General features: G+C 38.9%; 1 protein-coding gene across 1 annotated transcript; it reads left to right on the forward strand.

Moving 5' to 3' along the window:
• The first annotated feature begins 18,733 nt into the window (after positions 1 to 18,733).
• On the forward strand, positions 18,734 to 111,206 carry CFAP91 (cilia and flagella associated protein 91). Its single transcript, XM_020985879.2, has 18 exons — positions 18,734 to 19,182; positions 49,612 to 49,688; positions 49,945 to 50,102; positions 55,759 to 55,842; positions 56,677 to 56,733; positions 61,284 to 61,465; positions 65,646 to 65,823; positions 79,217 to 79,374; positions 80,415 to 80,597; positions 84,635 to 84,777; positions 89,339 to 89,455; positions 94,579 to 94,650; positions 96,566 to 96,712; positions 98,207 to 98,428; positions 103,433 to 103,581; positions 104,007 to 104,098; positions 104,935 to 105,108; positions 111,000 to 111,206. Exons 1-17 carry the CDS (start codon positions 19,071 to 19,073, stop codon positions 105,105 to 105,107), a joined length of 2,304 nt encoding a protein of 767 aa, XP_020841538.1. The 5' UTR covers positions 18,734 to 19,070; the 3' UTR covers position 105,108; positions 111,000 to 111,206.
• Positions 111,207 to 144,179: the final 32,973 nt, after the last annotated feature.

A 144,179-nucleotide genomic window follows, 5' to 3' on the forward strand; every position in this document is an offset into this window, starting at 1 on the left:
TAACAGTCACTATAAGAAATGAAAGAAGTTTAAGGATCATGATAAGGGCCCATAGGAGGCAGTCTCCTTCATATAGTTTGAGGTCCTTCGTTTTTCAGCAGTCCATTCAGATGAAGGAGGCGCCACTGGTCCTTTTACTCTGGTGTGATGGGTCCAACCCTGCTCCTGGGTGCGAACTGCAGTATCAGATGTTAAAAGTACCTGAAAGGGCCCATCCCAATTTGGGGTTAATTTTTCATCTTTCCAAGATCGAACATATACCCAATCACCTACTTGTAGTTTATGAACAGGAAACCCTAGAGGGGGAGTTTGAGCATTAGTCCCTTTAAAATTCAAAAAGTCTTTTCCTATACAGCTGTCTGGCAGGGGATATCGTCAATGAAGTCCTCTGGTCCTTAGTGTTTGTTCCAGCCATCTCCAGCACAGCATCTCAGCATCTTGTCTTCTTGTAGGAACCAGCTTTCTGTCCATTCTCCTGCAAAAGTGACCTTAGCACAATTTTAAATTACCATTTCTAATCCTTATAACCCTGATCATTTTACAGACTCAAAATTGGAACCATGGTCAATTGTCATGTTTAAGAAATTCACCTCAGAACCCAGTGTCTTATACTTTACATTAATCCATTATTAATTTCCTCACCAGGAGGATGAGATTTCGCTAAGGGGTTAATAACAGGCTCTAGTACATGCATAAATATATTAAATAATCAATTTTAACACAGTATATATATAAAATCTTAAACTTTTAGTCATGCCATGTTTCTTTGATGGCATTTACAAAATAAACCTAATTGTCTCCATACCATTACCAAGAATTAAAGGACCCTAACTCATATAGCAACACACAGGAACACTAGTCCTAGTACTATAGTAATCTAAGATGTTCCATAATCAATTATTTTAGCAACTTTGTTACTGTACTTACAAAATCTTCTGATTATAGAAACTTACTACAGAAGGAAAATGAGCAGGGACATGTGACGTATCAAATATAACAAGATAAAATATCCTTAACTTTGTTTAAATTCAGATAGAGTCGCAGTTCTCCAATCATGCAGTATCTGTTTCTCCTCATAGCCAGACTCAAGAATAGTCAGGTGGGAAACATTCCTTTCCAAAGGAACACAATGGGGGAACTGAGCCAGGAGGATCCCATCCTAGATTGAGGCTAAGATTGTCCCCTCAACTTTTTCCCAAATGAGTCACATTTACCTCCACCTGTTACCAGTACAGAATCACATTCACTGGCATCTCTCTCTCTCAGATGCTGATTTTAATGCAGACAACTATATCCAAATTCAAACTCAAAACAAAATTAGTTATAGTCCCAAGAGCCTTTTACCTCAAACAGCAAGTCTCACTAATCACAGCTTAAAGCCAGATAAGTTAATTTTGCTCTCATAGAATTGCAGTAAGCAATAAAGATTTACCAGGACTCACATACATAAGAGATTTCACTTAACATCTTTCCTTCTCAAATTTAAACTTGTCCTGGTATAAAAGCCAATCATTAAAAATAATTTCTATACACTTGCAAATTCTCAGCAAGCTAAGTTCATTGTCTAGGAACTGCATAATCCTAACAAATTCTTTTCTTGTGGTTTCCAGGGACCTTGGCAAGTTTACAAAATAATGAGAATTGCCACGGACCTCAGAGAGGGCTGATACTGGTGCCCTTGAATGGGCAGAACCAACCCGATAAGGCTGTACACTATCTCCTTCTTTCCACATACAGTAATTAATTAACACTTTCAGGTTTTAGCATGAAAACAGTAACCCCAAATAACTTAGTCAACAACCTCACAAATTTCATAAATGATAGCAAAACAATATTAACTAAAAAAAATTCCCCTTAAAATAAAAACAAAATTTGGAAATTTTATACTTTCTTAAATTACAATATTTAAAAGGAAATATTACAATACAAAAAATGCCCCAACAACCAAATTCATTCCTTTTTCTCTTTTCTCTGATTTCACAATTAATTTAACATTCCAGATTATAAAAGAAATTGCCCTTCCAGCAACATAACTAATACAACTGCTTACTGGATTACATCACATAAGAAAATTCAGAAATATGTAAGCAGTATGTTAAAAACTTAAAAGAGACCCAATAAAAAATCTTTCTTTCTTTCTAGACCCCTTTACCAGGTCCAGCAGTCTCCTGGGGCCACTCCCAATCAAGGCTCTTCAAGGTCTAGACTTCCCCACGACCACTAATCCCTGCCTTAAGAGCCTGGATCTTTTTCCACCATATATATATATATATATATTTAGTTTCTTTCAATTTACTTTAATAACATTCAAATTATGAAAAGCCACTTGACATAACAATACCAAAGTTTAACAGTTTGCAGATTCTTACATTTTCCCAATTTATCTTAATACCAAACAATGTAATAAATTATGAACATCACATTTCATTCAGCACAGCCTCTGGATGCCCATAAATTACCTTTTGTTCCTGTTCTGGTACACAGAAACTTTTCTCTTTTATATAAGGCAGGGAATGGTTAAAGACTTATTTAGCCTGCCTCCTTTTGATCTGAGCACCCTCCTTTCCTCCTTGTCTCTCTCTCTTCCATTCACCTTAGGAAGAGAATATTTTCCAACAACTCTTCAAGAGTTTCTAAACTTTTTTACTTCAAAACCTCTATTCATACTGTGCAAATAAATTATACCTTCCTTAAGCTTTCTACATATACTCCTCTCTCCCTCCGATGCACTTTGATTAAAGTCCCTTTAAAACTGCACATACCTTGTTTCTTTCTAATTCTGACCAGACACTTTGACAATCCTCCTCAACTTGCTTTTTACCAATCATATAACCTAAATAATACAGTATATTTTTTTTCCCCATTTCTCCCTCCATCCACCCACTCCCAGGAATGCGGCTGGTATTAGGAAAGGGGGGAAGGGGAGAAAGTTACTAGCAGTATTTCAGAATCCAGTTGCAGCCCTTGGCTGCCTGGCAGTAAAGGATCAACAACTCACAGACATTAATCACAGACCATCATTCACACAGACACAGACAAACATAGAACAAAATGACAGGGAGAATCCAAAAGCGAAAAACTTATCAGAAATCCCCTACCAATCATATATCACTTCCTCCGGGTCAACAGGATCCTTTTCATTCACAAATAAATTTAATTTCTGGCACACCCAGTCTTCGGCCTAGCCTATTAGCCAAATCATGCCACTCCCAATATCCTTATTACCCCAAACAAAACAACAATATTTAATCATTTTTCTTTTATCTTTCCTTTTATCCTATCGGGGCACCCCTTCCAGAGTCGGTAAACGCTTGACTCAAGGGTCCCCTAGGTGCTTTTATCTTTCCCTTTATACTTTGGCAACTCATTCCAATTACTTAATTTATTTCCCAAGGAACTATTTACTGGTATTCTTTTAATTTCAATCTCTGCAGAGGGCAGCTTGGACTGAGCCTGCCCATTTCAATATTGACGGAACCCTGGTTCCTATGTCCAATCACAGGGGAGTCGCCTCCACCTCTCAGTCACCCAAGAGGCCTTCCTATCCGGGGCACCCCTTCCAGAGTCAGTAAACGCTTAACTCAAGGGTCCCCTAGGTGCTTACCTTGGGCCATGTGCACACAAGTTACCTGACTGCTCTGTCCATACCAACGGTCAGGATTTGCCGCAGAGTCATCTCTTTTATTTTCACTATATACCTAGTCTCTCTGCTTCAGGTCACTTCACCTGGTGGAAGGGGAAGAAATCCCAAGCTGCATGGGCTGCCTAAAATAGAGTCAGGGCGCACCACCCCAAGAGGCCCAGGACTCTGTCCTTTCACCTGGTCACGTTTTCCCGGCCAATGCACCAAATACTGTGTGCTACAGTTACCCAAAAATAACACTCGGAGATTTTCTAGGTGTAAAGTGAAAGATTTATTACGTTCTCGCGAGAAGCAGGCGTCTGCTTCGTCCATCAGTCTGAGCAAAGCAAGGCGAGGCACAAAGGTCAGAACAAAGGTTATATAGTCCTAATGCAGAGACACCCATCCACCACTGGCTGTAAATTCCCATCGGACAGGAATTTCAGCCTTATAATCTAAAACGTGAAAATCTACCCCAGAAACAAGGAATCTCATTATAGTACTACCAATCCTAGCTATTTTATCCTTATTTAGCATTAGCCATTACCTAATACTAATGTAACAGTACAGATCATGTGTTTTTCTAGGAACTTGAAACTTGGGCCTATTCAGGCTAGCATAACCAACCTTGAGTTTGTAACAGTATACAAAACTGTTACACTCAGTCCATCTGAGAGATCTCACATTGTCTCACTCAGGGAGAAGTTTTGAAAGCACTACACTATTTTCCCAATATAATCTACCCCATTCTCTTCATTTTGAGCCCAGATCATTGTTCATTTGCAGTATCTGGCCAAGATATTTATCAATACTGATTTTTTTGATCTATCTCTAAATGTAGAACCTTTACTAGGCTTTGTGGAGTAGGAGTGACACCATATGTTGAGACAGAAGAATTATGGTGTCATTTTTGAATCTCTGTCCCCTGAGTAACTGATTATTACTTCAGTTTTGTATTTCAATCACTTTCTTTGTACTTCAACGCCTCATTCCTCTTACAATGAACTCTTCAAACACTTCAGAGCCCAAGAGAGGCAGTGGGGTGTGGTAGAAAGAACACTCAAGTTTACATCAGAGGTCTTCGATTTGAACCCTGACTATTTCTTACTTTGTAAGCTTGGACAAGTCACTTCTTTAGGACTCATCTTCCTCCTTTTTTATAAGATAAGGGGTTTGGAATACGGAACCTTAGTTCCTCAAGGCCACATGTGGCCACCTAGGTCCTTGGGTGTAGCCTTTTGACTGAATCCAAGTTTTGCAGAATAAATCCTTTTATTAAGGGAATTTATTCTGTGAAGTTTGGATTCAATCAAAGGGCCACATTTGAGGACCTAGAGGGCCACATGTGCCCCTGAGGCCACAGGTTCCTTTACCCATGCAGTAAAAGATGATAGGACTTCTTTTTGCTTTAGAGTCTATGTTTTTTTTAGGGAAAATCTTCAAGCCTAATCCACTTGTATTTAAGAGGGTAGGGGGAAGGAACCCTAGTAAATAAGATCTAATCAATCAATCAGCAAACATTTATGAAGTGCCTACTTTGTTCAAATCACTGTGCCAAGCTCTGAGAATACAAAAAGAAGCAAAATACAGTTCCTGCTCTCAAAGGGCTTACAATCTAATGGGGGAAACAACATGCAAACAAATATAAACAAAGCAGCTATATGCTGGAGAAATAGGAAATAGTTAACAGAGGGAAGGCACTAGAATTAAGAGGGGTTGGGGAAGGCTTCTGTAAAAGATGGGATTTTAATTAGGACTTAAAGGAAGCCAAGGGGGTCAGTAGTCACAGGAGAGGAGGGAGAGTGTTCCAGTTGACGGGATTGAGACTACCTACCCAAATAAAAATTCAGAGGTTTCTCTCAGTAGAAACAGAAGTTTTATTCTAGCAAGTCTCATGAGAGAATTGGGCATCACCTACCCAGGCTGGACTGGAGTAGGGAGGCAAGATACAACAGCAAGCAACCAGTTATATACCCTTAGACAAACCATTCCAAGAAACACCCCCCCCCACTTGTTTACCTCAATCTCTTTATTCTCATTGGTTGAGGCAAGAGACCTTATAATCTATATTTAGAACCCAAGAGATACATTTTACCCAAACCAAGCTTGGAAGCTAGAAGATTGCCTTATTTGGTAAGGATAAGGCTGGGGGTGATGGTTACAAAACAAGGGAGGGGGTGGGCAGCTGGTGTATGACCCTATTATGTGATTTACAGGAAAATGAAACTTAGGCCCAGCTAATGCTAAAGCCTTAACTAAATTTTTGGGGCATAGCTTCCATTTCATATGAGAAACTTTCACTTGTCCCACACAGTTCCCCCCTCTCATTTCATAGTTGAAAGTTCCTCACACCAAAACTGGTAAGTTTCTTCAGTTTCCCTATTTGCTATTTCATCAAGATCGGGCCCTCCTTCCTCCTGATTGACTGTCATCAACCCTTGATTCCTTGATATCATTAGTCTTACAGACTCACTGACAGTCTCTTTTAATGTAATCATTCTAGAGAGGGTCTTTTGTACAGCAGTAGTAATGAACTGCACAATGCAAGGGACACACACTGGGAGTAGTATGACTCCACTTACTGCTATTAACAAAAACCATAATAACTGCTTCCACTGAGATCCCCCAAACCAGGACCACCCCTTTAAGTAAATATGGGAAGGATTAATCTAAGCATTGACAAATCAAAGGGGCAGCCTCTTCATAAATGTAGATACAGAGACCCAAAAGAAAACGATAATGCAATTGTCCCTTTAAGATTCACAAATTATTTTCTTATACAGCTGTCTGGCAGGGAACATCATCAATGAAGTCCTCTTGTCCTTGGTATTTGCTCCAGCCATCTCCAGCACAGCATTGCAACATCTTCCTCTTCTTGTCTTCTTATAGGAACTAGCTTTCTGTCCATCCTCCTACAGAAGTGATCTTAGCACAATTTTAGATTATTACTTCTAGTCCTTATAACCCTGATCATTTTTACAAACTCGAAATTGGAACCATGGCCAATTGTCATGTTTAAGAAATTCATTCCAACCATTCTGGAGAACAATTTGGAACTATGTCCAAAGGGCTACAAAAATGTGCATACCCTTTGATCCAGCAATAGCACTTCTAGGGCTATATCCCAAAGAGATCAAACAAATGGGAAAAGGACCCATGTACAAAAATATTCATAGCAGCTCTTTTTGTGGTGGCAAAGAATTGGAAATTGAGAGGATGCCCATCATTTGGGGAATGGCTGAGCAAGTCATGGTATATGAATGTAATGGAATACTATTGTGCTATAAGAAATGATGAACAGGCTGACTTCAGAAAAACCTGGAAAGACTTATATGGTCTGATGCTGAGTGAAGTGAGCAGAACCAAGAGGACTTTGTACACAATAACAGCCACATTATGTGATGACTAATATTGTTAGACTGAATCCTTCTCTGCATTACAAGGATCTAGGACATCTCCAGAGGCCTACAGAAAATGCTACCCACATCCAAAGAAAGAACTACGGAAGTTGAATCACTATCACTTAGTTTTACCTTCTGTTGAGTTTTGTTTCATCTTTCTGATGGTTCCTCCTATTGGTTTTAATTTTTACTTACAACTTCACTAATGTGAAAATATGTTTAATAGGAATATAAATATAAAGCCTATATCAGATTGTGCGCCGTCTTAGGGTGGGGAGGAAGGGGGAGAAAAACTTTCAACTCAAAAGCATATGGACATGATTGTTGATAAATCAAAATAAATTAATAAAATTTAAAAAAAAAGAAATTCATATCAGAACCCAGTGTCTTATACTTTACATTAATCCATTATTAATTTCCTCACCAGGGGGATGAGATTTCACTAAGGGATTAATCACAGTACATACATATCAATTTTTAACACAGTACATATAAAATCTTAAAATTTTAGTCATGGCTTATTTCTTTGATGGCATTTACAAAATAAATCACAAGCCATTCTTCTTTTGACATTATTAATCAATGGTAACAAAACTTTAGACGAGTATGATATTATCCAAATAACAAAATACCATTCTCATAAGCCCCTGATTATCTCCATACCATTACCAAGAATTAAAAGACCCTAACTCATACAGGAACACTAGTCCCAGTTCTATAATAACCTAAGATGTTCCATAATCAATTATTTTAGTAAATTTGTTACTGTACTTATAAAACCTTCTGATTACAGAAACTAGCCAATAAAAGATTAGAATAAGGGAACAATATTTCCCTCAACTTCCTGTCAACTCCAGAGTGTTATGTCAAACTGCAAACTGCATTGAGCCAGACTTAAAAGTCCTCCAGGTTTCAGTTAAGGACACCTGGAGTTAGACTCAAAAACAGTCAGTCATTAGTCCCAGCAAGTTCCAACAATCAGTTTAAGACATGAGTATAATCTAATCCTTTCCTTATGTCTCATGCTGACTACTTGCTCTGATCATAGAAACTTACTATAGAAGGAAAAAGAGCAGGGACAGGTGACGTATCAAATATGACAGGATAAAACATCCTTAGCTCTGTTTAAATTCAGATAGTGTCGCAGTTCTCCAATCATGCAGTATCTGTTTCTCCTCATAGCCAAACTCAGGAATAGTCAGGTGGGAAACATTCCTTTCCAAAGGAACACAATGTGGAAACTGAGCCAGGAGGATTCCATCCTAGATTGAAGCTAAGATTGTCCCCTCAGCCTTTTTCCCCCCAAAACATCACATTTCCTCTAAGTAGATCTCCACCTGTTCTTGTGGCATTTCTCTCAGATATTGATTTAATGCAGACAACTATACCCAAATTTAAACTCGAAACAAAATTATAGTCCCAAGAGCCTTTTACCTCAAACAGCAAGTCTCACTAATCACAGCTTAAAGCCAGATGCAGTTATGTTCACTCTCATGGAGTTGCAATAAGCAATATAGATTTAGATTTTCCAGGACTCATATATAAGAAATCTCACTTTACATCTTTCCTTCTCAAATTTAAACTTGCTCTGGTGTAAAAGCCAATCATTAGAAATCATTTCTATCTACTGTACATAAACTTGCAACTTCTCAGCAAGTTAAGTTCATTGTCTAGGAACTGCATAATCCTAACAAGTTCTTTTCTCAGGGCAAATGACCTTGCCCACACAGATACAGTAATTAATTAACCCTTTTTGGGTTTTAGCATTAAAACAGTAATCCCAAACAACTTAGTTAAAAATCTCACAAATTTCATAAATGATAACAAAACAATTTTAACTGAAAATTCCCTTTAAATAAAAATTTGGAAATTTTATGATTTCTTAAATCCCCAACAGCCAGATTCATTCCTTTTTCTCTTTTCTCTGAAGACACAATTAATTTAATATTCTAGATGATAGAAGAAATTGCCCTTCCAGCAACATAACTAATACAATTGAAAACAGACTCAATAAAAAATCTTTCTTTCTTTCTAGACCCCTTCACCAGATTCAACAGTCTCCTGGGGCCACATAGTTAATACATTTCTTAATGCCAAATAACAATATGTGCTCTTAAAATTATACAAATACACATTTCTAAGTTCAATACCCTTGACCCTTTATAAAGGGATATTATCCAGAAGTTCATATATTTCTTCAATAGTCAGTTCCCCATTCATGTTCACATTTTCTTGCAAAAGTTTTACAAATAGTTTGGAATCACCTATTGTAATCAGGTCAGTTTAAAATGTACTGGGCCAGTATTCTAACTACTTCTTTTTGCTTTCCCTCCAGGCAGGCACCTCTGGAGCTTAATAATTAATTGAACAGTAATAATCATAACTCACAATAACCAATATAACACCCTCCCAGGGTGGGGAACTTAAGACACCCCCCACCCAAATTACACTCACCAAGACTACTATACAGCTTTCTTTTTGCATTTCTGAAGGGAGATAACTGAATAGGGCTCTCCTTCCCTCTGTCTCTTCTCAAACTGCCTGTACAACTTTACTATGCATTCTAAACAATTCACTCTCTCACACGATTTTTCCACTGTTCTTTAGTTTCAGTTTACTTTAGTGCAAAACAGTATAATAAGTTCTGAAATTTAAAACATTACATTTTTACCAATTTGAATGAGTTGGGGCTCATGGGGAAATATGGTCTCTGAAACAGTCAAACCCAGTCATCCCCAACAAGCTGCAGCCCTCAGCACAGCCTCTGGCTGCCCATAAATTGCCTTTTATGTTCTGGTACACAAAAACTTTTCTCTTTTATGAGAGGCAGAAAAGGTTAAGTGCTACCTCTTTTTTTTTTTTTAATCTGAGGGGAAAAGGTTCCCTCTTTTTCTCTTTGTCTCCACACTCAAATTTGGCCAGAATTAGAATGCAGAGAGAGAGAGAAATTATTTTTTTCCCGAAAGTTTCAAAACCTTCTTACTTTCAAAACCTCTATTCACACTGTGCAAATAAAGTATACCTTCTTTAAGCTTTCTACACATACTCCCCTCTCCTACATACTTAAACTTTCTTGCCTTTCTTTCTAATAGACTTTGATTAAAGTCCCTTTAAAACTGCACATATCTTACTTCTTTCTAATTCTGACTTGACACTTCAAAGATCCTTCTCAACTTGCCTTTTTACCAATCTTATAACCTAAATAATAAAGTATTTTTCTCTCTTTCTCTCTCCCATCCAGCCCCACCCCTCTGAGGCTGCTGTTATCAGTGAGTGAGAGGGAAGAGAAAGAAAGCCACACTCCAGAGTCCAGCTGCAGCACTCGGAATGCTTTTCTTGCCAAATCTTTTACTATTAACCACTGTTAACACTCATTCACACCACGCACAGACACAAACACAAAAAAGAAAACAGACATACAACAACCCTTCGCTCTGTAGAATCCTCAAATCATCAAACCATATCCAATCATTTTCCTTTTATCTTTTCCTCTACATCTTGGCAGTTCATTCCAGTTCTGCAACCTATTGCCTAAAAGACTGTCTATAGATACCTCCCATTTGCGCTCTGACTGCACAGATTTAGATCGTTCCTTTCCCATTCCTAGGGACCCCCTAAGGCTTAACCTAGGGAATTTATGGGAGCCGTCACTGAACTCCCTGAGTCTAAAGACTCAGCCGAATCACCAAGGAGGGTCGCCCACTCCTCACCAGTCACCCATGAAGCTTTCTCAGCAGCATCCATTTTGTTGAGGTATCTATTCCGCAATATGATTAGGCCAAGACTCCGCCTAAACTAGAGTCCGCCCTAAAGGACCCTCACCCTACACCAATTACCTCCAGACCCCTGAGTGCTTACCTCTGGGTTGCACGCGTTCAACTTAAGTGACTGCTGTCACTCACCAGCCAGCCAGAATTTCTTAGTTTCATTTTTAATGGTCGGAGCCCTAACAAGCCTTCTGTTTCTCTGAGTCCCTCTCTTTGGGTTTATTTCAATGACTGGGTGGTAACCTCCCTCTGGGGCTCAAGATCTCTGAGAAATCTCATTTGCTTGCTCAGTCTTGACCTTGGCAAGGAAGCCCCCTCCCTAATCAAAGAAAATACCGGACAATCACCCAATTGAGTGGGATTGAGACTACCTACCCAAATAAAAATTCAGAAATTTCTCTCAGTAGAAACAAAAGTTTTGTTCTAGCAAGTCTCATGAGAGAATTGGGCATCACCTACCCAGGGCGGCCTGGAGTAGTGAGGCAAGATACAGCAGCAAGTAACCAGTTACATACCCTTAGACAAACCACTCCAAGAAACCCCACTCCCCACTTGTTTACCTTAATCTCTTTATCCTCATTGGTTGAAGCAAGAGACCTTACAATCTATATTTAGAACCCAAGAGATACATTTTACCCAAACCAAGCTTGGAAGCTAGAAGATTGCCTTATTTGGTAAGGATAAGGCTGGGGTGATGGTTACAAAACGGGGTGGGGGGGGCGGGCAGCTGGTCTACGACCCTATTATATGATTTACAGGAAAATGAAACTTAGGCCCAGCTAATGCTAAAGCCTTAACTAAATTTTGTGGCATCGCTTCCATTTCAGATCAGAAACTTTCACTTGTCCTACACACAGTCATGGAGGACAGTCAGAGAAAATGCCTAGAACTAAGAGATGAGTGTCTTGTTCATGGATTAGCAAGTAGGCCAGTGTCACTGGATCAGAGTGCATGTTGGGGAATAAGATGTAAAAAGATTTGCAAAGATTGAAGGGGTCTAGCTTATGAAGGGCTTTGAACACCAAATAGAGCATTTTGCATTTACTCTTGGAGGGAATCAATTTAGGAAAATCACTTTAGTGGCTGAATGGAATATGGATTTGAGTGGGGAAAGACTTGAGGCAGACAGGCCCACCAGTAGGATATTGCCATAATCCAGGCATAAAGTGATGAGGGCCTGCAGCACAATGTTGACAATGTCAGAGGAGAGGAAGGGGGTATTGGTGTCAAGTAACGGGGGTATTAGTGTCAAGTCTGAAAACAAATGACCAAAAAGTCACAGAGGTTATGCAACTACTGTTAGCTCTGAAAATACCAAAAAGCTCACACAACCACAGTTAACTCTAAGAAATAAAATAAAACCAAAGAGCTAACAGTGGTCATAAGCAAAAAGATTTCTTTATTCCATTGGAGGAGGGAAACTAAATACATGTGCTGGGGCCTCCTCTAGTAGGAGACCTACTTCAGCGTGGGCAAATCTCAGTACATATACCAGTGGCTATGAAGTGAGCTGTACCTTGGCAATAAAGGTTAACAGCAACAAAGAAACAAGTTTGAGTCACAGCAGGGCTTCATGACCAGAACATGGGTCCTGTATGTGTATGTGTGTGCTCAGGGACCACCTGGGGCTGGTGTGAAGCCTGGGATTTTGCTGTGGCTGAGTTCATCCAGAGGGTGAGTGCAAAGTATTGTTGTTATGCCAACCATAGGGCACAGTTTGCTTGCTGGACCTTAGCTCTGGAAAACAAGGTGTCTCCTAATAATAAAAAGAGAGGGGTATGGGGATTCTGACATTGAAAAGATGCTGCAAAGGCGAAATTAACAGGCCTGGGCAACAAGCTTGGATGTGGTGGGTAAGAGATAATGAGTACTCCAGGATAACTCCTAGGTTGTGAGTCTGAGGGACAGAGAAGATGGTGTTGCCCTCTACAGTACTAGGGGAAGCTACGAGGGAGGTAAGGTTTAGTGAGTAGTGTAATGAGGTCAGTTTTGGACATATTGAGTTTAAGATGTCTACTGGACATCTAGTTCGAGATGTCTGAAAGGCAGCTGGAGATGTGAGATTGGGGATCAGCAGAGAGATTAGGCAGGACAGATAGATTTGAAAATCATCAGCATAGAGAGGCCCCGCGATGGCAAAGTCCTAAGAGTCATCTAGAGGACTTTTCACCACTTACATAACTTAGGGTCGTAACTGGACAATTCTGGCATAGGCAATTGTTGTTGTTGTTGTTCAGTCACATCTGACTCTTTGTGACCCCATTTGGGGTTTTCTTGGCAAAGACACTGGAGTGGTTTGCCATTTCCTTCTCCAGCTCATTTTACAGATGAGGAAACTGAGGCAAGCAGGGTTAACTGAGTTGCCCAAGGTTACACAGAGGCCAGATTTGAACTCAAGAAAATGAGTCTTCCTGACTCCTGGGCCCTCGACCTATCCACTTCACTACTTAGCTGCCCTTGACTTCATAGATAGTACTAAGGGGAAGAAGAAGAACAAAATTTATACCCTAAGAACTAAGTCTCAGATTTCAATGGTCTGGTCCATGAAGTGGGTGATGCCACATCTTTGCAGTTCAAAGTGGGTCTCCTTATGCAATATGGCGATGATAAGCTGGAACAGCACCAGGGTCATCAGGGCTGTGGCACAGATGATGACACTTCCAGCACAATAAAAAATTCATTCTTCATCAGTCATCTATAATAAAGTTGCTAAGATGTCACAAGCCTCTTGCATGTAACCTGCTCCAGGATATAAGCTGATACTGGCTTTGCCAGTTCTCTCACCCACTGCCTCACCCACTAAAACCTCTTCCTCCTTGAGATTCACATCAGAAAAATTATGCCAAATTTTGGCTCTTTAAAGGCCTCTGTGGAAAGGCTGCCCCCTTCTTCCAAGGGACTAAATAAGCACTCTCCCTCATCCCTGTCCAAAGACTCAATATTACCACTAAGTCAGCTGGGGATCCCCTTCCAAGTAAGTACAACTTCACCACAGTTATATAGCAACACTTTCACCTTTCCCTTGCTGATAGAAAACCTGGTACCTACCTTCCAATAATACCATGGCTTAGTCCCCTCAGCATTTTCTGGGAAGGAACTGTCTGAACCCTGGTAGAAGGAAGTCTGTCAACTGAGGGAGAACCTGAGCTTGGAGAGGGGGCGGGAAATCACGAGGCCCAGGTGACTCTGTGAAGGTGAAGGAATGAGAAAGTGCCAGGGAGTTAGCTAGAATTACGTCCAGAAGCATCCCATTCTTATCAAATAAGTCTTCCTGGAGATGAGTTCCAGGAAACCACTGGACCAGAAAGCCATTCACTTTCCTGTGTGTTGCTGATTTTTTGCAGACATGGCCTCTAGGAGATTGAACACCAGAACAAAATACCTTATAAAACATGACGTAATGGCTACAATTACACATTGCAAGCTCGCTATCTCCTATTGTCAGAGCAATATTTTAACCCTAGCAAGGTGTCAAAGTCCAATATTGTCTTTGGAGAGTCAGTTTTCTAGACTTAGCACATCATTATTCCAAACTCTTGCTACCCATCCCAGGTTCTGTGGTTATGAACTTCCAGAGCTGTCACTGTTCCATGTATCAGGGCACACTGAAGTTATAGAAAATGGCTAGGGTTTTTATAGGGAAGCATTGTGTCTGCCTAGGTGGTCTGACTGGCTTCCTGCCTCTGATGTCACAGGCCAGGAGGAACAAGAACTCTGCCATGGAGCATGAAAGAATCTAGGCACAGAAGATTCCATAAAAGGGAGAAGTGTGCAAGCCAGTAAGGTAATTATTTTCAGATCAGAGACAACTGGCAAGAAATACCAGGCCTCCCAAAACAGGGTTTTTTTGAGGCTATCAAGTTAACATAAATATCTTTTGGTTTGGGGTCAGCAGTTGGTAAATGACAGAAATTTACAGAAACAAGTACAATATTTTTGATGTCTTTTGTTTCTTTTTTTGTTCATTGTTCTTATATTTGTTTTATCTACTTGAATACTTGTCCCTGTAAGGAGATTAATTTTGATCTTTTCTTTAACAGGTTGGTGATCAGGTTGTACATAGCTGATTCATGAATGACTCCCTCATATCAACAACAAATTGTTTCCTGTTAAAATAAAATCCATCCTTTTTTTTTGGTGATAGTTATGTGGTGTTCTCTATGTCCTGTACTTCCTAATTCTTTTCTCATAGGAAGTGTTTATAATACGTAGGCATGAGGCTTTGGTGTAGTCTACAAGCCTTTGTCTTTCTTGATTCCTTACTCTTATACCATATTTTATTTTTTATAATTTAAAATTTTTTCTTTTTTGTTATTATAAATTAGACAAATATGAGCATTTTCTTGTACAAAGAACAAAGAAAGTGTATTGAATATGACACCATCAAACTATTAAACATAACTTATATACACACACATATGTGTGTGTGTGTGTGTGTGTATATATATATATATATATAATTTAACATTTTCCAGCTTTCCCCATTCTGAACTTCCTTTTGCTTTTTTTCTGTGTATTAAAAAAATGTTTTGGGGCAGCTAGGTGGCTCAGTGGATATAGCACCAGCCCTGAAGTCAGGAGTACCTGAGTTCAAATCCAGCCTCAAACCAAACACTTGACATTTACTCGCTGTGTGATCCTAGGCAAGTTGATTAACCCCAATTGCCTTTAAAAAAAAGTTTCATGGATGTTCTCTTTTTTTCTTTCTTTCTTTTGTTATCACTATCATTAGCTCCTCCCCTCCCCCATTTCCCCTATAAATTATTCCCTCCAAGGTTCCTCACATAACAAATGAGTATAACTAAACAAGACAAATATACACTGAAATGAAAATTCATTGTCTAACCTTATCTTCTACTACAATTGCAGCTCATGATTATATATAACACAAACAACAATTTATGAAGTGCCTAGTAAATTTAAGGCGCTTTGTTTGATGCTAGGTGTACAATCACAAACAAAAAAATAGCACTTGGTAATTTATAAAGCATTTTTGTGTTATGATACTTATCTAAAGATGAGGAAACTGAAGTTTAGCCTGGTTAGATAGGGCAGAGCTTTTAACTTAGGTCCTATGCCTTTAAGTCCAGTACATTTTCCACTATGACATGTTGTCTCTCACTTCCTGTTATTTCCCATAACATGTTTTCTACTTTAGTTGCCTCTTTACTGAACTCCACACAACTTATACATCCTCATTCTAGACTTTGTTCCTTCACTTATTGTGTTCACAGGACTGTAGGAATTACATCCAGAAGAGACTTTAGAGATCAGCTCATCCAATCCCCGAGCCAGAATTTTATAGATAAGGAAACAGGCCTAGAAAGGAGGATTTGACTGAGGTTGCACAGTTAATAAGAGCCAATATTTGAACGTGGGTCCTCTGGATTCAAATTCACTTCTCTTTATCATACCCTCTTCCTTGTATATCCCTATGCTACTATACTTCAAAGTCACAAAGAGCAGAGCTAATGAATAGCAAATGAACCTACTTATTCAAGTCAATAGCAAATAGAAATCAAAGAGGAATTCAAATGAGAATATACTAGACAGTACATAGAGTGAATGAGCTCTCCCACTAGGAGTGAAATATTTCAGTTCAACAAAGAGAAAGAGTCCCAGATTTCACCCAAAGGGAAATTCCTCAATCTTGAGTATAGTAATCTGGGGATACAGACATGACCAAGGTGCTGGCTCCTCTAAATGTTGGTTTCTTCCCAGAGTCTTTCCCTGCCTTCAAGGATCTGTTCCTGAAGAGATTCTCCTCTCTGGAAGCTAGAAGACCAGGATCTCTCCTCTCTCAAGGTCTTGCCAGCTATGTCTCTCCAAAAGTTGAGGCATATTGGACAATCAATTTCCATTAAAGAGGAGAATTATATGCTAAGGGTTACACATGGAAATGAAAGCCCATGTGACTTATAAACACCTGATAATTCAACCTGAGATGTACACAGAACCCATGAAGAAGAGTAGTATAAAATAAGACTTGAAAGGAATTATAGAGGTAGTTTATGGAGGCTTTTACCACACTAAGGAATTTGCATTTTGATAATAATAGCTCGCATTTATATAGCACCTTAAGACTTGCAAAGCACTATACATGTTCTCTCATTTGATCATTTCATCCTTACAACCTACTACCCAGTAAGGTAGGTTTTGTTATTATCCTCACTTTACAGATGAAGAAACTGGGACTGAGGTTAAGTGATTTGCCTAGTGTCAGTCCCACAGCTAGTAATTATAGGAGGTGGGATTTAAATTCAGATCTATTCTCTATATCTAGAGCTCTTAACCACTGTGCCCCCTAGCTGCCTCTAATTTTATCTTTTGTTTTATCCTTTGAGCCAAAGAAGTCATGAAAATTTTCAATTAGGACAGTGATACTATCTGAACTGTACTGTTTTATCCTTGACCATAGAATTTATGAAAATTTTCAAGTAGGACGGTGATATTATCTGAACTGTACATTAAGAAGATTTTTTGGACAATTATATAAAGGATGGATCAGAAAGGAGGCATGGCTGGTGGAAGAGAGACAATCAGCTGTTGTATTAGAAGGCTAATACAGTGGTCGGATGAGAAGTATTGAGGGCCTGAACTAAAGTTATAGCCGTATAATTGGATAGAAGAAAACAAATTTGAGAGATTGAGGGGTGAGGGCAATTGCTTTAATATGGAGAGTAAAAGGGAGTTAACACTTGAAGATAAAGGTATGGTCCACAAAACCAGGGCAGGAGAACGAATCTGTTTGGGGTAGAAAATGAGCTCCATTTTGAACTTGTGTTTGAGGTGCTAGTGGGACATCCAAATACTGACATCCCGCAGGCAGTTAGAAATCACCTGTGCTCAGTAGATAAAATCTTGCAGGCTGGCATAGCTGCTGAGTTGAGAACAGAGATAGCAAGACAGCCCTCACTGATCTGGGTGCCAGTTTCTGGACTATATCAATTGTAGTTTGAATGAACACCTTTACTAGGTGTGAATCCAATAAACTTTATAAAAGAATTAACAGGATTTGGGTGTAGATTGGTTATAAGAGGTTTCAATCTTAGATGACCTCAGAGAATGGCAGTCATTGGCAAAAGTTGGTAAGTAGGAAAAGGAATTTGATTTATGAGGGAAGATGTTAAGTTTATAGGATCGTGATCTAGAGCTGGAAGGGACCTCCTCAGAGGTCTAATTTCTTCTTTTCACAAAAGAGAAAACTGAGGCCCAGAGTGACTTTGACCAAGGTCACATAGGTAGTGTCAGAGGTGGGATCAGAATCCAGATGCTGACTCCAGAGCCAGAAACTGAGGACCAGAGAGGTTAAGGAACTTGCTTAGGGTTACATCAAACCTAGTTCTTTCCACTACAGTTGTGATTAGGTTGAATTTGAGTCTTCTAAGCCAGAGCATCCTCACATCCTGATGTCAGTTGGCGGTGAAAAGGACTAGAAGTCTGCTGAAAGGTCAAGGAGTGGAGGGTTTTAGAATTACTAATCTTAGAGGTGTTGAAACCCTAAGAGTGGATGAAACCACAGGACACAGAAAATCACAGTAAAGAAAGAACCTGAAGGCTCCAGGATATATGCAAGTTGAGGGGGAAATGCTGAATATAAACAAGCCAAGAACATAACACCTTCAGGATGTCATCAAAGAAGGGGAAATTTACTAGAATTTCAAGGCCTTTATAAAACTCTTCTTTGTAACGTCATGACTATCCTGTTTTGGGGGTGGAAAGCCCTGGATTTCCAGTTGAAAGTTCTTACTGCCCGAGTGAATGGGGCAAAGCACTTAACCTCCCTAGATCTATTTTCTCATCTGTAAAATGGATAACACCTAAGTGTCTCTTATCTCCAAACCTCATGAAACCCGGCCCCATTCTGAACCCTGCCCGGGACGCGTCTTTGCTTCAGGAGCCTTAGGACGCGAACTTAAGGTCCGCTGCAGGGAAGACTGCACGCAGGGCAGCAGCAAAATGTTCCGGGACCATGGAGTAAAAGTGGGGGTTTTCCGAAATGAAACCCCCGATTTTTCCTCAAGGCTCTGGGATTTCCACAAGGCTGCCGGATTTAATCTGCAAACCACCACGGCATCTCCAGGACAGCTCTGACCTAGTCCCTGCAAGCCGGCCCCAGGAGAGGTAGCTGTTGCTGCAGCAGCTGTGCCAGCTGATGGGCGGCCCACCCCTTCCGGGTGCACCCCACTGCGCCTGCGCAGGGGTTGCCATAGCGACGCCGCCCAACAATCTCCAGACCTAGCCTAGCCCGGCTTGACCTAGGACGTAAAGGCCGCCACCATGAGCCGAGTGGTGACCGTCGAGCAGCCCCCTCCTCAGCATCCTCGGTTCCGGCAAAGGCTAGGGCGTGGAGGCACCGTAGCCAGCGGGCGACTGTATGACTACCTGTACGGTAAGAATGGGACCCCGGCTCTACTCGCCTCCCACCGACCCCCAGAGTGGGCGGGAACTCCGTCTTCCGGTAGAGGGAGAGGAGGCTGGAGTCGGTTAGAGCCAAACTTAAGTGTCATGTCTACGCAGGCACTGGGTTTTTCGGAGATTCGGAATCGCGCGCCCTTGGGATGCGCAGCGGCAGCGCTCCTCCGCTCCTGACTCCCCATCGGCTCCTCACTGCGCAGGCGTGGGCTTTGAGTGCGAGGTCATCAGGGAGCCGTCGGGGCCGAGGCTCCTTCTGTTCAATGAAACCTACCTTTATTAAGCGCTTCCTGTGTGTGTGGCACCGTGTGCCGGGAAAAAACGGCACAGACCCTGCCCTCAGGAAACTTCAGTTCTTCTGGGGTGGGAGAGGCATCGTGCACACCAATAAGGTGTCGGTCAGTAAGCATGTGTTAAGCCATTGGATGTGCCAGGCTCTGCAGTAAGCGTTGGGAAACGAAGAGTGGGAGATAAGCTAAAACAAAAAAACAAGGGTCCCTGCCCTCAAGGAGCCCACCTTCTGATGGGGGAGACGACATACAAACAAGATATTGACAGGTTAAATCTGAGATAATCTCAGAAGAAAGAGGCAGGCTCAGAAGAAAGGGACTTCTGTTAATGGGGATCCAGAAAAGCTTCTTGTAGAAAGCGAGATTTTGATTGAGAACAAAGTGATTCCCAAGGAAAAGGTGCATTCACCATGGAGAATATCAGGAAGTGCTGCTTACAAGAGGTGGGCTCTTGAGCTAAGCCCTGAAAAGAACAAGATAGCATGTGTTGTGTTGCTTGAGGAAGTCAGGTAGCATAGAAACAGAACTGCCATGCCAATTCAAATCATGAGATCATAGATTTAGAGCTGGAAGAGACCTTCACCATTGAGCGTTTTGGTCCATCAAACCTGAACAATGTGTTCAGTTGTTTTTTGGATGCTTCCAACTGGATGTCCTGTAGACATATGTATCCAAAACACAACTCATTATTTTCTCCCAAAAAACTCACCCTTCATGCTAATTTTCTGTCAAGATCATTACTAACTATTCTTCTGTAGTTACCAAGATTCACTTTGCAATAATTCTTAACTCTTCATTCTCTCTCATCACATATTTAATCATTTGCAGGTATTTTAGGGTTGTTTTCAGTGGCACTTGTTCCAAAACCATCAGTTATCCCCAATTATACCTGAGGTGTCTTATGTATACATGTAAACACATATATGTAAATATGCACACACACATACATGTATGTACTGTGTGTTTATTAGTTCATATTCCTGTAGTTCATCATTTTACAGTGTTCTCCCCACAATGCCTCTGTGAAGCATGTGGTATAAATATCATTTTGTCTGTGTTGTACATGAGGAATAGAGAGAAATGACTTGCTTGGGGTCAGAGCCAGGTTTTGAATCTCTAGTTTCCAAGTCTAGCACTCATTCCCTTGTACTTTTTTTTTTTTAGGCAATGGGGGTTAAGTGACTTGCACAGCTAGCTAGTAAGTGTCTGAGGCCAGATTTGAATTTAGGTCCTCCTGACTCCAGGGCCAGTGTTCTATCTACTACCCCAAATCAATCGAACTATTTCTCCATCTACCATTCTCTGTGTGTCTCTCAGTCTCTGTCTCTCTGTCTCTGTCTCTATCTGTCTGTCTGTCTCCCTCTCCCCTGTCCCCTTTCTTCCTCTGGTCTCTTTCCTGAATTCCAGATCTTCACTACCAGTTGTCTGTTGGACATTTCCAACTGGATGTCTTGTAGACATTTCAAAATTGACATATCCAAGACATAGCTCACTATTTTTCCAGGGAAAAAAACCCCAAAAATAAAAATCTCACCCTTCTTGCTAAGCTAACTTTCTGTCAAGGTCATTACTATCCTTCTAGTCACCTGGGTTCACTTTGGAATAATCCTTAACTCTTCCATTTTCCCTCATCCCCTATCCCATATTTAGTCACTTGCCAAATTCTGGATTCAAACAGTACAACAGCTCTTGCACCTGTCATCTTCTCTCCATTTACATGATTACCGCCCTAGTTTCAGTCCCTTAACAACTCTTTTCTGAGCTATTGCAATAGCCTCCAAATTGATGTTCCTGACAAGTTCTTTTCCTCTCCAACCCATTCTCCACACAACTGCCAAGCTGATATTCCAAAAGCACAGGTGTGATGAGTTCATAAACCTGCTCATTGAACTTCAGTAGTGACTTCTTGACTTTAGAGTAAAATTGAATTTCTTCTGGAAAATTTAAAGCCATTCACAATCTGGCTACAGCTTACCTTTCCAGCCTTCCCGCCAAACTGTCCTGCTGGTTGCTCCCCATGCACAGCCTTCTATCTCTCATCTCCATGCCTTTATATACATGCGTGAAATGCAGTCCCTCCTCACTTCTGTCTCTCAGAGTTCCTGTTTTCTTTCATTCCCACACACGAAGCCTTTCCAGCTCTACACTTTCCCCTATTCCCTTTTGCTCATTGTTAGTGTCTTCCATCCCCAAATCATATAATTTTTTTGTATTTATGTATTTGTGTACATGTTATTTCCTTCAATAAAATGTAAGCTCCTTGTAAGAGGACCAGTTTCATTCTTTTATTTGTCCCAAGCACAGTTTAGTAAAGGTTTAATAATTGCTTGTTGAATTGAATAACATAAATCTGTTAACCTCTTGTTATAAAAACATAAAGCTGCATACATAACTGATTTAAAAACTTTTGATTTTCAGTTCTGAATTATCTCCCTTCCTCCTTCCTCTTCCCACCCATTAAGGAGGCAAGTAATATCATACCCATTATATAATTGAAGTCATGGAAGGCACATTTCCACATTAACTATGTTGCCAAAGAAGAAGAAAAGAAAGAAAGAAAAAGACAGGGAAAGAAAATATACTTCAGTATATACTCAGAGTCTGTCAGTTCTCTGGAGGTGGATAGCATTTTTCATCATAAGTCCCTGGGAATTGTTGTGAATCATTGTATTGATGAGAGTGTCTAAATCTTTCACCATTGATTATCATTATAATATTGCTCTTACTCTATACAATGTTCTGTTTCTGTTTTGCTTTGCATCAGCTCATATAAGTCTTCCCAGGTTTTTCTGAAATCATCTCCTTCATAATTTCTTACAGCATAATAATATTCCATCACAATCATATACCACAACTTGTTTAGCCATTCCCCAATTGCTGGTTGTTGTTGTTAAGTTATGGCAGTCATATCCAGCTCTTAGTGACCTTATTTGGGGTTTTCTTGGCAAAGATACAGGAGTGGTTTTCCATTTTCTTCTCCAGCTCATTTTACAGATGAAGAAATTAAGGCAAAAAGCATTAAGTGACTTACCTGAGTAAGGTCATACAGCTAGTAAATATCTGAGGCTAGATTTGAACTCGTCTTCCTGACTCCAGGTCCTATGTTTTATCTGCTGTGCCATCTAGCTGCCCCAATTGATGGGCATCCCCTCATCCAATTCTTTGCCACCATTAAAAGAGCTGCTATAAATATAGTTGTACATATAGGTAATTTTCCTTTTCCTTTGATTTCTTTGGGTTACAGGCCTAGTAGTGGTATTGCTGGGTCAAAAGGCATGCAGTGTTTTATAGCCCTTTGGGCATAGTTCCCAATTATTCTTTAGAAGGGCTGGACTAGTTCACAAATCTACCAACAGTGCATTAGAGTCCCTATTTTTCCACATCCCCCTCAAACATTTGTCATTTTCTTTTTCTGTCATATTAGTCAATCTGATAAGTGATAAAGAGTGATTTATATTTAGATTTCCTGTGACTATTAATAGCTTTTTGATTTCTTATTCTGAAAACTGCCTGTTCTTATTCTTTGACCATCTGTAAATTGAAGAAAGGTTCTTATTTTTTATAAATTTGTATTAGTTCCCTATATATTTGAGAAATGAAACCTTTATCAGAAAATCTTACTGTAAATTTTTTTTCTCAATTTCCTGTTTTCCTTCTAATTTTGGCTGCACTGGTTTATGTAAATCCTATTTAACTTAATAAAAATTATCCATCCCCTCCCCCCGTCCCCAAATCTTTTCTGTCTCTTATTTGGTCATGACCTCTTCCCTTATCCATAGATCTGAGAGATCTTTTTTCCATGTTCCCCTAATTTGCTAATGATATATCACCCTTTATGTCTAAATCATATCCCCATTTTGAGCTTATCTTGGAATACAGTGTGTCAACCTGGAAGAACTCAGACCAGCTAGGTGATCAATAAATGAAGTGAAGCTGAACCATGACCATGTTAGTAACATGGACCTCAAAACGAAAGGCAAAGCGATCTATAGACAACCTTGATTTCCAAAAAAGGGGAGCAAGGTACATGCAAGGAGAATGAGAAGTCCCTGAAAATAGGGCAGATTAAAACCTCAAGGCCAAAAGGGAGCCAGTTAAGAAGGTGAGCAATCCACTAGTGGTGGGAGGGCTCAGACTCAACTTTGCCATGGAAAGAAACCTCTGAGCCAGGAATGCCAAAAGCCAGATTTTTCTACCAAGGGGTTATGGGTTAGGAGTGACCTATCCCCACTGTCCATTTAGTCAGTACATTTCATCTTGAATCTCAGATGTCCTTTGTAGCCATTTTGTCTTCTGGAAGTATCTTCTCTTGGACATTTTTGTAAGGGACAGAATATCATCTTACAACATCAGCAAAGAAGTTACATTGTTTTAACAAGCTTGCAAAACCTTGCAAAAACAGGGAAACAGGGGAAAGGGCAAGACAATGACATGGGCCCTAATCTTTTAATAGACCCCAAAGTTCTAGAGAGCAGAACCGGTTTTAACCAGCCCTAAGTAGGACAAAGGGCATGGCTTTTGGAACTGTGCATGCTTAATTAGTTGATATAATATTAACTGACACGTCCTGAATAGAATTAGAGCCTCATTAACTGATCAGGTGAGGGACAGGGGAAACATGGGATGGGCGGGCCACAAAGATTGTAACCCAGAAAGGAGCGGATCAATCTGGGCCTGGAAGGGAGGAGTTGAGGCATTCTAACGGTATAACTTCTGTATTTGGCACACTCTCTTCTCAGAGGTGTGCCCAGTTCTGGAGCACCATAATAAATGATTCTTCAGTCACTCCCAGCTTAGTTTTGCTTTTAACTAGAAGGCTAGATTTCTCAGTCATACAACAGAGGGGCAATTGGCTTCAGCACCTCGTCAGGCCTTAAGCCTCCACTCTGCTCTGAGGGTCTGTAAGGCCTTATTTCTGTTAGTTTTTGTACTTCCTTCTCCAGTTGGCCAGTTGTCTTTTTAAGAGATTTGTTTTCTTCAGTGTACTTTTTTTCCAATTGGCCAATTGTATTTTTTAAGGACTCTTCTACCTCTCTCATTAGACTTTTAAAATCCGTCTTGAGCTCTTCTAAGAAGGCTTTTTGGGCTTCAGACCAGTTCATATTCCCTTTTGATGTTGCAGATGTGGGTTTGTTGACCATGTTGTCCTCTTCAGAATTTCTGTCTTGATCTTCACTCTTCTCAGAATAGGAATCTATGGTACATTTCTTTTTACTCATGGTTTCTTTATTCCCTGGCCTTTAAAGAGATTGAGCTCTCCTGCTGGGGAACAGAGGGCACTAATCCAAGCTTCTTGTATCAGGAGCCTAGGTCTTGGTCACTGGCTTTGTGTGCTGGGGTCTCTTATATTGGCAATTGGAGGCTGTAGGGTTCTGGCAGCTTACCTCTTGTTGGGCAGGAATCAGCAAGGCTGGAACTTTCAGACAGTTCTAGGTTGCCTGCTTTTCCTTTCCTTTAGCTTTCTTCAGCTCCTTTTAGATGGGTGCTGCAGGGTGTTTATCTGCCTGGGGCCCCCTGCAGTGTTGTCTCCCTCCTTTCTGCTAATGCACTGGGAGATTCCTTTGTGATAGAGTGCCGAGGCACCTAGTGGTTTTTTTGAGCTGGTTTCCACGGGTTCCCCTTGCCCTCACTGAGGCACTTGGAGGTCCAGGTGTTAGTGTTTGCTTGCTCTATCACCTGGGCTTCAGGATCTCCTTCTGGTTGACAGTTGCAGGCTGTAGGATTCTGACAGCTTACCTGGTGTTGGGTTGGAATCAGCAAGGCTGGGACTTTAGGAAGACTCTAGGTTGCTTTCTTTCTTCAGCTTCTTTCAGATGAATGCTGCAGGGTGCTTGTCAGCCTGGGGCCGTTTGTAGTGCTGCTGCCCTTATTTTTGCTGAGGCACTGGAAGACCCATTTGCTTGGGCTCCTGCACTGCTGTTCCCTGTCTTTCTTCTAGTTCAGCTGGTCCAGGGTTTTTTTCTGGGGTGATATTTTCCGGGTTTTCAGAGGTGGATCTCTAAGGCCTTATTTCTAACATTTTGGAATAGATGGTCTCATTCTCAGGGGAGCTTTGAAGGGGGCTCATCTTCAGTAGATTTGCTTCTCTGGTTGCATGTCACTTGTAGATTCTTAGATGTTCTTGTTGAAATTTTTTACAAAACATCTCAATACACTTTAATACAATCTCATAAGTATTACTTCTGTAATAACCAGTTCATGTGATGAAAACCATCTCAATTTTGTGGTTCTGATAACTTTAAATTAGGAATCTGTAGTTCACTTAAAACTTCAGAAAATTTCAGTTCTTAAATTACGGCTTCCTGTTTTTATCTTTATCTAAACTCTTTACCTGTTATAGACACTGCCAATAACAAGCTAAAGAATCTTTAAAAATCCATGAGAATCTGACCTATAAAATGAGTCCTTCTGGTTCATGATTTAATATTTACCATAGCAGACTTATAAGCTAGAGCTAAGAATACTTTTCTAAAGTAGCATCAACTCCATCATCATTATCTCCCTACAATGTAAGTTAGCAAACTGTTATATTGATATAGTTAAGAAAATTAAATATAAACTGAAAAATCAAAAATTAAATATTTTAAGATGCCACAGAAGGCAGAATTATTAAAACCTTTTAAATATACATATATAATTGTCTGATCTTGTTGCCTTCTTAAAATTTTTGCTGCAATTATTATTTAGAACCTAAAATTTTCAATCAATCCAAATTTTTTCCTTTTGGAACTCCAGTGAATTACAGCTGAGGATTAGAAACTGATAAGGATCTAATCCTCACATAAGAACATAGTTAACAGAGCACTTTTTATAAGATGACTGCTAATACACAAATGAATTCACTTAAAAGTTGCAAATTTCACCTCAATTGTAGTAAAAAAATCATGGGATATGGGATGTGTAAATACACTAATCAATTTTAAAAGAGAACAAATCAAGTAAGTAGTCAATAATAAAACATTTTGCACCAGGGGGCATGCTCTATAAACAGATGTTAATTTCACCTTAAATAATAAATACAAATAAAATTGACTTTCTCTTTGAGATAACACGAGATATTCCATAAAGCTCCTTTAAGAAACTGATTGCACTGAAAGTCTTTTCTTCAAAACAAAACTAAAGAAGTTTCTGATCTTAACTTGAACTAACTAATAAGCTCTTACATCATTGTCTAATTATTGCTATGTCATTCTGAAAAAAAAAACAGGCAGATGGCAAAGCCAAAGTTGTTTAGGATACGGGAATAACTATAAGCAGAGATTGAAAATAGGGAGATTTTATATAGCAGCATCTTATAACAGTGCAGAGATGCTAAATTATTATGGCAATAAGATTCATCATAAAAAATAAAAATCACACCTTAACTTGTCCTGGTTAGGGAGATTTGCTGTGAAATGAAGAAGTAGGTTGGGACCACTATAGCAGCATCAATATTGGCCCTGCAGGTCTAAGCCCAAGGACACAGAATGACTCAACATATGTATAACAGGATAAAGCATCCTCAGTCCCTTTGATTTCAGGTAAGAATAGTATAGGAAGCCAGATATATGACAGGGTACCACAGCCAGGCTCAGAATTAACCAGGTGAAAAAATTTCTTGCTTAGGAAACTGAGTGAAGAGAGTCTTACCTTAGTCACCCTCCCAATCTTTTGCCCAGAGACAAAGAGATATCCACTGGCCATAGATCACAGAACTCTCACTCAATTGAGCTGCTGGCATATTTCTCAAATGGTAGATTACTGACTCACAGATTGAGTAGACAATCATGCCTGAAATCAAAACTTAGAGTAAATAATATTAGATTATAGCCCCATGAGATTTCACCTCAAATAGCAAGTTCTACTAATCATGCTTAGAGATACACACACATAGTTATAATTATAGTTATTAACAAATTGCTCTCATGTTGTTGCAGTAAATAAACTTAACAATAAAAAATTTATCAGGCTTTCTAAAAACAATCAAACATTCTTTTTTCCTATTATTCTCTTTTTCAAATACAGCTTAAAATTCATCCTGATGTAAAAGGCGGTCATTAGAATTTAATGAACCAATTACATATCACATAGATAGTGACTATGTGATAGTTTATTCAAAATACCAACAGTAATGTCTAGACTAACAAATATTCTTTTTTTCCAAAGTATTGTATATTAACACTATTAAAACAAAAATAAATTATCGAGACTGGAGTCTGTTAAGACTAAGTTGGTTAAAGGTGTAATGTTAGTAGAGACTATTCTGAGTATAACTTCATAATTTTCATAATCAGAAAGTAGCACTTAAATTTATTCACTATGAACACAGTTAAATTTTGTTTTCCTCCCTTATCCAAGGAGTCTTTGTAATGGGGAATGGAGATCCTGCTCCCTAAACAAATCAATACATATATTTTTTCGCAGAGCTGATAAGATTCTTTTGACCTTCCTCAAGAAACTTGGCAGTTTACACATAAGCATATCTTTACAAGGTCTTTCTCTCACTCCTCTTTTCTTTTAAAAAAGTAAGCCTTTATTATACCATCCTTTACAAATATACCCAGTTAAATGTTTCAGAAATTTTAGCATTATGACAATAACCTCCAATAACTTAATAATTTCACAGTACCCAAATCAAAAAAGAGTAAAAATCACCAATGACATAATTTTACAATTACCTTAACATCATTTCTTATAAAATGGTTCCCCAGTACTCACAATACAGCAAAATTTAGAAAAAATGATAATATTAATATCATGAATTTAAAACATGAAACAACAAAATTTAGTACTAATCAGATATTAATTTAGTTAAATGCAATTCCAAATTACTCTTATATAGGAAAACATCCTGCCACAAGTGGTTCTTAAAATCATAATCCTTATAATTTAGATAGGTATTAGTATAACACATATTTCACATTTCATTAAAGAATCAGCAAAAAGAAACATATACCTAGAATGAATGAAATTACACAAGACAAATGAATCTCACAGTAAAATTACAAGGAGATTCATATAAGGCTTTAACCAGTTTAAATTTACAACTGTTATTGTTAGTTTAATTCAAAATATGTAAGCCTAAATATTATAAGGCCTTTTAAGATCTCAGGAGTCTGCATTTCAAAAATTAAAGATATTTGTTATATCGAAATCACAATAAAGACATTATTATCTATCATACTTATAAATGAACAGTTTCAAATAACTTGCATCCTTTTAACAATTGAATCTGTTAGTTTAATCAATAACCTAAAAGAATCCAGATTTTAAAAGAATTTGTCACTTTGCCAATATTTCTAATGTAATAAATTTTCAAACTAATGTTAGGTATAATCTTTTTCCACATTATAGACTGGCAAATTGAGGTAACTTGTTTTAAGATCACACAACAAATTACCTGATCTATGGATTTTTTAAACATGTTGTCTTAATGCCAAATAGTAGAATAAATTCCAACTTATCATAAGCATTCTTATTAAGAGAGACATATTTCACTTAAAATGAAACCAGAGTAAAATCAATCATGCCTAGGTCTGTTTTCCAAATGGTATCACACAGAATCTCCATCTATAATTTCAATTATTTAGCATTATTTTTTTCCATAAGGGCCATGTATCTTAAACATTTCATCTAATAATAATAATTTTCAGATAATCTACTGCCAAAGATTTTTAAAATGGCAATCTAATATTAAATTTTAATCTACCCTAAATATCACACTTACCAGCACATTTTCAAATTGTTCAAATCTGGGTTCTGCAATTGCAGAAAGAACACATTGCTCACCAGTTTACTTCTAGCTTTATATAACTTTTCGCTATCTACTTTCAAATCAAAGTGCAATTGTTATTACTACAATTTCAATAAAATAAATGCATATGGTTTTCACATAGTTCTTATTCCAACCACAACCAAAAACCTCCCTCAAACCCATCATTCAACATACTTAAACTTTCTCATATTTCTCTGCATGTATTCCTCAGGTGGTCTTAAAAACCATGTCTTTCTAATTCCTGCCATATTCTTCTCTCAAACTTTTATTTTGTTTACTTCCTAAATTTTCCTTCTTTCAATAGTGTTTCAGACTATCTATCTCATTAATCTTTGCTTCAGGCAGTTTTTCCTTTATTATTTTATGACACATTGTTAATCAAAATCAGTGATTTCCTAAAAACTGTTACTCCCTGTAGTTGTGACTTTGCCTCTACTTTAACTCTATTGAATTATTGCCAGTTCTGTTTTTCCCTAAGAGATGGAAGCATCAAAAATCCTTTAAGATGCTTTTAGCAATTACAAAAGTCTTTAACAGGTTACAAAAACTTGGTCTATTCAAATAACAGTTAAGTTCTGTTACATTATTTCAAGTTGTTCCCATAAATGAGCTTCTCTGTTATGGGCAAGAAGAAAGAAAGTTTTTAAGATTCAAATATATAATCTAATACAAAATAGGTAGGAGTCCCATAATTTACAGCAAAATTCTAAGTTAAGACACAGCAATTCAAAAAGGCATTTCTAAGTTAATTTCTACTTCACTTTAATTTGTAAACCCCCAAGTATCCAGTTAGTTTTTTTCATCAAATCCAATTTATAATCCCCAGAGGATTCTGGGAAGATGGCAGAATAAAGCGGCAAATTACCTGGCTCTCTAAATTCTCCCACAAACAATATAAAATAATGGCCAAATGGAAAAGGAAGTCCAAAAGTTCACTGAAGAAAATACTTCCTTAAAAATTAGAGTGGAGCAGTTGGAAGCTAGTGATTTATGAGAAATCAAGACATTGTAAAACAAAACCAAAAGAATGAAAAAAAAAAATAGAAGACAATGTTAAATATCTCATTGGAAAAACAACTGACCTGGAAAATAGATCCAGGAGAGATAATTTAAAAATTATTGGACTACCTGAAAGGCATGATCAAAAAAAGAGCCTAGACATCATCTTTCAAGAAATTATCAAGGAAAACTGCCCTGATATTTTAGAACCAGAGGGCAAAATAGAAATGGAAAGGATCCATCAATCACCTCCTGAAAGAGATCCCCAAAGGAAAACTCCTGGGAATATTGTAACCAAATTCCAGAGTTCCCAAATGAAGGAGAAAATATTGCAAGCAGCCAGAAAGAAACAATTCAAGTATTGTGAAAACACAATAAGGATAACACAAGATTTAGCAGCTTCTACATTAAGGAACCAGAGGGCTTGGAACATAATATTCCAGAAGTCAAAGGAGATAGAATTACAACCAAGAATCACCTACCCAGCAAAACAGTATAATCTCTCAGGGGGGAAAATGGATATTCAGTGAAATAGAGGACTTTCAAGCATTCTTGATGAAAAGACCAGAGCTGGATAGAAAATTTGACTTTCAAATATAGAACTCAAGTGGAACATGAAGAGGTAAACATGAAAGAGAAATCATAAGAGATTTATTAAGATTGAACTGTTTACATTCCTGAATGGAAAGATGATATTTGTAACTTATGAGACCTTTGTCAGTATTAGGGTAGTTGGAGGGGAAAAATTATATGTATAGATAGATAGATGAATGGATAGATGGATAGACAGAGGTCACAGGGTGAGTTGAAGATGAAGGGGTGATATTTGAAGAGTACAATTAAGCAGTGAGAGAGGACTGTACTGGGAGAAGGAGAAAGGGAGAGATAGAATGAGGTAAATTATCTCACAAAAAACAGACAAGAAAAGGCTTTTATGGTGGAGAGGAAGTGGGGAAAGGTGAGAAGGAATGAGTGAATCTTATTCTCATAGGATTTGGCTTAAGGAGAGAATACCATACACACTCAATTGGGTATGGAAAGCTATCTTACTCTACAGGAAAATAGGGGGGAGGGGGATAAGAGAGCAGGAGGATGATAAAGGGGAGGACAGATTGGGGGAGGGTGTAATCAGAAGCAAACATTTCTGAGGAGGGACAAGGCCAAAAAAGGAAATAGAATAAATGGGGGGGGCGGATTAGGATGAAGGGAAATATAGTTAGTTTTCTACAACATGACTACCATAGAAGTGTTTTGCATGAATACACATGTATAACCTGTATCGAGTTGCTTGCCTTCTAAATTAGGGTGAGTGGGAAGGGAGGAAGGGAGAAAATTTGGAACCCATAGTTTTAAAAACAAATGTCAAAAATTGTTTTTACATGCAACTGGAAATAAGATATACAGGCAGTGGGGTATGGAAATCTATCCTGCCTTACATGAAAATAGAAGGGGAAGGGTATAAGAGAAGGGGGTGGGAGAGATAGAAGGGAGGGCAGATTAGGGGAAAGGGTATTCAGAATGCACACTATCTTAGGGTGGGGGAAGGGACTAGATGGCATGAAAATTTGAAAGTCAAAATCTTGTGGAAATTAATGCTGAAAACTAAAAATAAATAAATATTAAAAATAAAAAAATAGGATAGAGGGAAATGTACTAGACCTGTGTTCAAATTGTAGCTCTTCTTACTGGCAAATCCTTTTCAATAGAATGAACAAAGGTTAATAACACTTTTATTATTAACTTTTCCTTTTTATTATTAACCAAAGATTATTTGAAGGAAAACATTATGTAAATATAATGTGTCATGCAATATTTACTTCAGGGATCCATGATTTTATCAGGGTGGATTATTCCTTTCACTGAACTTGATTGTCACCTCTCTATCACTTAGTCATTTGAACATTGTTACAATTGTTCTTCACAGTGTGGGTTTCACCTTTATTGTTTCTCCTGCCTAGAAGGTAAACTAACTATCCTCAGATAGCTCACTAATAATAACATGATGATAATGATATGGGACTTTATTTATTTATAATTTTACTTATTTGTAATTTTCATGGGACTTTAATGTGAATGAGATGAACTCACTTATTAAATAGGAATGGATAGCAGAATGGACGAAAAGCCAGAATCCAATAATATGTTGCTTACAGGAAACACATTTGAAAATGAGAGATACACATAGAATGAAAATAAAGTGCTGGAGTAGAATTTATTATGCCTCAGCTGATGCAAAAAAAAAAATCAGGGGTAGCAATCATGATCTCAGACAAAGTTAAAGCTAAAATAGATTTAATTGAAAGAGATGAGCAGAGAAACTACATTATGATGCAAGGTACCATAGATAACAAAGTAGTATCAATACTAAACCTATATGCACCAAATGCTAAAGCGCTCACATTTTTAAAGGAAAAGCTAAATTAATTACAGATGGAAATAGATAGCAAAACTATAACAGTGGGGGATTTCAATCTTCCCTTCTTACAACTAGATAAATCTAACCAAAAAACAAAAAAGAATTGAAGGAGTTGAATAGAATCTTAGTTAAGTTAGATATCTGGATAAGACATCTGAAGAGAATTGAATTTGGAATAGAGAGGAATGCAACTTTTTCTCAGTATTACGTAGTACCTTTACAAAAATTTACCACATATTAGGGCATACAAACTTTATAGTTGGATGCAAAAAAAGCAGAAATATTAAGTGCATCCTTTTCAGATCACAATGCAATAAAATTGTATTTAACAAGGGACTATGGAAACATTAATAATTAATTGGAGGCTAAATAACCTAATATTAAAGAATTGAGTGGGTTAAAGAAGAAGTCAGAAAAAATAAATAATTTTATTAAAGAAAATGATAATGAAACAGCATGTTAAAACCTATGGGATGCAGGAAGAGCAGTAATCACAGGAAGATGTATCTCTCTAAATGTGTACATCAGGAAGATAGAAAAAGAGCAGATCAATAAATTGATATGTAATTTAAAAAAACTAGAAAAAGAACAAATTAAAAATCCCCAATTAAACACCAAATTGGAAATGCCAAAATTAAAGGTGAGATTTTAAAATTTGTTCTGAATTTAAGAAATAAAACAGGCATTTCATAACATAGTAGAATAGAAAAAAAGATAATTATACATGAAACTATAAATCTATTATATGCAACCTGCTATTCCTTTTAAATATATATTAAAGTTACCCCTTGTAAATTTTTTTCTTCCATCATCCCCTCCCCGCCTCAGAGATGGCTGGTATTAGACACAAATATGTGTGTGTGTGTATATGTATATGTATACACACACACACACACACACATACATATATATGTATATATGTAAAAATCATTCCACACATACTTCTATTTATCAGTTTCTTCTCTGGATGCAAGTTAGTGTCCTCCCTCATAGGTCTTTTGTAGTTAATTTGGGTATTTATAAAAGTCAAAATAATTTAGTTGCTCAAAGTTGTTCTTAAAACAATACTGCTGTTATTATATATAACATTCTCTTAGTTCTGCTCACTTTAATCTTCATTATTTCATGCAAGTCTATCCATATTTTTCTAAGATCATTGAGTTCATCATTTCTTATAGCACGATAGTATTACATCATGATAATAAACCACAACTTGTTCAACCATTCCTCAATTGATGGGCATCCCTGCAGTTTCCAGTTCTTTGCCATCACAAAGAGAGCTGCTATAAATATTTTAGAACATATAGGTTCTTTTCCTTTTTCCCTAATCACCTTTGGAAAGTAGTGGTAAGATTAATAAAATTGAATATAAGAAAACCATTGAATTAATAAATAAAACTAGAAGTTGGTTTTATGAAAAAAAAATAGACAAACTGTTGGTTAATATGATAAAAAAAAAAGAATACCAAATTACTAGTATCAGAAATGAAATGGGTGAATATATATCATTAATGAAGATCAAATCAAATCAATTATTAGGAGTTATTTTGCTCAGCTATATGCCAATAACTTTAACAATTTAAGTAAAATGGAAGAATATTTACAAAAATATAAACTACCTAGATTAACAGAAGAGGAAATAGAATATCTAAATAAACCTATTTTATTAAAAGAAATTGAACAGGCCTTAAGTGAGCTTCCTAAGAAAAAAAGCATCAGGACCAGATTGATTTTACAGGTGAATTCTACCAAACATTTAAAAATCAACTAATTTAAATATTAAATAAATTATTTGGAATAATAGGCAAAGAAGGAGTTCTACCAAACTCTTTTTATGCAGCAAGTATGGTGTTGATACCTAGATGAGGAAGAGCAAAAACAGAGAAAGAAAATTATAAACCAATTTTACTAATGAATATGAATACAAAAATTCTAACTAAAATATTAGCCAGGAGACTACAAAAATAAATTACAAAAATTATACATCGCAGCCAAGTGGGATTTATGCCAGAAATTCAGGGATGATTTAATGTAGGAAAACTATTAATATAATTGATTATGTCAATAACAAAAGTAACAAGAATCATATGATTATATCAATAAGTGCAGAAAAACCTTTGACAAAATGCAATACTCACTTCTGTTAAAAACACTCAAAACCATAGGCATAAATGAATTTTTCCTTAAAAGGATAGAAAGCATCTACTTAAAACATAAGCAAGTATTATTTGTTATAATGATGTTAGAATCCTTTCCAATAAGATCAGGAGTGAAACAAGGATGTCTATTATCACCAGTATTATTCAGTATTTAATTAGAAATGCTAGCAGCAGCAATAGGAGAAGAAAAAGAAATGGAAGGAATCAGAATGGGATATGAGGTAATAAAACTATCTCTCTTTGTTGGTGATGTGGTGATATACTTGGAAAATCCTAGAGATTCAACTAAAAAGTTAGTCAAAATAATAATTTTAGCAAAGTAGCAGGATATAAAATAAATCCACATAAATTATTAACATTTGTATATATCACCAACAAAACTCTGCAAGAAGTAAGAAATATCCCATTTAAAATAATTGTAGACTCTATAAAATACCTGGGAGTATACCTGCCAAGACAAATCCAGGGACTACCTGAACATAATTATAAAATACTTTTTTTTATACAAATAAAGCCAGATTTAAGTAATTGGAGAAATATTAATTCTTCATGGGTAGGCAGAGCAATATAATAAAAATGACAATTCTACTTAAACTAATATATTTAATTCCATCCCAATTAAACTACCAAAAATTGTTTTATTGAGTTAGAAAAAAATAATAAAATTCATTTGGTAGAACAAAATGTCAAGAATATCAAAGTAATTAATAAAAAAAAATGTAAGGGAAGAAGGTTTGGTAGTACCAGATATTAAACTATGTTATAAGACAGTAATTCTCAAAACTCTCTGACATTGGCTAAGAAATGGAAAGGTGGGGGCAGCTAGGTCATGCAGTGGATAGAGCACCAGCCCTGGAGTCAGGAGAACCTGAGTTCAAATCTGGCTTCAGACAAAACACTCACTAGAGGTGTGACTCTGGGCAACCCAATTGCCTCACCAAAAAAAAGAAAAGAAAAGAAAAAGAGAGAGAGAGAAAGGTAGATCAGTGGAACAGAGTAGACATACAATACAGAGTAGTAAATGATTATAGTAATCTTGTGTTTGACAAATGTAAAGATTTAAGCTGTTGGGATAATAATACATTATTTGTTAAAAAGAATTGGGAAAACTGGAAAACAGTCTGGCAGAAATTGGGTATAGATTAATATCTTACACCATTTATCAAGATAAGGTCAAAATGGATACATGACTAGATATAAAAAGGATGTATAAGAAAACTAGAAGAATATGAAACACGTTACCTATCAGACTTATGAATAAGGGAAGAATTTGTGAATAAATGAGAGACAGAGAGCATTGTGAGATGTGAAATGGATACTTTTGTTACGTTAAATTAAAAAAACTTTTGTACAAATAAAACCAATGGAGCCAAGATTAAAAGGAAAGCTGAAAATTGGCGGGGGGGAATTATAGATAGGTTCTTGCATAAAGGTCTTATATCTCAAATATATAAAGAACTTTGTCAAGTTTATAAGAATATGATTCATTCCCCATTTGATAAATGGTCAAAGGATATGAACATGAAATTTTTCAACAAAGAAATAAAAACTATGTATAGTCATATAAATACTCTAAATCATTATTTATTACATGAAATTAAAACAGCTCTGAGATGTCTCACTTATCATATTGGCTAAAGTGATAGAAGAGGGAAATGAAAAATATTGGCAGAGATGTGGAAAAATTGAGACATTTAATACACTGTTCATGGAACTGTAAACTGATCCAACCATTTTGGAGAGTAATCCAGAATTATGCCCAAAGAATTATAAAACTGTGTACCTTTTGACCCAGTAATACCACCATTACGTCTGTTTCCCAAGGCGCTCAGGGAAAAAGGAAAAGAATCTATGTGTTCTAAAATATTTATAACAGCTCTCTTTATGGTAGCAAAAAAACCCCAACAACCTGGAAACTGAGGGGATGCCCATCAATTGGGAAATGGCTAAACAAGTTGTGGCATATGGCTTTGATGGAATACTACTGTGCTACAAGAAATGATAAGCTGGTTAATTTTAGAAAAACATGGAAAGACTTGCATGAAATAATGAAAAGTGAGGTGAGCGGAACCAGAAGAACATTATATACAGTAACAGCAATGTTATTTGAAGAATAATTGTGACAACCAAGTTGTTCTGAGTACTATAAATACTCAAATCAACTATAAAGGAGCTGTGAAGGAAGATGATATCCACCTCCAGAGAAAGAACTAATAAATAGAAGTATGCATAGTATGGTTTTACATATATTTAAAAATCTGTGTCAGATGGTGGCCTTCTCTGATGTGGAGTGGGGGAAGGAAGGAGGGAAACAGTTTGGAACTAAAATTATAGAAAAAAAATTAAATTTTAAAAATTCTATTTACTTTTTGGTTGTTCCCCAATTCATGCAATTTTTCTCTTTGTCATGAAGCAAGAAAGAGTTAACATTGAAAATGTGATCTTTAGATACTATAAGCAAACTAGGAGAGCAAGGAATAGTTTGCTTGTCAGACTTATGGAAAACAAAGAATTTATGACCAAACAGGAGATAGAGAACATTATGAAATGCAAAATGGATAATTTTGATTACATTAAATTGAAAAGTTTTTTACACAAACAAAGCCAATGCAACCAAGATTAGGAGGGAAACAGAAAACTGGGAAAGAACTTTTACAACTTCTGTCTCTGATAAGGGCCTCATTTCTAAAATATATAGAGAACTAAGTCAAATTTATAAGAAGTCATTCCCCAATTGATAAATGGTCAAAGGATATGAACAGGCAGTTTTCAGATGAAGAAATTAAAGCCATCTATAGTCATATGAAAAAATGCTCTAAATCATTATTGATTAGAGAAATTTAAATCAAAACAACTCTGAGGTACCACATCACACCTATCAGATGGGCTAACATGACAAAACAAGTGATAAATGTTGGAGAAGATGTGGGAAAATTAGAACACTAATGCATTGTTGGTGGAGTTGTAAAATGATCCAACCATTTTGGAGAGCAATTTGGAACTATGCCCAAAGGGCTATAAAATGTGCATACCCTTTGACCCAGCAATAGCACTTCTAGGGCTGTATCCCAAAGAGATCATAAAAATGGGAAAGCACCCACATGTACAAAAATATTTATAGCAGCTCTTTTTGTGGTGACCAAGAATTGGAAATTGAGGGGATGCCCAGCAATTGGGGAATGACTGAACAAGTTGTGGCATATGAAAGTAATGGAATACTACTGTGCTATAAGAAATGATGAACAGACAGACTTTAGAAAAACCTGGAAAAACTTGTATGGACTGATGCTAAGTGAAATGAGCAGAACCAGGAGAACGTTATACACAGTAACAGCCATGTTGTATGATGACTAACTTTGATAGACTTAGCTCTTCTCAGCAATGCAAGGATCTAAGACATCTCCAAAAGTCTCATGATGGAAAATGCTGTCCATATCCAAAGAAAGAACTATGGAATTTGAATGCATATCAAAGCAGACTATTTGCTTTTTTTTCTTCTGTTTTGTTTTGTGTTCTCTTTCTTGTGGTTCCTCCTATTGATTCTAATTCTTCCTTACAACATGACTAATGTGAAAATATGTTTAATAGGAATGTATATGTAAAGCCTATATCAGATTGTCTGCCATCTTGGGGAAGGAGGAGGTGGGTAGGGAGGGGGAGAAAAATTTTAAACTCAAAAGCTTATGGAAGTGATTGTTGATAAATCAAAATAAATTAAGAAAAAAATAAAATGTGAACTTTACCTTTTTTTTTTTTTGCTTCCCATTATCCTTACAAGCATCTCTCTAATCAGAAAATGACCTTCCTTTCTTGGCTGTAAAACAATAAATCTGTCTTCCAGGGGTGGGAGAAGGGGGAGAAATAGGTGCTCTTAAAACAAATTCTGAAGAATGTTTACCCAAAATTTGTTAGAATACTTCAGCATTTATAAAACCATCTAAACCAAATGGAATTTCAGTCATAAATTTAGTCTCAAATTAGTTTATGTCATAAATTTTTGTAAACTGGGAAAATATTTCTCTACCACCTCTTATGTGTGTTTCCTTCCTGCCTCCTAACTTGGCTACAGTTAAAAGAAAGAGACCTTTTTTTTCCTCAAGAAAAAATTTATTCTTACTCTTCAGAAAAAAGACTAGTTTGACTTTTAAATGTAGATAATGTGACAAAAGAGAGACAGAAGCATTTACTGTCAAGGTCTTCCTTCTTATTATGAGGGTTAAGCCATGCTAGCCTGTTGAGTCGTTTTAAAATTTCATCCTTCTAGGCTTTCAACTGAAGCACGTAACTGACATCACCTAGAAGCACATAACAACAAGCATAAATCAGTTCTAATCTCATTTAACGTTTTCCTGGAGACGGGCTGAGTTAGATTCAGATTCTCATTTACAGTTCTCTAGATACCAAAGAAAGAAAACATCCCACTGGGGGTTTTGGTGGAGGGACCCTACCTTTGTTATCCCCTGCTATTCTGGCAAGTATCTGTAGCTGTGGCCATATAACTGACAGCCATCCCAGATAGTGGCTGCCTGTCTCCATACCTGGAGACCTAATTAGCCATGGGCAAACCTTAAAGATTAGTTACCAGAAACCCTTGAATAAATCCTCAAAGAACTCAGCCAAGGCAGGAGTTCAGAGATCTGAGAGGGGACTTAGTGAAGGATAGTCTGGGTCCTAGGCTCTACAGGGACCCAGAGGGTCCACGGTGGTACCAAAGGGGCTATCTGTGGATGTCCTCCTTTGAATCTCACTTCTGACACCAAAAATGTCAGACTGGAAAAACTCAGACCAGCTAAGTGATCAGTACATAAAGTGAAGCATTTATTTAGGGTCAAGAAGTTGCAATTCAGGACAACATGCTTCCTTATTCAGACAGGGATGCCTAGATAGGGAGGAGAAAAGGGAATTCTTATTGAACAGCCAAACTGCAGGAAGAGAGTATTATAGGTGTTGAGGGATTAGAAGAACAAGGTCACAGAAATGTCCTTGAAAGTATCTCTGTCCAGGAACAGAGGCAGTTAGAAACTTCTGGGGTGTGTAGGGGTGGTCTTGGGGACAATTAGAAAGTGCTAGTCAGAGCAGTGTGGGCGCCTAGAGTTTCCCTGGGGTTGACAGGTGTGAGATATTGGTTTGTTATCTCATTTCTGCCTGACTGCTTTCCAGTTTTCCCAGCAGTTTTTGTCTTGTCCCAGTAGTGTGGACCTTCAGGTTTATCAAACATTGCATTACTGTGGTCATTTGCTTCTGTTTATTGTGTACCTATTCTATTCCATTTATTTCTTATCCAGTACCAGATTTTTTTTATGATTACCACTTTTTAACATAACTTGAGAACTAGTATTGGTAGGCTGCCTTCCTTAACTTTTTTTTTTCCCCATTGATTCCTTTGATATTCTTGACCTTTTGTTCCTCCAGATGAATTTTTTTTTTCTAGTTCTATAAAATAATTCTTTGGTAGTTTCATTGGTATGACACTGATTAAGTAAATTAATTTGGGTAGTGTTGTCATTTTCATTATATTGGTTTGGCCTACCCATGAGAAATGAATATTTCTCCAGTTGTTTAGATCTGTCTTTATTTGTATTTTGTATTTTGTAATTGAGTTCATATAGTTCCTACATGTGTCTTTGAAAGTATACTTCCAAGTATTTTATACTGTCTGCAGTTATTTTAAATTGAATTTCTCTTTCTGCTGGGTTTTGTTGGTAATATATAGAAATGCTAATGATTTGTGTGGGTTCATTTCATATTCTGTTAACTTTGCTAAAGTTGTTCATTGCTTCAGCTAGTTGTTTTTAGTTTACTTTCTAGGGTTCTCTAAGTATATTGTCATGTCATTTGCAAAATAATTACAATTTTGTTTACTTGTTGCCTATGCATATTCCTTCAGTTTTTTCTCATCTTGTTGCTATAGCTACAATTTCTAATATGACATTGAATAGTAATGCATCACCCCTCATCTTATTGGAAAGACTTCTAGTTTATCACCATTACAGGTAATGCTTGGTCTTGGTTGTAGATAGATACTAGTTATCCTTTTAAGAAAAACTCTGCTTGTTCTTGTGTTTTCTAGTGTTTTTTAATAGATATGGATGTTGTATTCTGTTGATATAATCATGTGATTTTTGTCATTTTTGTTATTGATATGGTCAGTTATGCTTGTAATTTTCCTAATATTGAACCATCCCTGCATTCCTGGTATATATCCAACCTGGTCATAGTGTATGATTTATTTGATATATTGCCGTAATATCTTTGCTAGTGTTTTGTATAAAAATTTTGCATCAGTATTCATTAGGGAAATTGATCTATAGTTTTCTTTCTCTGTTTTGACTCTCTCTGGTTTAGGTATCAAAGCCATATTTATGTTCTAGAAGGAACATGGTTTTTCTTTCTTTACCTCTTTTTCCAAACACCTTATAAAGCATTGGAATTCATTATTTTTTAAAAAAATGTTTGGTAGAATTTGCTTATAAATCCATCGAGTCCTGTTTTTTTTTTCTTTAGGGAGCTCATTTATGGCTTGTTAAATTTCTTTTTTTAAGATAGGATTATTTAAGTATTCTACTTCCTGTTCTGTTAATCTGGGTTATTTATATTCTTGTAAATATTCATCCATTTTTTTTAGATTGTCAATCTTATTGGCATATAGTTGACAAAAGAGCTCCTAGTAATTGCTTTAATTTCATCTCCATTAGTTATACATTCACCCTTTTCATTTTTGATATTAGTAGTTTAGTTTTCTTCTTTTTCTGAAAATCAAGTTAACAGTATTTATTTTATTGTTTTCCCCCCATAAAACCAGCTCCTTGTTTTATTTCTTTGTTCAGTGATTTTTTAAACTTTCAATTTAATTTCTTTTTCCTTGATACTCAGGGTTTCTAATTTGGTATTTAATCAAAGATTCTTAATTCAACAACATCAAATTGAAGTCTTGAAATGTTCCATTTATCTCTTTTATTGATGTAAGTGTTTGGAGATATAAAATTTCCCCTAAGTACTGCTTTGGATGCATCCTACAAATTTTGTTATGTTGTCTCATTGTTGTCATTATTTTTAAAGAAATTATTGTTTCTATGATTTATTCTGGTTAAGATTAGTTTCCCATTAATTTTTAATCTATTCTTTCATTGCCCTTTGTGGAATATAATTTTTATTGCATTATGGTCTGAAAAGGGTACATTTAGTATTTCTGCTTTTCTGCATTTTTGTGAGGAATGAATTCTGCTTACAGAAACCATGTTGCCTTAAACCAAAGCATGTGCCTAATAAACTCAATTTAATAAACATTTATTAAGCACATACTATGTGCAAGGAAGGCACTGAGGATAAAAACACAAAAAACCCAGTTCCTTCCCTCAGGGAGCTCATATTTTCCTGAAGGCCAATATAAGATATCCACAAATAAATACAAAACATTTAAAGTAATTTCAAGAGTGACAGTGCTAGTGACTGCAGAGCTGAAGGGTAGTGGAAGAGTGGAAGTTAAAAGGGGTATTCCTCAGCAAAGGTGTTTCTTAGGAGAGGCACCTGAGTTGTAGATGTTTGTCAGTCACACTGTTTCCCCCAAGGGGCTATGCTTACTGATGTTCAGTAGGCATCAGTTCAAGAGTCTATGCTTACTGATGTTCAGTGGGCATCTGTTCAATTCAGATTCCACTACTTGGAAGAATCTGTGTTAGTTAGGTATTAAAAGTTAGAATATCTTCTTTCTAGTCCCTAGGATCTCTTTGGGATCAGAATTTTATTGGTAACCTGCCAGTCTTCTGCTAACAATGACTATAATCATAGGTTCTGTGTTTTGGCTAAAGCTTACTTATGTATTCTTTCCAAACCTTGCCTAAGGCTAAAAGTTACCAATAAAAAGGAATCTCTCAGCTCCTCAGCAAGGTAAAAGACCTGAGGTAAGGCAAGGTTGCCTTTTAAAAAATTTTTTTTCTTTCATTGAGGCAATTGGGGTTAAGTGACTTGCCCAGAGTCACACAGCTAGGAAGTACTATGTGTGTGAGGCCAGATTTGAACTCAGGTCCTCCTGACTCCAGGGCTGGTGCTCTGTCCACTGTGCCATCTAGCTGCCCCCAAAGCTTACCTTTTTTATGGCTTTTCTGGGAAGCACATAACAACAGGACTTTACAGGCAGGAAATGAGCTATGATTGATTATAAAGCTTAAAGAAAAACAATATGATTGGTAGCATGGTAGATGTGGGGGACCACATGATTGTCTGGAAATCGGGAATGTGAGGCTGGTAATAACCACATTCTTGTCATTAAGAAATGTTGACTGATTTATGGAGCCCATCTGCAGCCTTAAGGTAAATTGAAGTAAGGTAACTTGCCTAAGGTCACACTGCTAATGAATTTCTGAGAGCAGGTTTTGACTCAGGTTTTTCTGAGCCATGATCATCTTAATGTCACATAATAAATGTATTTTGAGTTAGGTTCTAATTTACCATAATTATCCTGTTTAGTTTCAGGACAAAATTTTGTCTGGATCAAATCTGGATTTTTGAGTGGCAACATTTAAAACTTCAAAAAAAAAATTTCCCCCAAAGGCCATTAGTTGACAGTACTTCCAAATTTAAAGCTCGTTGTTATCAGTTAGCTCAGTCTCAAAGATTTGTGGTGATACTCCCAGCTTCCCATAATTTTCTCTTTATTTCCTTTTAAATCAGCCCCCCAAACCAATTCCTTTTGGGTTCACAATCTAGCCCCCACTCTTTCACCTGTCCTCAAGGCTATTCATTTTAACCCTGGGTAAAAGATAGGGAGAGGCTCTTAAAGGCATCCTCACATTCCCATACCCCTACTCTGGAGTCTGGGAGTTTCATGCTGCAACTATATTGCTATAGTTTCCATATCATAAAAAATGTAACCATATAACCGTTTCTCACATCCTTCTTATCTCAGTAGATCAAAAATCTCCCTCAAACCTCTCTTTGCAAAACTCCAAACCTCTTTTACTTTCAAACCCTATTTGCTTAAACTTTCTACTTCCTTCCTCGTGTGTGTATCTATATCTATATCTGTATCTTTATCTATAGCTATATCTATATCCCTCCAGTAGACTTTGGCTTTCCCTTTAAAGCAGGACCTTTCTTTTTCTCTTTTCCCATTCTTATCCAACACCACTCTTTCATATCCCATATTATCTATAATCTTCACTCTACTGAATTTCTCCTTTATAATTTTGCACAAAATCTTTTTATACAACTCTGGTTAATTGCAATACTGTTGCCTTTGGGTTCTTGAGTTGACAAATGCATAGTCTTATTCAATTTTTAATTCATTTATAATGCCTCCTCAAAAATTTTCCTTAAGTGGGAATATAGTCAGAAGGGGTGGCAGAGAGGGTAGTGCCCAGAGGTGTAATAGGTCTTTACAGTTTAAATATCTTGTCTGCATTGGGTTCAAAAGGGGCTGAGCTCATTTAAACAGACTGGACATAGAACACAAGGTAGGAAGCCTGTAGTGGCTTATCTCTGCTGGTGAGGCACAGGAGAGTGGGTCTAAATTCTCCCAGCCCTGTTTAACAGCTTACAAATACCCAATCTATTCAAATAACAATTTAATGTTTTTATATTATTCACAGAAGTAACACAAAGCATTTTTCCAAATTAAATTTTACTTACTCTTTAATTTTAAACAATTGCTTTAGTGCAAGGGGGAATTTAAACAAAATTTTCTCATTCTGTGGACTAGGAAAAGGTTAATAATAAGCAGGTCTTAAGCACTAGATACAAACTGCAAACCTGTTTCTTTTTGTTTTTTTCCACTTTGGAATTTCACTGATAACATTTTCGTTTCTTTTCTTTTCTTTTTTTTTTTGAACACAGATCTTCTTAACTTTATTTTTAAAAATGTAATCTTTATCATTTTAATAGTTATTTTCCCCACTTAATAGTATTTTATTTTTCCAATTACATTTAAAAATAGTTTTCAACATACACTTTTATAAGATTTTGAGATCCAATTTTTTTTTCTCCCTCTCCTCCCTCCCTAAGACAGCATGCAATCTGATACAGGCTATACATGTATAGTCCTATTAGGCATATTTCCACATTAGTCATGCTGTGAAAGAAGAATCAAAACAAAAGGGAAAAACTGTGAGAAAGAAAAAAAAAGATAACAGTATGCTTTGATCTGCATTCAGACTCCATAATTCTTTCTCTGGATGTGGATAGTGTTTTCCATCATGAGTGTTTTAGAATTGTCTTAGATCATTGTATTGCTTAGAAGAGCTAGGTCTATCAAAGTTGGTCATTACACAGTGTTACTGTGTATAGTGTTCTCTTGGTTTTCCTCATTTCACTCATCATCAGTTCATGTAAATCTTTCCAGGTTTTTCTGAAGTCTACCTGCTTATCATTTCTCATAGCACAGCAGTATTCCATTACATTCACATACACAATGTGTTCAGCCATTCCCCAATTGATGGGCATCCTCTCAATTTCCAATTCTTGGCCACCACAAAAAGAGCTGCTATAAATGTTTTTGTACATATAGGTGCTTTTCCCATTTTTATGATCTCTTTGGGATACAGCCCTAGAAGTGCTATTGCTGGGTCAAAGAGTATGCACAGTTCTTTAGCTCTTTGGGCATAGTTCCAAATTGCTCTCCACTTGGACACTGATACCACTTTCAAACCAGCTTCAGTTCCCTTTTCTCTAATCAGTAAAATTATATTCCCCCTTGCACTAAAGCAATAAATCTTGTCACTTTCTAGGGATAGAGGGATTAAGGATTTAAGTGTTATTTCCTTGTAACTTTCACAGTTCTATTCTCATTTTTCCTTAAATTCTACAGTTACCTCAAAACTCAGTAAAACATTTCAACATTTATAAAAACATTCAAACTACATTTTGGAAATTCACATCAGAGAAGTTACATTTTAGTCTCTGATTAGTCACTAATAGATTTACAATGCCAAAAATTTTTGCAAACTGAGAATGAAGATTCCCTTTTGTCTGTGTCTGTTGTCTGTCTTCTTACTTGGCCAAAGTTAAAAGACAGAGAGAAACTTTTTTTCTGAAGGCAAAAAGTATTTGGCTGACCAGGTCCAATCTAAAAAGTAGTTTGAATTACAAAATACAGATAACATGACATAAGAACACTTAAAAATCAGTTTACAGAAGTAGAAGTCCCTTTGCAGGCCAAATTTGAGACCAGCACACACACACACACACACACACACACACACACACACACACACTCTCACTCTCTCTCTCTCTCTCTCTCTCTCTCTCTCTCTCTCTCTCTCTCTCTCTGTTTCTGGGCTTCCCCAACCCCTTGTCAAATGGGAAGTGTCCCTTATTATACCTCCTGGCTTGGACCAGGAACCCCTTTGAAGAAGAAAATTTTTCAAGAGTTCACTTTCTCTACCAGCTTGAACCCCCCCCCAAGAGACAAATTTTCCAAATGTTCAGTATTGATTTCCCTAAAGGGGTGTTGATCCTTTAGTGGGATTTCCTGGATTTTCTATTTGCCAAATAGTCACACTAAACATAAACAGTACACCAAGACAAATAAGCAGAGTTGCAATTTTCGCAATAGTGTGTAGGCCTTCAGTTCAGAAGAGTTGGGACTGAGGGTTGAGTCAGATATTTGGTACTATCCTCTATGGAGAAATTCTTCAGGGCAAAATTTCCCAGGAATGCTCATGAATTCCCCTAAGAAAATGTTACAGAGACCAGCATCCCTTCCTTACTCCCTTCATGATTGCCATTTAAGATGAAAATTAAGTTAAACTGAGGCATAAAATTCTAAGCATGTTCAATTTATTGGCAAAGCTAGCAATTACCAATAAAGGAAGTCTCTCAGCTCCTCAGTAAGCTGCAAGAAAACGAGGTGAAACAACCTAGCCTTTTTTATAGTTGGCTTTTTTTTTTGTGGGAGTGGGGAAGCAGAGAACAAAGAACAAGACTTCATAGGTGGAAACCTCTCAGACAGGAAACAAGGTATGATTGGTTACAAAGCCCAAAGAAAACAATATGATTTGTTAGCATTGTAGATAAGGGGACAACATGATTGGCTGGAAATCAGCAATGTGGGGCTAGTAGCAACCCCTTTTTGTCCTTAAGGAATGCTAATTGATTTATGAATCCCATGTGCAACCTGCAGAGCTTATTAGTGGTACAGAGATAACAGACTTTCTGATGCCCCACCTGCATCTTGCAAGAATTGTTACTGAGATAACAGGTCTCCCTTAATTGTGCATGGGCAGTAAGATGTGTAGAGATAATACATTTCTTTGAATTAAGGTCATTTATGAGACAATTTAGCTCTGAGATGAAGGCTGAACTTCTGAACCTATTTCTGAATTTAACTCAGAGACAAAGAAACATGACAGTATACAAAATGTTGCTGGTGATACAGTTACAAAAATGGAGACAATATCAATTTGATTTTCTCAATAGTCTGTTCTCTGATGCACATCAAAACACTTCCATGTCTTCCCATCCTGTGCAATTAGATTCATGTTCTTCTAGAGATCTTTCACAGGGACTCTACCTAACATTCTGGGTATCTGCCCCTAGTTTCTCTGTCAACTGCATGCTACCATTGAATGCACAGGCTGTTCATTCCTGGCTTTGCTATGTTACACACATGTATACACATACACATGTGATGCTCACATGATGATATCACTTAGGTAGCATCATATATCTGTTAATAAGAAGATGGGTTATAATGATATAACAAGAATACAGCCTAATGTTGTTGATAAACCATAGACCTGTCAGACATCACCAATGCCGCTGGGTAAGGTGGGTTTTCTTGCATCTGGGCTGTTGGTGATCTCTCAGATGGTCCTGTGCTGGGATTCTTACTCAATTACCCCAGATCCCACTCATCTATCTCTAGAAGTTCAATTAACTTCAGATCAGTTGCTTTTTAAGGGCAGGTACCACATAGTCCAGTGACCTCTGTCTTGAAACTTCTTCACTTGGCTATTTTTAACAGTGTTGCTAAAGGCTATAGAAATACTTAATTGGTCCATTCAGTACTTGGCCTGTTTTTGGACATAATTCATGCAATGTGTTGTGAAATAAATAATGTTCTTAGGAGAATACTGGCCAGTCAAGTTAATGAACTCCCAGGGATAAGACCAGGCCATTCAAGGGGTGTGTGTGTGTGTGTGTGACGGGGGGAAGATGGAGACTGTTTAGATGAAATTAACCGCACTGGCCAATGGAAACCATAGCAGCAGCAGAATGTACGAAATACGTGGTGAGCATTGCAATGTGAGTTATTGCACATGGAGAACTCACCAGAAACACCACTTAGGCCATAAGCGTTTATCAAGCACCTACTTAATGTTCTAAGCTTTGTTGGATATCTTTCTAAAATTAGGTCTATGTCCTTCTCTGTCCTAAACAGTAAATAATGAGGAAGACGACATGATCTTACTTGACTGAGTTATAACACAGACATACCCTCAGGCTGTTGAATATAACGTTATTCCCTCCCACATACAAACACACCCAATGGTCCTATGTGGCTTTACTTTTTGGGGTCTTATATCTGTTTTTTTATTGTTGTTATTTTTTTCTATATCCTCTTACAAAGCAGTTATTTTTCACTACTGACTCTGGGCCAGCTTCTAGTCACATCTCATTACCACACTTCTCCTTAATTTGTTGTTTCTAATTTGCTAGTATAGTCTGAGAAGCCAGACTTATTTAAATTGTGCATAAAATAAGAGTGAGTAGGTTCGCAGTGAAGACCTGATGAGTTTTCCTGTGAATAAAGTTCATGAGCTTTATTGCATAGGTTTTTATGGCATATTCCAGCTGCTCAGAGGTTGTTTCAGATTCTTGGCTATCTTGCAGATGATTGAATTTGTAGTGACTCCATGATAGAAAGCATGCTTTGTAACCATAAAGTGATATATGAATATAAGCTATTATTATTCCTACTAAATTTTTCTACAGATGTTAAGGAGTAGTTTCCTCTTTAGACACTGCTCCATGTCACTCTTTCTCAGCTCTGGGCATTTTCTGTGTGTCTCCCCTATGGCTTTAACATTCTCCCTTGTCTGTTCTAATACTGACCTGGTTTCCTTTAAGCCCCAATTAAAATCTAGTCTTTTACTGGAAGTCTTCCCCACCCCCTCTAAATTCTAGTTCCTTCTTTCTGTTAATTATTTTCCATTCATCCTGTATGTAGTTCACTTTGTATGTATTTGTCAAATGTTGTCTCCCCTGTTAGATTGTAAGCTCCTTGAGGGCAGGGACTGTGTTTTGCCTCCTTTTATATCCCTAGCACTTACCACAGTGCCTGGCACATAGTAGGCACTTAATAAATGTCTTTTGATTGATTATCACTGAATACAAAGTGGGCACTCATAAAAATTTCTAAATTAAATCTAAGGAGTAGGCTTATATACCTTAACATGATTTTTTAAAGAAAAATTACTGAATGCTATTTTGTTTGCACATGGGCAGATGGGCATCTATGGCCCTTTTTGGGTACTTGACACTTCCTAGGTTATATAATCTCCAAAGAGATGCAACTTAGTTTGTGTATGTATGTAGGGTTGGTGGTGTTAAAGGAGGTAAAGTTGGGAACCTGCTATGCCTTTTCCATTTTCATTGACCTCTTTAAGCTGATTTTGGAGTATAAATTTGCATGTTGCTTGTGGAGTCATGAGGACTTGACTTGCTTTAGTATTGGGCAGTCTTGTAGGCTTCTATTCATTCTCTGAGATATTATGTTGTTTTGACATTTTCTCCTTAGCTCATAAATAGATTTGCCATATTGCTTATTCTTCTGCTTCTGTTCTTATTACAGATCCATTGTTTATAGTATCAAGTGCAAAGGACCATGCACAGGCTAATATCCAAGCCACTGTGATGAGAAACCAATTGGTAGGCCATTTCATCTTCCCTCACTGCCTGAATCAGGCCTGAATTATCGTGTTGACTGCATACATTGATCATATAAATTGAATAACTGTCCGATATTCCCTGGCCTTTGTGTGGTAATGACACAGTTACTTGGGATAATATAGTTGGCCATTTGTTTACTCTTGATGAGGGTTAATGAAGTACTGGGAGTGTGTAAAATGTTTTAAAAATTTGATTGTATTACTTCCTCCATTTTTTCCTATTTTACTTCTATTAGAAAAAAGTTCCCAGGTTTAGAACTATGTTTAGTAACCTGCAGAATTATCCAAGATACATGATGTTTTTGAACCCCTCACATCCTATCCCACTATTTGTTGATCAAGAATGGCGAGGATGGGCGGAGCAACGTAAAGAAGCTTTCTACAAACTTGCAGCGTAAGTGCCAGGTGACTTCAGCTTTCAAAAACTCTACTCACACTATTGTTTTCCTTTTTCTGGTCAGCTTAGTTCTTTTGACTCAAATTATTCTACCTTAAAAAATGAATGGATTTCTAAGATGCATATAATTGTAATACTTAGACCAGTTGTCCTCAGACTTTCTTTCCCAACCTGCTTTGGCACCTGATGACATCTTGCAGTTGCCTTAACACATTAAACCAGTAACAGTGGTCATGGATGACTGAAGAGAGGAGTGACCAGTGGGTCAGAACACACATGTATAGGCCAACTAGGAATCTGCCAGTGAACATAAGAATGTCTGAGACTTTGTGGAGCTGTGATTTACCTTATATATTTCAGATTTCCTGGGGGGGAAATTTTAAGCAGCTACTACATTTCTTGTAATAATTTTCAGATATATTCTTTGGAGAATTGTAGTCAGTACATTTTTACTAGAGAAGCCTAATTTCTGGAGTTCCTTTTCCTTTTGCTTATCCATAAGTTCATCCTTAGTAAACACTTTTTGATAATAAAGATGGGTATCTTCAGTCTAGGAACCAATGAGTAGTATTTTTAAATTATTTTTATTGTTTGGCACTTAAAGACTAGAACATTAATGTAGGTTTATTATAAATGAATTTTGCCTTTTGTGTCTGTCCCCTAACCTGAGAGTGGCTGAATGGCTGAGTGGCTACAGAAACTTCCATGCCTTCCTCACTGTCACTGCTTGAAATTTCTTTCCCTTTGATTCTGAAGATGCCATATTGCCCATGAATGCCTTCTCACTGGTGCTTCTTTCCTCCTACATGCATATGCATAGACGTTCCTCAGCCCTTGAGCCAATCCTGGGCAGGATGTTGATTGACAAGGGAAAAGGGCAGCTGTTTCTGTAGTCCCAGCATTGGGCTCCATGGTCTCTGGCCTTTGCTTTCCCTCACAATCTGAGGTCTTCATCCCATAGCTGCTGCCTAGCTCCTGTTATAAAATACTTAGGGAACATATGCTGATCTTCCTTTGAATGTAGGGTTTTTCTCTGAAGTGTAGGTGAATCTTCAATCATTTGTGTTCCCAGAGATTCCTAATCAACACAATAGGTCATCTGTGTGACCTATAAGTGAAAAAAGAGAAAGGATTGTAGAGGAGAATAGAAGAAAGCTGTTTTTAGTCTTATATATACTCTTATTTCCAGAAGTAAAAATTCTCAGAAAACTTCCAAAAGACAGTGTACATGTTTCAAGGAGAAGAATTGTAGGTATAAACTGGGAAGTTGTTTTCTTCTGCAGTGCATTTGGGGTGCCCTCCTTATATTTTCAATCCCCCTCAAAAAAAAGATATTGCAGGTTCAGGCTACTCAGTGAGTCTTCAGCCACTCAAAAGCTCCCATTCTCCAATATATTTATTTTACTAGTAAGCCAGAGGACACAACTGATTCAAAGCAAAAGCATTTAATGAAATAGCATAAAAAGAGAAGTGGTAATAGAATGTTTTCACTCCCAAATCCAGGACACACTCTCACACAAATCATTCTCACTATCAGTGGGAAGAGTGGATACGCATAGGGATCATGCCTATGTGTGGTCTAGGCATATGCGCGGCCAGCACAGATGAATGACTAAGTAACTCAGTTCTTTGATATTAGGGCCACTGATGGCTCCTGTTGTTGTCATCTCTCTGCTGTGCTGAGCCTGCTCCTTCTTAGGTGCTGTTTTCTCTTGGGTCTGCTCTTGACTGCACTGTGTCACCACTGCTGCCCCTGAGGTGTTGTGTACTCTCTCTACTGCTTCCTGTCATTTATGTTTAAGGTGGCCTATTCTTGCGGCTTCCATTTATTCAGCCTCAAGCACAGCCTTCTGCTTAGGAATCTGAACAGAAATGTGCCCCTTCCCATAAGAATAGAAATTGTCTTTGTCGTTGTTGTGTTCGTAACCCAGAGGCTAAGCGTCAGTTCTTTTGGTGAGAAAGGACTCAGTCACTGGACTAGGTAAATGTGTCTTTTTCTCTGTGACAATAGAGGTCTTTCAGTAAGCTGATTCTGAGCACTGGGGGCTGATAAACTCTTTTGCGGTACAGACCTACCATCTATCTAATTAGGACTTAATTAGACATTTAGTTTGTCTTTTGTTAGGAGGATGATGAGTTTGTATCAAGCCTCTGATGTTGGGTTAACCCTTTATGGGAATACTTTGCCTTCAAAACCACTTTCAGGGGCTCTATTCATACTGTTCATAAGTTATAGGCTGCCTCTCTTTTAATTATTGATATATTTATATATAGTGCCAGTGTGACATAGTGGGATAGTGTGCTGGACCTGGGAGACCAGGAACCCCACATTAGCTTTGTGATGCAGGAAGTCCAGCTTTATTTCCAAGACTCTCTCAGGATTTAGATGAAAATGAACAAAAGCAAGCAGAAAAAACTAAGCTAAGAGGGGCAAGATCCTATTCTTTCACCCTCCAGGACCACAGTCTTCTTTAACATATATAAAAGTTACTGGTAATAAATTTCTCAGAGTTGGAGCTTCCCTAGAGCATTGTTAGTAGAAAGATAAGTAGATGGCCCAGTCTCTAGGAAGTAAAGAATGACATGATTGACAATAAGCTCAGGATGAAGAAGTCTTTCTAGAAATTCACACCAGTTGGACCTCATAAGCTCCTGATTTTCATACTTCCTGGTGCCCCAGACTCCAACTCAGCTACCAGTCTTCCTCCAGGACTCACTAATATTGGCTTGGAGCTGACAGAGTTCCCACTTATGCTGTTAAAAATGGAATTTCCCAGTATTTTGAGTTGGACTGGAAAATGCATTTGCCCACAAAACATTGTTGTGTAGGAGTTAGAGTCCGTGTTAATAATAGTAGAGTATACATGCAATGTATCAGATATATTAAAATAGGTGAGGAATCTGTCATGTTGTCAGGGTGGCAAGTATGTTATGAATTAAATAGTTTTTTTGTGGACTGGCCTAGGCATTTCATCACTCTGTATAACATTGGGAACATGGGAAAATGTGTTTAAATCCATAAAAACAACTTAGAGACTTTGGAAATCTCATTCATAAGTTAAAATCTGTCCTTATTTTAATTAATGATATATTTATATTTGGGAACAGTATGACAGTGGATGGAGTACTGGACTTGGGAGATAGGTAGACCTGGGTTTGTGTTCAGCCTCAGTTGTGTGCCCTTAATTTCTCTGAATTTGTTTCCTCATCTATAAAACAGGGATCATTTTAATGACACCTATTTTACAGAGTTGTTAGGGTTAATGTGAGTCAAAGCATACAAACACAGAGTTTGGGGACAGAGATTCATCCAAATTGCCTTGAACATGGAGTACATGGGAAGTCAGTAAGGCTGTGATAGGCTTTGCATTCTAGGTGGAAGAGTTTGTTGGGAAGCTATCTCAGTTGTCTGTAGTAATGACAGAGGTGAAAATTAATGTGGTAACAGTAAGAAACAAAGAGGATTAGACAGCTGCAAGACATGTTTCAGAGATGTACTTGACAGGAATTGGTAATTGATAAGATAATCAAAGATGAAGGAAGGAAAAGAGTCAAAAGATATTTGTAAGTTTGCACATGTGGAAGACTAGATAAATAGTGGTGTCAAAGACAGAAATAGTGAAGTTAGAAGGAGAGTGGCAAGGTTTATAGGAGAGATAATGAGCTCAGTTTTTGACTTGGTGAGTTTAAGGTACTCGTTGGATATCCAGGCAGAGATCATAAAGTTATGATTTTAGAGTTGAAACAGATTGAAGCTGCCCATAAGTGGGAGAACTGGGATTTGAACCCAGGTCCTCTGACTCTAAATTCAGCATTCTTCCCACTGTACCATGTTGTCTCCAGTGTCTTATGGGTAGCTGGGAATCAGATCTGGAACTTAAAAAAACAGGTTTAGGTGAGAGATATTTAGATTTAGAAGCCATCAATATAGAAGAAGTCTTTAAAGCTGCAGGAATGAAAAGGATTGTCAAGGAAGAGAGTGTAATGAGATCACCCTGTCTGTTCCTTTCCTCTTATTAAGGATGCTATAGAAGCACAAGTATGAGAGAGTACATCATCAAATTCCTGTTAGACTATTCTATGTGTCTGATGTCTACGGGGTACAGTGGACAGGATGCTTGACTTGAATCCCAGTTCTGCTGATTGCTGTTTCTTTTGACAGTGGACAAGTCACTTAACCTCTTTGGGCATCAGGTTCCCTGTTTGTAAGTGGAAGGAGTTAGACTAGATAACTTCCAACACAGCTGTAGCAATGATCCTAAATGTTCAGATTAACATTGTGGTTCCTAACCTTTTTGAGTATGGATACCCCTTTGCATTATTAGAATATTTCTAGGACCCTGACATGAAATAGTTATATTGAGAAAGTACTAAATAATCAAGTAAAAATATATCATGACAGAAAGCTTTTATGGAATCATTACTACTTAAAATATTTTATCATATTAATAACAATATCAACATAAGTTTGAAAAGAATAATATATGTGCAAGATATAATTTATTTAGCCTGCTGATACATTTCTTTGTTATACTGAGTCATACTATGTATTTTGTTTAAATTGAATAAAGATCAAAATTCCAATGTTTGCTGTGCATATGGACAGCAATTGGGTTCAGAGCCTCGTGGCTCATCTTGTGGTATGTGGTGGAGTATAAACATTATTTCCCTTTGTTCACTCTATCTTAAAGGTGAACTTGGGCCAATTCCAAGATTTGCTCTCTTAGTCCTTGCCACTAATACCTTCTATATGTTATCTGTTATTAAACTAGTGGTTCTTTGAATAGAAATTCTTTATTTGAGATTCTTTTATAACTTAAGCTTTTTTCAACTTTGCTTCCCACTTATTTATAGAAATCTTTCCTCTAATAAATAGCTGAGACTACCCTATCATTCTAGAGTATTTTATGTTCAAGAAGAGGATCTAAAAACTCTCAAAATATAGTAATTCCTCCAGCTGTGGGAGTTAATACATTTTTTCTTCTCTGCTAATCTATTGCATAATCATATTGCCCCATTGGATCATTGCCTGCCAAGAACGATCATGCGGTAGTAGTACAATAACCACCACTCACTTGTAGAATTACTAAATCTTGACTGTGAAATATTTCACTTAGATATTAAGAGCCACAACCTGAGGTGCCCATGACTGGTAGTAGTCATGGTTTCCAGAGGCACATCTACACAGATTCCATGATGAAGTCAAGAACTATCTGGACCACTGCTTCCCTGTAATTTTGAGCATGGTAGTTTTTTTTTTAGACATGTGACTCCTTTAACTGTCTATGACTGATTTTTAGAAGCCAAAATATGCAGCATATCAGGAGAACCAAATATCACCCTAAGCACATACATAACAACATAATTTACCTACAAAAAGTTTGATATAGGTATCTGAACTTAAAAAAGAAATATGGAATAATACAGGGGAATTATATGGAATACTGATAGAATGTAAACTCCTTAAGGACATTAGTTATTTTGGTTTTGTCTTTGTATCCCCTAGGGCTTGACACATAATGATGTTTAATAAAGCTTATTGATTGTCACAATGATGGGGGAATAATCTCTTAGAATAAGGCATTATAAAAAATTAAATGCCAACTAGTATTCTTATTCCAGATCTGAATGTTCTTTTCTTACTTCATTTTAGCGCTGACCCTTCTTTTAAGATGCCTAAAGAAGTTGATGAAGATCCTCAGGTTACTGGAAAGAATCGCTACAAATATTTTGAATGGTAAGAAACCAACATTAATGTTACATGAACCTTACCTGGCAATTATAGTCTATTGGAATATGTGTGCATAGAATGAGAGGAAGGAATTTCCCTATAGCTTACAATGGGTTCAATAGTTTAGGCAGATGAAAAATGAAATAGGGTGCAGAACGGTATGGGACTTGGACAGTGAAGATGGAAAAATATTAGAACTGACTAGAAAGTGGTATACATAGGCTTTCTCCGTGAATATGACCAATCCAAGCAGGAGTAAAAGATTCAGTCTGTCTATTTGCCATGGCTCAAAAAGGTAGCCATAAACTGGCTACTGTGTAATTCAGTTGAATCAAAAGATGTCTCTGAGTTTCCTGTAGAATCTGTTCTGGAACAGGTAAAATCTTGAGTCTTTGTCTGCCTGAACTCCCTTGAGAAAGTAAATTTTTAATGAATATTGTTATTCTAAGCAATCTTTTTCTGTGAAACTCAGTTGCAACTGGGGATGGATTGTCTTGCTGTCTTTCAGGATGTCTTTCCCCTTCCATTTCCAAACATTCTAGACTTTAAGGAAGAGTTGTAAAACTCTTCTTAGACATGATCTTCCTATGTGGGAGGGAACAAGCTTGTAATTTCATGTAAACATAAACCAGTACAGATGAGCTTTGGGACAGAATGCGAAATGGTATGCAGAAGGCCTTTTTTAAGAAATTGCCCCCAAGGCATTGGAGAGAGCCAGAGTTACCATATTTGATATGTGAATCACAGCATCTTGGAATTGGAACCTTAGGGATTATGTCATCAACCTTCTACCCCAAGTCACAAATCCCATTTAATTGTATTGCCTTGTTTTCCCTTCAGGCCTTTTCTTCCATTTTACAAGCAGATGCCACTCAATGTTATTCTTGCAACACAAAAGTAAGTAGTAAACTAATTATTACTAAGTATTTTTCAATTTGTTTTGTTTCTTCACTATTAGAGATGCAGACTGTTTGCCTTAGTGTATTTGATTTAAAAAGAAATTAATCAAAATAGTTTTGCTCCTCTGCAAAATATATTTGTTGTTTGATGCTGTGACTCAGCAATTTGTCACAGTAATCAATCAATAAATATTCTGTGAATCCTTCATTTTTCTTATACTGTCCTGCTTTAGTGGAATTTGTCAATCGTATCAGAGCTAAGTGTTGTAAGGTACCCGTGAAAAGATAAGCAAATCTATGTCCTACCATATCTCATTTAAGTTACAGATTTAGGAAAAGAAATGTATTTAGTTCTGTGCATACAAACACAGTGAATATTTATTATTCCTAATGTTCACATGTTTATGGTATTGGAAAGTAGCACATGATGAACCTTTTTCCTCTTGGTCTTACTGAGAGGAAGAGACTGTAGAGAGGTACCTTTATCCTTTACAGGTATAGAAAACAGTTCATTTGTTACACAGAGAAGGAGCAAGTAATTTCATGGCTAGCCTAGGGTGTGAAGTGACAAAAGGTCTTGTGTGGACAAAATGAGGAGCAAAATAGAGTTAGCGGGTCCTTCAGGTGAGTCTAGCTAGTTTTGTCATGTTCACGTAGAGGGGGCAGAGAAGACAGGTCACATTTAGCTGAAATGTATGTGGTACTTTTCCTTCCTATATTATCTTATGCCAAGGAAAAGCAGTATTTTAAAGCCCAAACTATTTGCCCTTTAAAACAGTAATAACAACAACACCTTTATTTCAGCTTTATTGGAAAATACTTATTTCTGCTGTATTGAGGGAAATTTTCTAGATCAATTCCATATAACTGGCTATTATTGAATTGCGTTTGGCTCATACACCAAAACTAATAGGTCATTCTTGGTATATAAAAATGATTCTGCTAGTCAGTAGTGAGGACAAATTTATTCATCCACACTTTTTCATTTATACCTCTTAAGACCAGTGATAAGCATTTAGGAAATGGCTTGCTGGACTTAGAGGTTCAGCCTGTGACTATTGAACAAAGCAAATTTAATTTTCTCACATTGTCTAGCACAGTATTATAGATCTTTGTGCAGTAGATAAATATGGTTAATGATTGAATGGTTGAGGACTTACTTTAGTACCATGCTCTTACCAACTGATTGAATCTTCCTCATTGACTGTTTGTAAAGTAGGTTCTGTAGCAGCCAGGTGTTACAGTGGGTAGAGTACTGGGCTTGAAATCAGGAAGATCCATGTTCCTGAGTTAAAATCTGGCCTCAGTTTCCTCATCTGTAAAATGAGCTGGAGAAGGAAATGGCAAACCATTCCACTATCTTTGCCAAGAAAACCCCAAATGGGGTCACAGAGAGTCCGAAACAACTCAACAACAACAGAAATTGTGTTCTTGTCCTCTTTGTCCTTAGTAGAATCTTCAGTTCTCTGTAGATTGAACTATACTTCAACACTTAGATATTTCAAGAATCTCCAATCTTGTTTGTGTACCACACGACACTAGTGTACATTGCAGGCCCCTGTTATGTCAGCAGGTCATTGACAAGGGTTGCCAAGATCAGAAAACATCATCCACCTGTAGCCAACCCAGTAATGAACCTTTCTAAACTGCTCCTTGACAACAGACATACAGTCCCATCACTAGCCTATTCTTGGAGCCATCTAGCCTGATATCACTTGCCAAATTTTGTGCACTGTTTGTGTGGCCTTCAAGAGCCCAGTATTACCTCCTACCATGATGGGACATTTACGTGGCGTGTTGGTGGTGAATTTGGATAATATGTAGATAGAAAGAAAACCACCTTGGAATATAGATGTGTCAATGCCTGGGCGCTGTCCTGATTGCCCTTCGCCTAAGAAGCACAGATATTCAATTCAACAATGCTCCTTTTACATGCCAGACACCACGCAAAAACAAAAATGAAAACAGTTTCTGCCCTCGAAGAGCTTACATTCTACATAGAGGGAACACTATATACATAGTTAAGTAAATACAAAATATATGCAGAATAAAAACAAAATAATGTGGAGAGTATTATCACGTGGGGAAACCAGGAAGAGCTTCAGTCTGAGAGAGTGACATTTGAGCTGAGTCTTGAAGGCGAGTGAGGAATTCCAGGAGATAGAGGTGAGAGGAAAGAACATTCCAAGTATGGGGGTTAGCCTGTGGAAAGGCGTCACGGTGGGAGATGGAAGGTGGGGTATGAGGAAGAATAAATGGGCTAATTTCTCTGGAATGTTGAGAGTGCAAAGGAGGAGTCATAGAATAAGTCTGGAAAAAATAGATTGGATCCATCTCTTAAAGGGCTTAATTGCAAAACAGAGTGTTTTATCCTTGAGATGAAAGAGAACATTGGGAGCTTCTTGAGGAAGAGGATGGCATGGCCAAACCTGTGCTTTAGAAAGATTACTTTGACAGCCAAGTGGAGAACCCATTGGAGAGGGGTGGGACTGGAGGCAGGGAGATGAGTTAGGAGGCTCTTACAATAATCCAGGGAAAGGTGATGAGGGCCTCAGCTGGGCTGGTGGCAGGGCAAGTAGAGGGAAGGGTGTGAATGAGACATGTTGTGGAGAGAGCAGCAGGACAATGTGGCAGTTAACTGGATGTAGAGAGTAACAGACAGGAAAGCACCAAAGGTGACTTTGAGGATGTAGTGCCTGCCCTTGATAGAAGCAGGGAAACTACAAAGAGTCGTGAGTTGGGGGGAGGGGGAAAGAAAATGAGTTCTATTTTTGGACATGTTGAATTTGAAATGCCTATGAGATATAGAAGAAGAGCTGTCTAGCAGGCAGTTTTGAAGGACCAAGAGGTGAGACTTGTATTTATACACTTAAGAAGGGCACCCAAAGAGAAAATGGGTGAGTTGAAATGCAAAGCTTTCATATTCAGGTGGAATGAACTTAGCTCAGGTGATAAATACACAGTGTGTTATAGTGAAAAAAGATTAGTTAAACCTTCAAATGGAACCATAGCATTCACTGGCTTTTCAAGGTGGTCCTTCTTTTATGAATTTTTTTAAGTTACTGGGACTGGAAGAACAAAGCTGGAAGGTAATGGGCAGAGTAAACCATGAATGTCTTTATTACCAAGTCTGTGGTAAGTTAACAGACAGGCAAAAGCTGGACCAGAGAAGGGAGCAAAAGCAGCAGCAGCAAACGTATTGAGATATAGCAGAGATCAAGCTGAGCAAGGAACCAGAGGAGCAGACGAGCACAAAAGTATTGCCATCTTTAGACCTGCCTCTTTTATATGCCACACTGACCTATAGTTTAGCTGGTCGGCTTCAGAATTCACTTGGCCAGTAGGGTCATGAGATGGGGAAGAAAAGGGAAAAACTTGAAGAAACCTGACAGCTACTGAACCAGTTGTGTTATCTAGCTCCTAATTCTCCCTCCTCCAAAACCCACCAGAATGAGAAAATGGAGCAATTTGGTAGTTAAGGTGAGTAACCAAGAAGGTGGTCAAGAAAGGAAAAGTATTTGTCATTTTGTTTTAGAAATTATATCATAGAAGCAGTACTATTTGGTATCCATCAAATCTTTTGGAGTGTAATTGATAGGTCATACATCAGGAATCTAGACTGGAGGGATTCATTAAGTCCTCCTTTGCATGTTTGAATATATATTACCAAATATATATTACCGAATATTACCAGTGATTATTCTAGATGGAAAAATAAAAAGCCACTCTTTTGATTCCTATTTGGTAGTTTGACAGTATAATGAATATACTATGTGCTCATCTATAATAACACATACGTACATATGTGTATATGTATGTATATATACATATATATACATATATGCAAAGTCATCTATCTTGTGCTTATATATAGGGCAGCTTAAAACTGCATTAAGACTTTTGGGCCATCCACTATATGACACCTGCCATTCACTTTAGCTAGCTATGGCTTATATTCTATAATTAGACCGATACTCCACTACTTAGAGGAAGAAATAGGTTTCTATAGAAGGCATACTGTGTTCTCCCTTCTCTGTCCTTGCACTGGGTTGGGGAGGGGTGGAGATTAGCTAAATTTGGGAGTATGACCATGGGAGGGAAGGTAAGAAGTTGGAGAGCATGTAGTTTGAGGGATTATACTGTACTTTAAGGTTTTCCTGTGGCACCCAGAATGCGCATTTTATATTCATAAATGGCCTCCTTTCAACTTCCTTATCTCCTCTCCTGCTCCCTTCATCCTGCCCCTCAATTCAGTAAGTGAGGAGATGACTTTTTTCAGTTGTTATGCAGATGCGGAGATAGCAGGGAAGTTCTTCAGGGACAGTTGGGCTGAACCCTAGTCATGCTGAAGAATCTGAAAGAGAAATAGAGAGGGTTTTCTTCCCTCCAGGGAAGAGTAGATTACTGTATATCTCTTTGAGTTGAAGAGCAAATAGGCCAATATGTTCTCAGAGTCTGACTTTTAACTCCTATTCCTGTTTGTGTTGTTGGGTATTCTAAATGATGCTAACATGATTTAATTTTTTTTCTTTCTTTTTTACCTTTCAGGCAAGATGCATACAATTATGTTTCCGTGCCCAAAAAGCAGCCCAAAATTGATTTGGTACGTACTCAAGGCACACAGACAGATTATCGGGATAGTGAAACCCAAACAGATCCATACACACCAGAATATGTAGTGTGCCAGGACACCATCCCCGAGATCTTGACCCTGGCTACTCTCACTTGGGGTAAGTTAATTTGCACGTGACTCCTGCTGCTGATGGATAACTGTATGTTCAGATATAGGGAGTGAGGTCCTAGCAACGACCCTTGCACGGCCCACTATTCTTTCTCCACTGTAGATGCATGAAGGCTGCCTTTACTTATGTTGTAGCTGCTGCTTGGAGGCTCTCATTGTGTACAGCTACTTTTAAGATTCAGTCTCTCATAGGACTTTGTGCAAAGATTGCCACCTTGCCACCCGTTATTGTCTCTTGGTGATCAAAATTAATTTTCACAAACATCCTTTGGTTGTTTTGCTTACCACTCATTCTCTCCCACATACTCATTCACTCTCTAAACCACCCTCTCTTTCTCATTTCGGTTTTTCCTATCCAGTCACTTAGTATCTCCTGTTTACCAGTCCACGTTCTCCAAGAATCAGCTTTTTTTTGAGTGTATATTCATGTGTGCGTATTAAATAAAGTCAACAAGCTTTTATTGAGCACCTGCTGTGTTACAAGAACTGTGCTAAGCACTGCAGAAAGGGGAAAAAAAAGCAAAAAACACAACAGTCCCTGCTGTCAGGGAGCTCAGTTTAATGAGAGACAACATGTAAACAACTTACGTACAAAGGAGATATATAACATACATTCTAGATAGTCAAAAGAGGGAAGGTACTAGTATTAAAAGGAATCTGGAAAGGCTTCTTGCAGAAGGTAGGATTTTTATTGGGAACCTGAGGGAAGCCAGGGAAGGGAGAAGGCAAAAGAAGAGGAGGGAGAGAATTGCAGGTATGGGGAGCAACCAGTAAAAATGCCCGGAGTCACAAGATGAAGTGCTTTGTACACAGAAAAGCAAGTAACCAGTGCCACTTCAAGAAATCTGGAAGGGTAAGAGTGAGCCAAGTTATGAAGGGCTTTAAATACCAAACATAGGATTTCTATTTGATCCTAGAGGTAATAGGGAGCCATTGTGGTTTATTGAATGGGAGGGGAGTGGTGACATGGTAGACCTTTACTTTAGGAAGATTAATTTGACAGTTAAGTGGAAGAAGGACTGATGTGAGAAGGGATTTTTTTAAAGACAAGAGAAAAAGAGAAAGAATGGGGAAAAAAAATCAGTAAAGTAGATCAGTACATTGTCTGACAATATAGTCAGTGTTCTAGACACTGAATGGAGCCCCCATGTCTGCAGAGGAATGGGGAAGATATCTTCTCATATCTCTTCTTTGGAGCAAGGCTTGTTCTTTCTTTCATCACCTTGTTGAATTTGTATATATTGTTTTCTTGGTTTTGTGCATCAGTTCATGTAAGCTTTTCCATGTTTCTCTGTATTCATCATATTTATTGTTTTTTATAGCAGGTAATTCCTTTACATCTATGTACCACAATTACTTTTTAGCTGTTCTCCGGTTGATAGGCATCTACTTTGTTTCTTGTTCTTTGCTGCCCCCCCCCCCAAAGAGGTTGCTATAAATCCTTTGGCATATATGGAGCAATAACATTTTTAGTGTTAAAATTTTTAAGTAAAATTTGATATATTTTTCTAAAAATTTTACTGAAATTTTCTTAGTGGTCCATTTTTGTTAAAGAATTTGAACTGGTGGTTTTGCTGGAATGGCAGTATCTAGTCTTATTTTAACTATGTCAGTTCAATAATGAGGTGCCTTTGGTATTTGGAAGGGGCTAAGGGAAAGATGCCAGATTTACCTAAAGATGTGGAGAGTGAGATCTCAGTGGGAATGGCTTGGATTTGGATTAGATGAAGAGACTGAATTATTGCCAACCTGTAAAATTAGTGTAGACAGCCTGAGTTGTTTGTTTTTGATGGCAAGTTGGAGGGTATAGGTAGGAGATGAGAAAGTTTCAGGTGGGGGGGGCGGAGTAATGTCTGTTTCCAAGAGCTATGAAAAGACATCTTTGATTTTATCTGCTCTCTTCCCTTTCATGCAGTTCCTTCCATTTTTTACAGTGAATTAGCTAGTGCTAGAATAACCCACCTTGTTGCATCTGGTTCTGAGAGCAGATTTGGACAGTGGCAAGGGGCAGCCTCTTGAGGGAATGGACAGAACTTGGACGGAGTGGAGAGAAGGGAAGAGAGAGGCCTCGTTGCACTTTCACAAGTAGGAAGTGGCAGGAACAGACTGGCTGCAGAACCTAGAGGAGTTTTGGGGCCCCACATTTGTGGGGATGCTGATCTTGGGGTACTTTTCATTTTTGTTTTTTTAGCATCACTAGCATCTCTAAATGTAGTCAACAGGCAGAGAGGGAGCAATAACCAAGTTATGGCTGAGGGCAATAGTGTCAGAAGATTAAAAAGCTGGTTTTATAGGTAATTGATGTGGTGGTTGATATGATAATTAACAGCATTTTGAAGGTGCTTCAGGAAGTTTGTTAAGCTTGTAGATCTTAGATAATTACACTAAATGACAGTGCCCTGTCATTTACAGCTGCCACCAACTCTACTTTAGAATTTTAGGGGGATTAGGGACCTTAGAGAGCTAATACCATCATTCTACAGAGAAGGAAGCCCATTTTCAGAGATGTCAGTGGCTTGCCCAAAGCCACCTGTGTGCTTGGTAGGGGCAGAGCTGGGACTGGAATCTGTGTCTCAACACCTAGTTCTGTATTCTTTCCACTTTTCCACTCCTCAAACACTGTTTACCGCAAATAACCAATATTTTGAAAAAAATATTGCTCAAATGTATTTACGTTCTGATAAGAAATAGTCACCTCTGATGCCATTGTTTTGAAACATGCAAACATCCATTTAAAGGATGCCATCTAACCCATCCACCCAGCTTCCTTCCCGCCCCCCCCAATGCATTGTAATTATTGGGAGTGGATATTGTATCTATATTGTCACATGGTAATCACTGTATCTCATGCTTTTTAAAAAAAATGTTTTTCTTTTGTAACAAGGAAGGATTTAATCTTAACCAAGGAGAGCTAGGAGAGAATATACTAAAGTGTATAATGGGGCCAGGAGGCAAGGCAAGGACTTGGGGAGTAACTAATCAAAGCTTACCTGAGCTTTTGCTTCCTTTCTGGAATTTGCTTCTGCTGGGGGCTTGGATGTACTGTTAATCTCTCAGAAGTATTTTTGTTTTCAGCCAAAGACAAGGTTTATTAAAGATCCACTATATTAATATTAGACTCTTGAGGAATCTGAGAATCTGTGAGGTATTGGCTAGATTCTAAGAATTTGAGCAGTGTCTGGATTATAAGAATCTAAGCCCTGAAGTTTTGATGTTTATCTGATAGCCATAGCAACTCACAGGGATACATTTTTACCTAGATTGTGGTAATGGTGACCGGTAGCTTACCACATGATCCAAATAAAGTCAAGGGCTGGATCTGACCTGTGGGACAAACAGAAGGGCAGAAAGGACCTTCCAAGTAGAAGGCAGTGGCTGAGTCTGGCTCAGGTAGACAGGAAGCTCTAAGAAGAGGAGCACCATCAAAGCCTTCTAACCCCGGCAATTTATACCCACCACCTTCACATATCACCAGTGCAGATTTTATAAAGACTGTTTAACATTAAATAGTTAAAAGAAAAGGGTCGTTGGGCATGTGCATGATAGAGGGGGAAGAGTATATCTAGAAATGTGATAACAAAAAAGGCAACAATAAAACTTTTAAAAGTTTAGTACTCATTAAAACGTTAGTCAGATACAGTTAATCTAAATAACTGCCATGCCAAAAAGGATGTCTTAAATGTAGTGATTGCAAAATGAACAAGGATTTAACATAGAGTCTTATTCAAACATAGTTTGTTCTCTCTTTTCACACACACACACACACACACACACACACAAAGCAGTGCTAGTATAGACTCATGTCTGGGACATAGACATTAACTTCATTTTATAGAATTGACATTATAATGGCATTTGTTAAAATATATATTACATTCTTGTTTTCCTCAGTTAGGGGTGAGAGCAGTACAAGTATGAGTAAAATAGACAAATAAACATCTTTGCTTCATGACATTTTATTTATTTATTTTTTTTGGTGAGGCATTTGGGGTTAAGTGACTTACCCAGAGTCACACAGCTAGTGAGTGTTATGTGTCTGAGGCTGGATTTGAACTCAGGTCCTCCTAATTCCAGAATCGGTGCTGTATCCACTATGCCACCTAGCTGCCCCTCTTCACGACATTTTGTAATGTTTCTTTGTGAAGTATTGTTATTGTTTTATCCTAAAGGTCGGGGACTTCCAGCAGGACTAGCCGAAGTAGAGATGATTGAACGTGCCAGAGAGAAACGTGCTTGGGAAGCCACCCTTCCACCTCTGAGTAATGGCGCATTATTCAATAAAAGGAGGAAAATGATGAATGACATGGAAAGGAAGGAGTGGGCCTTTAGAGAACATGAAATTGAAAAGTGGGTACTTGATCATCAGTACTATTATTCCTTCACTCATACGTGCTATGTGTGTTATCACAATAATTTTGGGTTGGTTTGTTTGCACATCAAAGTGTGTCTGGTTTATATTTATACCTCAACATGCAGGAGAGCGTTAGTCAATTCAACTGTAAAATACTTAAGTATCTAGAGACCTACTTAGTAGCTCCAAAAACTACCTGTCCCGAGAGAGAGATCGTGAGGTCAGATAATTCAGACAGCTTTACTCTAGCGGGAAGGAATAGGGCTGCTGGGACTCCAATCTAGGGTGTGTTTTAGCTGAGTATATAGCTTCTTGGACTTGCCCATTATAACATTGGTCTTTTCTCAAGCAGTCCTCATCCTTCTGGACTCTTTGCAGCCTTTGACCCTGTTGATCACCCTTTTCTCCTTGATACCCTCTTCTCTCTAGGTTTTCAGGACACCACTCTCTCCTCATCCTCCCCCAATCTATCTCAGTCTCCTTTGCTGGATCTTCATCCAGGTCATGCCTGCTAACTGTGGTTGTACCAAAGGCTGTATCTTAGGTCTGTCCTAGACTGACTGATTGACAGCAAAAATTGATTCCTAGGTGCTTTAAGAAATTAGTAATGCAGTGGAGACTGGAACATTGCCCAGTTTACTTCAGTTCTTCAAAGTTCGATTTCCGTGCTGTGGGTTCTCCCTCTACCAATGCAGATTATAACTCCTTTTTATGTTAGTGGATGGCTTTTTTGAGTTGATGTAGCCAAAATATCTATCATCCTTCCATGAATCTAGTGATAAACCTTTTTGAGTTTAGCCATGTTTGTGGTTGTCAGGTAATACATTGTCTGTGCCCAAAGTTTTTCTGGAAAGTAGGCCTTGGAGAACTCGGGTCTGTTGGTACAGCCCTTGACCAGCCACAGTCACCCCCATCCACAGGGAGGCATGAGAGGAGGACTTCAGTGAAGCTTTGTTTAAGTAGCTAGAAGTAATTAACATGTTAGCATCCATTTGCTAGATCTCCTTGGCAGGGGTAGGGAGCGGGGTGTGTATTTCAAGGCAGTTCCCACTGAACTGGTCCATAAGGCTAGTAAATAGAATAAAAAGTAATAGGTAATCCATAAGTACTTTTCCTTTAATAGATTTAACTCTTCTTAGCCATATAGATGGAAGGACCAGTAAGATTAGGCATGACAATTCATTCCCAGTGGTGATGTTTGCCATCACTTTGTGGTGGCTGCCCATGGGTTTGGTTGAGCAGATCTCACTCCCTCATTCACATTCTAGTACATATGGGGCAGGTAGGTGGTGCAGTGGATAGAGTGCCAGGCCTGGAGTCAGGAAGACCTGTGTGACCCTTGGCAAGTCCTCATCTATAAATGAACTGGAGAAGGAAATGGCAAAACACTCCAGTATCTGTGCTAAGAAAACACCAAATGGAGTTCTTCACCTAAATATTTTCCTGGCTCCCCAGATGCTATCATCATTTATTTGTCTGCCGAAGGATGTTCTTGGAAATGAGATTTACCGTGATACCCCAAACTTTCCATAGCTCTTTTGGTTTTTCTCTGGTGGAGTCCCTCAGCTGAGCTTTAGAAATACAGAATCCCAATCAGGGATGTAGCAGTATTTAGAAGGAATTTTCTAATCCTGAGTTAGATAGTTGTCTGGAACCATGAACTTTGAAGTTGCTTCGGACCCAGGAGTTAAAAGGATACAATTAATGACAGCCTGGTGACTCTCTGCCTGGTTTTTGTTGGCTGTGTGGCTAGCTGTAGTGGCTTGGCCCTACCTCCTCTCCATTAAAAGTGCTCGGCCCACCCTTGTTAAAAAGCAACTTTCTAGCCCTTCTACCATTGTTAATGGGAGGAGAGAGGCTTTGAGGAGCTGAAATTCAGGAGGTGGTAATAGAGAGAAGTTCAGTGATGAGAAATACCCAAGCACTTACAATGCAGCACCTGTCAGAGAGCAGAGATAGGATGCTCAGTACAAATACCTGATGCCCAGAAGTGATGATGGACTATGTGGAGATCCACACAGTGATATCACCAGAGAACTGTAGGGAGCATCAGAGGTATTAGTAGGCCTTGTCATATGTGATGACACAGGTTCACGTGGGATCCTGACATGTGTGCCCTCTAGCAATGTGCTCTGGCCATATGGGTTCCTGGCATGCGCTCTTTCAGACACATTCCCTCCCTATTTTCCTTCCACCCATGTTCTCTGGTCATGTATATTCCCTTTGATCATACTCTTCTCCATGATGTGGTACTTGTGGAAGAACATATTCTATCTGTGCTTGGGAGATCTTTTTACCTTAATTTTCAATACTGAGTAAAGCAAGAGTGCTCTTTCTTCCCACAATTACTTGATATAATTCCAAAAATGTTAGTCTCAGCAATATAACAAGAGAAGAATATTAAAGACATATTTGCTATGCTGTTTATTTAAATGTCTTTTGCTTTCAGCTAATACATCCTCTAATTGATAAAAGTTGATACATCAGTAGGGGCTCATTTGATCCACAGAGTGCCTCAAAAAAATGGATCTTTAAGCTTTTCTTGGAGGCTCTCTGACAGGGAGTGCCACATTCAAAATGTTTTTCAAATTTATTCCTTTTCCTCTATTCCCACAACCTGATGGACTCAAATATAGGTCCTAATCACCTCACATTTCATATTTCATCTTTATAAATTGAATTTCTGTCTAAATTTATCCTGCTACTAGACTAATCTTCTTAAAAATAGGGCCACGAAGAGTCAGACACGACTGAAATGACTGAACAACAAAAGTGTGTGTGTGTGTGTGTGTGTGTGTGTGTGTGGTGACTTTTGGTGAGGGGGAGGGAACTAGCTGGAGGGATGAGGAAAGTCTTCAGTTGTAGGTGATGGCCCTTGTGCTGGGGGGTTCCAGGGGAAGTGCTAATGCGGGAGGGTATGCCAGGGCTGGAGGACAGCCAAGGCCGAGGCATGGAGACAGGAAGTGGGGTATATCTCTTTTTAAAGATGACTGAGATGGATATGTGGACATGGGGTTATTCATTCATGAGCACGTGTAGAAAGGTCACTTCAGTGCAAAGTACAGGAAACATTAGTCCAGGTGGATAAACCCTTGCATAAGCCCTTACTGCCATCATTCAGAGCGTCAGGGGAGGAGCAAGAAAACCTCCTCTGCTCAGGCGGCCAACTCTTCACTTTTTCTATCCATTTAGCCAAGTCTTCATTTATTTTTTTTCCAACTAGACTTTGATTTCATTTGTAGAGGAAACTTCTGGTGAGGAAACCCCATCTACTAATGCATATTTACAACTATTTTGCCACTTTGATGGTCTTAACAGGTTTCTGAGGGGGGGGGGAGGCCAGGATGGGCAGGGAGAGGGCACTGAGAGGCCAAGTGGTTTGCCCACTGTCAAACAGCCAGAATATGTCAGAGGTGGCACTGAATCTAAGTCTTCCTTGCTGTACACAGCCTCTCAGCCAAATCTACTTCAAATAAAATACTTTTTTTGGGGGGGGGGATAGGGTATTTGTCTTCTGAATTATGCTTTTAAAAAATCTTCTGGATATGTCATTTCTCCTGCATATAGTCCTTAGAGCAGGGTTTCTTAACTTGGGGTCCATGAACTTTTTTTTAAAACAATTTTTGATAACTATTTCAATATAATTGTTTTCCTTTGTAATCCTTTATATTTTATTTTGTGCATTTAAAAATATCATTCTGAGGAGTCCTTTAGACTCCAACAGACTGCCAGAGGGTTCTGTGACACACTAAAGTTAACAATTCCTTCTACCTTAGAGCAATTGTTGTCCCTTTAGAGTAGACGGTACAAAATTAGAGATGTTTGGGCCTCAGAAGTGAAATGGCTAAAGAGTTTTGGAAAGAGAAATGAAACAGGCAAATAGGTTTTGTTCATCTAAGGCCTACAGTGTTCTCAAGAAATATTTGTCCATGGCATGTCAGGAAACAAAAGCAGATATGACTTTGAGCATAGATTTTGACCCCAAACAAATAAGGTCGGAAGATAAAGTTTGTAAGCAGTGAAGGTTTCTGAATAGCAGAGATAACATTGATTGCTTTTTGATATGGATAGGGTGTTATAAAATATATATAACATAAAGAAAGCTTGGTGTACATTATGAGGAGAAAGTATGGTACGGTGGACAGCAGGGCGGGCAGCTCTTTACTATCCTATGGCAAACAGCAGTTAGGATTTTGGAACTAGTGAGGAAACCTTCAATGTTTGCTACAGATTTAAATCACTCACTAGCATTCCAGGAAACTATACTGACTGACCTGTTTCTGTCAGATACTGAATTAGGCAAGACCACCCACAAAGAGTTTCTTGTTATTTGGACAAGGAGTCAACCAGATTAAAGGACAGATAATGCCTTTACATATGCCAATATCCAACAATGAACGTCCTCAAAAATGGGTAGGGTTCCTTCCACCTAGTTAACTTCACCACCAGCTAAAAATCACGCCACAGCTTACTTAACCTGGAAGGATTTTGAGAAGATTCCATTTCAGCTTTTTCCATTTACAGCCTAGGCGTCCACGAGGTTGTTTTTCATATTGTTCCTCATACTCAGAATGGCAACTTTGCAGCCTCAGAGGCTAGGATGTTTGGATCACAAAAGTGGCTGTCCGTGTAGAAGAGAATTTAAGTGATAGTGATTTTGGCAGTGTCTGAAAGGTGACCTGTTTTAGCCTGACCAGATGAGCTGATCTGTATTTAGGCTTAAATTACAAGGTGCTGGAAGTGGTTACAGGAGATGTACATGTACAAGATGTGCTAGGAAGGAACACAGGACCAGGTGGAAATCAGCAACCTCCCGGACCATCCCTGCCAGCCTTGAAGGAAAGGTCAGACCCAATAGAGCCAGTCCCAGGCCTCATCTTTCTACACTTCAAGGTGTGCTGTGGGCCCCACTGATGTCAAGCAAATTGAGTGAATGGTAATGGGCACGACAGGGTCCTTACACCAAGCTGTGTAAAAGGCTTCCTTCGGGGGAGAAATTCTCATACCCCTTAGGAGCTAAATGAAAAAGTGCTGACAGCTGGGTCTTTTTGTTGAGGCTAGTTTCCCTAGTGTAGAAGAATACAGCCAAGCCTGTTGAACTGCTAGGGTCTTTATCACTATTTATTATTATTTTTATTATTTGTATTCACATTTTTAAAAATACTGTTTAAATTATTGTTCATGTAAGCATTTATCATCTATCCCTCCGAATGCAACACTCTCCACCCCCACCAAACAGTTTTTTAAAACCCTCAAAACAAATGGTGGGCAGCTTAGCCAAACAATTTGTATATTGACTGGGTCCAAGGATCCATGTCTCATTCAGGATTTTAAGTCCACTGTCTCTTTGGCAAGAGGCAGGTGGTGTTTACCGTCGTTTTAAGATGCAATACTACCTCGGTTGGCCTTGCCCAGGACATCTGCAAGGGGTGGGAAGGATGTCAGAACTAGAGGAAGGTGGTCCTGAGAAACAAACTCAAACAGAAAAGCTGTGTGCAAAAGGGGCTGTTTCATTTCTGGAGAGATGGGGAGGAGGCTGGAGCAGGAGCCTTGGGTGAGATGTGCCTCCCATCTGGCTCGTTAGAGAGCCATGATGCTGTATGCTTACATGTGCTGACAGTTGTTGGAGTCACTGAAGTCAAGTTGTGGAAACATGTTTGAGAAAAGTGCTGATGTGATCAGGGACATAATTATTAACCTCAGGAAAACAAAACAAAACATTGTAATCTAAAGATTTACAGATCTTTGTCATTTCAACAATTGATGCTAAAAAATTCACTGAAAAAAGTAGGGACAGATGGACTTGTACAAGTATTTTTTCTGCATCTTGTGGATTTTGTTTTTTTTTTTAAAGCCTTGAAGCAGAAAACCATAAAGGTTAATTGCAAGCTGCACATCCCTTTCCGATATTTCAGGAGTTTGGTTAAATATTTCAGGCATTTGTGGCTCCTAGTTCTAGGAAAAGATTAAAAAGTTGGAGCAGAAAAACTCCCATCTCTACTCTAAGTTCATCCTCAAGGACTTGAGCGTATGAAACAGCAAAGACAAGCTAAGTGCTCATCCTGATGACATTAAGCTAATGCAGACATTCCAAGGTGACCAAAAAAACCATCTGAAGGCATTGCTGGTCAAATAGAAAAGGATATTGGTGCTTCTGAATAGTAGCTTGTATGTCATTAAGTAGCTGGGTGGTACAGTAAATAGTCAAGTCAGGAGGAACTGAGAGTTGAACCTGGAGTCGGGAAGATCTGAGTTCAAAAACTGCTTCATCTATGTCAGATACATGCCTTTATGACCATAATCATGTCACTTGCCCTTTCTCTGCCTCAGTTTCCTCATATGTAATGTAATAATAGCTCCTGTCTCATTGAGTTATGTGGATGTGATGAGGTAAAATGTAAAGCAAACCTAAGAATGCTTTCTCTCTTTCGCATATATCATATATCATATATATATATACAATGCACATTTTACTTTATATAAAGTACCATATATGTATATGTGTGTGTGTGAGAATGCTAGCTGTTGTTATTGTCCCAAGCAGTCACTAACACCTTCCAAGAAATAGTGACTGCAAGCAAAAATGAAATATCTCATAGCTCTAAGAAATGACGAGCAGGATGCTTTCAGAAAAAAAAAAACCCTGGAAAGACTTACATGAATTGATGCAGAGTGAAGTGAGCAGAACCAGAAGAACATTGTACACAGTAACAGCAATATTATATGATGATCAGCTGTGAACCTAGACTTAGCTATTCTCAGCAGTACAGTGATTTAAGACAATTTTGAAGGACATGATGAAAAATGCTGTCTACCTCCAGAGAAAGAACTGATGAATTCTGAGTATAGATAGAAGCATACTTTTATAAACTTTATTTTTCTTGGCTTTTTTTCTTTTACTGTGTTTTCTGTCACAACATGACTAATATGGAAATACATTTTGTGCGATTGCACATGTATAACTATATCAAATTACTTGCTTTCTCAGTGAGGGAGATGGGAGAGAGAGAATTTGGAACTCAAATTTTTTTTTAAATGTTAAAAAAAATTTTACATGTAATTGAAAAACTATTTTTAAAAATTAAAAGAAACATCTGACGAACAGACAGGGCAAAATATCTGAGATCAGTGTCATACATTTCCTTCAATTCTTGCTAGAGAAAGGAAGACTTTTTGAGATTAGTTGTCAAATAACAGTTTGCAATTTAACAAGCATTATGTTGATAATCTTCAAAGATTCATTTTTCAGGAGAAATAGTTATCAGGTAGAATCGCCAAGTTAATCTTGTGTTTCACGTTTTAACCATTTTAACTATGTAACTATATACTCCCAACAGTGATAACAGCTAAGGTACTACATAAGGCAGAAAAAGCCTTCAAAATTGCTATGAACAGGAGAATCTTGAGGACATCTAGATTTATATTCTGCTGCTATCTGCAAGTTGCTTCTTCAATAGGTGATGCTGCAGAATTAGTGAAATAAACTTTGATACTAAAATTCCCCATGACTGACAGCTTACTGGAATCAATATCTCAACTGAAAATTGCAGTCATTATTGATTTCATGTCACATATTCGAATGATGTATAATATATTCTTTAAAAACCTCTAGTCAAATACTAAATGCAGCCGTCAGAAGCTCCTAATATGTTCTCTGTTACACACACCACATGCATATTGTCTTGGATTGCCACTTAGAACTGTCAGGAAAGAAATCACAAGAGAATGGTTAAGTTGAAATATAATACGCTTGGGGTGACCGTATTCTTCTGCTAAGCATTGGGGAATAGACCTGCGACTTCATTAGCAGAGAGACCTGCCCAGTGAAGAAACTCCCTCTAGAATACAGTTCAGCACCTTTTCTTTGTGACTCGTAGTCTCCGAGTTGCCTAAAGCAGAAGTGTCAGACTCAGGGCTTAGAAACATATGGCCCGCTAAACTCCCAAGTGCAAGCAAACCAGATTAAAATGTAATTGAGAAGTATTTAACAAATTAAAAATGCAATACAACATACATAGCAATTTGTAGTTTTCTAAGTTATTATGGGGCCCACAGGAATGCATTCCTATTTCTGCCATTTTGTCTTAGAGACGAGACTTGAACTCTTGTCTCCCTGGCTCTGAGGTCAGTTTTCTACCTACTATGCCACTTTGCTTCTCTTTGACCAGTTGGTGAAACAGCACCAACTACCCAATACATTGATTACTAATCACTTTGGGCTATTTTTTCCAGCTCTGATGCCTCTGGAGCATGAAGGCTATGCTGAATCTCTTTAAAGGCTATGGCATGGGATCACAAGCCTGGCAGGTCCTACTCCACTGGAAAATCTTAGATTTGAGATGGTTAGCAGCTCATTCTGTTTCTGTCTTCTGAGGATCAATCAGCCTAGCAAAGTTGGAAGAGACTTATTGCTAGCATGTTGGGCACAAAATGATGTTGGGGTGGGTGGATGGGTGTATAGTAGCTCAAGAACCAGATAAGTCTTAGACAAATTGTGGTATGCATTAGTGGAAGGTATATGTACCCCAAATAATTTCAAGTATTTTTGCAATCATCAGTAATGAAGCTACTTCTATACAAATGTACAGAAATGACAAGAATTAGGAAGTTTGAAATCTCAGAAGCAAGGCTGAGGAATTAACACAGCTGAACGTCCCAGTTAAGCAACCCAGGTCAGTACTGACCCAGTACTGATGTCATAAATGTTTCCTCATGATATATTTAAAGTGGTATTTATTATATCCCTAGTGTGTACCTGATAATACTTCTTTTTCCAAAATTTTTAAAAAAATTTTATTTTCAGATCCATGTTCTCTCTCTTCTGTCTCCATTCCTCCCTGCTCCCAAATCCAGTTGAGAAATCAAGAAAAATAAAATCTCTGTTACTAACATTGTATAGTCAGGCAAAACAAATTCCTGCTAGTTGTTGTTTAGTAATTCAATTGTATCCAAGTCTATATGACTTTATGGACATTGTCCATGGGGTTTTCTTGGCAAAGATACTGGAGTGCTTTGCCATTTCCTTCTCCAGTGTGTCTCCATTTTACAGATGAGGAACTGAGGCAAATAAGGGTTAAGTGACTTGCCCAGGACCACACAGCTAGTAAATGTCCAAAGCCAGATTTGAACTCAGATCTTCCTGACTCCAGACCCAATGTTCTATCCACTGAGTACCTAACTGCTCTTAAAATTCCTGCGTAGGCCAGGTTAAAAAAATACATCAGCGTGCTCTCAAAGTTCATCATCTCCCTATTAGGAGGGTAGGTAATATGTTTTATCATGAGTTTTTTGGAATTATAGCTCGTCATTGTGTTTATCAGAGTTCCCAAGTTTTTATCTAAGTATTTATCTTTCCAATGTTGTTATTATATAAACTATTTCTTGGTTCTACTCACTTCATTTTGTATCAGTTATACAAGTCTTCCCATGTTTCTCTGAAACCGTCCCCTTCATCATTTCTTTCAGTACAGTGGTATTCTATCATGCTCACGTATCACAACTTGTTCAGCCATTCCCCAATTAATGGGTACCCTCTCATTTCCCAATTGTTTCCCACCACACAAAAGTGACTATAAGTATTTTTGCACACATGGATCCTTATCCTCTTTCTGTGATCTCTTTGGGGGTATAGATCTAGTAGTGGTATTTCTGGGTATTCACAATTTAATGATTTTTGGAGCATAGTTCCAAATTACTTTCCCGAATGTCTGGACCAGTTCACAGTTATGCCAGCAATGCACTGATGTGCTTATTTTCCTACAGTCCCTTCAGTATTTATTTTCCTTTTTTTGGTCAGTTTTGCTAGTCTGATGGGTATAAGATGGAAGCTCAGGGTAGTTTTAATTTACATTTTTCCAATTAGTGATTTGGGCTGTTGATAGCTTAGATTTCTTCTTCTGAAAATTACCCATTCATATACTTTGACCAATTTATCAATTGGGGAATGGCTCTTATTTTTACAAATTTGAATTTGTTCCCTGTGTATCTTAGAAATGAAAGCTTTATCAGTGAAACTTGCTGCAGAAATTTTTCTCCATATTTCTTCCATTTACCAAAATATTTTCTAATTTTAACTTTATTGATTTTGTTTGTGTAAATTTTTTTTAAATTTTGAATAATCTGACAATTCTTAATATCACAGGCTTGAGGGATTAAAAAGATAACTTTGTCAAAGAATCACAGAATTAGAACTGGAAGGGCTCTCCAAGGTCATCTTTCCAAAATCTCCAATTGCCTTTTCAGTAAGGTTGTATCATCCTGGAATATGTTATGTTTTGGGAAAAGTTTACTGTTTTACTGGAAATAATGCTTTGAACAAGATTGTTGCTAAACATGAGTACATAGCCTTAACACTTTCACAGTTTGGAGAGACAGATGCTTTATTACAAAAAGACACTGAAAATGCAGAAAGGCATCTGGTTAGTGTGGAGACACAGTTCCTCCAAAATGAAACACTTGTCAAGCCAAGGGTTTATACATGCAGAAAGTCGACTGTCTCTTGCAGATCTAGCCTCTCCAAATACATCTCCATTAGATGATGCAATCAGTGAGCCGTCCCTGCTATCAGATAGAGAATCATTTTTATTTAGAGTTTTTTCCTTGTGTAATCTAAACCTGGAAAGAAGTGGTGGGTGCTTTATAGTAAATAGCAGACACTTTTACCAAAAGAATTGAAAATCATTTAGCTAGAAAACATTTCGGATGCAAAAAAGGTCTCAGTGACCTGTTTTTCTTTCTGCCAGCAATAAAAGCTGTTTCAGGAGGCATTTTAAATGAATTTAAAATATTAAAACCAGAAAAATATGTATGTATCCTTTGAATGTTTCTAATTCCAATTGTGGTTAAATTTTTATTTTACTTAATTTTTCCGTATGCTTTCCCAGCAATTCATAGTGGCATGTATGTTCCTTCTTCTTATCCTTGTAACAATATTCTTAGCAGGGACGTGTAAGAAAGCCTGGTGGACATGCTTGTCACGTTTGCAGATGATACAAAGGTGGGAGGGGTGGCTGAGAGGTGTCAAAGACGAGATTTTAAAAGTTTTAATAGGTTGAAGCTAATAAGGTAAAATGTAATGAATGAGTAGAACCAGGAGCTAGTTTATATAATAACAACTTTGGAAAGATAAATAACTTTGAAAGACTTAGGAACTTTGATAAACACAACGACCATCCAAGTTCCAAATTCCAGCCTATACTTGGAAAACAATCAACCGCACAAATACAGGATAGGGAAAGTGAGGCTAGACAGCAATTCATATGAAAAAATGGAGAGGTTTTAGTGGATTCAAAGTTCAGAATGAGTCAGTGCTGTGACATGGCGATCTCCAAAGCTAACAAGGTCTGCGGCTGTGTGCTAAGAAAGAGAGAATATCCAGAACAAGGGAAGTGATAGTCCCTGTAGGGGACAGCCCTGGTCAGGACATATCTGGGATATTATGTTCAGATCAGGGCATCCGGTTTTGGAAAGGACTTTGACAAGCTGGAGTGTATCAATAGAAGGATGACCAGGTTGGAGATGGGACTGAAAACTGTCGTATAAAGATAATTTGAAGACTCTGGGAAGGTTTAGCCTAGAGAAATGAAGGCGATTTTGTTGTTGTTGAGTTGTTTCAGTCATGTCCGACTCTCTGTGACCCCATTTGGGGTTTTCTTGTCAAAGATACTGGGGTGGTTGGCCATGTCCTTCTCCAGCTCATTTTACAGATGAGGAAACTGAGGCAAGCCTACTTAATCCTGGTTAAGTAGGAATGACATAATAGCTGTCTTCAAGTACTTTAAGAGCTTCTATATGAAACAGGAATTAGATGTGTCGTTCTTAGATCTTGAGGATCAAATTAGGGGGTTATAAAGACACAGATTTAAATTTGATATTTAAACATTTTTTCTAATTTTTCAGAAGTTAGTATGTCCTTGTCATGAGAAATTTTCAAGTAAAGACTAAATAACTAGTTTTTAGGATGATGATGTTGAAGAGAACTTTTCTTTTTAGGTGGAGGTTAGGCTAAATGACTTCATTTGTTGTTTAGTCATTTATCAGTCACGTCCGTCCCTTCTTGACCCCATTTGGGGGTTTCTGGGCAAAGATCCTGGAGTGGTTTGCCATTTCCCTAGGTACTAGGTACAGAGACATTCCTAAGTAAGTGTATGCTCAGGCTCAGGTTTCTTTAATTGAATTTCCTGGCCCAAGGGCAGGAAATAGTCTCATTGCCTGAAACTTCACTGAAGTTGGTGGTGAACATTTCCTTTTTGTTGTTCAGTAATTTCAGTAGAGTCCAACTCTTCATGACCCCCTCTGGGGTTTTCTTGGCAAGACACTGGAGTGGTTTGCTATTTCCTTCTCTAGCTCATTATACAGATGAGGAGACTGAGGCAAACAGAGTTAAGTGACTTGCCCAGCATCATACAGCTAGTAAGTATAAGCAAGTTTTCCTGACTCCAGGCCCAACACTCTGTCCATTGCACCACCTATATGCCCTAATAAATTACCTCTAGAGGACTTTGTATCTCTGAGATTCTGTGGTTGTAGGATATATAGGTTTGGCTAAAAGACAAAAAAGCCTAAATCAGTGAACAGAACAGAGATTTGAATTTAAGTCTTTTTGATCTTACTCTCCCATTCTATCTGGTGGTTATGATAGTTGGTGGTTGTTATTCTATTTATTCTGGACTAACATTATGTTGCTACTAAAATGAGTAGCATTTCAACGTACACTAATTTACTAGTTAATTCATATCCATATTTGAATGTTAGTAATCCTTGAAAATGGCAGGCAGTTAATGCCACACAATGGAGCTTTAAGTTACACAAACTGGAAAACAAAACAAGATACTCTTCAGGGGGATTTGTGGTAGATCCTGAACTACAAGGGCTTTGGGACATGTCATAGCCTTCTTTTGTATTACTTGGAGTCCTTAATAGACAGCTGGAAGAAAGAGAATTTTAGAACCAGAAGGGACCTTTGGGATAGGCACTCCAATGAATCTCTACTGATTGGTTAATTTCCCCAATGACCTGTAGCAAAAGTAACCTATGCTTTTTCCATGTTAAGAGGGTGAAAAGGGAACAGCAAAGATTTTTCATCCGTGGAAATATTTTCTAGTGGCCTTGCATCGTAAGAATCTTCTTGATCTGATTTATTGATGAAGTCAAACCCTGACACCTGCAAAAGATTGTTAAAATTAAAAGAATTTTAATTAGGTCAATATTAGATAGGTTCAGAATATGGGTTTAAGCTTTATTCCCTGGAAATGTCACATAACAAAATAAATAATTGACAAATGAGTGCCGGCCAGAATAAAGGGAATAATTTTTGGCAGGAACTCATTTGTAATTTATTGGAGGATGCCTATTTGAGATGTCATATATTTGCATGTCTGTCATTTAAAGACTGCAGGAACTTCAACTAGAGGTCCTCAAACAGCTATTGAAGAAGCGTGAAGATGATCAAAATGAGGTGAACATAAATCGTTTAAATGCCCAGTGGTCTAAACTTCAGGAAGAAAAGGAAGACAAATTGTCAAAAATTAGACACACACATGTATCAGGTAATTTGTATCATAGGAAAGATCATGGAAATTGAAAAATTGGGTTGAAATAAGCTCTCAAATTGACTGTATAATTAAATATGCTGAATTTTTTTTTATCATCTTATTATACACAACCAGAAGTGGGAAATGAACAGTGGTTTATTGTTAAAAGCCAGAAAGGAGAAAAGGCAAAAATTCTAGAAAAATCCACTTACCTGGCAATCAGGTTGTTTAAATTAGTAGGTAAGAGCATAGTGGACAGTTCCCCACCATAGAGTTTCCCTCATTTTGGGGTACTAGAGTTCTAGATGATTGACCTTATCAGGTGGCAAGATCTGAGGTGAAGTTTGGACAATAAAGTGAAAGTAGACAATGTGAATCTTATGTTTTAAGTGTATGGCAGTGACTTTCTTCTGGCCACAGAGCAATCCTAAAAATATGCAACTGGGGCATTCTTTAACTCCCGAGAATAGGAATAGTCTTTCCATGCTATTAGGTTCTCTCAGCTCTTCTCTCAGGGAAGGATTTAAGCTCAATGTTGGAATTTATTTTGCATTCAGCTACTTCTGAAGCTACTGCTGTAGAATCAGACTAAGTAACATCCAACTTTTTACCAGCTGACTAGCCCATGAGGCTCTATATGGGCATAAACTCTAGTGAAAGGGAAGCATCCCTGAGACTTTCATTTTTTTATCTCCAGTGTATAGCATTCATAATATATGCTTAATAAATGTTTCTTGAATTCAGCTTTCACCACGTGAATACACTAGAAATCAGACTTCAGTTAGTTTCCAATGTGACTATGTGGTTTTGAATGCCATATGCACGACTTGCAGCATAGGATTGCAAAATACACTAACCTTAAGTATCAGTGTTTGTTTAAAGAAAAATAGATGTAGCTGAGATTGGTGTTGGACATTAAGCATAACATTGGACAAGAGCCTTGTTTAGTTTGGGAGCTGGTCTTTGGCTAAATTTAGATATAGTTTGTTAGGTTACTTCACCCTTTTAGAGCAATTTTTTGAGGCAATTTCCCATGTAGATGTTTTATATTTCAGCAATCAGAAAAATGATGATGAAGGGAAGAAATGTAGAGGGGAAATTTGAGAGAAGAAACATCATTAATGAATATAATGACTATGCATCTCAAGTCTATGGACCTCTTTCTCGATTGGGTCGCTTTCCAGACAGTAATTCAGAACGTTTTGTTGTCAAAAACCGTTTTCTTAACACCTATGAGGGTAAGTCATCATGAAAAATTCAATTCAATTACATCTATGTGTAATAGAGTAACAGATGTTTTCAACAAAATATAGGGGTATCACACTCAAAGGAGACTCAATGTAAGAAAGCCGTAGCTGTGGAAAGAATAAACTGTGAAAATTATTCTTTTAAATATACTGTTATTTTGAAGAACAGAAACTCTTGCTCAGGAAGAACTTAAAAATATATGCATCATGTGTACTAATAGAGTCAGTAACGACCCAAACCAAAGCTTATGAAGGAAACTATGAAGAAAAATGTGCTCCTGTAGAAGGGACAACTAACAGTTTGTGGGGGGTTTGGAGGGGCACTTTGAGGAGGTGGTTAAAAGATCATAGAGAACCTAGGAGAAGAGAGAGTCCTCAGTTTTTCTTAAAGGTGAATGAAGCAGAGGATCTCCTTATAAAGCTGCCTTGGGTTCACAAAGAACAGCTTGATTCTCTGTACCTGATGACTACAGAATGCGCCACCTCCAACTCTAGCCAATCTCACAGATTTTTGCCATTGCATTTGAAAGAGATCTGGCAAAAAACCAACCAAACAAATAAAAAACTGTAAAGAAACTCATACAGATCGGTCACCACTACTTAAAAAAAATTCAGAGAGCAAGTCCAGCTGACAGTGGATCAATAGTAATGATAATGAAGGCTCACATATGTAGTAGACTGACCCTCACTTCTTTTGAGTGATATAATAATAATGTTTCAGAGTTCTTTTTTTTTTATGTAAAAAATTTTAAGCATGACTTTTTTTTTTGGTGAGCCAATCAAGGTTAAGTGACTTGCCCAGGGTCACACATCTAGTAAGTATCAAATGTCTGAGGCCAGATTTGAACTCAGGGTCCTCTTGACTTCAGAGCCAGTGCTCTATCCACTGTGCCATCTATCTGCCCTAAACACGACTTTTTACATATTCTTAGTTCTTTTGATTTTTTCTTGTTTTGCTTTTTATTACATTCAAAATTGTTTATTATATAGAAAAATTCTTTTGATTTTTATTATATTCCCCATTGATTTTTTTTTTGGTGAGATTGCATCTTCAGTTTTATCATCATGGTAAAAGATGATTACATTTTTAGAAATTTCCTTTACTACCAACTTTTCAGGAACACTTGATCATATTAAATGACATTATGGAATCATATAGTCATAGAGTTGGAAGGAATCTTAGAAGTTATTTGCTCTGATATCTATGTGAAGCATGCATTCTCCTCTACATCAAACACTAATTTGAACACTTTATTTCCCCTTTCAGAATCATTCAAAATGAGGTGGTAAGAGAGTTTAATTCTTGAGAGCCTCAGGGGAAGACCTTGAATCAATTTCTCTTTTGGAGCCCCAGGCTTCAGGATCATAAGAGTCTTTTCTCTGAATTTTTTGAAATCTGCTTTCTTAATTAAAAGCTAGGATACACATCCCCAGAGTTCTTCTCTTTCACAAAAGCCAGGTAGTATGGTCACTCTAAAAATTTCATTTGTCCAACAGTTTCTTCCTATTGGTCCATATCAGTTTTGCCCCAACAAGAGTGGAGATGTGGCTTGGATCCCACAGAGTACCTCAGATGGTCTTGACAATTTGGGCCAAGGCAGAATCTGACCCAGACCCGACGTGCTGCAGGCTGACTGTCTTCCTGCAGTAGCTCTTGGGCCCATCCTCCAACTCAAACCCAATGCACAACCTCCTACCCTGGGGCCCTGGACTTCTAATTAGTGAGATAGATCCATCTAGCCAAAACCCACATCCAGACTCCTTTACTGGCCTCCCACCATCTAAATGCTCTGCTGCTGGGCTGGTCCTCTTCTGCATGCCTCCCTCTTCCAACTCTTCTTTCCGCCTCCCTCTCTATAACTGTAATCACATCAGTATTACATTCATGAAGAGGATATCTCTGTGACTGCACCCCCAGCACTTAGGCCAGTGCTTGAGACACATAGTAAATGATTAATATTGATTAATAAAAATGATTAATCATTCACTTGAGGCCTAGTAATACCAAAAAGACGTATCCGAGGGAAGCAGGGTTGTCAAGTAAATGGGCTAACAAGAAGTAATAGATAGGAAGAATTACTACAGAACTGGAACCGGGAGTCAGACAAGAAGAGATTGATCATATAGAAACCAAGAATGAACCCATCACACTAGAAAACTAAATCTGCACGCTCAAGGGGCTGTGTCCCATAGACTATTCTGAAAGACTGGCCCCACTCCCACTCAGGAGTGTGCCTCTTAATCTTATGCAGCTACATGGGTGATGATGCCAGATACCCTTTTTTCTACCTTCATCAAAATGAAATTATCAGCAAAGCCAATTGCCAGCATTTATCAGCAAGGCCTTTCATAAGTTGACTCACTCCTATGTTTCCAGTCTCTTTACACTGCCACACTTCTACACTCATCCTTGCATATTTTTTTTTCAGGGGGAGACAATTGGGGTTAAGTGCCTTGCCCAGCGTCGCACAGCTAGTAAGTGTATGAGGCCAGATTTAAGCTCAGGTCCTCCTGACTCCGGGGTTGGTACTCTATCCACTGTGCCACCTAGCTGCCCCTTTCATGTACTCTTTGGTCCAGTGACACTTGGCTCCTTGATTTTTTTTCAAACAATACATTTCATCTTCCAACCCTGAGCATTTTTCCTGTCTGTCCTCCATGCCTAGAAGTCTCTCTCTCCTCATCTCTGATTCCTGGGTTCCTTCAAGTCCCAGCTAATAACCCACCTTCTGTAAGAAGCCTTTCCTAGTTTCTGTTAAAGCTCCTACCTTCCCTCTGAGATCGTCTCCAATTTGTCCTGTACACATCTTGTTTGTACATAGTTAATGTAAAAAACTTAGCAAAGGCTAACTTCCAGTGCCAAGTCCTTTTGGCCCAGGCCATCTCCCCAACTCTGGCTTCATTTTTCCATACCCAGCCTTGACTCCATAGCTGGCCTTTTAATGTTTTATTAGCTAGCTGCCTCCATTAAAGCAGAGGATCATAGCTTTAGAGCTAGAAGGGATTGTGGTCCTTCAGACTGCTTCCTTGCTGCCTCTCTCTGCCCCCTTCCTTGAAGCAAAGCACCATAACCAGTGGTAGGTGGGTGGTGGGGGAAGGGAGGAGGAAAATCTCCTCTCCCATCTCCCCCACCCCAGAAAGAGAAGAGCAGATGCTTCTTGCTTGGTTGCCATCTCTTGCTTAGCTCAGGTATAGTCCCTGAATGTTTGGTGTTTAGTAAGCTAATTTTTAAAAAAGCGACCAGAGGCATGGCCAGTCTTCTTCCTTTCTAATTCTGTCAAGGAGAACTTGATGGAATAAATAGGGTAGTAGCATGCTAGTACTTTGTTAACACATTGACATTTCATACCTTCTGTTACCTTCTTTATTTTCTGAGATTACCTAAGTCTTTACACTTAGTTTAACACCTTCTTAATTACACTTACTTCCCAAACTGGGAGAAATTAGTTGGTCATTGTGATAGGTGCAAAATCCTAAGGTCCTGTCCTACTGTAGGTTAAACTAGTTTTTCTTTACAAGGTATCATAACCACCCTCAAGACTTAAATCATGAGATTAAAGGATTAGGCTGTTAATATGGATTCCAGGTGCCCTTGGTACAAAATTCCCAGGTCTCAAAAGAGTCGGCAGCAACTCCCTCACCCTTCTGATCAGCTGGCAGGGACCATACAGTGGCCCAGAAGCTATGCCAAGTTGAATCAAAGTGACATAACTTGCTGAATAATTATCATTTCCCTATCCTGTATATCCTTCCCCAGCTATGGATAAGTAAATCTCCTTTTGTTCACTGCCGGATATTCTAAGAGTGTTCCTAATCTCCATCCTGAATTAGCTGAGTCAGGCCTGGCCTATTGCAGTTGGGGAGCAGCTCTCTTCCCTTCCTCCACCTCCTCTCCTTCACATTTAAGCATTTTTTTCTCCCCTAATTCCTAGCACGGTGTGATGTGCACAGAGGATATTAGTTAATAATTATTTATTCAGTGAATGTTATATCAAAAACCTTCTTTTTCATATCTTTTTTCCTCCTAGGATTACTTGAACTTGAGGCCTCCCTCCCAGATTTTGTAACACAGCCTCGGATCAGAGCTCCAAAACCTAAAGTGATCACCACAAAGAATAAATTTCTTAAAAGGTCAGCAAGAATGGATCTTGAGTTAGCTGAGGTTCACCAGGTATAAAGCAGTCACTTTTTCTTTCCTTACCAAGAACTCTTAATTACCCATAGAGCTAGACTATGATGTAGCCTGTGTAGTTCATGCATTTGGTGACGCCAAATGATGATGGCATTCCGTAGTAAGATCAGAATGTGATAACTCTCACAATGGAAGATGTAGCCAGAGACCAGTTAGTATGCAGCTGAAGGTATGCTGTGTTTCAGGACCTGGGGTGGGAGTGGGGATTGGGGTGGAGGGAGGAGCGAGGAGTGAGAAAGGTGCTACTTGGCAAAGCAGAATTTCTAAAGGATCAGAGATTTAGAGATAAAAGCCACCTCAGAAGTCATCTAGTCCAACCCCCTTATTTTACAAAAGAGGAAAAGAGAAGTGAAATCCATTCCTCTAGGTTACCGAGGCAGTAGTAGTAAGTGAGGGAGTCAGGGATCCTTGTTTCTCTGGGAAGCAAGAGTACAATTTTGTTGTGGACTGTTGCTCTCTGGGTGAAGTTTCTGAAGATACAAAACTCTCTTGTTCTGTTGGCTTTCACCATACTTCTTGTATTTCCTTCACAAAGTAGCATCATCTCCTTGGAGGCTTTCCCTAATCAGAAGAGTAGTCTATATTTTCTGAAAGATAAAAAAAAAAATTATGGTTGGGGAGTGGGAGGAAGAAGGTGTGGGATAACGGAATAGGAAATAGGGCTAAACTCTAAGCCTTTGTGTTAAACTACATTTTTTCACCTTTAATTGGGTGTCTTATAGTGAAGCTTTAGTACATTTTGTTTACCATTAGTTTTAATTATCCTGTTTTGCTTGACAGTATACATGTTTCCTAAGCAAAGAGGAATCTTCTTTACCCCTCTCCACCTGGTTTAAGCTCAGGTGAAGAGGAGGGTCTGTTGACCACTCTTGTGAATAGTATCAGTCATCAGTAGCACTTTCTGTATAATCACTATTTTCAGTCATCAGTAGCACTTTCTGTATAATTACTACTTTATGAACATAGGAAACTCAGAGTTTCAGTGAAAATGATTAGGGTGTGCTTTCAGATCCTATTTCCATCCTACATCAGTGTCTGACTCTTTTGGACTGCATACCTAGGATTCTTTTTCACAGTATCACAGCAGATGTTTGGGGTGGGGGGGGAAGGAAGTTGTTTCCTTAATTACATATGAATTCATTAAAGACAAGTTGTTTGGAGATTATGCTGCTTTCTAAAAGGAATCAGGCAATCAGCGAGCATGTTTTAGATGATTTATATCCACAGCACTGGGATGCCATTGGCAATAAAAATGCAGAAGTGGAAACAGTCCCTGCCCTCAAGATGCTAACAGTCCACCTAGAGGACACAACACGTACAGATGTAGGTGTATACAAAACAGAGGGTGGTTTAGGGAGAAGGTACTAGCAGCTGGTAGAATCAGTAAAAGACTTATGTAAAAGGTGGAACTTGACCTGAGTCTTGAAGGAATATATGGTTTCTGAAAAACGAAAGTGAGAAGAGAGTACATTCCAGGCATGAGGGACAAGGGCCCAGAGTTGGGAGATGGCATATTTGTATGGGGAGCTGCAAAAAAATAAATAAATAAAACCAAATTGGCGGGATCTTAGTGTATGTGGTCCAGTAATATATTCTTTTCTGTAGTTTAGTTAAGTATGTTATAAGAGGACTCTAGTTTAGTATGTTTTGTTGCAGTAAAGGCATATTTTTATATTGAAATATTTGTTCATATCATATTTGTAGATAAAATAGTATTAGTCAGCCATTACTGTTAAAATACTAGGTTTCTTATATAATTGAAATCATAGGTCTGGTTCCTGTCCTTATCCCTTTCTGACCTCCCCCTCTCTCCATGTACACACAACCTGTTAGGAAGAATCTATAGAAATTGTATTATTTTCTGAAAGATAAATATGGGTGGTTAACTAGAGACCTGCATTAAACCACATTTTCTCCTATGACTAGGTAGTTAGACTGTAGGTAATGCATTACATGTGTCATTAGTTTAAATGGTCCTCATTTCCTCTTGTCCTACCTTAAAGACAGAGGAACCTTTTTCATGGTCAGATCCTACTTGATTTGCCCTCTTCTGTCCTCTACCACTTTTTTTTTTTACCTTTCAGAAAGTTTTGCATCTACTGTGAAATCAACATGTTTGTACTTTGAAATTGATCAAGTCATATCTTTTGACCTTAATTATTGGAATAATTTTAGTATGTAAATCTAGTGTACCAAATTAGATTTGGCTCTGATGAGCCCCTTTGGTATGGAGGTGACTTGAATTTTCCAAGGTTATGCCAGTGGAGTCCAAGCTTTGGCCAATGTCACCAGCCCAGAAGATTATTCAGTCACAGACAAGGCTCTGTGTCTCATCTGAGGACCAATTTAGCCAAATTTGGCTCATTATCATGAAGTTGGTCATCAGATAATTTTTTGGTTGTAGCAATTCGTGAAACAATTCACTAAAGTATGCAATCAAAACATGAGCAAGAAATGAAACAGGTGAGAGAAAATAATTCATATTATAAACAATGCTTTGGGTATCAGAAAAGGCATGATACTGGTTTTCTAGTGAAGGCTGCAATGCAAGAGATTCAGAGGAGGCCAGTAACCTTATATATCCCTCAAAAAAATTAACAATTATGACACCAAAGAAAAGAAAAATTACAACAAAACACATACTTGCGAGAGAATAAAATTCAGCTAAAACAATTTAAAAAATAGTGAAGAACACCTATTATTAAAAAAACAACAACACTACAGAGTAACTGAAACAGAAAAAGGATAGAAGCATAGAAAGGGACAGAGCTGGAGATACTCCATGAGACATCCTCAAATGGATACATGTTTAAAGGGATTAAGAAAGAATTAATCCTGACAAGAACTTCCCAGGAGTTAGTAAAAGAGGAGCTTGTAGAAAACAGAAGATCACAGGAAGAACTGAAGCTAGAATGACAGGACAAGAGCAGAGACCAGGCCCTGCCAAGGCAGGTGCTGCCCAGAGCACTGAGAAGTTAAGGGAGTTACCCAGAGTCATGGAGCTAGTATGTGTCAGTGGTAGGACTCGAACCCAGGTTCTCCTGGATCAGCTTTATTTCAAATACTAGATTTTTAAAACTGTAAGGAAATTTAAACAGCGACTAATATGGACCACATAATGGAAAGCCTTAAAGAATCAATAGATAAAATCAACAGCAGACCTTATTGTAGCAGAAAACAAAATTGTAGACAATAAAGGCCAACTGGAAAAACATGATCTGAAAATAATTGAATTATTAAATGATCTAGAAAACATGCAGACTCAAGTGACAGCCCTGATAGGTCAAGAAGTAGCCATCTCAATTATTAACAACCCTGAAAATTTAAAGGGGGAAGAAAAAGCCTAAATGCTGTATTGTAAGAAATCATTCCAGAAAACTTTCTAGATGAACAAAAACCAGTGCTAATATAGTCACACAGAAAGAATTGGCAGGACCTTTGAGAAGAAAAAAAAAACCCGAGATTCAGTTCTCCTAGACCCAGTAGAGTTAAATTTCAGCATTATAATATGGTAACAATTCTGTAATCTGTAAGAGGACAGACAAAAATAACATACCAATGTATTCCAATCAGAATTACAATAGAGTTCTCAAGGAAGACAAGGAGCTACACAGAGAAATTAGAATATAACATATATGCAAATAAGCATGGGCCATGAACCCAAAATTATCTACTGAGCAAAACTTAGTTTGCTATATGAAGGTGAGAGAGAACATTGAGAAGAATGTTGACTTTAAAGAGAGATATGTACAATTCAATGAACAACCAGTCCTCCAAGCCAAAAAGATAAGTATTTGAAACAATACATACTTAATCAACATCCATGTAAATCAGTTTGCTAACAAAATGTAAGAAGCTTCAGACTATTAAATGGGCTAAACTACTCAATGTTTTAGAATGCTGTTTCAGGTAGACCAAAAGAAAAATGAGGTAGTGTCCTAGTCAACATGGTACTCAGTGGAAAGAACTCTGGAGTCAGAGAACTTGGGATCAGATTCCACCTCGGATGCTTATTAATACTCATGGGAACCTTGGCAGGTTACTTTACTTCTCAGCCTCAGTTTCCTCATCCATAAAAAAGAGGGGGTTGAACTGGATGACCTCTGAAGGTCCCTTCCAGCTCTAGATCTATGATTCTGTAATCTAGGGTAATCCTAAAGATAATTACTTATCTATAAGAAATGGGAAGTGTAAATTACTAGGAAACTAAAGAATTTTGTTTAGCTTGGTTTTCTGAAGTTTGGATTAATAAGAATAAAAAGGCTTATAGTCACTTTAAATAGATTCCATAACAATCCAGAAAAGTGATAGAAAAAAAATCTAATAATTTTAATGCTAAATAAAAATGGACAGAGCTCTTTAATAAAAGAGAATGACAATGAATTTTAAAATGGATTCCAGCAATTTTTATAGGAGTCTATTTTGACATTATTTTGTAGGGTTTACTTTATAACTACCCTGGAGAATAAATATGCTGATGGGATCTGGTTATATCAGAGAAGGACTAAAATAATGAATAAAATTACATATTTTATTTCAGGCACTTCTGGATAAGAAGAGGAGAGGTCCTGAGCCAAAGAAAAAACTCTTCTTCCTTCAGAAAAAAGTAATACCATCACCTCGACTTTCAACACCAGCCTTGGAAATGTGTTCTTCTGTAAGTTAGAAATACTTGCTCTTAATTAGAAATTCAATAACATTGTTATTTAAGATGGAAAACTGCCCTCTCCCCTATTTACCAGTATTCCTGTACTCCAGCCCTGATTTAATTAATACTTTCTTTCTTGTTAAAAGTTAAAATATCCAAACTTTTCAAGAAGGAATAAATGAAAAATACACCTAAAGAAAACTGAATTTTTGATATACAGCCTTCATTTAGTCTTAATGCAGGAAGACTGATAAGTGACGTAATTACTGTCATCAGATGTACACAATTGAACAGGGACCGAGAGCAGACTTGTTCAGTCGTTTCATTCGTGTCCAACTCTTCGTTACCCCATTTGGGGTTTTCATGGTAAAGATACTAGAGTGGTTTGCCATTTCCTTCTCCAGCTCATTTTACAGATGAGGCAAACAGGGTTAAGTGACTTTGCCCAGGGTCCCACAATTAATAGGTGCCTGAGGCCAGATCAGAACTCAGGAAAGTGAGTCTTCCTGACTTCAGTCCCACATTCTATTCACCACGCCTGCAGCTGCCCTAGCAGACTACTGGCAGCTAGATAGAACACTGGGCCTGGAGTCAGGAGGACATGAGTTCAAATTTGACCTCAGACACGTACTGGTTGTGTGACCCTGGGCAAATTACTTAACCTTGTTTACTTCAGTTTCTTCATCTGTAAAATGAGCTAGAAGAGAAACGACAAACCATTCCAGTATCTTTGCCAAAAAAAACCCAGGTGAGGTCTTAAAGAGTCAGACGCAACTGTAATGACTGAACAACAAAGTACCGGACTATTTTCAGTGAAGACAGAAGAAACTATAAGCTGAAAGGAAGCTGTAAATTGTGTGCTGTTAGCTGTGAGAAAGGAATTACTGAGAGTTCAGCTCAATTCAACAAGCATTTTCTTAATGCCTCTTGTATGCAAGGCACTGGGGACTAATTCAGAATTACCCCGGGGCATATACACCCGGTACTAGATTGTGAAAGGCGTTCTTTCTACCTCAAGCTGAGGCATTTGTATTTTATCTTGGAGGTAATTGGGAACCACTGAAGATTCCTGAGCCAGGGGAATGACATGGTAAAATGTATTTTAGGAAGATCATTTTGTCAGTTGTATAGTGCTAGATGGAATGGGTGGAGAAAGATTAAGCTGAGGAGGGTCTTTAATAGTCCAAGGAGGGAGGTGTGCTGGCCTGAACTCAGGTGGTGTCTGTGTGAATGCAGAGAAAGGGGCCAATGTGAGGGACTTTGTGGAAGTCACATTGACGAGATTTGGCAGCTGATCAGAGAAGAGAGAAAAGAGTTGAGGACAACTTGGAAGGTATGAACCTAGGTGACTAAAAGGGTGGGGATTCCAGCAATAAAAAGAGAAGATGTTGAAGAATGAGTTTATGGTAGAATTTCAAAGAGTTATGTTTAGATGTGCTGAGTTTGGGATGCTAGTAGGATATCCAGCTGGAGCTATCTCTAGCAAGCTTTGGTGATGTGGGTCCGGAGCGCAAGAGGCTGCTTGTAGAGATGTGGGAGCCATCTTCATAGAGGTGATGATTGAAGCCTTGGAAACTGAAAAGACGGCCAGGAGAGAGGAGATACAGGGTGTCAACCTATACCCAGAGCTTTGGCCTAGGAAACAAACACAGTCAGGGTCCCCCCCTTAACCAGAGGCTTGTTCAAAAGGAACAAACAGAATGGGGTTCACCTTTGACCAGAGATTTGATCAAAGGACAAACAGTATTAGTTTCTATGCACATGTTTATTTCTCTCAAAGCTGAAGATGTATATGAGTCCATACATGGGAGTCATAAGAATGAGCTCAAGGAAAGAACAGTTGAAGAGGACTTTACATCCTCAGAGCAATCCCACCTCTCCTCCTGACTCAGGATGGCAGTGTCGGCCAAAATTAGAGTCGCCGTATTTGTCAGCCTTAGCAAGGAAAGAACAGGAATGTCTTAATAGGAGAAAGTCATAAAACAGGGATGTCCTAACAGGATAGTGTCCGTAAATACCAAGAGAAGAAGAGCCCCATTATTCAAGAAAGTGTCTGGTTCAAGGTGCCTGCTTTTGTCAGAAGAATGTTCCCAGTTAGCAAAATCCAGAAGGAGAGTTTGGGTTCACTCAGAGAGCAAAGCAAAGCACGTCTGTTATGCCAGAGCAGCTCAGAGGGGGCCAGAAATGTCTTCCTCCTGACCGACCGGGTTTAGGCCTTTCTCAGGTGAAGGGGCTGAAGCTGGTGTGGGGGGGCAAGCTGGTCTACAAGAGTAAAGAGAAGAGTACTCAAAATAAAGGCTTTGGAGAGAATGCTCACAGTTAGGAGATGGGAAAGATTGCTGATGATCCTTTCAAGGGGATGGAAGAACAGGTAGATAGGAGGAACACTGGAAGAGACCAGAGTCACACAAGCGTCGGGAATGGAGGAGAGGGGAGGATGGTCAGTATTGTCAGAAACTCGGGAGAGGTTAAGAAGGATGAGGACAGAGAAAAGGACAACTTACGGAGCCTTAAGTGATTATGGGTCATCTTAAGGAGAACAGTTTCAGTGTTAAGATTGGGAACCAAGAGTGGAAGAGTTTGGTTTTGAAAGTGAGGGGGAATACGTAAGACAACATTTTGAAAGCATGACAGGGTCAAATGAAGGTTTGCTGGGAGAGCCCTGGGCATGTTTGCAGGTAGCTGGGAAAGAGCCAGTAGGTAAGGAGAAATTGATGATAAAGAGAGGATTTTCTGGAGGGGCAAACTCCTGGAAGAGTCTGAGGAGAGATGGAATGCTCAGAAATGGCAGCTGTCATGAGATAGGTGTAGAACTACAATGGAATTTCGTTTGCCACAGGGTGGCCAAGGTATTGACTTGCCCTAATTCAGGTGCATGAATTCCTGAATGATCTCTCAAGGTCCCTGCAGACACTTTGTGATTCTAGAGTTAATTAGAGCATGGGAAAACGATATAGGAAATAACTAGTATTTTTATTTAATACAAACTTTAAAATAGTCCTACTTTTCTGCAAGGTAAATTTTTTTTTTGCAAGGTAAATTTTTTAAAAAATTAACAGCATATGTGTTTAGGATATATACATTTTAGCTTTGGCCAAAAATACTAGCTGGTGTATTATGTTTACTCATCATCTCATATTTAAGCTGAATTTATATGATGATGATGTTTTTTTTTCTGATTTCTGCTTTATTGAAGGGAATTTTCCACACTCTTGATGGTGTCATTGTAAATCATCCTCCCATTCTGCCTTATTTCCTCTAGAAATCAATATGGATCAAAGGGAGAAAATTATGTGGTTACATTATTTGGTGGGTCACCCTCAGTTTAAGAATGGGTTATGTGGGAAAGGTTTTGGAAAAGTCTGTTGTTTGAAACTCTGAAGGTCTTTTCCTATAGAAATAATGTGGCTTCCTACCATGGGGGGTAGGCTATCAGGTTGGACCATTCGATCCATCCTGTGCTTGAAGTACTAAGTACTAAGGGGATGGGGACTGGAACCATGGTTTCATTGGTTTAGGGAACTGGGTGAGAAGCTCCCTCTACCAAGGCAGTCAGCCCCCCTCTTCTGCAATTTGTATAGCCTTAGAGAGTTGTCTTGAACAGAGGTGTCACCGAATGAAAATGTAATTGGGAAACATTTAACAAAATAACTAAAAATACAATAGAACATGAAGTGTGCTAAGTCAGTATACAGCCTGCAGGGATTTTTATGTACAGTTTAGTGGCCCCTGTTTCCACTGGAGACACGTCTGGCCCAGAGCCCTGAGAGGTTAAGGGCCCAAGGGCCAACGACCTTTAGATGTGGGAGGTAGGACTTAGGCTAGGTCTTCCAGGCTCCAAGGCCAGCTTGAGGCATAATGATCCCTCACCTCCTCTCCCTATACTAATAGTCCCTTAAAATCTAACCACCCTGTGTAGCAGGGTATTTCTCTGGAAGAAATCTTTAGACTTGTGTGTCTGGTTTCCAAATATGTATCTTCACCCTTCTGTAGAGTGGTAGGATTATGTACACAGCTAGAAAGAAGCCTGCCCAAAAGAGGGAGTGGGGATTTCCCCCACTGCAGACCTTGGGCAGTAGTTCCCGTGGTCTGAGGAAGAAGCCACAGCAAGGCAGGGGTGCTGTTATGGGGTGTGAGGGACAGGGACCTGGAAGCTATAAGCTGTCTTGTAAGGCTGGGATTCTCAGGCAAACCCTGCTGGACAGTGCTTTATCCTGGTAGGTCCCTTAGTCAATTCTGTTCTTTTTTCCTCAGTGCCCTGGAAATCGGTCTGCCTACTTCCCTTTCAAATTGCTAAGGCCTATCACTTCTGACCAAGATTTCTCACAGAAGTTAGCCTTATAATCTTTTGGAGGTTTTCAGGGGTTTCCAACAAAGGGGACCCAGGAAGTATAAAATTCCCTTCTGTATTCCTCCCAAATCATACTTAATGCCTTCTCTTTTTTTGCATAGAACATAATAAAAAGGATACGCCAAGTGGAACATAGGTTAATAAATGGTGGGGCTTTTGTAAATTATGAACTGAATGAAATAAGATTTTTCTGCGCTCTAGAGGAAAACCATATTTGGGAGTTAGGGTAGACAAGGGTTCAGAGGTAAGGAACAGGCTGGCACTCTGGCTGGGGGGGTGACAACAGAATGGAGCCTGTCTGTGCTGCCACTTGGGGCCAGGGGGCACTTGGGATTTGAGGGGGGCAGTCTGGAAGGAAGAACAGCTCTCAAGGCTCACTCTCCCCTTCCAAACTCTCAACGCCACCAGCTTTACCATTGCAGATCCTGTCCAGAACTGGCTCTAGAACTAGTGATAATTGATGATAATGTGGGGCGGGTTTCTAGATAGAGTAAGGAGAGTAGAGGAGTAAAATTTCACGTGGCTGCAATGATGACTGCCTGTAACCTCTGTACCCTAATTGTTAATGAGGAACTTACCCTCCAGACAGTACTGAGAATGATAAGTCCTTCCTGAATATCCTCTACACTTCTTCAGTGAGTCCTCCATCTCAGGATGTACATTCATTTCACAGTCTAATTTCTGTAGTCACTTCTCTGCACCCAGGAGGGCCTGTTGCAGGCTAGTGTCCCTACATTTTAATCTCTCCACCTTTTTCTGTCTGTGTTTTCACCCTTTTCAGGAAGAAGAGGAGATTGAAATGGCTGTGGTCTACTTACAAAAGTTACTTCGTGGCCGAGTCATCCAGAACATGGTACTTGATCTCCCTTGCTCTCCTACTAATATCCTTTACCAGCTGCAGTGTGGTTTGATTTCAGTCAGTGAAATCTTCATCTTGAACTTTACTCCCGACTGACTTCTTTTTAAAACAGAATGCCTCCATTTTCCCAAGTTTGAACCAATCACCCAATTGTTCTGATGGGAAGCTAGTTCTGCTGGTGTGTTCTCACTGCCATTGCCCTAGCTGGGCGTCACAGCAGAAAGGGAAGGAGGGCCATTATGACGGTGGCAGCAAGATAGCCTTTCCTTTTTCAGAAATGCCGAATGAAAGACTTTCCTTCAACTGGGAATCTACATAAATGGGTATATAACAGCAACATAAACTGAGTTTATTTCCTAACTTTTCAAATCCCTGTTTCGGAATTCTGTTGTCTGATTTTCCATAAAGCAAGGGATGCCTGTATTCTAAAAGTGAGAACAAAAGTAGCTGAAGAACCCTCAAGGCCATTAGATGGCCTCATTCCAAAAATGGTTGGAAACTTCTTTTGTCACACCTTCTTTGGGGACCAGGTGAGCAGGAAGCATGCTGGCCTGTTAATGTATTACTAATACATCCTGAGGAGGCTGCCCTTCTGAGTATAGACAGGAGAACGTGTGTTGCAGACTGGTAGAGGCAGCCTTAGAAAATAAATGAGGACAATGTGGTTCAGAAAAGGAGGCACTCATTTTTCAAAGGGCAGAGAAGAAAAAGAAGCTTTGAAGGTTTTCTTTTGAGATGGGGTGGGGAAGAGAGGCTGTTGCCTTAGTTAGCCCAGTCTCATGTTATAAAAAGGAAGAGAGGAGATTTGGAACAAAAACAACGAAGCCCATCTTTATGTCCAGGACCCACCACTGGGCAGTCCTTATTTAAGGAGGGATTAGGAGTCTGTAAAATTCAGATAGCTTTTGGCAGGATCCCACTCTCCCACTGTAGAGCATCGTGGGCCATAACCCCAGACAAACACGTCTGTCTGGGAAAGGTCTCCTTCCCTCCCTCCCTCCTCATCACAATGCACCATGAAGAAACAAATGGAGATTTCCAGGCTGAAGCCCAGGCACCACGCAGTGGTGTCATTTCTCCTAGCCTCGGCTGTTCTTTTATGCCACATCACCCATCCCACTCCCCCACGACATCTGGCTCAGCACAATCACCATCCCCATTCCCACTCTTTGAATCTCCTAAATCCCCTGGCAGACATGCTTATGCACCCAGCCTCCCGCTCCCTTTATTTGTCCACCACAGCCCTGGCAAAGGAGCGGCATTTCAGGGAAATCTGTGGGCTGCACACAGTCTCTACCTCCTGTCTCATCTTCTACTTCCAGGCTTCCTTTGAGCTCATTCTCCTTGTTCTACCTGTATACTTCTTAAAAATCAGCTATAAAGTATGTTTGTTCAGTTGGATACTATAGTTTTAAGGCAAGGAGAGCACACTTGTGTATATTTTTCCCAAGATCAGTGAGTCACTTGATAGAATTGTCAAGGTAGGCCAGTTACGCTAACCACTTGTGCAGCATTAGAGACGCTGCAGGAGAGAATGTTCTTTTTTCAGTATGTTTTCTTAAGGGCATATCCTAGCATTTGGCCTCCATTGAACTTAACAGTACAGGTGTGCTAGTTGATTCCCAGTCTTTGAGAAGTTCCAGGTGTTCCACAGGCAGATTCCTGCACGGGCTGATGGCTCCTAGCAGCTTCAGCGCACTTGGGGTCGGGGCCTCGTGACAGCACAGTCGCCCCGGCTGCTTCTTGGGGAAACACATTGTTTCACTCACATGAACTGGGGGCAGTGTGGGTAGGAGTTACCTAGGCTAAGTAGTTCCAAGCATTTTAAGACAAACCTCAATGCGTAGAACAAAGCTCTGTCTGTTCTCAGAACTCCTGAATCACACCTCCTCTGTTTGCTCTGTTTAAGATGTTTGAAGGAAAAGAAAAGCGCTTAGAGTTGATCAATGAACTGCGGACCAGCCATTGGCTTCAGGAAGATGGCAGACTGGTGAAGAAAATGGAGAAGCAAGTGACGCTGGCCCTGCAGCGGCAGCGCAACTTGCACGAGGAGAAGGTCTGTTCATCTGTTTGAAAAGGGCGCAATCAGATGTTTCCGTTCTTATTTTAAAGTTGTGAGCGGACACTCCTGCCTGCTGTGAGGATAGCATGCCTGGATAGAGGTCTGGGCTGTAGGCTACAGTGTGGTTTAGTGAGAAGAACACCACCGGGCCGGGCTGAGGAGCTCCAGGCTCGTGTTCTGCTGGTTAGTCACGTGGCCTTGGAGAAGCCACTTGTGCTCTATGGGCCTCAGTCTCCTTATCATTAAAATCAAGGACTTTGCAGTCAGTCTTTCCAAGATCCCTCCCAGCTCTAACATTTTGTGTTCTTAAAGGCATCTGGCACAGATTTAGTAACATGCATGATTTCTGCTTGCTACATTTTATTGGGCATCAGTGGTATTCAGTATGGATGAGCTATAATTAGTTCTATTAGTTTTATTTAACAATCATGCCACAGGTCATGATTTCCTGAAGTGACAGCATAATCACTCTGCTCAAGGGATCTGGTAGTCAGCGTCCCAGGAGGAACAGCAAGGCAGAGAAGGGGTTGTCAGGGTCCACTTTTTGTACAGCAGTGGAATTAGATACCAGCCTCATCGTAGGAGGCACCCATAGCTGTGCAGTGGGTAGGGCTTCCAGGTACCAACCCAGCCATGGAAGGCAGAAGCCTGGGGTGGGGGCGGTGTTTGATTCTGCCAAAGAGAGTGGCTTCAGCCAAGGAGGAGGGACTTCATTCAGTATGTAGGGCAAGGGGGCATTGTCTCTGTTATGGGGTATGGAGGTGACCACGCCCCCACTGTGAAGAAGGCAGTGTCGGGAACTGCCAAACCAAGGAACCAACACGTAGGCATGACAACCGCCCAGCCAGCTGCTGGGAAGCATTGCTTCTAACGTCCCCTCAGAGCCAGTAATTGAAAGCAGGACTGTGCTGTATAAGATGTTATCAAGGCCCTTCTGAGCTTAGGACCAACCATCTTGGGTGGCTCTGAGGAAGATAAAGCTAGCATCAAGAACCACTGACGTGGAATATTTGTGGTCCATGAGGGGCTCATGTGCATAGAGTAGTCTGGGCTTTCAGTGCCATTTGTTTTTGTGCATGAATGTACAGAGACTCTGCCATTTCCTAGAATTGTGTGAAAATGTCAGGTATTTTGAAACAAATCAATATTTTGCCTTACACTGAAGGAAATCATATTTGATTAAGGCTTTGCTGAATTCTTAGAAAAATCCCAGCCTGCTTGATTCCTGCCTTCAAGCCTGAAACAGCACTGGAAATTCACCTATCTCATTCTCTAGTACAATAGTGTGACTAGAGATACTCTTAATAAGGATGCTTGAAATGAGGTCTTGTCTAGAAATTGTATGAATAATTTCATATTAAAAATAAATCAGGGTCAAAAAGTGACCAGGCAGACAGGAGTGTTACTGCTCTGACATGTTCCAGCACTGCAGTTCTCTGCAGTGATAGACAGACTATGTAAGATTACTTTTTAAAAATTGTCTTTCAGATGGCAATGATTGAAAATCACTTGGGTGGCCTGGAAGGAAGGGTCTTAACAGAGATGTTTGACTTCCTCTCCAAAGAACTCATCCGACTACAAGAGGAAAGGAGGATCCATGCCTTCGCCATGCTGGCGGAGAGGCAGCGTCGGATTCGAGAGGCAGAGGAGAGTGGCCGTCGCCAGGTGGAGCAGAGGCGTCAGCGTGAAGAGGATGAGATATTTAAGGAGGTGAGTAGAAGGAGGGTGCCAAGCCAGATCAACAGAAACTGACAACCCAGAACAGAGTGAGGTTATCTCTTTGACTGCTCAGACAACAAGGAATGCTGCTTTACTCATCTGAGTATAGTGGGATGGGAAAGAAGCTCCTCTTAGCAAAATGGTCATTATGCCCTTTCAAATTAATGAGTGATTGTCTGAACTACAGACCTCATTCATGAAAGACGTAGCTGATACACCGTGCCATTCACTATCATGGATAGAGAAGTAAACAACTTTTATCCAGTGTGAATATCACAATCAATATGCCCCTTTCATTTTAATATGTTAAGTTGAGTCATTTGGGGACATTTACGTAATCTCTCCCTACATGCCACAATGTATTGAAATTTGAGTTGACAATTTGAAAACTTGTATCAAATGCCATTTTATTTCAAAGTGGCAGACTAAGCCAGAAACCCAGCTTAAAGCATGTCTTTATATCCTCCAGTAATTATCACATTTGACCAAAATCAGTCAAGTATATCCAGAATTGTCATGGAATAGACAAATAAGAACTGCTGAGTAGTTAAATAAAAGAGAAATCACTTGAGTCAGTAGTAGGACAGGTTGTTTGAATATGGACCAAGTACAGACAAATGAATATTTGCCGTTAAATGCTTCTTAAAACCTCTCCTAGAGATAGGAAAGTCTCTAGGATTAAAATGTTAATTAGCTTCATTAATGAAGCAAGTTTCAGGCACTTCCACTTAAAATTAACTTTGAAGGGGTACTGTGGTTCAGTGGAAAGAGCACTGAATTTAGAATCAGAAGACCCGTGTTCAAATCCTGCCTTGGTCACTTACCCATGTAATCGTGGGCAAGTGTTTTAACCACGTTGGGCCTCTGTTTCCTTATCTGAAAAAATGAGAGCGTTAAACTAGAGGGCCTCAGAAGTGCCTTCTGGCTGTAATTGTATGAGCCTGTGAGGTCCAAAGACATGGGTTCTCTTTCTGTTTCATCAGGCTATGCCATTTAGGCACTTTAATTCATTCATTAAGTGTCAAATAACTACTATGTGCAGAAGAAATATGAAAGTGTTTGTCATCAGTTAGGAAAGCAGGATGTCCTCTGCCCTCATGGAGGTCATTCTCACTGAGGGAAGCAACGCATAAAGGAAAGTCTGTTGCAGAGTGGATGGAAAGACCCAGTGGTCCTGTGGATGCAGTATTAGAGTAGAGAAGTCAGCCCCCAGGGTCCTCCATCCGACCATCAAGATTCTGTAGTCGATAATTCCTTGCTGATTGGAGTAATGTGAGTGACTGTGTCTGCCTTGTAGTCAAGGGGATTGGGCCCACAACCACCAGGAAAGGACAGCCCAAGGGCAGAAGTGGAGCATGCACTTCATGCGCTCCCCATGGGGGTGGGGATGAGGAATAGCATGTGGAAGCAGCTGGCGACTCGAATCTAGAGCGAAGGCAGGTCCAGCCCCAAAGCTGATGGTAGATCTTCATACTGATATTCAAACCTAAACTTAACCCACTGCCTATGTTCATTTTCTCGGCAGAAATAGCATTATTTTCCCATTTCCCACCTTGGTAGATAGAATAGAATCATGTCCATTTGCATATTAGAAGACTTAAGTAGTATTCTGTTATCCAGTTACTGTCTTGTGGGTGTTTTGTCTTGATTTTGCTATTTGAGTTGTGACTCCTGCATGGCCTGAGAGTCGGAAGCAAGGCACTGCTGGGAGTTCAAGCAGTGATTTGCATAACTGCCATCCTAAAATTCCTTATACTGAACCTGGGCAGTAGTTTAGGGGTCCCTGAGTCATCATGAAAATAGCTTTGATCTTGGGGATGCCCGGGTGCCCCTGGACCACACTTTAAGAACCACTGGGTTATCCTAAGCTACTCTAATATTTTATGCCTACACACTATACTTCCATGGCACTCCAGCCCATATGTCTAAATCTCAGGATGGCTTTTCAAGGTTCATAGAACCACCACAGGGCTCAGAGTCTGGAATAGATGATTTTAGGTAGTGACCAGCTAATAGTCTAGGTTAACTTTCAGGAGTGAAGGTCATGGGTCCTCTCCCTATGGTGATGCTTCATAATAGTGTTGAGTCTGCCCTGGGTTCTTAAGAGCTGCACAGCCAAATATAAGCTACAGACAGGCATTGTGTACAGTCTTGGTTACAAGTTATGTCTGTTTTCTAAGGACCAGCCTTGCTGATTTCTGATAGACCAGGAGGCTGGCTGCCTAGTGAGGAACTCTTTGGCCCTTCAGACCGATAAGACAAAAAGAAAAAAATACAAAATGATCTTCAGTGCTGACCACCCTTCCTCTTCCCCTTTTGTGGTAATGTGGCAAAGTAGTGGGAACAGTGCAAGAGGGTGCTAAGAATCACATGGTGCTAAGAGAACATCCATGAACATTAATTTACCTTTTGCTATATACTCTACATATGAGATCCTTAAATACCTACTATGTGCTGTGATAGTGACCTGGGCACTACAGATACAAATATGAGAATAAAGAGTCTCTGAGCTTGAGGAACTGATATTCTCCTGAGTCAAGAGTAGAGGGAGAGGAGAACAGAACACGTGATGATGTGATGCAGTAGAAAGAGCCTGAGATTTGGAGTCACAAATTTTTAAGTTCAACCATTTAGGAGAAAAATTTGGAACTATACCCAAAGGACTATAAAACTGTGCATACCCTTTGACCTTTTGTTTAGGAAGTCTACCTGCCAAAGAGATCAAAGAAAAACAGAAAGGACTTATATGTACAAAAATACTTAAAACGGTACATTTGTGGTGGCAAAGAATTAGAAACTGAGGGGATGCCCCTCAATCAGGGAATGGATGGATAAGTTGTGGTATATGAGTGTAATGGAATACTGTTGTGCTATAAGAAATGATGAACAGGCTGACTTCAGAAAAACCTGGAAAGACTTTATGGACTGATACTGAGTGAAGGGAGCAGAACCAGGAGAACGTTGTACACAGTAACAGCCATGTTGCAATGATAATCAGCTGTGAAAGACCTAGCTGCTCTGATCCAAACAATCATCCAGGATAATTCCAAATGAATCAGGATGAAAAATGTTACCCCCTTCAGAGAGAGAAGGGATGAACTCTGAGTGCAGGTCAAAGCATGTTGTTTTTCACTTTCTTTATTTTCTTTGCTTTTTTATGACATGGATAATACAGAAATGTTTTGTATGATTTCACATGTATAATGGGAAATATGCCATTCCTTCTCAGTAGGTGGAGGAGGGGCCAGAGGGAAGGAGAGAATTTGGAACTGAAAATATTAAAATTAATGTTAAAACATTTTTTTAATTTCAAATTTTAGTTCTGCCAGTTGTTACCTTGGTGACCTCAGGCAAGTCCCTTAACCTCTTTGGGCCTTGTGATTTCTAAAGATAAGGACTAGCTCTAAATTCTCAGTACTATGTTAAGTAAGTTCAAGATAATTTCAGGAGAGAAAAGAACACTAAAGTTGGATCAGAAAAGGGCTTCCTGTCACTTAACCCCAATTGCCTCACTTAAAAAAGAAAGAAAGAAAAGAGAAGACAAGACTTCCTACAGGAGATGGCACCAAAACTGAGCCTTGAATGAATGTAGGAACTGGGAGGAGTGGAAATGAATTAGGAATGCCCTCTGGGCCCAGCAATAGCTTTGTGCAAAGAAAGGCGTGGAGATGGGAAAAGGAACAGCTTGCAATACAGTCTGTTTGAAAATGATGCCTGGTGTGTAAAGGGAGGTAATAGGAAGAGGGACTGGAAATGTAGGTGAGAGCCAGATGTGGGAGGCTTCCAGATACTGTTCTGAGTCCCTCTTTTATTCTAGAAGCATTTGGAGCCACTGAAGATTTTTGAGCATGGGAGTGACATGGTTAGACCTATATTTTCAGGACATTAATTTGATGCTTCACAGCTCATAAAAACAAGGATGCAGTCAGCTGATTAGTGCCTGTCATAAAGGAAGTATCAGGTAGTTTGCATGGTGTGTGTGGGAAATTTGGGGTTGTTAGATGGAGAGGCAGATAGTAGATAGAATAGAAAGGAAAGCAAATAGGGGGTTTTGAGAAATAACAAGTAGGTGGGAACCAGGATGATTGGTCAGTAAAGAGAGATGAGAAGATGTTAGAAATGTTTCTGGACAAGAAACAACAACGAAACCCTAATACCATACAATAAGAGAAGAATCAGATCATGCCACTTGACCTAGAGATCCTATTGCTGAGGTTATATCACAAAATATCATTAAAAAAGAATGAATTACTTTTAATTTATCTAATTTTTTTTTTTGGTGAGGCAGTTGGGTTTAAGTGATTTGCCCAGAGTCACACAGCTAATAAGTGTTATAAGTCTGAGGCCAGATTTGAACTTAGATCCTCCAGACTCCAGGACCGGTGCTCTATCAACTGTGCCACCTAGCTGCCCCCAAGAATGATTTTTATACTAAAATATTTTTAGATTCTAAGTTTGTAATAGCGAAAAACAATTTATATGACTAATTGGTAGGGAATGGTTGAATAAAGTATGGTATATCTGTGTAATTGAATATTTTGATTTTAAAAAACAACAAGTATATAATATTAAGAAATGCAGTAAAGTTTGTACAAAATCATACAAAATGAGGCTCTATAAGGAATAAGAATAACTTGCACATTGACCAAAATTACATTAAAAAGGGAAGGCAACAGATCTGTATAAGAACACAGGAAGATTCAGAAGAGGTCAAAGCAAACGTGTTGTTTTTGTTAAAAATTTAAATGAATTTTATATTAAAGAGAAACTTTCTAAAATAATGCAAACTTTTTAAAATTTAGAGTTTTATTTGGAGAGTTACTCAATATTTGGTTTAGTTTTTTAATCAGCATTTATTGTGAGTTCTTAATTTATCATACATTTGTTAAATGCCAGCAGTATGCATTAGGCCTAAAGCTGAGATGGATATGTCTTGAACTACCCAGCCATCACTTTTGTGGTGTAACTGTGCAGCATATTTTATGTTTGGTACAGGTGATTAAAATTCACCAGAGTACCGTTACCTCCTATCTGGAAGACATCATACTAAATACAGAGGAAAGCACAGCAGAAGAACAAGCCCGGGAAGAAATTCAGAAGATGGCTAAGGAAATCAATGACCTCGCTTACGAAATAGAAGATCGGTATGTACTCAGAGAACAAGTCTGTTCATTGCCAGCCTGAAGTGTTGTTCAGTGATCTAGGTCTTCACAATGCAGGACTAGCTAGCCGCAGGTCTTTGTATGTTTTGCTTTCTTTTCTGCTATATCAAAGCATGAAGAAAATGAGACTAGTGACAGCATTTCAGATAGCACTAGAGGCCTATTCCGCAGTTTTAGACATTCATGACCCAAGCCCTGTCCCTTGCAGCCCTTTTCCCGGTAGAGGCGTTGACTCAAACAGAACCAGTCGCCTGCTATCCGCTCTGGATTGTGTATTTCACAGAACTCTCTCCGTGGAGACCCATTCAAATGCAGGTTGTCACCCACAGCGGGAGGGTCTTAGTGTAAGAAGGACCTTAAAGATAGCAGGCAACATTTTGATCCACTTGCCTTTGTTTCTCACTTAGTCGAACTCGTCTTCAGTCAGAAGAGATTGTTGCGGAGCTGGTTTACAGTTTCCTGATTCCAGAAGTGCAGAAGACGTTTGTGAAGGAGAAAGGTAAGGTAGTGGAAATGCCTCATTTCTACTTTTATTCTAAAAATTCTATTCTGTTTTGTTAAAATGACAGAGATGGACATCAGGGCAGGCTATATCTCTGAGAATAACTGTTCTTGGCTACCAGCAGTACTCATATTCAGCAATAACAAATCTGATAATAATAACAACAATAATAGCTAAGATCTACACATAGCACTTACTATGTGCCAGGCACGATGCTAAGCACTTTACAATTATTATCTCATTTTATCCTCACAACAATCCTGGGAGGTAGATTCTATTATGATCCTCATTTTATAGATGAGGAAAAACAGTTAAGTGACTTGCCCAGGGTCACACAGCTAGTGAGTGTTCTGTGTCTGAGGCTGGATTTGAACTCAGGTCCTCCTGACTCCAGGGCCAGTGCTCTATCCACTGTGCCACCTAGCTGCCTCTACCATGTCAGATTTTAACCAGGAATATCTTACTGCACATGATATTGGACTCAACTATCGTCACAGCAGAAACAGCAATGTGGAAGACACAGCAGAAAGGGCTTATGTCCAAATCTATCTAGTGTTTGTTTTTTAAATACTAACATAAGCACATGTCTCCTAGGCCAGAGTGTAAGCTCCTTAAGGGCAAGAACTCTTTCCACCACTTTTGTCTTTGTATCCACAGTACCTGGCATAGGGCCAGGTATTATGCACCTAGTGAGTGCATAACAAATGCTTACTAATTCAATGGATGTACACATTTTTAAAACAAAAACATTTTCACAGCTATCTTTTCTAAATACCATTTGAAGTGTTATTGCAGAATAAATTTTCTGAGTAATTTCTTTCCTTTTGCTCCAGTGAGGAATTTACAAAGGAAGCACATTCTTGCAGCTCACCAGATCATCCACCAGAGTGCTGAAAAAGTCATCAATCAAACTGAGGAAACCCCGCAGCCCAGGCAGAGACCAGTCACGGAGATTGACAAGATGTTTGCCCGATTAAAAGCCAAAAAAGACGAAAAGTCTGACTGAGGTGAGTTTGACTTCCTGTGGTTTGCTTCTTAACACCTGTCGTGTAGCCAGAAGTAACCTGTGGAATACAAAGAACCCTGTGCAAATGATTACGTCTTTTATGTTCAATGAAGGCAAAAGATGGTTCCTCTCTACGGGTTCTCTCGCCCTTAGAGGAGCTATAGAGGTTGTCATCAGCCCAAGGACAGGACACAGGGCGCCGTGACTGAAAAGAATGATAGTTAGTAATGGGTTTGGTGTTTACACTGGGCTGAGAATTGTTGTTTTCAGACTATCCTGAACTTCCCCTTCTAGTAGAGAGAGAAAGGGAAGAAAATAGAATGACTTGTTAGTGAGGCCTGGCATCTGGCTACTAGGAAGGGATCAGAAAGAAAGGACTGAATGAAAAGGCACTTATTGAACTCTGACTCTTTAGTTTTTTATCAGGAGAGCACTGACCAGTTAGGACATGAGACACGGGATGGAGGAGTGTCCTCTGTGAGGAACAGCAGGAAAGTCAACATGGCTCGACCTAGTGTGTGTGGAAGGGAATGGTGTATGGTGGGGTAGAAAGGTTGGTGGAATCCAGGTTTTTATAAAGCCAAACAGAGGAATTTATACTTTAACTTAAAACAAGGGTTCTTAACAACTAGGGCCTATGAACTTGTTTTTTGAATCTCATGGTAACTGTATTTCAGTATAATTGGTTTCCTTGGTCATCCTGGATATTTTGTTTTATGCCTTTAGATACATGATTCTAAGAAGGGGTCCCTAGGCTTCCAGCCTGCCGAAGGGCTCCATGACACAACAAAGGTGAAAAGCCCCAGACCTAGAGGTTGAGGAGACTCAGGAGTCTGTTGTGACGTGGTCACACCCGTGCTTTAGGAATATCAGTTTGGCAGCCTCGGTGCAAGACGGATTAGAGTGGGGAAAGTTCTAAGACTGGGAGAGTTATTAGGAGGCTGTTGTAATGATACTAATACTAACAATGTATATTTCTCTTTAAGGTTTGCAAAGTGCTGTGCATATGTAATCTCATGGTAGGCGCTATTATTTTCCCCATTTCACAGAGAAGGAAACTGAGGGTGAAAGAGGTCATATGACTTGCTCAGGGTCACACAGCTGATATGTGTCTGAGGAAGGATTTGAACCCAGGCCTTCTTGACTCTAGGGCCGTTCCACCACCCCTCAAGAGGTGATGAGGGCCTGAACTCAGGTGATGGCTCGGCAAGTGGAGAAAAGGAGGCATAGTGGAGAAATGTCAAGGGGATAGAATCAGCTAGAGGTGGTGGCAACTGATTGGAAATGTGGGCTAAAAGAGATGACTGACATTGTGAGCCCAGATCTTTAGAAGGATGAAGGGTGACGGTGTTCTCAGTAGAAACAGAAAAGTCAGGAAGAGGGAAAGATCAGAAGCTTTGCTTTGGACAAAATGAGTGTGAGATGCCTGAGAGACATCCAATTTGAAGGGCCCACTAAGGACGTGGTAACTGGAACCAGAGATTGGGAGAAAACCCTGGGGCTCGAGTCTAGTCAGGAACCAAGAGCCACAGAGTTAACCTCACTTGTTGAATCCGCACAGCAGGGACTACAGCAATCAGGACAGCCTAGTTGAGTCTGTCCACTCAACAAGTCCTTTCTTCACTTAACTCTTCATAAAGCAAGTATGAAACAAGCACTAGACCTAAAGGTGGGATCAGTCTTGGGTGGGTGTGGGCTCACTGAGGGGCCTCACAGTGGTGGGAAGAACAAGGTCAAGGCAGAGGGTAGGGTTAACATCCACCACACAATGGTTCGGTTGATGAAAGTGTGTTCCAGTTTCCACAAATACTGTATGTTACATTATATATACTGTGTGAGAAATTAGCCTAGTGTGGTAGACAGACTTGGATTCAGGACAGGCCTGGGTTCAGATCCACCTCTGACACTTCTTGGTTGTGTGATCATGAGTAAGTCACCCACCCCATCAAATGAAAGAATATGTCAAGTGCTTTGCAGACCTTACAGCACTATATAAATGTTAGCTATTGATTTATTTAGGCCCTCAGCCTCCATGACCTCCTTTGTGAAATAGAGATAATAATGCCTTTTAGAGTACCCTCACAGAGCTGTTGTGAAGGGAAAATGAGGTAGTATCCATAAACTGCCATATAAATATCAGTTATTCTTAAATTGCTTTATGTGATGGCTTGAAAGGACTTCTCTGTATTGTCTTCCAATTTGTGGAAGTAATGGTGATTGTGTCAAGTGATTGACTTCACCTCTTATTTTGTTCTAATCACTATTTCTCAGTTTAGGGTGATTCCACAGGGATAGCGATTATTTTTGTTGTATTTGCCTATTAATATACATTTAGTCAGTCTGTTCATCAATATTAGTACACATTTTATATATCTTATATTTAGGGACAATTAGATAAGGTTAGGTAGGTTCTTTTTTATATTAGGCCCCCAAACTTTAAACTGCAAGTTATAAGTTCCCTTGCTTGTTATAAAGTTAACTTGCTTAACCACAGGAAGCTAACTAGAGGACCTCCACCTACTTATTCCCTGCTGTGTAAGTGACCAAGGTCAGCATGGTGATGACCTAATGATATGGAAAATCCTCCAGCTTATTTTTGTCTGTCTGTCTTTCAGTGTCCCTCTCTGTTGTTTAACATGGGGGAACGGCTATGTGCCCTTGGCCAACGAGTTAACCTGTCTACTGGCCCTCTTTGGCCCTCTTGTAGGGGTCAAGGTATAGATCTGTCAACCAATGAAATACTGTATTTTACTTTTTGTCATCTCTGTATCCTCTTATCAAATGCTATAAAACCAAGGCCCTGGAGAGAGGGGACAGCTCAGATCATGAGGAAGATCTGAGGTCTTGTTCATTAAAGGGAGCTAGGTCCCTTTAATGAGCGGTTATTGGCTCAGAGCTCTGCCTCAGTGGGTTTTCTTGCATACTGGATGTTTTGGGGTCCGTATGATGCCTCTGACCAAGTACCAACCGCATCAAGTAGGACTAAGGCGTACTGTATTAGAAGGGTTCAGAACTAGCATTGATCTGTCAGCTTGAAGGTTACAGGGTGAGCAAGCCTCACTGTAATGGCTTCCATACTGGGCCTTCCATTCTATGTCAAGTATAAAGAAATGAACCCGGCACTATCCAGAAGACAAAGACAGCTATTTGCTTAAAGGTTTTTATGGTAGTAGTATTTATAATTGCGGAAAACTGGAATCAGCCTAAATATCCAGTAACAGGGGAATGGTTTAATAAATCATGGTACCCTAATGTAATGGAATTCTCTAGTGTAATTTATGCCAACCAGTGTAAGGAATGCCAAGAAACCTGGAAGGACCTTTTTGAGATCAAGCAAAGTGGAGAAAACAAACAAAAAACAGCAGCCTGAAGAACAGAGTGCTATTCATGCTAGCTACAACCATTAAAAAAAGGTAATGAACAAGAAAGCCTGATGTAGGGTTGGAGCATTAGTTTTGGAATCAGGAGACCTTTGAGCTTATCCCAGCGTGCCTCTGGACAAGTCACTTAAGCCCGCCTGGTTCCCTCGGTTGCACCATCTGCAAAATGAGGAGGCGGGACCAGATGACCGCTGAGGGCAGAGATCTGTGACCTGTGCGTGGCACGTGTGTAGAGCTAGGAGGAGCTGAAAGTTTTACGGCATTTTGTGCCTTGATATTCATGTAAATGAACACATTTAATTTGTATTGATATTTAATAAGATTTTATCTTTATTTAATTTAGCACCCTGACAATAAAAATTTAAATAAAACCATGATTCATGAATTTGTTGGATGCTGTTTCCTGCTGGTTTCTCTCCAAGCAAATCAGGTTTTCATTATCTTTACTTAGATCTATTTACAGTAAAAATTTCTCTTCTTTTATTTGGTTCAGTTCACCTCAAGACTCATGACTATGCTTGCAGAAAAGTGTTATGTAAACTTCTCAGGCTATAGATGGGGTTACACACCCAAACAATCTTACCGGGCAAGGACTTAATGCTTCCACCTCCCAAGCTGAAGCCACTGAGTCTGACTTTCGTTCTTCTCTTGGAAACATGTCTTCTCTACCTGTATAGGTTATATCTTAATTTACCAAGAAGGCTGCAGCTAGGGAACAAGAGACCAGCCTCTCTCCCCTCCCCCCCCCTTGCCCAACGTGACACCTAAGGCATTCCTGGAATCATAAGAATCAGTGCAACAGATGGGCACTGGACCTCAAATTAGAAAGAGCCCGGTTCCTACCCTGCCTCCAATATTTACAAGCTGAGTAGGCAGCTAGGTGGCACTGTGGATCCAGCGCTGGACCTGGAGTCAGGAAGACCGGAGTCAAACCCAGCCTCATGCACTTCCTAGCTTTGTGACCCTGGGCAAGTCATTTAACCTCCATCGGCTTCAGGTGCTTTGTCTGTAAAATGGGGACAGTAACAGAACCTGTCTCCCAGGATTGTTGGGAGGATAAAATGAGATGATGTTTGCAAAGTGCTTTGTGAACCTTAAAGTACTCTGTGTAAATTAGTAGTGCTATTAGTAGTAGTAGTGGTTGTGTGACTTGGACAAGTCACATCTCTCTGCCTCAGTTCCTCATCTGGGAAATGGTTTGGACTCAAGCTCTTAGTCCCTTCCAGCAATCAATCTACAGTCCTACGATCAGGAGCAATAACTCAAGTAATCAGGTGGTTGCATTTATAAAGAATCAACTAATTATACTGACACTGTTAGAGAGTCCTGAGGAGCCATGTGGTGAGTAGCTCCAGGATGCTTTGTGACTTCAGTTCACTGTGAGAGATGCCCCCACTAGGTGGTTCACTATTCTTCAGAGTTGTGTTCGGACTGCTGGTTAGCTGGTTAGAAATACTGTAATAGCTTGTGATTGCTTATCCCTTACCCATTTTCTTAATACTTATAGTTCTAGTTTCTTCACCAAGCCGACATCTAAGTTTACCCAAATACTTGTCTATAACCCTTTACCTTCATTCTGATATGACCTTAGCTTTCTCCAGAAAAAAGTTTTCTGAAAGACAGCAGCAGAATTTAGCTACTGTTTGCCTTTGGTGTGGCACTGATAAGAATCTGCTAATCTCAGACAAACACACCTCTGAGTCAGACCAGCAGCCTCTGAGATCATGGGGAGATATGGAAAAACTCTAGCAAACAGGTGGGAAAATCTAATTATATTTTAGTGGTTACCAAGTAGCTGGTGCCTCCTAATCCAAAAGATGCCCCCCAAAATAAAATAAAATATAAAATCCTGATTAAGACCTGAGGTCTTGTTCATTAAAGGGGGGCCAGGTCCCTTTAATAAATGGTTATTGGCTTGGAGCTCTGCCTCAGTGGGTTTTCTTGCAGATTAGACAGGATAGTCTTCAAAAGTTTCTGTATGCATGAGATGATTCTCAAAAGATCATTGGTGATCTGAGACAGTAACTTCAATAGAGCAGTGACTGCAGATTTCAGAATCTCAGAAAGTGAATCAGTGATGGGAAAGTGGAAATAGTGGCACAGGTCACTCATTCAAAAAAGTTTGTTAATAAAAGGAAGGAAAAAAATGGGATTAGCAGAGTCAGGTGATTAATACATTTAGTTCCATTTGTAAAAACTGCCAAGAAGAAAACACATTTGGGGCATCTTCATAATGTTTTTTAGTCCATAGATTTGTGTAGTACCTGTGAGAGTCATAAAAACAGAAAAAAAATTAAATATTAAAAAAATTAAATTTGACTCGTGATAACTTCAGAATTCTCACACTGGGTTTAATGATGTATGCATTCTTCTGAGAAATATAAAATGTGGTGGGTAGGACAAATCTGGCAGTGTTTCTAAATGAATACTGAGTTCTGTTATGAATTATTTGAAAATGCAGACTTTCCATGTTTTTTTGTTTTTTGTTGTTTTGTTTTGTTTTTTTTGCTAGGTCACAAATGTTGTACAGAAGATGTACCTATCGGCAAGAAGAATTCCAGCCATCTTTGCTTCTTCCAGGTTTTGTGATACGTGTCAGATTTTGTCAGTATGTGGTTCTTGAGGAAAAGAAGAATGATTTAGGGAGACTTTTATCTTTATTAAACATACAATAATTTCAAATGATTTTTAGTAATAAAGATTAAATGTAGGAACTTAATTTTTTGCCTAGACTTCCTCCAGAGCCACTTAACTGTTGCAAACCCTGGCCTACAGGTCCAAGCCCTAACTCCTTGGCCTTCCTTCATTTAATGCCTTTCACATCCCAGATTAACATACTTTTTTTTATCACTCCTTTTTACTGAAAACTGCACCAAATGCTAAACATCCACCTTTAGATAAACAAACACAAGAACGGCAATACACTAAAACAAAACACGTGGCTGAGACCTATTATTGGTTTTCTGTTTGGGACAATTTTAAAAGACTTCTTTTTTGTCACAGAAACAGGAATATACCTATATGAAGGCTCAGAATAAGCTTTTTAAAACAAAAAGGTAATGATTAATAAATTTTATCAATGTCAAAAAAAATACGTTTTGTTCATAGACTATCTAGAAAAATGGTTTACGATGGAATATCTAGTATTGTTGTGTTGTTTTATCCTCTTAATGTTCTTTGACAGATTTGCTCATTTAATTCTCATAATGTGGGGAAGGAAGGTAGATTAGTCATATGATACCCCCATTTTATAGATGAGAAAACTTGGAACTGATTTTTCTACCACTTAAAAGTGTTTGTGGGAGAAAGATACTTTTGGTACAGGCTACATAAGTGGCTAAAGTGTGAATCTTAGAGTCAGTAAGACCTAGGCTGAGTCTTGCCTCTGATAACATACTAGAAGTATGATCATGGACAAGTACCTTAAGCTCTCCATGCCTCAAGGTCACCATGACTAAAATTTAGAGACTAAATTAGACTAAAAATTAGAGAGAGATTGCATTTCTAGGATACAGAGAGTTCCCATGTGGGAGTTAGCCACCAAGTTGAATTATGAGTCTGGATCCCTCTCACTCCTAAAAACCCTTGAGTTTTAAAGGGAAGTACTATAGAGCAGGTTCCCCAACCTACCACGTAGGAAGCCTGAGTTTAAAATTGAGGGACAAAAGGATTGCAATGTATGTGCTCTATATAGGGCATTAGCATTTCAGGAGGAAGAAGGGGAAGATGCAGCACGAGGTATTGCTAGAAGCTGCTGCTTCTGTTATAAGGTTTGTGAAGGTATTTCAAGTGAGAAGGGAGCTGCAGGCACAGTGGCAGCTTCCAATTGAAAGGCCAGGCCCCACCTTTGCTAGAGATGTCCATGGATATATGCAAACTCTTCCCAGGATTAGTTCTGCACAGTGATAAACTGACCATCAAGATGGGACTGTCCCACTTACCTTCTGCCCCACACCATCATGGATCTTACTATTAATATCAAGGATTCAAACAAATACAAAGAAATCCTCACAAATAACTGGAACCACTCTGCCCAAAAAATGAAGACTTTTTGTTTCCTCCAAGGTACTCATTGCTTACAGCTCAAGTAGCTGCCACTATGAATGGTGGTGAGGGGATTTGGATAAAACAGATGCAATAGTAGTTAGGCTTAATTTGGATGTGGATAAATAGGAAAAGAATGAATATGCTACTTAATATATTAAACTATTTTTCCTTTGAAAACATATGTCTATGTAATTGCTTATCTAACAGTGCAAAAATTGGTTATTTTGATTTTCCAGGAAATGAGCTTTTCAGAGAAGCATTACCTCACAAGATTATTTTTATTTTTTTAATTTTTCTAATTTATTATTTATTCATTTTACATATTCTTTTCTTTTTAAAATTTGAGTTCCAAATTCTCTCTCTCTCATGCCCTTCCCTACCCACTGAGAAAGCAAGCAATATGATATCAGTTATACATGTGAAATCATGCAAAACATAATGCCATATCAGCCATATTTCAAAAAAAAATCAAGAAAAATAAAGTGAGAAAATTATACTTCAATTTGCATTCTGAGTTCATCAGTTCTGTCTCTGGAGGTGGATAGCATTTTTTCATCATGAGTCCTTTGGAATTGTCTTGGATCATTGTATTAATCAGAGTAGCCAAGTCTTTTACAATTGATCATCATTACCACATTGCCGTTACTGTGCACAATGATCTCCTGGTTCTCACTTCACTTTGCATCAGTTCATATTGGTCTTGCCATGTATTTCTGAAACCAGCCCCCTTATCATTTCCCATAGCACAATAGTATTCCATCACAATCATATGCCACAACCTGTCTAGCCATTCCCAAATTGATGAGTATCCCCTCAGTTTCCAATTCTTTGCCACCACATAAAGAGGTGCTATAAATGTGTTTTTGTGTATATATAGGTCCTTTTCCTTTTTATTTGATCTCTTTGGAATATAGGCCTAGTAGTGGTATTGCTGGATCAAAAGATACACAGTTTTATAGCCCTTTGGGCCTAGTTCCAAATTGTTCTCCAGAATGGGTTGGACTGGTTCGCTACTCCACCAACAGTTCATTGGTATGCCTGTTTTCCCCTCATCCTCTGCAGGATGTCATTTCTGATAAATATGAGGTAGTACCTCAGAGTTGTTTTAATATACCTTTCTCTAATCAGTAGTGATTTAGAGCATTTTTCATGGCTGGAGATAGCTTTGATTTCTTCTAATGGAAACTGTCTGTTTATATTCTTTGACCACTTATCAATTGGGGAATGGCTTTTGGTTTTTATAAATTTGACTCAGTTCTATACTCAGAATATAAATGAAAAATGAAGTTTATAGAGAAACTTTCTGTAAAAATTTGTGATATTATTTCATTGGCTATGGTACCTTTTAGCAAAACGTCATTTCCCATATTATTCCTTTTAATTCGGAATATTTTTTGCTTTTGCTTTGTTTGAGATCATGATTGCTACCCTGCCTTTCTTTCAGTTCAGCTGAAGCATATTAGATTCTGCTCCAGCTTTATTTTCACTCTGTGTATGTGTCTTTCTGTTTCAAGTATGTCTCTCATAAACAACATATTATTGGATTCTAGTTTCTAATCCATTTTGCTACCTGCTTCTGTTTTATGGGTAGACTCATCCCATTCACATTCACAATTATGAATACTAACTATGTATTTCCCTCTATTCCTATTATCTTCTGTTTCTTCCTCCCTCCCCCACCTCTTTCTCTTTATCCAGTCCCTCCTCAAAAATCTGTTTTGCTTCTAATCACTACCTCACTTAATCTGTCCTCCCTTTTATCATCTCTACCTTTCTTCTATCCCCTTCCCCTCCTCTTTCCATATTAGGTAAGTTACATTTCTATACCCAGCTGAGTGTGTATAAATATACTTCTTCCCTCTTTGAACCAATCCTGATGAGAGTGAGGTTCAAGCATTGCCCTCTACCCCTCCCAATTTTCCTCTCCACTGTAAAAGCTCTTCCTTGTGTTCCTTTTTCATATGAGAAAATTTTCCCTATTCTACCTCTCCCTCCCCCTTCTTCCAGTGCATCCCTCTTTCACACCCCTATTTGTTTTGGAGATCATTCCAACATAATCCACTCATACCCAAACCCTCTGTCTATGTAAACTCTTTTTAACTGCCAGAATAATGACAAAGTTCTTAGGAGTTATAAGAATCACCTTCCTATGTAGGAATACAAACAACTTAACCTTTTTGACCTGGAACTCCTGGAAGTTTTCATTTTGAGATCTCTTTCAGGAGGTGATCAATGGATTCTTTCAATGTCTATTTTACTTTATGGATCTAAGATATCAGGATGGTTTTTCTTGAAGATTTCTTGAAATGTGATGTCTGTGTTTTCTTTGATAATGGCTTTCAAGTAGTCCAATAATTCTTAAAGTATCTTTCTTATTTAGTCTTCTTAAATTATGTCTCCTTGATCTATTTTCCAGGTCATTTATTTTTCTGATGAGATATTTCACATTTTCTTCTTTTTTTCATTCTTTTGACATTGTTTTATTGTTTCTTGATGTCTTCTACTTGCCCAGTTCTAGTTTTTAAGGAATTATTTTCTTGAGTGAATTTTTGTGCCTCTCTTTGGCCAAATCTGCTTTTTAAGGAGTCCTTTTCTTCAGGGAATTTTTGTACCTTCTTTTCCATTTGTTCAATTCTGCTTTTTAAGGTGCTTTTTGCTTCAGGTGCCTCTTTTACTATTAGGCCAATTCTGTTTTTTAAGGTGTTGTTTCCTTCAGTATTTTTAGTTCCTCTTTTACCAAACTGTTAATTCACTTTTCATAATTTTCTTGTTTTAATCTCATTTCTTTTCTCATTTTTTCCTCTAGTAGTTTTATCTCTTTCTTTAAATCTTCCAGGAGTTTTTGTTAAGCTTGGGTCCAGTTAACTTTTTTTTTTTGAGGCTTTGTTTGTAGCTGTTTTCACATTGTTATCTTCTTCTGAGTTTATGTCTTAGTTTTTCCTGCCACCCTAAGAGCTCTTTTAATTTTTTATTTATTTATTTAGTTTTTTGGCAAGGCAGTTGGGATTAAGTGACTTGCCCAGGGTCACATAGCTAGTAAGTGTCAAGTGTCTGGTCTAAGGCCAGATTTGAACTCAGGTCCTCCTGACTCCAGGGCTGGTGCTCTATCCACTGCGCCACCTAGTTGCCCCCTAATAGTTCTTTATGGTCAGTTTCTTTTTGTTGTTGTTGTTGTTGTTTGTGCATTTTTCCAACCTATTTCTTGAAAACTTTGAACTTTGTGTTACAGTTGGGTACTGCTCACCCAGATGTGGGGAGGCACTGTCCCACACTTCAGGCTTTTTGTGCTGCTGTTTTCAGTGCTAGTTCTGGGGCTCTGAATATATTTGGTGCTTCCAAGGTGGTGTGATCCTGGGAGAGGTATGGTCACTGTTTTCCTGGTCTGCACTCTGGTCTTTAACCAGGAAGGACTCCAGTCCCCTGCAGCCACAAATACTAGCACTCTTTGCCTTGGAACTGCAGCCAGGCTGCCTGCTTCCTTTTGACCAGCTCCTAGTTCTTCTCTTTGTCTGGGAACTGTGACCCAGAACTGCCTATGGGCAACAGAGTTGCCAGTCAGTGCCAGCTGTACCCAGTGCCACCATAGGGTCCCTTGAAATCTCTTTCTAATCAGTTGTCTGACCCCTTTACTATCTCTGGGCTGAGAGTTTTCAGAGCCGTTGCTGCTGCTGTGGCCAAAGTTGCTGCCACTGTGTGTGTGTGTGGGCTCTGGACAGACTTCTACCTCCATGTCACAATGTCTCATTCTGACCTTTTGTTGGCTCTGCCCTCCAAAATTTGATTTGAGGTGTTATTTTTAAGTTTTTTGGAGGAGAATATTGAAAGAATTCAGCTGGGTTGCTTCTAATCTGTCATCTTGGCTCCTAAACCATCCATGGGGTTATTTATAAAGAAAATGGTGTTACTAAGAAACAAAATTTAAAAAAAAATTTTAAAAAGAAACAGAAGCTCCTAAGTGCTCTGCCAATATCTTAATTGTTATTAGCTTTACCTTTTGAATATTTGTTGTGAAGAAGCAGGAATGTGTCTGTCATATAGCTAATGTAGAATTAAAATGGCTTACCATTGGAGCTAACATAATTAGGCCATAAACTGTAAACTCCAGATCAATTCCTCCAGAAGCCCTTTTTTTTTCAAGGAGGAACATCCTCTTAGTGCACTTTGTCTCTTGGCTTCAGCTGAAGGACAAAGGCACCACACACAATGTAGCCACGTTTGCTGGAGCCATCTTCCTTCAGAGAGTCATTTTGTCCCTCAGAGTTTCAGTTTATTCATATGTAACATAAGGAAGTTAGATTGGATGGTCTCTAATATTCTAAATTGATGAATCTCTTATGTCAATAAAAAACTACAAACATCATGAATTGTTTTAGATAGTCTTAACCCCTCATTAAGAACTCTGGTCCAAGGAGATTTCTTCAACATCATGTTCCTCATGTCAGGAAAAAGATTATCACCATGGCCTTCAGAGTAGAAGATTGAGGCCATGTTGTGGATCAGGAGATCTGGACCTTGCTAACCTGCTCCTTGCTCTTGTTGTGAACTGCTTGGAGAGCATTTTGCTTCCAGTAGCTTCCAAAGCCACTTTTAGGTGGGTGTGGGGGGAGGTCCAATGGGCTACTTGAGTACTTTATGTTTCTGTGTTTGTTCATGGACTCCTGTAAGTAGTTGGAGTTGATGAATTTTGTATCTGATGAATGAAATAAAGGTTGTTCCATTCTCAGTATGTCATATACATCAATTGCCTACATGAGAGTTGGGGACCATATGATGCACTTCTGGGGAAACCTAGATGTTAACCCCACCTGTGCTTTGTTTTGGAGGTTTCTTTGCTCTGGAACAGGAATACCAGACAAAGAAAAAATTACCTTTAGAGTCAAGCCCCCGGTTTCAGACCTGAGACACCTGTCAGGTCTGTGTGAGCTCATTGTCCTCCTGGACCCTGAGCCTTGAGTATTATATACATTATCTCATTTGATCCTCATGGTATTCTGTAAGGTAAGTAGTCATACAGATAGAATTATCCCCATTTTGCTGATGAGAAAGTTAACCTTTAGAGATTTTCATTGACCTACCCATGGTCACATAGCATAGACTCCCATTCAGGAACAGTCCTTAAAGAAAGGCCTCACCAGGACATTAAAGACAAAGACAGTATTTTATAAGCTGCCAGGAAGAGAAAAGAAAAAATATCCAAAAGTAGGAGGATAAGAATGACTTTGAAGCTCAGACTTTGCAGAGGAGAATTTTTACACCAAAAGATTAAAAAAAATTGGAAGCAGCCAGCCTAGCTTTTCTCTTTTGAGACAGGAGAATACTTCAAAACTTGAGGACTTAAAAAACAATTTTCAGCAAAGCCTCATCTCTGCAAAGGTCACTACAAGAATTACCACAGATCTGACAGCAGACAAGATTATCCTAAGAGATTAAGCAGATTAGAATGTTAACAAATAACAAAAGGCTGTGAAGTAAAATGAATTTGTTTGTCAGACAATAGATTATGAGACATACAAGATAAAAACATAACAGTTGATCAGTAGATTTGTAGTTCAGGGGACTCGGCTTCCCATCCTGGCTTTCCCACTTACATTCAGTACTTCCATACTCAATACTCTTGCTAAACATCTTACTTTCCCACTTACTAGCTGCAGGACTTAGGCGGGCGTTCTAGGTCTCATTTCCTCATCTATAAAAAGGGTCTTTGTACTTGATGTCATTTCAAAGGTCCTTTCTTGTTCTAAATCTACGAGCCTATGACCCTTGTTAACAGGATTTTGCTGAGCCAGTCTTTAACCTGAAAATGATGAAACATCAGTGCTAATAATCAAGTACTTGTTTAAGTAATTAGTTTCATTATGAGGAACAGGTTTGCAAATCAGGAATTCTAATCAGAAATCAGTAAAATCTTGTTAACATCTTTAGTGTTCTGACCAGTCCAGATCAGTTGCACAGTTGATAGGATCACAGATTTTGACCTGAAGGGAACCTTACAGGTTGTCTCCATTTTGTAGATCAGAAAACTGAGACCCGAGGTCACGCAAGTAGTGGTATTGTTGCTGTTCAGTTGTTTTTCTGTTGTGTCCAACTTTTCTTGACCCCATTTGGAGTTTTCTAGGCAGAGAGATTGGAGTGGTTTGCCATTTCCTTCTCCAGTTCACTTTACAGGTGATGAAACTGAGGCAAATAGGGTGAGGCCAGATTTGAAGTCATGAAAATGAGTCTTCCTGACTTCAGGCCCAGCACTCTATCCACTGCACCACTTAACTGCCCTGAGTAGGGAGTAGAGATGCAATTTGAGCTCATCCTTGGATTCTAAATCCAGTACTGTTTTCATTACACCACACTGCCTTTTCTCTGCCCACAGGTGCATCTCCTACCCAGGGGCCTCTGCTCTCCTGAGAGCAGGAAAGATAAAACTCCACCCCTAAATGGCAGGCCTAAACATAGGTGAGATACACAAGCCTATGCAGCTGAATGAAACAGAGATGTCCGTACCACCCTGGATAAAGATCTAGTTACTTTGCTTAAGCCTCATGCCTGTAATCCAAGTTCTAGCCATATTGGCTTACTTGCTGATTCCTGAACTCAGCATGGCCTTTCCAACCTCCATGCTTTTGCAATAATGTCCCACATACCTGCAGTTCACTTCTCCCTCATTTCCACCTCTTAGATTCCTTAACATCCTTCAAAGCGTAGATCTGGTGACACTCCGAATGAGAATCCTTTTCTGATGCCCCTTAGATGTTGGTGTTCTCTCCCTTCTCAAATTATCTGGTGTTTATTTATGTTTTATCCCTTCTTCCCCAGTAGAATGTGAGATCCTTAAGGGCAGGGACTTTTTCAGTTTTGTATTTCTATCTCCAGTACTAGTATAGTGCTTTGTACATATGGGCACTAACTAAATGCTTATTCAATTGGATTCACATTTGGGTAAATTCAGAATAAAGACAAAATAAAGGAAGACAGGATCACCTTAAACCTGTGAATCATTTCTTTGAATCAGCCATTTTATAGGCTGTCTTCTTCCCTCCCCCCATTCCTACTGTAAATAATTCACTATTTTTCACAATTAAGATAAGACTAGGGCCCTGTGGGAGCGAAGAGATTTGAGATGACGAAAGATCTGCCTGGCAAGCATGACCCATGGACTCTTGGCAAGCCACCCTAGAGAGCAGGGTTCATGCCCCTTTTCCTGGAAATAGTTGGGGCCCTCTTGTTGCTCAGGAATGAATCCCTAGACTTTTCTCATCTTGGAAATAAACTTTCCTAGAAAAAAATAATCTGATTTCTTATTCAGTCTTCCTGTCTCCAGAGGCAATCCCTTTTCTTCCAAGGAAGGCAATCCTTGTTTTATGCATTGCCAGGGGCCTCTCTTGGTTATTTGTTAGGAACCATTGGGTTCCCAAGATCACAGGAGTCTTACCTTCTCATCCAGGGCTCAGGAGAGGCAACCCGCTTCATCCTTCTCCCATTCCCATACCTCCTCCACCCAGGTGGCCCAGGTCTCATATGCCACCATTTACAGAATTATAGATGTTTGGTCTGGAAGGAATATTGGAGCTCATCTCATTCTCATTTTATTGCCTGCTCCAAAGGGGGCAGTCTCCCTTGGATTAGAATTAGATATCAAATTTTCTTCCTCATTATTTCTGTGTAAAGTGCGTAGCACAGGGCCTGGCACATAGTAGGCACTCAGTAAATGCTTATTCCTTTCCCCATTCCACTTAGAATACAAAGCCAGTCAGTGGCAGAATGGAAATGGGGGGAGTGTGTGAGCCTTGGGGTGTCAGGGGTTTTTAAAACTCAAATTTGTCCCCACGGGGAAATGCATTTCTTTCTTAGTAGTGAGTCTTATCAGAATATCCTGTGTTGGCAGTCTGAATCAAAGCTGAGAACGCTCCAGATCTGAAACTTGAAAAGAAAGGAAATACTAAATATGAATTTATCTTTTCCATCCCTTTGAAAATCATCCCCATTGGCTCTAGTATAGGCACTGGCATTTTCAGGCTGGTTCCTTCATGTGGCATCCCCGTTTCAATCTTTTCCTTATTAGAAATGTTTTCCTTCTTAAGTACCACTTATCTGGAATATATTTGAGGCAAGTAGCAAGAGAAGTGTTACGGGACACCTAGACTCCTCTTAAATTTGCCATGGATTGCTGTGTAGGCTTACTCAGAAGGAGAAGGTTAAAGATTAATAACAAAGTTTCGGGGCAGGGAGCGGGAGGGGAGGAGATTGGGAGTGGTGGCAGCAATTCAAGACTCATGCTGATAAAATGACGGTTGCTCCTCCCCCACGGTTTTGGAATGAAAACTTCAGATTTGGTGAGGACAGGGGGCACTAACAAGAGCAAATACGGTACCACATCCATTTACTTGGTAAAAAGTCACTCTGGACTTGGGACTCAGGAGTGTCAGCCACACGGCTGCTAAAGGCTATAGCAAGGAAGGAGACTGAACCCAAGGTGCAAGACAGGATTGGCTCATGCCCTTTAGAATGACCTGGGACTAGGTTCAAAGGAGGAAGTGTTGTCTTTATTCCTACCTTGGAGCAGGAAGCTTCTGGAAGACTAGAACAGCTAAACTCAGTGATTGTCTTAGGATGCCTTTATTTTAGCCTCACTTCCTTGGATGCTCATTTGTGTTTTTTCAAAGTGACTCCTTCCGCCTGTTCCCCCTGAGGACTAACAAAGGTGTCAACACACAGGTAGGATTTCTTTTCTCTTCTTTCCCTGGGACTCCCAAGTGTGGTTGCCTATCCCACTATGAGGAAATGGTATTGAGAGAAGAAATCACATCTCTCTACATATTTTAAAAGCTGGGAAACCATACTGACCAGTTTCATTTTACAGGCCAACAGTTTTTGACATAGGAGGATAATAACTTAGGTTTTTATTTCAAGATTAAGATAATTATAAAGAAGGGAATCTAGTACTAACAGCACCTGGGAGTCCCCGTTCATTACTTTTACCCTCCAGGAAATGATCACAAAGCAGTGTGTAAGCCTGGCCTCCTGAGCCAGCATGGTACCATGGAAGGAGTACTGGATTTGAAGTCAGAAAGCCTGGGTTCAAATCCTACCTTTTCCACCATCTGTGTGACTTTGGGTGTGTTACTTAACTTCTTTTTCTCTCTAAAATCTATGATTCTGTTAGTCAGGACTATTGTCCTCCCCATCACTCTCCCTCCCCCACACGCTCTCCATTCTCATCTCTACAACAGCTTCCTGGTTACTGTCAGGTGAGAATATAGTTTAGAGCCCAATGTAACAACATGACTCTACACCATCCCCTCCCTTATTGCCAAGGTGTTTTCCCATAGCAACAACCACACAGAAAGGGAGGAAAGGGAAGGAACAAAGAAATTGCGTGGTATGATGTCTAAAGTACTGGGCCTGTAGTCAGAAAGACCCTCGTGACCCTGGGCAAGTCACTTAATCTTTGTCTGCCTCAGTTTCCTCAACTAAAATGGGGACCATAATAGCACCTCCATAGGGTTGCTGTGAGATAATATTCGTAAAATGCTTGCACAGTGCCTGGCAAATGGTAGGCACTCAATAAATGCTTGTTCCCTGCCCTCCCTGCTAGTTGTGCCTCAGTTTCCTTATTTGCAATATAGGGAGACATTGGATTCAATGGCCTCTAAGGCTCTAAATCTATTATTTTAGAATAAAGTTCTTAAATCTATCTATAAATATCTTAAATCTATAAACAAAGTTCTAAATCTATTATTTTAGAATAAAGTTCTTAAAACATCAACAAATTTAGGCGAAGGTATTGCCACCATAGTCATTGCTGTGTAGTAAATATTTGAGGGAGGATTTGAACACAGGTCATTGACTCCAAGGCCAGTGCCCTACCCTTTATACCATGACTCTCAGCAAAACTATAAGTAACAAATATGCATAGGCAAACAAAAGAGATTCTGACGTTGGCCATATACAAAAATGTGTCTCATCCTGTATATTTTTTTTGAAAGATGGACACAATGATCAACCATGATTTCAGAGCACTGATGATGAAAAATGCTACTCCTGCCTTTTCCACCATCTGTGTGACTTCGGGTGCGTTACTTAGCCTTTTACTCTCTGAAATCTATGATTCTATTAGTCAGGACTGTTGTCCTCCCTGTCACTCCCCCCCCCCCCCCATTGTCATCTCTACAACAGCTTCCTGGTTAGTGTCAGGTGAGAATATAGTTTAGAGCTCAGTGTAACAACATGGCATCCATCCCTTGGGAAAGCAGGTCTAGACGGAGATCCCTGGGCAGTTGGAAATGAATTTACTGAGTGTTTAAGGAAGAGGAATCACATTAAGGAGACAGAGGGACAAAGTTGGGAGGTTGGAAATCTGTAACAGACTCAGCTTCACCTGCTTCACAAGTTGACCCAGACCATTCTCCATAGAAACATAGAAGCAGGTTCATCACAAGGACTCCATGATTGAAGGTCCCTCAGGAGAGCCTGGCAACTTTCTCACCCTCTCTTCCTCCCCTCATTGCTATGTCCTCAACTGGCAGAAACTCCCAATCAGCTCTCTCCTAATGTAAGGTGTACCTTTCAATTTGGCCAGTCTAGTAATAGATGTGGGCTCCTGGACTAGGAGAGAGCTTTGGGGGAAACTGTGCTTAGCATATAGTAGGTGTTCAATAAATGCTTGAAATGCAGGAAAACTAACTCTAAATGAATGCTCTGCATATGATCCTTTAAAGATAGTTGGGTTTAACTATAAAAGCAGTGAATTAGACAATTGATAGAGTTGACCGCCTTCTGCTTGTGAATACTCTCTCCTCTCCAGGTTTTCATGACACTGATCTCTTCAGTTTTTCTCTTTACTTATCTGAGTGCTCCTTAATTTCCTTTGCTGAATCTTCATCCATGTCACATACGCAGTCCCACATGTTGTATCCACAGTTAGTGGACATCCCCAAGCCTCTGTGACCTTGAGCAAGTCACAATCTATCTGGACCTCAGTTCCTTTTTCTATAAAATGGGGATACCAGCCCTATTTTAAAAGCATTACATGAAAGAATCAAATGTGAAAGTGCTTTAAAAAAATACAAATGCGAAAAGTACTACAGAAGGAAAAGATAATATCAATATCCTATTTTATATGAGGAATCACACTCTTACTTTTAAGAAAGAATTTCAAGGGGGCAAGTAGGTGGTGCAGTGGATAGAGCACCAGCCCTGAAGTCAGGAGGACCTGAGTTCAAATGTGGCCTCAGGCCAAACACTTGACACTTACTAGCTGTGTGACACTGGGCAAGTCACTTAATCCCAATTGAAGAAAGAAAGAAAGAAAGAAAGAAAGAAAGAAAGAAAGAAAGAAAGAAAGAAAGAAAGAAAGAAAGAAAGAAAGAAAGAAAGAATTTCAGTTAGTGTCTTAAATTTTCACGAAGAAACTACAGAATATTTCTCAGCAGTGATCTCCAGAGACACAGAGTCAAAACCTAAAAATAATATGATAATAAGATTGTGTTTCCTCATCACTGGAAGTATTCAAATAAAGAGTGGACAACCACTTGTCCTGGTTAGAGGAGACTTAATGTTTTGATCAAGGTTTGAATTAGATGACCTGTGACCCTGACATTAGAAATCTATATAAAATTCCTTTTCTGGGCTTCTCTGTAGCCCTGGATGAGGATCCTTCTGGGTTACACTAGGATCCAGGTGATAAAGCCAGAGGAAAGAAGTGTGTTAAGAGATGTATGACTGAAATCAGAGGTAACCTCATAGATAGATAGTGAAGAATAAGAGTTCTGAACTTTTAAGTTGCATTGGTGGCAGAAGACAGCACTGATTCTTTCTTCATAAATGGCCTAACCTCTTGAATCTGGTGATCAGCTCAATTGCAGTCTGGAAGAACAACATTCATTTATGGCATTGTGCATATAACCACGGACTCGTCACAGTTATCTTAACCTCATTGAACTGAACAAAGGTTATATCACGAACTCAACTCTCTGTCTTGCAGCTGGCAAAATCTCCTGTAAAATTTTGAAAAAGGAGATAGTGCCTGCCCAAGAGAAAGACATGGGGAGACATAGAAACACCTGATCTCCAGATATTCCACACCTAGACCTTTGGAACTTGTTAGCAAAGATTATGGAGGGGAAAGAGTGAGCAAACTACAGGAACAAAGTTTATGAGGTCTTGTTAAAAAGAAAGGGAGAAAGGACAAAGAATCCCGATTTATAGCTAAAGACTGAGATGGCAGGACTGTTGAAGTTTACAAATATAGGAGTCTACAAGTGGAACATGAAGAGGTAAACAGGAAAGATAAATCATAAGAGACTTATTAAGATTGAACTGTTTACATTCCTGCATGGAAAGATGATATTTGTAACTCATGAGAACTTTGTCAGTATTAGGGTAGTTGAAGGAAAAAAATTGTATGTATGTATATATAGATAGACAGATAGAGGGCACAGGGTGAATTGAAGATTAAGGGGTCATATCTGGAGAATAAAATTAAGGGATGAGAGAGGATGATAACTCAGAGAAGAAAGGGAGAGGTAGAATGGGGTAAATTATCTCACAAAAAAAAAACCAGAAAAGTCTGTCACAGTGGAGGGGAAACAGGGGAAGGTGAGAGGGAATGAGTGAATCTTATTCTCATAGGATTTGGCTTAAGGAGAGAATAACATACACATTCAATTGGGTATGGAAATCTGTCTTACCCTACAGGAAAATAGGGGGAGAAGGGGACAAGAGAGCAGGGGGATGATAGAGAGGAGGGCAGATTGGGAAAGGGGCTAATCAGAAGCAAATACTTCTGAGGAGGGACAGGGTCAAAAGAAAGAATAGAATAAATGGGAGGTCAGGATAGGATTAAGGGAAATAGAGTTAGTTTTTCACATGTCTACTAAGGAAGTGTTTTGCATAACTGCACATGTACAACCTATATTGAATTGCTTGCCTTTTCAGTAAGGGTGGGTGGGGAGGGAGGAAGGGAGAAAATTTGGAACTCAAAGTTTTAAAAACACATGTTTTAAAAAAAATGTTTTCACATGCAACTGGGAAATAAGAAATACAGGAAATGGGGTACAGAAGTCTATCCTGTTCTACAGGAAAATGGAAGGGGAAGGGGATAAGAGAAGGGAGGTGGGAGAGATAAAGAGAAGGCAGACCAGGGGAAGGGGTATTCAGAATGCATGCCATCTTGGGGTGGAGGGAGGGGTGAGAAATTTGGAACTCAAAAACTTGTGGAAGTGAATATTGAAAACTAAAAATAAATAAATTTATACTAAAAAAATATATAGGAGTCTAGAAAAGAAATGACCATGAAAAATATCTAACTATTCTGAAAGGCGTTTACTCATCATTATAACCATTACCATGTTTCCCAGATTTCGAAAGCTTCAGTTCTTGTCATGGCATGATCTAAAAAGATGGTATTTCCACTTTACGCTTAACAAATTCTATTCTTTATTGACCACAAAAGCTATTAATTCTACTCATCCACCTCCCTTTTTGATAAGCATATGCCAGAAAGGCTGTTGGCACATACCTCCAAATAAGCATGCTTTAATCCAGGCTTTTACGATTCAGTGCAATGACAAATTTAGCAAACATTAAGCCTTACCATGTCCTTAGCACTGTTTCAGATCCTGAGGAGAGACAAAATTTATTTAAGAAACATTCTCTGCTCTCATGAAACTATCTAGTAAGTAATTTTTCTAGTAAGGAAATGTCAACTTTAGCAATAAGAGAAGAAAAAGAAATTGAAGATATTAGAATAGACAAAGAAGAAACAAAGGTATCACTCTTTGCAGATGATATAATGATATACTTAGAGAATCCTAGAGAATCAAGTAAAAAACTACTTGAAATAATAAACAATTTTAGCAAAGTTCCAGGCTATAAAATAAACCCACATAAATCATCAGCATTTCTGTATATTACCAACGAAGCCTAATAGCAAGAGATAGAAAGAGAAATTTCATTTAAAGTTACTGTAGACATTATAATTATTTAGGAGTCTACCTCCCAAAACAAACCCAGGAACTATATGAACAAAATTACAAAACACTTTCCACACAAATAAAGTCAGATCTAAATAATTGGAAAAACATCAGTTGCTCATGGGTAGGCCGAGCTAAGATAATAAAAATGACAATTCTCCCTAAGCTAATTTACTTATTCAGTGCCATAACCAACCAAACTACCAAAAAATTATTTTATAGAGTTAGAAAAAATAATAACAAGATTCATTTGGAATAACAAAAAGTCCAGAATCTCAAGGGAACTAATGAAAAGAAATGCAGGGGAAGGTGGTCTAGCCATTCCAGCTCTTAAATTGTATTATAAAGCAGCAATCATCAAAACTGCTTGGTACTGGGGAGCCACGATGGCAGAGTAAAAAAGTAGTCGCTCTCACTCTCCCCTATCAATGTCTAAAAACCCAGAAAACATCACCCCAGAAAAAAAAAATCCTGGAACAGGTGAACTAGAAGAAAGACAGGGAACAGCAGTGCGGCAGCCCAGCAAATGGGTCTCCCAGTGTCTCAGCAAAAATAAGGGAAGCAGCACTACAAAGGGCCCCAGGCGGATAAGCACCCTGCAGCATTCATCTGAAAGGAGCTGAAGAAAGCAACCTAGAGTCTTCCTAAAGTTCCAGCCTTGCTTATTCCAACCCAACACCAGGTAAGCTGTCAGAATCCTATGGCCTCCAACTGTCAACCAGGAGGAGATCCTGAAGCCCAGGTGGTAGAGCAGGCAAACACCAACACCTGGACCTCTGAGTGCCTCAGTGAGGGCAGGGGAACTGGAAACCAGCTCAGAAAACCACCAGGTGCCTTGGCACTCTACCACAAAGGAATCTCCCAGTGCATTAGCAGAAACGAGGGAGGCAGCATTGCAAGGGGCCCCAGGCAGATAAACACCCTGCAGCACCCATCTAAAAGGAGCTGAAGAAAGCTAAAGGAAAGGAAAAGCAGGCAACCTAGAATTGCCTGAAAGTTCCAGCCTTGCTGATTCCAGCCCAACACAAGGTAAGCTGCCAGAAACCTACAGCCTCCAATTGCCAACATAAGAGGCCCCAGCACACAAAGCCAGTGACCAAGACCTAGGCTCCCAACACAAGAAGCTTGGGTCAGTGCCCTCTGTTCCCCAGCAGGAGAGCTCAATCTCTTTAAAGGCCAGGGAATAAAGAAACTATGAGTAAAAAGAAATGTACCATAGATTCCTATTATGAGAAGAGTGAAGATCAAGACAGAAATTCTGAAGAGGACAACATTGTCAACAAACCCACATCTGCAACATCAAAAGGGAATATGAACTGGTCTGAAGCCCAAAAAGCCTTCTTAGAAGAGCTCAAGAAGGATTTTAAAAGTCTAATGAGAGAGGTAGAAGAGTCCTAAAAAACACAATTGGCAAACTGGAAAAAAAGTACACTGAAGAAAATACAATTGGCCAACTGAAGAAGGAAGTACAAAAACTAACAGAAGAAAACAATCTGTTAAAAACTAGAATTGGACAAATGGAAACTAATGACTCTATGAGAGAGCAAGAATCAGTCAAACAGAAACAAAAAAATGAAAAAATAGATGAAAACATAAAATACCTCATCGGTAAAACAACTGACCTGGAAAATCAATTCAGGAGATTGGACTACCTGAAAGTCATGATAAAAAAGGAGCCTGGACAGTATCTTTCAGCAAATCATGAAGGAAAACTGCCCAGAAGTCCTAGAACCAGGAGGTAAAATAACCATAGAAAGAATACACCGGTCACCACCTGAAAGAGATCCCAAATTGACAATGCCAAGGAATATAATAGCAAAATTCCAGAATTACCAGATGAAAGAGAAGGTGCTGCAAGCAGCCAGAAAGAAACAATTTAAATATCATGGAACCACAGTCAAGATTACACAGGACCTTGCAGCTTCTACATTAAAAGACCACAGGGCATGGAACATGATATTCCATAAGGCAAAGGAGCTTGGATTACAGCCAAGGATCAACTACCCTGCAAAAAGGAGGATGATTTTTCAAGGAAGGAGGTGGATACTCAATGAAATAGGAGACTTCCAAACTTTCCTCATAAAAATACCAGAGCTCAACAAAAAATTTGATCTTCAAGTACAAGATTCAAGAAAGACGTAAGGGGCAGCCAGGTGGCACAGTGGATAGAGCACCAGCCCTGAAGTCAGGAGGACCTGAGTTCAAATCCAGCCTCAGACCAAAAACACTTGACACTTACTAGCTGTGTGACCCTGGGCAAGTCACTTAACCCCAACTGCCTAAAAAAAATTTTTTTTAAAGACATAAAAAGGTAAATGGGACAGAAAGATACAAAATGTTGTTAATAAGGGCAGACTGTTTAAACCCCTACAAGGGAAGATGACACTTGCAACTCTTGAGAACTGTATTGTTATTACACCATGTTAAAGCAGTATGCATAAAGGGAATGGATATTAGTTGACTGGATGTAATGATAAAAAAAATCTAATCAAGTGGGTTAAATGGATCCAAGAAAGTGGATTAGTCTGATCTTAGAAAATGTACTGAGAAAGGAGGAGGCAGACAAGGGTAAATTACATTACAGGAAAAGAAAGAAAATCCTATTACAGCAGAGGGAAAGAAGGGAGGGGTGTGAGCATTGTTTGAACCTTACTCTCATCAGATTTGGCTCAAGAAGGGAATAACATAATCAGTTAGGTATAGAAATCTAACTTGCCCTATAGGCAGTAGGAGGGAAAAGGGGAAAGAAAAGGGGGGGGGATAGAAGGGAGGGAAGAAGCAGTAAAGGCAAAGGGGAAGAAAAGGGAAAGGGATAATAGAAGGGAAGAGAGACTGAAGGAGGCAGTGGTCAAAAGCAAAACACTAGTGAGGGGGGGAAAGGAGAAAGGAGAAAGAAAAGAATGAACGGGGGGGAAAGGGTAGAGAAAAAGACAGATAGTAATCATAACTGTGAAAGTTGAATCACTATCTTTTTTTTTTCTCTTCTGTTGAGTTTTGTTTCCTCTTTCTGATGGTTCCTCCTGTTGGTTTTAATTTTTACTTACAATTTCACTAATGTGAAAATACGTTTAATAGGAGTATAAATGTGTAGCCTATATCAGATTGTGCGCCGTCTTGGGGAAGGTGGTGGGGAGGAAGGGGGAGAAAAATTTTAAATTCAAAAGCATATGGAAGTGAATGTTGATAAATCAAAACAAATTAATAAAACTTTAAAAAAAACTGCTTGGTACTGACTAAGAAATAGTGGTGGATCAGTGGAATAGGTTAAGTACACAAGACACAGTAGTCAATGACTATAGTAATCTATTATTTGATAAACCCGAAGACCCAGCTTCTCAGATAAGAACTCACTCTTTGACAAAAACTGCTGGGAAAACTGGAAAAGATTATGGCAGAAACTAGGCATAGACCCAAATCTCACACCGTGTGTCAAAATAAAGTCAAAATGAGTTCATGATTTACATATAAAGGCTGATACTGTAAGCAAACTGGGAGAGCAAGGAATAGTTTACCTATCAGACTTGTGGAGAACAGAAGAATTCATGACCAAACAGGAGGCAGAGAACATTATGAAATGCAAAATGGATAATTTAGATTACATTAAATTGAAAAGTTTTTGCATAAAGCCAATGCAACTGAGATTATAAGGAAAGCAGGAAATTGGGAAAGAATTTTTACAACCAGTGTCTCTGATAAGGGCCTCATTTCTAAAATATACAGAGAATTAAGTCAAATTTATAAGAATGTAAGTCATTCCCCAACTGATAAATGGTGAAAGGATAGGAATAGGCAGTTCTCAGATGAAGAAATTAAAGCCATCTATAGGCATATGAAAAATGTTCTAACTCACTATTGATTAGAGAAATACAAATCAAAATAACTCTGAGGTACCATATCACATCTATCAGATTGGCCAACATGACAAAACAGGAAAATGATAAATGTTGCAGAAGATGTGGGAGAATTGGAACACTAATGCATTGTTGGTGGAGTTGTCAAATGACCCAAGTATTTTGGAGAGCAATTTGTAATTATGTCCAAAGGGCTACAAAAATGTGCATACCCTTTGATCCAGCAATAGCACTTTTAGGGCTATATCCCAAAGAGATCAAACAAATGGGAAAAGGACCCACATGGACAAAAATATTCATAGCAGCTCTTTTTGTGGTGGCAAAGAATTGGAAATTGAGAGGATGCCCATCAATTGGGGAGTGGCTGAACAAGTTGTGGTATATGAATGTAATGAAATACTACTGTCATATAAGAAATGATGAACAGGCAGACTTCAGAAAAACCTGGAAAGACTTGTATGGTCTGATGCTGAGTGAAGTGAGCAGAACCAAGAGAATGTTGTACACAATAACAGCCACGTTGTGTGATGACTAATATTGATAAACTTAACCCTTCTGAGCAATACAAGGATCTAAGACGTCTCCAAAGGCCTCTTGATGGAAAATGCTGTCCACATCCAAAGAAAGAACTATAGCGTTTGAATGCAGATAGAAGTATACTATTTGCTATTTTTTTTCTTCTGTTGTTTTGTTTCCTCTTTCTGGTGGTTCCTCCTACTGGTTCTAATTCTTCCTTACAACATCACTAATGTGAAAAGATGTTTAATAGGAATGTATATGTATAGCCTATATCAGATTACATGCTGTCTTGGGAAGGGAGGGGAAGAAAAATTTAAAACTCAAAAGCATATGGAAGTAATTGTTGATAAATCAAAATAAATTAATTTTAAAAAACTGTCTAGTAAAGGGGAATGCAATATCCACTAATGACTGCAATGCAAGATAAGTAGTAATAGATGTCATTTATATGCCCTTTTTAAAGGTCTGCACTTAGTTCGCTTTGCATCAATTTATGTATTTCCATGCTTCTCTGTATCCATTATACTATCACTTCTTGCAGCACAGTAATAGATGATTATAATCTTCTACCACAATTTGTTTAGCCATTCCCTATTTGATGAGCATCTACTTTGTTTCCAATGTGCAAGGAAGGACACTGAGGCACTCTAAGCATTTTCAATTTATTAAGGATTTGGGGGGGGGTCCCTATTGAATTGGGTCCAATATCTTCTTCATGCTCAGGGACCACTCCCCTTGGGTGCCAGCTACCTTTATAAACAATGAGGCAGTACAATTTCATGATTGGTTAACACTAGAAGCAAGGAAAACCCTATGATTGGTTGAGGGGCATGTCCATCAATCATAATCACTTTGTCAGCAGGCTTTTGAGTCATTAACTACAGGTTTTTCCCAGTAAAAGTATTCCACCTGCCACCTCAGCAGGGGTTTTCATAGGAACTCAAACATCCTGTGTTTTGGTGAGCTGTATCCTAGGTTATGAGGAAGTGGTGGGGGGAGGGAAAGGTCACAATGGAGCAATGACAGTGATTCATAGGGGTGAAGGGAATTGATGCTGCAATCAGCAAGCTTCAAGGACAAATGTAATGTGATTTTCTATAACAGACAATTACATGATTTTTATCCTATGATCCACAATGATACCATTAATGCATTGTATCAATATCATTAATACATACGAAGTTATTTGGTCCTGACATATATGACACTCATCCATACATAACTAACTTAATCTTAATCCTATTCTGTTTAATTCACTAATACAATCACTGATACCCATGAAATCACAATAAACTGAGTAAATGCTGATTCATTTAAGTAGGGGAGTATCGAAATTGTCACAGTAGAAAAGGTCTCTTGTAGAAAGTTAGATTTGAGCTGAGTCTTGAAGGAACCCAAAAAAGCCAAGAGGTATAGGAAAAGAGGAAGAGCATTTAGGCATGGCAGGATAGCCAATGAAAAGACACCAGAGGTGGACTGTCCTGTATGACAAACAGCAAAAAGGAAGGTGTGACTGGATCCATAGAATAAACAAAAGAGTAAAGTATGAAAAAGATGTAAAGGTGGAAAGGGGCCAGATCGTGAAGGGCTTTAAAAGCCAAACGGGAGTTTGTATTTGATCGGAGAGGGAATGGAGAGCCCCTAGAGATTACTGATCGTGATGGGGGTTGCGGGGAGAGGTTGAGATAGTCGGACCTGTGCTTCAGGAAGATCACTTTGGCAGTTCTTTGGAAGATGGGCTGGAGTGAGGAGTGATTTGAGGCAGAGAGACCAATCAGAAGGTTAATGTGATAATCCAAGTGTGAGATGATGAAAGCCTGCATTAACATGATGGTAGTATCAGAGAAGAGAAGGGAGGGCATATGAGAAATGTGAAGGTAGAACTGACAAGAACGTTCATCAGACTGGCTATGAGGAATAAATGCAAGTGAGGAATCAAGGAGCTGCTTAGGTTGTGAGCCTGAGTGACTGGGAGGATGGTGGTGCCCTCAGCAATAATAGGGAAGTTCAGAGGAGGGGAGCATTTGGGGGGAGGGCGGAAGGAAAACGAGTTCTGCTTTGCACAAGTTGAGTTTGAACTGTCTATGGGATATCTAATTCAATAGGCCCATTAGGGCTTAATGCATATGTGAGCCTAGAGATCAGAAGAGATCTAATAGTCATTTCCATAAAGAAGATCATTGAATCTATGGGAGCTGATGAGGTCACAAAGTGACATAGAACAGAGAGGAGGAGAAGAAAAGAGGCTCAAGACAAAGCCTTGATAGGGAGTTCTTTCCTAGGTAATTTACGTTTTCTGGTTGAGTGAACCCTCGGTAATAAATCATTATTAAGTAAATTCTTCCAATGAAATATTCCTATAAAATCCATGTGGTTTCTTAATCAAGGCTTATTTTCTTTTTTTACAATGAAAGTTAGATGCCTTTGGTGAGTAATGCTGAGTGTCCTGCCATTTTTCTTGCTATCTTTTCAATATCAGAATCAATTCTGGGGCATGAATGTAGCTTCTATCCAATGTTTTTATGCAAACAGTTCCCTACTATGCCACATGTAGCTTGTCCAAGATAACACAGATGTATAGCTTAGGAAATAGCATCACAATTTCTCCATAAAAAGCATCCTTTGGAATAGGCAGCCCATATTGATCAGACATGGATTACTTGAGTTCCCAAAGTAGTTTCTTCTGTACTCAACTCAAGACAAGCTTGTTGGGACCGTGCATCTTAAATATTCGGAAGAGATTGACCTAAGTCTTCTAACATCAAAACTCACAGTCAAGGTAGTGCCTCCAAACCTGGGATCTGTAGTGTCAGATAGCTGAGAGCAGAGGTCTTCATCCATGTTGTGTGTGTCATAGCCCGCTTTGGCAGTCTGGCAAAGCCTACGGACCCTTTCTCAGAATAGTACTCTTGAAATGCATAAAATAAAATACACAGAAACTAAAGGTGCAATTTTTTATTTTCTTTTTTTTATTAATTTATTTTTAGTTTTCAACACTCATTTCCACAAGCTTTTGAGTTTCAAATTTTTCTCCCCCTCCCTCCCCAAGACAGTGTGCAATCTGACACAGGCCCTATGTATACGTTCCCATTAAACACATTTTCACATTGGTCATGTTGTAAGGATGAATTAGAACCAATAGGAGGAACCACAAGAAAGAGGAAACAAAACAAAACAGAAGAAAGAAAAGATCAAATATTATGCTTCCATCTGCATTCAAATTCCATAGTTCTTTCTCTGGATGTGGATAGCATTTTCTATCATGAGACTTTTGGAGATGTCTTAGATCCTTGCATTAGTCCTCACACAATGCGGCTATTACTGTGTACAACATTTTCCTGGTTCTGCTCACCTCACTCAGCTTCAGTCCATACAAGTCTTTCCAGGTTTTTCTGGTTCACCTGCTTATCATTTCTTATAACACAATAGTATTCCATTACATTCATATACCACAGCTTGTTCAGCCGTTCCCCAATTGGTGGGCGTCCCCTCAATTTCCAATTCTTTGCCACCACAGAAAGAGCTGCTATGAATATTTTTGTACACGTGGGTCCTTTTCCCATTTGTATGATCTCTTTGGGACACAGCCCTGGAAGTGCTGTTGCTGGGTCAAATGGTAGGTGTAATTATTTTCTGTCCAAGTTCATGGTTATCTATCCATGGATGTCTTGGGAGTCCATGGATCCCAGGATAGAAATCACTGGTTTGGAAAAATTATCATTCTATCTTGTCCTTCCAGGCTTTCAGACATACTATAAGCACTATAACTCTACAATGCTTATAAATACTGATTAGTACTTATAATTGCTCTATAATCACTGAAAGAGTTTAGCACTGCATATACTGTAACATAATTAGGGTTTACACTTCTCCATAGAAGAGTGCTGATGGAAGCTTGTGATGAGTGTAAATGGTTGTGGCCCACCTGTAAAGATTCTGCTCCCAAAAGAGCCTAGAGTTTTCTCTCATTTACCCTGTGCCAAGTCCCGTTCTGTAAATATTCTTAAGTGGGAAGTAATTAGTGTTTCAGTGCCCTCTGGCAGGGGATTAAGCACAGGTCTGTATTAACACCAACAGGTGAAGTTTCAGATCTAAGAATTAGTTTATTTAACAAAGGCCTTCAATTCAAACATTTAATGAGCTCACACTCTGGTGAGAGGCTTCCACTAAAATCCTATTTCATAGCCTCATTTAAAGGCTATATTAGTCAAATGGAATCTCTGGCAGGGCCTACCTAGATGGAAAAGCCTCCAATATGGCCCAGTGGATGTGTATTTGTCCTCAAGGACCAGCCTTTGTAAGTGTGGAGAGAACTATTACCAAAGAGTTGATCATCAAGAAAGAAATTTATTTAGCTACAGCAATTCATTTAACCATCTTTTGTTGTTGTTGTTTGTCCTTCATTCTCAAAGAGGACCAATGACATCAGGAGGGTTGTGTCTTGACTAGCAAGTGAATTGGATTTAAGTGAGGCAGGACTGTGCAAAGTCACCAGCCTCACTTTCTCCTCCAGAAACATCAGAGTCCAGTGGCAAGACATAGGTTAGGATAATGGCAGTGGCCCAGGATGCAGGGGGAGTCCTTGGCCTTTTTAAGCTAAGGTCTTTCCTAGGTCTATTTATCTGAGGCAACACCCATTCAGTGATTAAGGCTAGGGAAGAAATGAGGCAAAAGATGGCCTAATTTGCTTTCACTAAACAATCAATCTGGGAGAAGACCCTCAGAGTTTCTGGACAGAACAGAATTGCTATTTACACTCCAACCATCTAGTAAGTTAGGCCTTGAGAAGTTACAAGTGGATCAGAAGAGAGTTACTAACACCAAGGAAATGAATGATCCTTGAAGCACAGAAAACTATACAAGACATAGTTTATGCCCACCATATAAGCAGATTTCAGTACCATAGTCCCCACCTTTCCAGTGAAAGGAAAGAGGTACATTTTCTCATCTCCGTAGTTAAGCTTGGTCATTATAATCATACATTATTCAGTTTTGTTTTATTGTTCTTAAAGTTCAATTTGTTATAAAGTTCACATTGTTATAATCATTATGTATGTTGATTTCCTGGATCTGTCTACTTCACTATGAATCAATTCATATGTTTTCCTATGTTTCTCTTAATTCCTCTTATCATCTTTCTTAATACACAATTCTATTACATTTATATACCATAATTTCTTTAGGTATTGACCAATCTTTTGGTACCCACTTTGTTTCCACTTCTCTGTTACCACAAAAAGTGTTGCTATGAATAATTTGAGACTTTATTTCTGTCTTTCTGACTTCCTTGGGGTTTGCATAGTTTCTAATTGTTTTCTGTCATGGTTGGGCCAATTCGCAGTTTCATCAGTTATAACTTGTGACCAATTTTCCTTTGTGGAATAGTTCTTGGTCTTATAATCTCTTCTATCCCTTGTTTGGTTATGATTTCTTAGGGGGAGAAACAAATGACAAAGGCAATCACAAAAGAGAAAATAGATAATTTCAATTACATGAAATTGAAAAGCTTTTGCACAAACAAAATTAACATAAATAGGATGAGAAGGGAAGCAATTGATTTAAGAAGAAACATTTGCATTGAATATCTCTGATAAGGATTCCTGCATTCAAGACAGGTAGAAAATGAGCACAAACGTATAAGACCAAGAACCATAAATGAATAAAGTTTTCAAAATAATTGCAAATTATAAATGACTATTTGAAGACATGCTCAAAATCACTAATAGGAAAAATTGGCAAAGATAAAAAAATATTGAGGAAATATATGAACTCACATGCACTGTTGATGGAGCCATGAATTGGTCCAATCATTCTGGAAAGCAATTTGAAGTTACACAAATTGATATAAATGATTATATCCTTTGACCGAGAGATCTTACTGCTAAGCCTATACCCCTCAAGGAGGTCAATGATTAGAAAAAAAGGTCCAATGTAAACCAAAATATGTATACTTTTTGTATTAGCAAAGAACTGAAAACAAAGTATTCCCTAATTAGGGAATATCTAAATAAATTATAGTATACAAATATAACAAAATATTATACTGTTAGAAATTATGAATATGATGAATACAGGGAAGCCTGGAAAACTTATGTGAACTAATGCAAATAGAAGTTAACAGAATCAGGAAAACATTATATGAAATGACAATAACAACATATAAAGGTGGGGTGGCACAGTGGATAGAGCTCTGGGCTGGAGTCAGAAAGACTCATCTTCCTGAGTTCAAATCTGGCCAGAGATACTTACTGGCTATGTGACCCTAGACAAGTTACTTAATTCTGTTTGCCTCAGTTTCCTCATCTCCTCAGCTAGAGAATGAAATGGCAAACCATTCCAGTATCTTTGCCAATAAAACATCAAATGGAGTTACGAAGTCAGACATGACTGAAACAACTAAATAACAACAAAACCACTTCACCCCATTTTAGCTTTAGTGCCTTAATTGAGCATTCATAGACCTTAGATTAAGTGATAAAAGGCCTAGAATGATCTAGAATAAGATTGCACCAGGTATTGTATTTGGATAGGCCGAGGAAAGTTGACCCCTCCTCAGGGACCATCTATAAATTGTCAAGTAAATGAAGGAATTTCAATAAATTGGGGCAAGTTTGGCTTTCAGCATGCCCTTGAGAAGAAACCACTCACAACCAGGTTTGCTTCTCTTTCCCCACTTTGGCTGGAAGAGAACCTTTCTAGCTTTGAAGAGTCCAGAGGACGTTGGGGCTCTCTTCCACTGGTGTCTTAGCCACATACTTGGATCTCCTGGTAACGGCATGTGCATTGGGAGCCAAGGACTGTTTGGACTCTAGAAGGAACTCAGCAAAGAACCTACATCACTCCCAAGGGCAATTTCTTGAGCTTCCCACAAATGGGAGAAAAAGACTTCTAGTAGCCAGGACCTGTGAGTTACCCTTCTGCCACATGTGGTCCCTAATTTTGAGCCTACTTTCTCCTATATAATTGTAGGAGAGTGTGTTACTGACTTGGGGGGTGGGAGAAGATATTTTGTACCAATTTACTGTACTGCTTTAGTAAACATTCATCTAACAGATATGTAAAGCTGACTAAATTGATTCTTAACTGAGAATCTTGAGATTCTTACCCCCCCTCTCCTCTCTCTTTCTCTCTCTCTCTCTCATAGACACACACCCCCGCACCCCCACCCCCACACACATTAATAGTATTAAAGAATTGACCTGAATCAATTCAATGGAAATAGCAAATCAACCAGAATCATCCCTGACGCCTCAGGGTTACCTCTGAACCCCTGAGGGGGAGCTATAGCTAATGTAGCACTCTCAGTGGGAGTGGAAGTAGGAATAAAGATCCTCAAAAGATTATGTGGGATAAAAATGTGAATAGAAAGAACAACAAAACAACCAAAACTGAATTATGAAATTATGATTAAGCTTGGCCCCAAAGAAGAGATATGAGAATGTATATCCCTCCCTTCTTTACAGAGATGGGCAGCCTAAGGGTTATAGAACAGTACATATAATGTCAAATTTAGCTGATATGGTAGGGTAGTGCTAAAATGTTTTTCCCCTCTTTTTTATTTCATTATAAAGGATGGCTTTCTAAAAGGAGAAGAGGGAAAGATATATTGGGAAATATAGGTGATATAAAAATAAAACATATCTATAAAAATGAAAAATAAAAAAAAATCTCTCTCTAGCCATAGTTGCAAAAGGTACCTCAATCCATTTTTTCTCCTAGTTAGTTTATGATATGACCCTTATATTTGGGTCAAATATTTATTTGGAACTCATTGTGACACATGAGTACCTAAACCTAGTTTTTGTCAAAGTACTTTTTTGTTTTCCCAGCCATATTTGTCAAGTAGAGAGTTCTACCCCCAAGAAGTTTATGTTCTTGGGCTTATTGGACTCAGGGCTGTTGATTGAGTTCAACTGTTTCTGATTGTTGTTTACTTATTTACCCTACTGACTTCCTTTTCCATTTTTTCCAATACCAAATAATTTTGATAACTGCTGCTTTTTAATATCGTGCTAATCAAATTTACAAGTGATACCCACCTAGCAGAGATCACTAGCATATTTGATAATGGAATTGGGATGTCATAATACCCGGACATGCTAGAATCATAGGCGAAATCAAAGGCAATGAAGTTTGATAGGAGGAAGTATAAAGTACTAAACTTGAATTAAAAAAATTAATTGCACAAGTATAAGAAACATAGCTAAACAATCATCTTATTAAAACTCATGAGTATTAGTGGACTATAACAAGTCAACATATTGTGTCATTTAACCTATCTGAGCCTTGTTTTACTCATTAGAAAAATGGGGATAATGATCCATGTACAAGAACAAGGTGACATTACTGTAAAAAAAAAGTGAGCTTCATCATAAGCTGCACGAGAAGAACTTTAATTTCAAAAGCAAGGAAGGTGATCATCCTTTTCCCCTGGTGTGATCACTCTTGGATTATTTATTGAGTTCTGGGTGTAGGATCAATGTTGTAGGAAGAATGTTAACAGCCTGGGGGATATCCAGCAGAAGGTCCTCAGGATGGTCAATCCAACTTATTATTTTCTAAAACTTGCTATGTCCCAGAAACTATGCCAAAAAAGAAATAGTCTCTGTCTTCCAGTAGTGTATATATGTGTGTGTGTGTGTGTGTATATACATATATATATATAAATATATACATACACACACATACTATATGCTATGTGTATATGCATACATACAACATACTATGTACATACCGTGTGCATACATGCACACACCTCACAATACACATGCATGAGTATATGCATGCACTGTTACACACTATACACATACATGTACTACATGCTATGCATGTGTGTGCACTACATGCCAACCGTGTGTGTATGCACATGCTACAGACTGTGTATGCATATATGCACACATATTACAGACTGTGTATACACATATATGCGCACATACTATATACTGTGCATGTGTGTGTATACACACACAACATAGTAATATTGAAGACAGGTGAGCATTAACAATTGGGAATTAAGAAGAGTTCTTTGCAGGAGGTGGTGGTGACCCAAGTTACCTTGAAGGGAATTGGGGATTCTAAGAAGTGAAGGTGAGGAAGGAGAATATTCCAGGCAAGGAAAATAGCCAATGCAAAGAAATGAAGGTGGGAGGGGGGACTGTCACATTTAACAGATAACTGTCCTAGAGCAGAAAAGTTTGACTGGAAAGGAAAGGGAGTATAATATGAAACTATTCTGGAAGGTTAGGTCAGAGCCAGTTCCTGAGTGGCTTTAAATGCCAAATAGCAGATTTCATGTTTTATCCAAGGAGCAATACAAAGCCACTATAGATTCTTGAGCAGAGAAATTGCATAGTCAGACCAGACTCGGGCTTGAAGAATGTCCATTTGGCAGCTGTGAGAAGGATGGATTGCAAAAGACAAAGACTGGAGGATGAAAGGCGATGGCTCTGTCAATGGAGAGACAGGGAAGTATGTGACAGATGTTGTGGAGATAGAAAAGATGGGATTTCAACTATAGAATATAGGGAATAAGGGAGAGGAAAGAATCAAGGATTATCGAGGCTGAAACCTGGGAGACAGAAAGATAGTAGTGCCTCATCAAAAACAAATAAGGTGTGGGGAGGGAGGAGAGTGTAATGCAGTACCATACAAAGACCACTTGAAGAAACTGGGGACATTTATCGGGGCTTCTGGTGTCTGCAAGTATGTAAAAGATCATCATGTGAAACAGACGTGTGATTTACTCTGCTGGTCCTAGTACATACTGAGAGTAATGGAAGAATTTGCAGTAAGACTGATTTCATCTCTTAGAACAAAAACATTTCCTAACAATTAATGCTACCCAAAAATGAAATGAGCTTTCTTGGTAGGTAATGGGTGCCTTATTACTTGAAGTCTTCAAGTGAAGGCTTGGTTAACCATTTCTCAGGACATTGAAGAGAAATCATCTATTCCTTTAAAAAATAGTTTTATTTTCCCAATTACAGTGTAAAGACAGATCTTAATATTTTTTAAAAATTTTGAGTTTCAAATTTTCTCCCTCCCTTCCCTCTCCCTGCCCTAAGACAGTATGCAATTCGATATAGGTTATGTATGTGCAATCATGTAAAACATATTTCGATATTTTAGTCATGTGAAATAAGAAACAGACCAAAAGGGAAAAAACACACCCCAAAATAAAGTGCAAATAGTATCCTTCAACCTGCATTCAGACTCCATCATTTCTTTCTGTAGAAGTGAATAGCATTTTTCCTCATGAGTCCTTTGGAATTGTCTTGAGAAATCATCTATTTCAGCCTCCTCATTCTACAGATAAGGAAACTGAGACTCAGACAAGTGAAGTGAGTTTCCTAAGTTCCCATAACTAATAAGCATCAGAACTGGGATTTAGGCCCAGGTCCTGTAACTCCAAACAGAGGACCTTTTCTGTTAAACCAAAAGTTCTGTCAGATTCCTGTGTCTGGACCACATGCCAGTGGACTACATGGGAACTCAATGTAAACTTGACATTACCATCTGATCCATTTGAATTATTGATCTTTCTTTACCCCTAGGCCTGGGATGATAATGGTGATGATATAACCTAGTAGTAATATTGTTGGTAGGGCACCTTGGTGGCACAGTGGATAGATGAGTTCAAATGTGGCCTCAGACACTTACTAGCTATGTAACCCTGGGCAAGTCACTTAACCTTGTTTGCCTCAGTTTCCTCATCTGTCAAATGAACTGGAGAAGGAAATGGCAAACCACTCTAGTATCTCTGCCAAGAACACCCCAAAAGGGGTCATGAAGAGTCAGACACTACTGAAACAACTCAACAACAACAAAAACATTGTTGTTACTATAATGTCAGTGCTCTCTCGTTAGGAGTCCTACCTCTGATTGCCGTCGTTTTCACGTGTCAGGAATGAAGGAGTATGCACTAATTCTGAGCCAAAATGCCTGACAGGACAGAGCTGTAACAAAACCAGTACGTTGGCATATTTGATCCATGGCTCTCTCCTTCCTCCTATTGCCTTGGAAATTTGGACTTTTTCCTCCTTCATACGGACAATGGCTTGGGGATCAGATAGAGATGCTTAGAACCATACCAGTATATTACTTTGTAGAATTCAAAAGAATAATAATGAAATTCATCTGGAGGAATAAAAGGTCAAGAATCTCAAGAGAAATGATGGGAAAAAGTAGGAAGGAAGAGGGCTAAGCAGTACTCGATTTCAAACTATACCACAATTCAAATTTGAATGAATGTACAGTATAACTTAGACATAAAGGGTGACATCATAAACAAATTTGAGAAGCAAGGAAGTAATTACCTTTTTGATCTCTGCAAAAGAGAAAAGAACTCATGACCAGAGAATAGAAAGAATCACGGAAGATAAATTGACCATTTTTGATTATATGAAATTTAAAAGTTTTTGCACAAAGAAAACCAAGGCAACCAAAATTAGAAGGGAAGCAGTTAAGTAAGGGAAAACTCTCTGCAGCAAGTTTCTCTAATAAAGATTTGATTTCTAAGAAATATAGGGAACTAATTCAAATTTATAAGAATAAGAACCATTCTTAAACTGATGAATGGTCCAAGGATATGAATGGGCAATTTTCAGAGAAAAGCAGCTAATCTGTCAATCGTATGAAAAATGCTTTAAATCACTAATAATTAAAGAAATGTAAATTAAAGCAACCCTGAGGTTCCATCTCCCAACTATCACATTGGCAAAGTTGACAAAAGGAAATGACAAATGCTGGAGGGGTTGTGAGAAAACAGGTACATTAATGCACTATTGGTGAAGCTGTGAACTAGTCTAGCCCTTCTGGAAAGCAATTAGAAATTAAACCCCCAAAATTATTAAACTGAGCATATACCAGCAATACCACTACTCGGTCTCTACTCCAAAAGATATCAAAGAGAGAGGAAAAGGACACTTATGTACAAACATATTTATGGCAGTTCTTTTTTTTTTTGTATCATCAAAGACCTAGAAACTAAGCAGATACCCATCAATTTGGAAATGGCTGAAAAAATTGTAGTATATTAATGTAATGTAATACCATGGTCCTGTAAGAAATGATGAAAGAGATGGTTTCAGAGAAACACAGAAAGATTTGAATGAGCTGATGAGCATAATCAGGAGAACAATTTATGCAGTAACAACACTGTGAAGACAAAACAACTTCGAAAGATTTAAGAACTTTGATCAACACAATAACCAACTATAATTTCCAAGGACTTGTGATGAAACGTGCTACCTTTCTCCTGAAAGAGAGATGATGGACTCAAGGTGCAGACTGAGACATATGTTTGTCAGACACGGCCGATTTGAGAGTTTCTTTTGCTTGATTGCTTATTTGTAATGAGGATTTTTTTTCCTTTTGCGATGGAGGGAGGTAGAACTAGAAGGGAGAGCAAATAGATTTTTGTTAATTAAAAAAAATTAAAAAGCTGGGCAGCCAGAGGGTGGAGTAGGATGGGCTGAAGCAGGGAAGACTCAGTCAGGCTATCGTTGATAGAGAAGAAAGAGGGACTACATAGGTGATGCAACAGTTTCCCCAAACACCAAGCCAGGGTGCCCCAATATCAGCCAGGTGAAATTTGTACTCCATGTTGGCCGCTGACACTAAGCTAAGAAGGGATGTAGAGCAACCTGCAGTTTTCCTGAACATTATTTCCCTTGCATTGGTAAAGATGGCCCTGTGAGAGTTTTCCAGGGCGTTGATGACCACTTCTGTATGGGGTTTCAGGTGATTCCATTGCTTGGGTTTCCATTATTACTTTTCTATTCTTCCTGAACTATGGCAACTTAGGGAAAAACAGGATGGGGAAGGAGGGAAGAATGCCACTGGGTTTTGTTGTTTTGCTCTAGAAACTGAGAGCTTTGGATGATGGGAAGTGAGGTCCACCGACGTGCTATAGTAGAAGAGCGCAGAGGTGCACTGGGAGCCAGAGCAACCAGTTAGGGATTAGACTGAGGAGACCTGAGCTCTAAGCAGATGCAGAACCAAAGCAACTGGTGAGGTTGGGAAAGTATTTGGGACCCCCGGGACCCCCCTCCCTCCGCCCTCCTTTTTTTTTTTGGCTGAGGCAATTGGGGACTTGGCCAGAGTCACGCAGCTAGTGAGTGATATGTACCTGAGGTCGGATTTGAACTCAGGTCCTCCTGACTCCAGGGCCGGTGCTCTGTTCACTTCACCATCTCGCCGCCCCTGATTGTTTTCACTGTTCCAAAAAAGTGCCTTGGATTGTGGCCCCCAAGTGTCTTTCCATGACTTGTGGATTCAAGAGGAGTTTGGGAAGTTGATTGAGGAGTGAGC

The sequence above is a fragment of the Phascolarctos cinereus genome, unplaced genomic scaffold, assembly GCF_003287225.1.
Source record: "Phascolarctos cinereus isolate Bilbo 61053 unplaced genomic scaffold, phaCin_HiC Scaffold_726;HRSCAF=1367, whole genome shotgun sequence".
NCBI classification, from domain to species: Eukaryota; Metazoa; Chordata; class Mammalia; order Diprotodontia; family Phascolarctidae; genus Phascolarctos; species Phascolarctos cinereus.

Bases quoted from the DNA above. Each gene is read 5' to 3' on its own strand.
- CFAP91 (XM_020985879.2), top strand. From the start codon at position 19,071: ATGAGCCGAGTGGTGACCGTCGAGCAGCCCCCTCCTCAGCATCCTCGG. The intron at 50,103-55,758 runs GTAAGTGCCAGG...ACTTCATTTTAG, and splicing joins GCTTTCTACAAACTTGCAGC to CGCTGACCCTTCTTTTAAGA. The intron at 94,651-96,565 runs GTACTTGATCTC...GCTCTGTTTAAG, and splicing joins GCCGAGTCATCCAGAACATG to ATGTTTGAAGGAAAAGAAAA.